Below are 121,896 nucleotides of genomic sequence, written 5' to 3' on the forward strand. Positions count from 1 at the left end.
GTAAAACTGGGTCTCCCAGGTCCGGTAGTTGTACGGTCATGATGGGGACTGGAGTAAGGGCTACTGCCTTGGCTGCCTGGTCAGCCTTTCGATTATCTCTAGCTACTGGGTTATCAGCTTTTTGGTGCCCTTGGCAGTGGATAATGGCTAGTATGGCAGGAAGCCATAAGGCCGTAAGCAGGTTAAGTACCTCCTGCTTATTTTTTATAGTCCGTCCTTCTGCCGTCAGTAACCCCCTCTCCTGATAAATTGCCCCATAAATATGAGCTGTGGCAAATGCATAATGGCTGTCTGTGTAGATGTTAAGCCGTTTTCCAGCTCCCAGCATCAGTGCCTTGGTGAGGGCTATGAGCTCTGCTCGCTGGGCTGACATTCTGGAGGGTAGAGCCTCCGCCCATACGGTGTCTGTTTCAGTGACCACCGCTGCACCCACATACCTGTGTCCGTCTCGCACAAAGCTGCTGCCATCAGTGAACCAAGTGCCTCGGCATCGGGGAGGGGCCGGTCGGTCAGGTCCATCCGGAATCCATGTACTTGTTCCAGGATTCCCACACAGTCATGTAGTGGAGCACCTAGGTCAGGGTCGGGCAGCAGGGTTGCAGGATTGAGGGCTGCACTGGGGTGGAACCGCACTCGTGGAGGGTTGAGTAGGAGGCTCTTGTAATGAGTCATATGTGTATTGCTCATCCATCTATCCGGAGGCTGTTTCAGGACCCCTTCAATGGCATGTGGGGTCATGATCCAGATCTTCTGTCCTAGTGTCAGTTTGTCTGCATCCTTGACTAGGAGTGCTGTCGCTGCAATAATTCTTAGGCATGGTGGCCAGCTGGCAGCCACTGGCTCTAGTTTCTTAGACAGGTAAGCCACTGGGCGGTTCCAGGGGCCTAAGGCTTGAGTTAGAACCCCTTTTGCTATTCCCTTATGTTCGTCTACAAAGAGGTGGAAGGGCTTTGTAATGTCTGGTAGGCCCAGGGCTGGGGCACTTAGGAGGGCCTTTTTTAACTGATTAAAGGCAGTTTCTTCTTTTTCAGCCCATTTAAATGTGTTCCCCTCTTTGGTAGCTTCATAGAGGGGCCTGGCGATCTCAGCAAAACCTGGAACCCAGAGGCGGCAGTAGCCGGCTGATCCTAGGAATTCCCTCACTTCTCTTCGGGAGGTGGGAGTAGGGATCTTTAGGACAGTTTCTCTTCTGGCATCTGATAACCACCACTGTCCGCCCTCCCTGCATATCTGAGCCTTCTTCGCGGATGCCCGGTACCCTAAGGCCCCCAGGTAGCCAGCAGGTCCTGGGTCCCTCACTCACAGTCTTTGGCCATGTCGGCAGCAATCAGGATGTCATCTACGTACTGTAGAAGGGTGAGGCCAGGGTGCTCCCTTCTCTACTCACCCAGGTCCTCGTGTAGTGCCTCATCGAAGATGGTGGGTGAATTTTTGAATCCCTGAGGTAGCCGTGCCCACTGTAGCCCTCCTCCGGATCATGCCACTCAAAGACGAACGAGGGTTGGCTCTGGGGTGCCAGCAGCAGACTGAAGAAGGCGTCCTTTAAATCTAGTACAGTATACCAGATCCTGGAGGGCGCCAAGGAGCTCAAGAGAGTATATGGGATGGGAACAGTTGGGTGTATGTCCGGGACCCTCTTATTTACTTCCTGGAGGTCTTGTACCTGTTGGTAGTCATTTGTGTGAGGCTTTTTGACCAGCAGTAAGGGGGTGTTCCAGGCAGACTGGCAAGGAACTAGTACCCCTAGTCTTCGTAGTCTCCAGATGTGTGGCTGAATCCCCTTCTGGGCCTCCTGAGACATGGGGTATTGTTTGATCCTTACCGGACTCTCTCCTGGCTTGAGCTCTACCAGGACTGGGGTCCTGTGAGCGGCTAGTCCCATCCCCCCCATCTCTGCCCAAACTGAGGGGAATTCTTGTAGCCATCTGTCTATATTATTCTCTCTCGGGAGCGCCTCCTGGTGGAGGAGGTATTCATCCTCCAGTTTCGTGGTCAGGACCTGGATGGGGTGGCCCTTGCCATCGGTGACCTGAGGCCCCCCTTGTCTGAAAGTTATCTGAGCTCCAATCTTGGTCAGTAAGTCCCGTCCTAACAGCGGGTAGGGGCATTCTGGTATTACCATAAAGGAGTGGGATACCTGGCCCGTTCCCAAATCTACTGTTCTTCGGGTAGTCCATGAATACTGGCTCATACCAGTTGCCCCTTGTACCCAGGACTTCTTGCTAGCTAGTTTTCCTTGTGGGGTGCAGAGGACCGAATGTTGTGCTCCGGTGTCGACAAGGAAGTCAATAGGGGTCCCCTCCACTTTAAGAGTTACCCTGGGTTCGGGGAGAGGGTCCGAACCCCGACTCCCCTAATCACTTAGTTCATCTAGCTCTAGGACTTTTACTTGATCAGTCTTGCTTCCCTTCCCGCCGGCACTTTTCAGACAATCTCGAGCCCAATGCCCTATCTCCTTGCAGTATGCGCAGTGATCCTTCTGCAGCCTCTGCTTCCCCCACTTGGTGGTTCCTTTACCTTTTCTTGCACCAGCTGCCAGCTGCCAGAGACAGCAGTCTCATTCCTCGGGGAAGTCAGCAGTGGTAGCTAGTAGTATTCTGTCCAGGTCTCGAGTCTGCTTACTGCTGGCAGCCGCCATGGCGTGAGCCTGCTTGTCCTCAGGAGGCTCCAGGTTATTATATACCTTTTCAGCTACCACCAGTAACTCCTGCAGACTTTTTTCTCCTAGTCTATCTATTTTCTGTAATTTTCTCCTAATGTCTATGGCCGATTGGTTTACAAAGGCCATGATAACAGCTGCCTTGCTTTCCGGAGCCTCTGGATCCATGGGGGTATAGGTACGGAATGCCTCCATGATCCATTCTAAAAAGGCAGCCGGAGATTCATCTTTTCCCTGTTGTACATTTCCTACCTTGGCCAAATTGGTTGGCTCTCTAGCAGCCATTCGGAGACCCCCCCATTAGAGTCTGGCGGTGGACCCGGAGCCTCTCCTTACCTTCTGCCATGTTGAAATCCCACTGGGGCTGAGTTAAGGGGAAGGAGGCATCTATCTGAGCCTGGTAGGTGGTGGGATTCCCGTCTGTGCCCGGAACTAGTTTTCGGGCCCCATTGAGGATTCTTTCTCTTTCTTCAGTCGTGAACAGGACCTGCAAAAGCTGCTGGCAATCATCCCACGTGGGCTGATGGGTAAAAAGAACAGAGTCTAATAAATCAATAAGCCCTGCCGGTTTCTCAGAAAACTTAGGATTCTGAGCTTTCCAATTGTAGAGGTCACTAGTGGCGAAAGGCCAATAGTGATGGGGCTGATTCCCCTCCGCGTTTGGGGTCAGTGGCTCGCAGGGTCAGAATAGTGGAGTCGGCGGAGGCGGATTGCTCCCTCTGAGCCCTTTGTCTGGTAAAGGGTGGGCTTCTCACTGGAGCGTTTCCACCTCCCGCTCTCGGAACAGCGTCTGCCTCCCCCCGAGGGGGAGGATGGTGTTCTTCCGGCATCCTAGAGGGGTTATACGGGGGAGGAAAAATTAATTCTTCTTCAGTACCCCCCCTGTAGGACAGGGTAGAGGGGTGCTGAAGGCTGGGTAAGACTTTTCTTCTTCTTTGTCCCCTGCAAAGCAAGAATGGGTTTTGGCTCTAGAGGGAGCGGGGCTAGGAAGGGCTTAAGCCAAGAGGGTGGGTCTTCTACAAGGTCCTGCCAAGTGATAATGTAAGGGAGCTGGTCAAGATGGCCCGTCTTAGGCCAAGAGATGATACTCCTTACTCGGTGGATGGTAGGGAGGTCGAAGGTCCCCTCTGGTGGCCATCCGACATTGAAAGTTGGCCACTTGCTAGAACAAAAAAACTGCAACCGACCCTTTTGGACTTCCACACTGAGGTTGTTAGCTCTTCCCCTCACATCCTTAAAGTGATCAATCATAATACTTAGAGGAGTAGTCTGAGTCTGTCCCATAAGGTCCATCCAGTAAGTCCACAGAACAAAACAGAGAAACACAAAAACAAACAGAGGGCCCCTAGAAAGTCTTCCAACTCCATGGAAGCAAAACTGAGAGCTAGCTTAGACATTTGAGGGGATTCCATGTCCCTCCAGAAGGGAGGATCGGAACATCTTCCGAAACTCCCAGCCTGTGGTCCTCCAGTGCGTCCACTTAGACCGCGTCAGGCACTACCAGAATTCCAGAAATGAGCTCACACAGAAAAGACAGAACAAACAGACACTAACCGTGGCCAGTCAGGCTCTCCGGGTCGGGGGTCCCTCGGGGGTCTTGGGGATCCCGGGCCGAGCCCCCAAATGTTATGCCCAGAATTCGTGATCCCCAAGTACCGCCAGGGAGCCGAGTCCGATGTAAAAGCAAAAGAGTCTTTATTCAAGCTAGCTCGAACTAAATCCCCTACCTGCACTGACGCAGCGGTGAGATACCAGGGAGAGAGAGTGACTTTCAAAAGGACAAAGGTTTTATTGGGGCCTAGGGGCAGTTGGTGAGGTAATGGCTATGGCCTCAGCCGATTGGCTGGGGAAGGGTCCGAGTCCTGTTAGGCAGGTGAGGGGGGGGTTACTCAAGGGCAGGAGGTGTGGTGAAGGTGAAGGACACAGAACAAGATGGAGTCAGCCGGCGTAGGCCCGCCCTTTCAATGACCTAAGTCAAAATCAAAAGTCAGATTCCTGAACAACTGAGCCACCCAGGCGCCTCCAGTTGATTCTTTTGTTTGTTTGTTTTTTAGTAATCTCTACACCCAACGTGAGGCTTGCATGACACCAAGATCAAGAGTCACAAGCTCTTCCGAGTGAGCCAACCAGTTGCCCCTATGCAGCTGATTCTTGAATTTTTTTTTCTTTTTGCTGTATCTATCAGGTAGAGGGAAATGGTCTCATAGATACTCATGAGATACTCTCATATACTTTTTTTTTTTTTTGAGGAATTTTTTTTTTTAAGTAGGCTCTATGCCCAACCTGGGGCTTGAACTCATCACCCTGAGGTTAAGAGTCACATGCTCTACTAACTGAGACAGCAGGGCACCCTCTTTCAACCATTTTTGTTTTCAGCTTATCAAACTCTCAATTCAGAAAATGTCACTATGTGATGCTTAAATTCATTGTGTATTACATGAAGAGATTCAGTATCTGTTGTTGTTTATCCAACCCTTTATTCTCTTTCCAAGTCTCCCTTTAACCTTTCATTCTTTGACTAAATGGTAGAGTATCATTTCAAGATCAGGTATCAATTTTTGGAACACTTCCTTATGTTACCAGATCATCTTCATTCAGTGGAATTATTTCAGGAGTTTCTGCCATTAACTGAGTTCAGTGGCCAAACATTTCATCTGAATAACTAATGTTTATTGAGCATTTGAATTGGTGACTATCTCCATTCCAACAAGTGATAATGTATTCTAACATTCTGTCATATCATTACATGTTCCTTCATATTCTTTTTTAAGTAATCTCTATACCCAATGTGGGACTCAAACTCACAACCCTGAGATCAAGAGTGGCATGATGTTCTACAAACCAAGCCAGCCAGGTGCCTCTCTTCACATTCTTTAATAAGCTCTACTTACCCATCTTAAAAAAAAAAAAGTTTATTTATTTTGAGAGAGAGGGAGAGAAAGCACAAGTAGGGGAGAGGCAGAGAGAGGGAGAGAGAGAATCTCAAGCAGACTCCACATTGTCAGCACAGAGCCCAACATGGGGCTTGATTTCATGAACGATGAGATCATGACCTGAGCAGAGATCAAGAGTCGGATACTCAACTGACTAAACCACCCAGGTGCCCCATATTCTTCTTAAGCATCTTAACATCTTCCACATCTGTTATACAATCTGGATCTAGATCTTGCCAATTCACTGGCATATGCTTGTGATCTTCTTAGCCTTATGATGAAAATAATAATGATAATAAAAAAAAAGTGTGGGAACTTCAGTCAAATTATCTGTGCATCAGTTTTCTTAGTCTTTTCAGAGAATGTTATAGAAAATAAAGAAGTTCATATATTTAAAAAAAAAAGTTTTGAGTACTTGAAGCCCACAAGTTAACTAGTTCTTTTGTCTTTCTCTCCTAACCAGTGGGGTTCTGGAACTGGCATTGGTGTGGGAGCTAGAGAAGAGTGGTACTCAAGGCTAGCTGAATATTGAGTATTAAGTTTTCTGAACACGATTCCAATGTGTGGGGAGTTTTTCCCCATACCATCAAGCAATTCTTGGAGACCATCTGGGTGACCTATAATTGAACTCCATTCTGACACCATCTATCCACAGATAAAATCAGATTCCACAGGTTAAGGATTCAGACCCACAAAACTACCCCTTCATTCATATGCCAATTTCCAAATTCAGGTTGTTACCTGTGCTTCTTACCAACTGGCTGTAATTCAGATTCATATGGCCTCCTCCTTAGGTGGGATTAATTTGCTAGATTGACTCCTAAGACTCAAGTAACCAGTTTATTCACAGATTACAAGTTTATTACAAAAGATATAATGAATAGCTAGATGGAAAGACACACATGGCAAACAAAGGAACTTGTTTCTCCATGGAGTTTGGGTCCAGAACGTTGCACATGGAACCATTGTTTCAGCAACCTGGAAGCTCTCCTAACCCTAACTTTGTGGGGTTTTATGGAGGTTTTATTACATACGAATGGTTGATTGGATCAGTTTACAATGGCTAATAATTTAATCTTCAGCCCATCTCCCCCTCCCACAATATCAGGGACATAGGACTGAAAATTCCAACCCTCTAATCACATGTTCTGGCAACCAAACCAGACCCCTTCTTTCCAGACCTTCTAATGTTACCTCATTAACATAACCAAAGGTAATTTTAGCACTCTCATCACAGAAAATTCCAAGAATTTTAGGAGCTCTGTGCCAGAAAGGGGGTGAAGATATATATTATAAATCACAGTACAAAGGTAGCAAGTTCCCCAGAGGTAAGGTCTCACCTTTAGGGTTGCAGCTCAATATTCTGTGACCCATGAGCCAGCCCTGGTAGCAAGTTTCAACCATTGTGGTACTCTCCCCAGCCTATCTCTTACCACCACAGAGCCACTGCTACTTCTATTTTTTTTTAGTTTTGCCTGGTGACAATCCTCTCATAAGCTTACTATACTGTACTTATCCCTGTCTTTACTAGCAATGACGTCGCATATACCAAATGATTTCAAGTTTGTTTCAGTTTTTTTTTTTTTTGAGTATAATGTGTTTCCCAGCAGTGAGAGTCATTGATTCTAAAACGATGATTGCAAATTCACTTTTTGCCAGCTCATTTGTGGAATTGTTGGTAAGAAATCTATGGCTCTTATGGGGAGCTGATTTGGAAAAGAGAGAAGGCAAGCAGTCAGACAATCTACTGTTTATGAAAGGATGATGAGCTAAGTACAGTGTGTTTGTGAATGTACTGTTTCAGACCCTAGCAGAAGACACCCAGGTAGGGATTCTTAAGGAAGACATGATTGGGTTAGGGCTCCAGGGTATGGAAAGGGGGTGGATTTTATGGAGGTTCACAGGCCAGGAGACTAAGCTTGGAGATACTTCCAAAAAGGGAAAATATCTGTTTCACAGACATAGGGAGTGAGAAGAGAGAGACAAGGTATGGGGTTTGATGGGTTATTAGGCCCCATGGAATGGAGGATACATGGCATGCATTGAAGGATTGTTACTGGGTTAGTCTTCTGGTAATATATGGAGAAGTCTACAGGATAACTGGAAAAACAGAAAGAATTGGATCATAAAGACACATTTGGTACTGGTTCAAACTGTATTCATTTATACTAGCAGTCAGTAAGTACAACCTGTGGCCAAATCCAGACTTCTACCTGTATGTGTGTGGCTTGTGGGCTAAAATTGATTATGTTTTCAAGTAGCTGGGAAAAATCAAGAGGATACTATTTCTTCAAATTTCAGTGTCCATAAGTAGAATTTTATTGGAATACAATTATGTCCATTTGGTTATGCATTGTCTTTGGCAGCTTTTTGCACTGTAGCAGCAAAGTAGTTGCAACAGAGACCTATGGCTCTTAAAGCCTAAAATATTTGCTACCTGGCTCTTTACAGAAGAAGGTTGCTAACCCCTGATTTATATAATTAAACTATTGTTGAATGTCCATGTAGGTGTAGTCATTCAATTACTTGTGTGTATGTTGTGGGAGATCACAAGTTAGGAACATAAGACCCCTTTATCTTAGAGGTTACATTCTGGTGGACATTAGATTAATGTTTAATTGGTGTGTTTATTTGAAATGCAGATAGAAGTACTAGCATATGGAATGTGCTTTGTGTTAAGGTGTCTCTACCTCTGAAAACCTCCTGAAAGGCTTCCTGAAGTTTGTACTGTCCAAACTAAAATAAGGAGGGAGAGAAAAGCCCTAGGCTAGATGCAAGAGTCTGACCTGAGATTCAGATGTGACAGGATCATGGAGGAATGGGGACTGTTTCTTGTCTTGAATGTGAAGTAGGGAGTGTTTTGAGGACAGTATTGGGAAGAGAGAGAAGTCATGAAACATCTCAAGGAGAGTGACCTATACCAAGTTATTTGGATTGGAGGTTGCTTTGCTCCCATACTTGAACATGTGGCTTGTTTGGTGCAAATGTAATCAAGGGAAACTTCAAACAGGAGAGCTTTCAGACCAATGGAATCTGAGAAGTTGCCCCCAAATAAGGTGAAGTATGAGAAGGTTCCTCCTGTTTTTAGGAAAAGTGAACTGTAGATGTTCATTCTTTGTGTTGGTTATATTATTTCTCCATTTTGCAGCCTTTCTGCTTCTTCTGACTGAAAATGTCCGTGACTATCTTGTGAATTGTGTAATAATGAGTCAGTATCCTCCTAAAACATATAATTATTTATATTCTGTTATTTTTTGCTTAAAACTTGTCTCTAAGAATCAGGGATAGCTTAACAAGCCCTTTGTCATCAAGGCCAATCTTGATGACATATTAACTTTCAGGGAGCCCAGATTCCTGATATCTGGTAAAACCTGTGAGAGGGTTGGAAACCAGAATCTCAGTGGAAACAGTCAGATTTGAGTGTAGCATAAGTTTGGATCAATGGATTAGTGGCAATTAAGGCCAGGGGAGTAGGGACCAAAACAACTTTAGTTAGTATTAATAATCAATAGAATTAATTGTTTTTTTTTTCAGAATTGTTGATAGAAAAAATAAATGTTTTACCAGTCACTTATAAAGTAAAATCCAAAACAATGTCCCTGGAAATGTATAACAGAGTGACATTTTTTAGTACTTTAAAATTTGCATCTGGACTTGATTTTCATGAATCTCCTAACTTTCTAATTTGTATAATGCTTTGTACTATCTGTGTGTGTGTGGTCAAATGCATATAAAATAAAATTTACCATCTGAATCACTTTTAAGTATATAGCTCAGTAGCATTAAATGTGTTACATTGCGGGGCGCCTGGGTGGCACAGTCGGTTAAGCGTCCGACTTCAGCCAGGTCACGATCTCGCGGTCCGTGAGTTCGAGCCCCGCATCAGTCTCTGGGCTGATGGCTCAGAGCCTGGAGCCCGTTTCCGATTCTGTGTCTCCCTCTCTCTCTGCCCCTCCCCCATTCATGCTCTGTCTCTCTCTGTCCCAAAAATAAATAAAAAACGTTGAAAAAAAAATTTTAAATGTGTTACATTGCTCTGCAATCATCAACCATACATCTCCAGAACTCTTCATCTTGCAAAACTAAAACTCTGTACCCATTAAACAATAATTCTCCTTCCTGTCTATCCTGAGCCCCTGGAAATGAGTATTTTATTTTTTTGTCTTTATAAATTTGACTACTCTAGATACTTCATATAAGTGGAATCATACAACATTGTCCTTTGCTATCTGGCATATTTCACTGACATAATGTCTTCACGGTTCATCCATATTGAAGCATATGACAGAATTTTCTTCCTTTCTAAAACTAATATTCCATTGCATTTATATGCTACATATGGGTAATAGTGTTTCCTAAAAAATATATATATATGTATACATATATATGTAATGTATATATATGTAAGTAATGTGTATATATATGTATTGTGTATATATGTAATGTGTATATATGTGTTGTGTATGTATGTGTATATATATATATGTGTATATATATATATGTGTATGTGTGTATGTGTGTATGTATGTGTGTATATATATATATATATATATATATATATATATACACATGCAGTTGTCTCCCCGAAGGGCTGAGTGGAAGGCACAAGGGAGGGTGCCGTTCAGGATTAGTATTTGGGATCCAAGGCCAGACAACTGTATGGGCCACTGGTCGGGTAGGCCTCAGGAATCCTCTCTGGCAGCTACAGCTGGGCCTTGAAAATAACATGGTGATGTTCCAGGTTCTATGCCGAGTGATCCTGCACCGCTTCTGGACCCCAGGCACATGGTGTTGTCAGACTTTGGTATTGGGTCCCCATGGGGAGAGAGCCTTAGCTAGGGTTAGGGTGTGTGTGTATATATATATATATATATATATATATATATATATATTAGGAAACACTATTACCCATAGCAGATGTACCATTATACATTTCTTTTTTTTAAATATGAAATTTATTGTCAAATTGGTTTCCATATAACACCCAGTGCTCATCCCAACAGGTGCCCTTCTCAATACCCATCACACACCCTCCTTCCCACCCCCCATCAACCCTCAGTTTGTTCTCAGTTTTTAAGAGTCTCTTATGCTTTGGCTCCCTCCCTCTCTAACCTCTTTTTTTTTTTTTCTTTTCTTCCCCTCCCTCATGGTCTTCTGTTAAGTTTCTCAGGATCCACATAAGAGTGAAAACATATGGTATCTGTCTTTCTCTGTATGACTTATTTCACTTAGCATAACACTCTCCAGTTCCATCCACGTTGCTACAAAAGGCCATATTTCATTCTTATTGCCACATAGTATTCCATTGTATATATAAAGCACAATTTCTTTACCCATTCATCAGTTGATGGACATTTAGGCGCTTTCCATAATTTGGCCATTGTTGAAAGTGCTGCTATAAACATTGGGGTTCAAGTACCCCTATGCATCAGCACTCATGTATCCCTTGGGTAAATTTCTAGAAGTGCTATTGCTGGATCACAGGATAGATCTATTTTTAATTTTTTGGGGAACCTCCACACTGTTTTCCAGAGTGGCTGCACTAGTTTGCATTCACACTGACAGTGTAAGAGGTTCCTGTTTCTCCACATTCTCACCAGCATCTATAGTCTCCTGATTTGCTCATTTTAGCCACTCTGACTGGTGTGAGGTGGTATCTGAGTGTGATTTTGATTTGTATTTCCCTGGTGAGGAGCGACATTAAGCATCTTTTCATGTGCCTGTTGGCCATCTGGATGTCTTCTTTAGAGAAGTGTCTGTTCATGTTTTCTGCCCATTTCTTCACGGGATTATTTGTTTTTCGGTTGTGCAGTTTGGTGAGCTCTTTATAGATTTTGGATACTAGCCCTTTGTCCAAAATGTCATTTGCAAATATCTTTTCCCATTCCGTTGGTTGCCTCTTAGTTTTGTTCATGGTTTCCTTTGCTGTGCAGAAGCTTTTTATCTTCATGAGGTCCCAATAGTTCATTTTCGCTTTTAATTCCCTTGCCTTTGGGGATGTGTCAAGTAAGAAATTGCTGTGGCTAAAGTCAGAGGTTTTTTCTGCTTTCTCCTCTAGGGTTTTGATAGTTTCCTGTCTCACATTCAGGTCCTTTATCCATTTTGAGTTTATTTTTGTGAATGGTATAAGAAAGTGGTCTAGTTTCATCCTTCTGCATGTTGTTGTCCAGTTCTCCCAGCACCATTTGTTAAAGAGACTGTCTTTTTTCCATTAGATATTCTTTCCTGCTTTGTCAAAGATTAGTTGGCCATACTTTTGTGGGTCTAATTCTGGGATTTCTATTCTATTCCATTGGTCTATGTGTGTTTGTGGGCCACTACCATGCGGTCTTGATGATTACAGCTTTGTAGTAGAAGCTAAAGTCTGGGATTGTGATGCCTCCCGCTTTGGTCTCCTTCAATATTACTTTGGTTATTCGGGGCCATTTGTGGTTCCATATGAATTTTATGATTGCTTGTTCTAGCTTCAAGAAGAATGCTTGTGCAATTTTGATTGGTATTGCGTTGAATGTGTAGATTGCTTTGGGTAGTATTGACATTTTAACAATATTTATTATTTAATCCATGAGCACGGAATGTTTATCCGTTTCTTTATATTTTCTTCAATTTCCTTCAGAAGCTTTCTATAGTTTTCAGCATACAGATCTCTTACAAGTTTGGTTAGGTTTATTCCTCGGTATTTTATGCTTCTTGGTGCAACTGTGAATGGGATCAGTTTCTTTGTCTTTCTGTTGCTTCATTATTAGTGTATAAGAGTGCAACCGATTTTTGTACATTAATTTTGTATCCTAGGACTTTGCTGAATTCATGTATCAGTTCTAGCAGACTTTTGGTGGAGTCTATCTGGTTTTCCATGTATAATATCATATCATCTGCAAAAAGTGAAAGCTTGACTTCATCTTTGCCAATTTTGATGCCTTTGATTTCCTTTTGTTGTCTAATTACTGATGCTAGCACTTCCAACGCTATGTTAAACAACAGCGCTGACAGTGGACATCCCTGTCATGTCCCTGATCTCAAGGGGAAAGCTCTGTTTTTCCCCATTGAGGATGCTATTAGCTGTGGGCTTTTTAAAAATGGCTTTTATGATGTTGAAGTATGTTCCTTCTATCCCGACTTTCTCGAGGGTTTTTATTAAGAAAGGATGCTGAATTTTGTCAAATGCTTTTTCTGCATCAATTGACAGAATCATATGGTTCTTTTCTTTTATTAATGTGGTGTATCACATTGATTGATTTGCGAATGCTGAACCAGGCCTGCAGCCCAGGAATGAATCCCACTTGATCATGGTGTATAATTCTTTTTATATGCTGTTGAATTTGATTTGCTAGTATCTTATTGAGAATTTATGAATCCATATTCATCAGGGATATTGACCTGTAGTTCTCTTTTTTTGCTGGGTCTCTGTCTGGTTTAGGAATCAAAGTATGCTGGCTTCATAGGATGAGTCTGGAAGTTTTCCATCTCTTTCTATTTTTTGGAACAGCTTGAGAAGGATAGGTATTATCTCTGCTTTAAACGTCTGGTAGAACTCCCCTGGGAAGCCATCTGGTCCTGGAATGTTATTTGTTGGGAGATTTTTGATGAGTGATTCAACTTCTTCACTGGTTATGGGTCTGTTCAAGTTTTCTACTTCTTCCTGTTTGAATTTTGGAATTGTGTGGGTGCTTAAGAATTTGTCCATTTCTTCCAGGCTGTCCAGTTTGTTGGCATATAAGTTTTCATATTATTCCCTGATAATTGCTTGTATTTCTGAGGGATTGGTTGTAATAATTCCATTTTCATTCATGATTGTATCTATTTGGGTCATCTCCCTTTTCTTTTTGAGAAGCCTGGATAGAGGTTTATCAATTTTGTTTATTTTTTCAAAAAACCAACTCTTGGTTTCATTGATCTGCTCTACAGTTTGTTTGTTTGTTTTTTTTTTTTTTTACATTCTACATTGTTTATTTCTGTTCTGATCTTTTATTCTTTATTTCTCTTCTTTATTTATTTCTCTTTTTTTTTATTTTTTTTATTATTTCTCTTCTTCTGTTGGGTTTGGTTCTGCTTCTATTTCCTTTAAGTGTGCTGTCAGATTTTGGGATTTTTCTTGTTTCTTGCGATAGGCCTGGATTGCAATGTATTTTCCTCTCAGGACTGCCTTCACTGTATCCCAAAGCATTTGGATTGTTGTATTTTCATTTTCATTTGTTTCCATGTATTTTTTTAATTTCTTCTCTAATTGCCTGGTTGACCCATTCATTCTTTAGTAAGGTGTTCTCTCCAACATCCATGCTTTTGGAGGTTTTCCAGACTTTTTCCTGTGGTTGATTTCAAGTTTCATTGCATTGTGGTCTGAAATTATGCATGGTATGATCTCAATTCTTGTATACTTATGAAGACCTATTTTTTGACCCAGTTTGTGATCTATCTTGGAGAATGTTCCATGTGCATTCGAGAAGAAAGTATATTCTGTTGCTTTGGGATACAGAGTTCTAAATATATCGGCCAAGTCCATCTGATCCAATGTATCATTCAGGACCCTTGTTTCTTTATTGATCATGTGTCTAGATGATCTATTCATTACTGTAAGTGGAGTACTAAAGTCCCCTGCAATTACCACATTCTTATCAATAAGGTTGCTTATGTTTGTGATTAATTGTTTTATATATTTGGGGGCTCGCGTATTCGGCGCATAGACATTTATAATTGTTAGTTCTTCCTGATGGATAGACCCTGTAATTATTATACAACCCACTTTTTCATCTCCTGTTACACTCTTAAAATCTAGTTTCTATGATATAAGAATGGCTACTCCAGCTTTCTTTTGAGTTCCACTAGCATGATAGATAATTCTCTATCCCCTCACTTTCAATCTGAAGGTGCCCTCAGGTCTAAAATGAGTCTCTTTTAGACAGTAAATAGATGGGTTTTGGGTTTGTTTGTTTTTTTTTCCATTCTGATACCCTATGTCTTTTGGTTGGAGCATTTAGTCCTTTACATTCAGTGTTATTATAGAAAGATATGGGTTTAGAGTCATTGTGATGTCTGTAGGTTTTCTTGCTTGCAGTAATGTCTTTGGTACTTTGTGTTCCTTGCAACATTTCGATCACAGAATCCCCCTCAGGATCTCTTGTAGGGCTGGTTTAGTGGTGATGAATTCCTTCAGTTTTTGTTTGCTTGGGAAGACCTTTATTGCCCCTTCTATTCTAAATGACAGACTTGCTGTATAAAGGATTCTTGGCTGCATCTTTTTTCTGTTCATCACATTGAAGATTTCCTGCCATTCCTTTCTGGCCTGCCAAGTTTCAGTAGATAGATATGTCACTAGTCTTATCAGTCTCCCTTCATATGTTAGAGCATGTTTATCCTTAGCTGCTTTCAGAAATTTCTCTTTATCCTTGTATTTTGCCAGTTTCACTATGATGTGTCATGCAGAAGATTGATTTGAATTATGTCTGAAGGGAGTTCTTTGTGCCTCTTGGATTTCAATGCTTTTTTCCTTCCTGGGATCAGGGAAGTTGTCAGCTATGATTTGTTCAAGTATACCTTCAGCCCCTTTCTCTCTCTTCCTCCTCTGGAATCCCTATTATATGGATATTGTTGCGTTTCATTGCATCACTTAGTTCTCTAATTCTCCCCTCATACTCCTGGATTTTTCTCTTTTTCTCGGCTTCCTCTTTTTCCATGATTTTATCTTCTAATTCATCTATTCTCTCCTCTGCCTCTTCATTCCGAGCTGTGGCCACCTCCATTTTATTTTGTACTTCATTTATAGCATTTTTTAGCTCCTCATGACTGTTTTTTTAGTCCCTTGATCTCTGTTGCAATAGATTCTCTGCTGTCCTCTATACTTTTTTCAAGCCCAGTGATTAATTTTATGACTATTATTCTAAATTCATGTTCCATTATATTGCTTAAGTCGTTTTTGATCAATTCATTAGCTGTCGCTACTTCCTGAAGTTTCTTTTAGGGAGATTTCTTCCGTTTCGTCATTTTGTGTAGTCCCTGGGGTGGCTCCCAACTGCAGGGCACTTCCCTTGTGCTGTCTGGAGTAACTTGTGTTGGTGGGTGGGGCTGTAGTCAGACCCAATGTCTGCCCCCAGCCCACTGCTGGGGCCATAGTCAGACTGGTGTGTACCTTATCTTCCTCTCTCCCAGGGGCAGGACTCACTGTGGAGTGGTGTGGCCCCTGTCTGGGCTTCTTGCACACTGCCAGGCTTGTGGTGCTGCTTTGATGGGATCTGGCATATTAACCAGGGTGGATCAGCAAGGTGCACAGGGGCAGGAGGTGCAGGCTTAGCTCCCTTTGCCATCTGGGTCCCCAGATGGCACCGGGAGGGAGGCAGGCAGACCCGTAAGAGAGATGGATCCACAGAAGCACAGATTTAGGTGTTTGTGTGGTGCAAGCAAGTTTGGTGAACTGGTTCCCTTTGGGGTTTTGGCTGGGGGATGGGAGAGGGAGATGGCGCTGGCAAGCACCTTTGATCCTCTCCTAGCTGAGCTCTGTCTTCCAGGGCTTAACACCTCTCTTTCCTGGTGTCTTCTTGCCCTCCCGCTCTCCAAGCAGAGCTGTTGACTTATAACATTCCAGATGTTAAGTCCTGCTGGCTGTCAGAGCTCACTCTGTCCGGCCCCTCCGCTTTTGCAAGCTAGACTCAGGGGATCCACCTTGCCAGGCAGTCTGCCCCTCCACTGCCCCGGCTCCCTCCCACCAGTCTGTGTAGCATGCACTGCCTCTCTGCCCTTCCTACCCCTCTTCCGTGGGCCTTTTGTCTACACTTGGCTCTGGAGAGTCCATTATGCTAGTCTTCTAGCATTTTTCTGGGTTATTTAGTCAGGTGTGGGTGGAATCTAAGTGATCAGCAGGATGCTGTGAGCCCAGTGTCCTCCTACCCCACCATCTTCTCTCCCACACTCGAAAAACCCATTTTACATTTCTAACAGCAAAGCACAAGAGTTCTAATTTCTCTTTATCCTTAACAATACTTATTCTGTTTCTGTTGTTGCTGTTGAATATCATAGCCGTTTTAATGGGTGTAAAGTGGTATCTCATTTTATACTGGTTTTTACTGATTGGTATATCTTCTTTGAAGATATGTCTATTCCAGTCCTTTACCCATGTCTCAATCAGGTTATTTTTGTTGTTGTTGGGTTGTAGGAATTCTTATATATTATGCAAATTAACCCCATATCAGTATATAATTTGCAAATGTTTTATCCCATTCTGTGGAATTTTTCACACTGTTGATACACAAAAGGTTTTAATTTTGGTGTATTCCCATTTAATCCAGTTTTCTGTTGATTTCTGTGCTCTTGGTGTCCTATCAAAGGAATCATTGCCAAAGCTAATGTCATGAAGCATTTACCCATGAGATTTATAATGTTAGCTTGTGGATATTCAATTTTCCCAGCACTGTGTATTGAACAGAATATCCTCTCTCCCATTGAATGATTTTTGCACTCTTGTTAAAATCATTTGACCTACATGCAAAGGTTTATTTCTAGGTTTGCTATTCAATTAGTCTATGGGTTTTGCATTTTCTAAAAAAATATATTTTTTTAGGGTTTACATTTCAAAATTAGCATTCCTAATAAAGCTTGTAAGAATAAATACAGTGAGGAAGATTTTAAATCACACTATTCTGACTGGGAATCCCTGACAACTTTTGTGATATAGGCCAAGTGACTAGGATACAGATCTGTAAACCTTTTCTCTAAAGGGCCAGTTTATTAAGGACAGAGAGATTTATTTTAAGAAACTGACTTGTGGGCAAGTCCAAAGTCTACAGGTTAGGCTGGTAGACTGGAGATACAAAAGAGTTAAGTACGTTAGTTCAAAACCAGGCTGATGACAGAATTCTCTATTCCTTAGGAGACTGAGTCTGTTCTCTATCAAGACCCTCAACTGATTGGATGAGACCCACCCACATTAAGGAGGTTAATCCACTTTACCGAAGGTCTATTTAGATGTTGACCTCCTCTAAAAAACACCTTCATAGTTGTATCCAGGCTGGTGTTTTACCAAATGTATGAGCACTGTGGCCCAGCCAAGTTAACACATAAAATTACCATCATAAGTCCACCCCTTGTCAATTTGGCACTTATAGGTTTCCTTAAACCACACTTAATTTCCTTAAACCACACTTAATCTCCAAATAAAGATATTAACAATATCCTACTTGTGTGTAACATGATGTAGCTACTTTGGGTAAAAGTAAAATCTCATCAGGGCACCTGGGTGGCTCAGTGGTTAAGCTTCCGACTTAGGCTCAGGTCATGATCTCACAGTTTGAGTTCAAGCCCCCACACCTTCAGGCTCTGCTGACAGCTCAGAGCCTGGAGCCTGCTTCAAATTCTGTGTCTGTCTCTCACTGACCCTCCCCCACTCATGCTATCTCTCTCTCTCTCAAAAATGAATAAACATTAAAAAAAACAAAACAACAACAACAAAAAAACTCCTTAAGCCTTCCCCCAGGAAAGGATATAAAGACTTTGGGCAATGTTCACTTTTTCCTTGATCTCATGCAACTGAAGTACTATGATGAAAAGTTAATGATACCTAAATAAAACAAATACCCATACACCCACAGAAACATATCACAAAGAGAAAATACTTATCACTATTACAGTCCTCCTAACTATCACATGGTGACTATCATGTGGTTATAGCTGGTATTTATAACTACTTTCTTCCACTACACATTCTATATCCCCTTTGCCTTCAGCAGGCACTTCTGGTTCTTTAACTTGTGGGGTGGCCAAACCTTCATTTCTAAAGAGTCTGGACTATTAGTAATCTTTACTGGTTGTCGTAGTTTTTTATTGGCTTTCATTATAGGGTATAGTAATACTAAGAGATGTCCTAAGGGATATCCTATAGTCCAGAATGCTCTTCCTTACCTCTCTTGTGGTTAGTAGTCCAATTGCCCATTGGTAATTAGGGTCAGTTACCCACAGTTGCTTCCATATTTGTTTTGGAGACATGAGAAGCCCAGACTGGCTGGGTGCCAGTCTTCCAGTTCAGTAGAATCACTCTTGTGTCTTCCTTTTAAATATCCTTCCCTTTGGAACTAAAATCTTCAGATCAACAAATCATAGGTCATAAAGACAGGAAGTAAAACTTTGCTAGTAAGTCACTAAGATTAATAATGAATGGTGCCACTCCCATTTCTACCCTTTAATTCCTGGGCCCATGAATTATGACTATCAGAGAAACTGTACCATATATTGAATGCTCATTCAGAGCATATACATCCTCCTGGAAAACCTAGCCCCATTCCTCTAAGATAGTGCCACTACTTGGCACTGTACCTGAGTCTTTCAGTCTTACAGAGCCTATTTTTACCATTCTATCAAGCCAGCAGCTTTAGGATGGTGGGATGCATGGTAAAAGGGGTGGAATCCATGGGAATGGCTCCATTTTTGTACTTCATTTTCTGTTGTTGGGAAGGAAAAAGTTTTCCTTGACCCCCTAGAGTCTCTGTCTGGATCTGAAAATTAAATTTTTTTTTCTTATTTTATTTTATTTTTAAATGTTTTATTTTTGAGAGAGAGAGAGAGAGAGAGAGAGAGAGAGAGAGAGAGAGAGTGGGGGAAGTGTGAGAGGGAGACAGAGGATCAGAAGCTGGCTCTGCACTGACAACAGCGACCCATTGTGGGGTTCAAACTCAGAAACCATGAGATCATGACCTGGGCAGAAGTTGGATGTTTAAATGACTGAGCCTCCCAGGCACCCCTGAAAATTAAAATTCTAAAGGCAGATGAACGAGAGAAAATCATATAAAGTTATTTAATATAAATTTTATGCAACATGGGAGCCTTAATAAAGAAATGAAGACCTAAAGAACAAAACAAAGATGATTATTTTTTGCCATATTTGATGAATGATGGGCAGTTGTGGAAGAATATGATAGGTCAGAGAGTATGTGGTTAGTATAGTAAACCGGGAGAAATTTGGCAAGGTCTGTTTGTTCAGATTCTTGGCATCCATTTGTCTTTGAAAATAAGGATGCACCTTCCCTCCAGGTATAAGGGGGGTACCTCTCCCATGAGGATTTTACGTCCTATTTCAGAAGAGGGGTGGGGGGAGAGCAAAGTAATTTTTTTTCTTCTGCTATTTTCTCAAACTCCATCAGTTTAAATATTCAATATGCCAACATGACATATTTTGAGGTATTGTGGCCTGAATCCCATCAATTTTAACTATATCAAATGTGAAGTTGTAGCCAAAGGTAAATATATAAACAAATGAGCATGGCTGTTGTGATATGATAGAAAAAAAAATATATATATATACTTCAGTGAAGGAATACATATACTCCTAGTTCCTGGCACAGAGTTCCCTTGTTATTTTTTAATAAGAATACTAGGAACAAGTCTTGTTTTAATAGTTGGTCTTTGACCCCATCCCTGACTCTTTTTTTTTTTTTAATTTTTTTTAACGTTTATTTATTTTTGAGACGGAGAGAGACAGAGCATGAATGGGGGAGGGTCAGAGAGAGGGACACACAGACTCCGAAACAGGCTCCAGGCTCTGAGCTGTCAGCACAGAGCCCGACGCGGGGCTCGAACTCACAGACAGCGAGATCGTGACCTGAGCTGAAGTCGGCCGCTTAACCGACTGAGCCACCCAGGCGCCCCTAGCCCATCCCTGACTCTTAAAAGGGCTCTTAAAACCCTTGTAAATTCCTAAGCGATAAGAACCTTAGGAGCATCTTTTGTTCTAATGAGGCAACTCTGAGTGGGTTCCTAGATGTCTCCTGAATGAGAGCTGACTACCAGAAAGATGAAGCCATGATTAGAATTTCATATTTTTTCACTTCTCTAAAGAGGTGGAATTAATTTTGGAATTAATAATTGCTTATGCCTCCCTAACAACGTTTCCATAAAAATCCCCAAAGTATGGTACTCACAGAGCTTCCACATTGGTGAACACATCCATGTACTTAGAGAATAATAAATCCCAACTCCATGGGGCAAATGCTCTTGCTCTTAGGACCCTCTCAGACTTTGGCCTATATATCTCCTCATCTGGTGTTCATCTGCATCCTTTTATCATATCCTTTAATAAACTGGTAAGTGTAAGTACAGTTGATCCTGAACAATATGGGGATTAGGGGTGCCGACTCCTGCACAGTTGAAAATCTATGTGTAATATTTTTTAATGTTCATTTATTTTTGAGAGAGAGGGGAGAGAGAGAGAGAGAGAGAGAGAGAGAGGAAGCTGGGGAGGGGCAGGAAGAGGGAAACAGAGGATCTGAAGCAGGCTCTGCACTGACAGCAGAGAGACCAGTGAGGGGCTCGAACCCATGAGCTGTGAGATCATGACCTGAGCAGAAGTTGGATGCTCAACCAACTAAGCCACCCAGGTTTCCCTATGTATAACTTTTAATTCTCCCCAAACTTAACTGCTAATAGCCTACTGTTGACCAGAAGCCTTACAGATAAAAATAGTTGATTCACACATATTTTTTATGTTACATGTATTATATACTATATTCTTATATTAACACTTAGTTTTTTCTCAATTTTTTGAGTATTTCTAATCTACATGGCTCACCTTCAAGTTTTTTCGAATTGTCACAAATCTCCAAAATTTTTTCCAATATATTTATTTAAAAAAATGCACATATAAGTGGACCAATACAGTTCAAATTTGTGTTGTTCAAGGGTCAACTGTAAACATTTCCCTGAATTCTACTCTAGCACATTAATTAAACCAAAAGGCACAGAAGATCACAGGAACTTTTGATTTGTAGCCATACCAAACAGAAGTTATGGGTAACCTGTGGCCCTGTTCCTTGCAATTGGTATCTGAAGTAGGTGACAGCAGTCTTCTGGGACTGAGCCCTTAACTATAGGATATGACACTACCTCCAGGTAGGATAGTATCAGAATTGAGTTAAATTATGTAACATCCAGCTGGTGTCATGGAGAATTACTTGATGTGGAGAAAACACCCCACAAATTTGGTTACAGAAGTATCAGAAGTGAAGTGTTCTGTGTGAACATAGTGGTAGTGTGAGAGTAAAGGAGAAACACATAGGAGGGGAAAACTGGATTTTTTCCCATTCAGGAAGAAAAGACTGGGTCTTTCTATTCAGTTATGTTCTAATTATACTTTATTTATATACTTTATTTATGAAACTTGAACTTTATATAATTTTCACGTGTCACAAAATTGCCTTTCTGATTCCCTCCCAACCATGTAAAAAAATGTACAGGCAGTAGGTGACATTTGGTGTAGTTTGCTGACCATCTAGGGTGTTCTTACCCAAAGCCTGGATACAGTGAGAATGTATGCAAAAGCTATGGTTGGAAGAATGTCTTTTTTGTTACTTGTGACCTGTTTGAGTATTTTCAAGAGAGTTAGGCACTTCCTTCCCCTGCTCAGCCTCTTCTAAAGCTGATCTTGGGATTTTACAAGAATGCTGTTCCCCAGATTGGGGGAGGGAGCACAGCAAAAATATCTCCTGGTCAGTTTTCCTGTGAATAGATTGTACCTGTAGTGAAAGGCTGCCACCCAGCGCCTTGAGCAATGAGCCTATAGGGGCTGTCTTGGGTTTTTGTGCAGCAAGTATGCGTTCTGTTTCGTTTTTTCACCCAGCTTTCTGCTCAGGCTTTAAGTTTGCATATATAGATTTATAAAAAATTTTAAGAGCAGAGGCACGGTGACCAGAATGCTGGGCTTGAATCTGGGTTCAAACACTTGTGAACTTTGGGTTCAAACACTTTGAACACAAGTGAACAAAGTCACTTGTGTGACTTTGGGTGTGTTTCTAGACCTCTTGGGGCCTCAGTTTCCTAAAGTGTAAGAGGGATGGAAATAGGAAACAACTCATATGGTTGTTATTTGGGTTAATGATAAAGTACCTGGAAAATTACCTGATACATAGGAAGCAGAATATGTGTTTATTAAATTAATTAATTAATTAATTAATAAAAAATAGCTGCTCACATAGAATGCAGACTTCAAACCATGTAGTCTTCATAGTTCTATTGTCTTGAATTTCTGCTTCTGAATTTTAAATTTTATCATAAAAAGGACTTTAGTCTCTCTGCAATATCATTTCAAATATTGTCCACATTCCACAAATGTCTAAGGTATTAAATCATTTTACCTCTATCTCAAATTGTTTACATCTTTTTTTTAATGTTTATTTATTTTTGAGAGAGACAGAGAGAGAGAGAGAGAGAGAGAGAGAGAGAGAGAGAGAGAAAAAGTGTGAGTGGGGGAGGGGCAGAGAGAAAGGGAGACAGAATCTGAAACCAGCTCCAGACTTGGAGCTCCTAGCTGTCAGCAGAGAGCCCAATTCAGGGCTTAAACTCATTAACTGTGAGACTGTGACCTGAGTTGAAGTCGGATGCTTAATCGACTGAGCCACCCAGGCACCCCTAATTGTTTACATCTTATTTTATATGTTTCCTTTGTATTTGTTTTAGTTCTGATGCTTTGGGATAAAAATTTCACTAACGTTTTAGTGGGTATGACTTTTAATACTAGCAAAAATGCTTTTTATTTAAGTCAAATGTCATATTTTAAAGACTTCTTCCACAAAAGTCCTCCTGAAGGCACAAAAGATAGACTGGAGATTGTCGAGTGGTCACACAAACAGAACTTCACAGTATCTTGTTTTATATTTAAAAATTGGCCTGATTTTATAGCTTGTTCTGTACTATATTTGTATTATATTTGTTTTATCTTAAAGTTGTTTTTTTGTTTTTTTTTTTTTGTTTTTTTTGTTTTTTTACCCCCTACAAGGGACTTTTATCCAAGTAGCAGCACATCTTATTTTGAAGCCTGGGTAGGATTTTTATAGTTTCCTTAAATTCAGGAAATGCAAAACAATTTATGTTAGTCAAAACAATCACAATCTACATTTCACTTTTCTATAATCTTGCAACATAGCAAACTCAAAATAGAAATCTGCTTTCAAAACAAACTTAAAACAATTTTTTAAATTTATTTATTTATTTATTTATTTATTTTTAAGTAATCTCTATACCCAGTGTGGGGCTCAAACCCACAACCCTGAGGTCAAAGAGTTGCATGCTTTGCTGACTGAGCCAGCCAGGTGCCCCCAAAACAAATGTTTTTCTCTGTTCCTCCTTCTCCTCAGACTTTTCCCCTAAGATTGAGTTATTTAGAAAACATCAAGTCTGTATATTTGAAGTTATCAGTGTTTATTTGGATTATTTAAAAAAGCAAACAATTCAGACTAATGCTGTTGGGATTTGTGTAGATGTTGCCCAAGCATCAGATTATCCAAGAACAAGAATGTGTGGGTATAAATTATCAAGACCTCATGGTTAGAATCTAACCATTTTCTTTTCACTGGCTGCCTGTTGATCTCTTCCAGTATTTACCTAATTGCCCCATTCTTACTGATGGTGGGTTTGGGTTTTGTAGTGGCTGTGATGTGGGTTCCACTGCTGGGGAGGAAGCCTGGTGTTCTTTGTCCTGCCAGAGGAATAGTGGTAGGAGTCTGTGTGCTGTGTAGGTTTGAGTGTGACAAAAGCAGAAGGTGGGAGGACCACCTAGGTGGAGAGATCTTCAGCAGGTGCAGAGTAGAGAGATCACAAAGAGCAAGTACTTCATAATGACCAAAGACTCTTGCACTTTTTTCTTAGAAATCAATAAGGAAAAGAGAATTTCAGTGAGTTCTTGATATAGCGGGTATATATTTGGTGTGTATTGCAAATGTCTTCTCCTTTCTCTTTTAACATTATTATATTCTTTTGACAGACAAGTGTCCTTGAACAACGTTTTCTGTATCATTTGATTGTCTTTTATTTGGTACAGTTTACAAATTCAAATGAAAGGCAATTAAAAAAATAGAATTGTAGAGATTCTTTAGTGGTATGTCTCCATTTTACCCTTGCCCACCAACCTTCTCCTTTGAAGGTGACCATGTTAGGACCTTTTTGCATATAATTTTCTGATCAAATTTTTTTCTCTTAATTTTTTTATTTCAGAACAGCTTTATATTTACATAATTATTTCAAAGATAGTCCAGAGAATTATTCAACATCTCACATATATATTCCTCTATTGTCAAAATCTTGCATTAGTATGGTTCATTTGTTATAATTAATGAACCAATATCAAAGTCCAGACTTTATTCATATGTCCTCAGTTTCTACATAATGTCTTTTTTCTGTTCCCATATCTCATCCAGGACAACATATTACATTTAGTACTCCTGTCTCAAGGCTCTTCTTGGTGTGGCAAGACTCAGAAAGCTTCTCAGACTTTCTTTGTTTTTGATGTCCTTGACAGTTTTCAGATTACTAGTCATGTATTTTGTAAAATTTCCCTTAATTGGAATTTAAAAATATATATAATGCCCACACCATTATAACCACCTTTCTTAAATCACACAAGTCAGTGATTTTTAGATATTCACAATGTTTTACAACCATCTCTACTATTTAATTCCAGAACATTTCATCATCCTATAATGAAACCCAATAACCATTAGCAGTCACTCCCTATTCATCCTTCCCCCCCATTCTCTGACAATCACTGCTCAGGTTTCTGTCTCTATGGATTTGGGTATTTTGTACATTTCATATAAATGGACTCATACAAAATGTGGCCTTTTGTGTTTGGATTTTTTTTCCATATAGCATAACATTTTTCAGAGTTCATCTATTTTACAGCATGAATCAACCCTTCATTCCTTTTTATACTAAATGATATTGTAGTATAGATTTTCCATACCATATAATATTTTATTTATCCATTTATCAGTTGATAAAGAGTTATTTCCTCTCTCCAACTATTATATAATAAGGCTGCAATGAAAATTCATGTACAAATTTTTGCATAGATGTGCGTTTTCATTTATTTTGGGTTATGCACTTAAAAGTAGAATTGTGGATCATAGGATAGCTTTATGGTTAAATTCTTTGGTACTCCTGACCTTTTTTCTAAAGTGGCTGCACTAATTTACATTTCTATCAGCAAAGTATGAAGGTTCCAATTTGTCCACATCCTCCTTAACACTTGTTATTGTCTTTTTGATTATAGCCCTCCTAGTGAGTGTGAAAAGCCACCTCATTGAGCTATTCTTTTGCATTTCCCTATTGACTAAGAATGTAGAATATCTTTTCATGTGCTGATTGGCCATTTGTTTATCACTTTTTGGTGAATTATTTATTCAAATCTTTTTCCCATTAATTTTTTTATCCTTTTATTGTTGAGTTTTAAGACTTCCTTTATATGATATTTGCAAATATTTTCTACCATTCTGCTGGTTGTCTTTTTACTTCCTTTATAGTGTCCTTTGAAGCAAAAACTTTTATGTAATTGTGATGAAGTCCACTTTATTATATTATTATTATTATTATTGTTATTATTAGGTTGCTTGTACATTAGGTACATCATATCTAAGTAAACATGGTTTACTTAAGGTCACACAGATTTGCACCTATGTTTTCATCTAAAAGTTTTATATTTTAAATGCTTACATTTATGTCTTTAATCCCTTTTGATTTAATTTTTATATATGATATAGGAGTTATGATCAGTTTTGCAAATTCTTCAGCTTTCGTTTTATAAAGAATAGTTGTTTTGTTAGTTTTATTCCAGATTTGATGTCCCTTAAGCTCATACCTTGGGTTTATGACTTGGAGATAGGTCTAGATTTGGAAAAGATAGAATTGTTTAAAGACATATGTGGGTCTAGCAACATAGTCCTTATAGCAAAGCTTATTGGTAATGTCTTCTTTTCTGTACATTCACTTCCCAATTGCAGGGTATGCTTAGTCAGGGTTGTAAACTGATATAAATTATACTCTATAAGTATATGAGTGATCCAATATGGAAGTTTGGATTGTGTGTAAAGCTCAGGGAGTTCATCATACCATTTCTAGTATCTAAAGCCAGCTTCTTAACGCAGTATAGAAACCAGAAAATTATGAGGAGGGTAGTTAGAGTTGTCAAAAAGAGTAGGCTGGAAAGGGTTTGGAAGGGGGGGATTAATAAACTAGATAATCAAGTACATTACAGTTGAGAATTAAGTATAATTTTATTTTATCTTAATATTTAGTTTTTAATTCTAAAAGTAATTAATGATCACTATAAAAAGTATAAGCATGGTAAAAACAAAAAAAATTGTCATGGCCAAGAGAAGCCTAAGGGGACATGACTACTGAACATATATGTGGTATCTTACAACAAGAAAATGACATTAGGAAAAATCTGAGGAAATATGAATAAGGTATGGATTTTAATTAACAACAATCACTTATATACCCAATTCTCATTCCCCAGTGGAAGTTACTTTGTAATATTTGGGGCAATTCTAAGAGCTAACACTTCTATAGAGTTTTTGGTCTGAATCAAACTCTGTTCTAAAGATGTATATTAACTCACTTAGCTGTCAAATCATTGTATAAGTACAATTCCTCCATATTTTACAGACTAAAGAAACAAGGCACAGGAAGTTAGATAAATTGCCTAAAGTAACATTGCTATCAAGCATCAAAACTAGAATTTGAATCCAATGAGTCTGAGTCCAAGGCATGGTTTCCATTACTAACTATAGTGGTATGTGTGTTATTTCATATATTTTTTCAGTGTGCATGTAAACATATATTTACATAAAATATCCACCTAGCATTAATTTTACATAATATTTTGCTATTTGCTCCCATGATCAGAGTTGACTTTCTATGTGTAGGGGGGTAACTAAAAATAGCCAATATGCCAGTTGCCATATTTTTGGGGTAGTATGTTATGAACTCCTTCATATGTTACTTCACTTGAATGTGTAAAAATGAACCATTAGTGCAATTTTGTAGATCAAAAACCTACAAACCTATATTGATAATTTCACATGATGCAGCACAAAACTTCATTCTTTATATCAGCCAGATTATATTTATATATAATATCAGTCTATTATTCTTTATATAAATAGATAACAATTTACTAAGTCTGTCTTTCATGAGGCAGATTACATAGTTTCCAAGATTTTATTACGATAGATGTCTCCACTGAGATGTATCTTCACACTTGTTTGTATAGTGTATGTATATGATTGGGAACAGAGCACTAGTTTAGGAGAATGGGGAGGGGATTTTAGCCATGTAGACGCCATTAGCCCACCTTCAGCCTCAGTTTTTTGATGCGGGGAATTGAGAAAATAGAAAAGCTATGTAAAATACTATGCAAATACAGCTTCAGGATTCTTTCCTTAGCTTTCTCATCTTAGCATTGTCTTTTCCATGTTATACATATGTAGCAATTTTGGAGTTACCAATGAGTGCCTTAAATCTGTAGACAGATTGTTACTAGGAAAAAAGAAAATCATTGTATGTACTTGTTCATTAATGTTGTATGAGAGTGATATTTTCCCCACTCCAGTTATCACTGATTATTGGTAAAAATCTCAATGTATCCAAGTAAAGGCTTTGTTTTATTCAGGGATCGAAGCTCATTTTTTGTTTTATGAGAAGTGAGTAGCCAACTTTTTCAATTTAATTACCTATCCATTCTTTATTAGAGAGTTTACTTACATTATGATTGTTTTGACATAATTTTCATAATTTGAAAAAATACTTGTAGAAAGCAGAAAAAGAGGGGGGAACCCCACCAAATTTGAATAATGAATGTAATATCTTTTTCTTTTCTTTTAGACAGATTGAATTATCTAGCGTATTTGCACTGACTGTGGTTTTGCATTGATTTAACTTTTTCAAATTAGCATTTCTGACATGTCCTATTGGAAGACTTGAAGGTGATTGTCAATCAGGATTGTTTGGCCCATGGTGCCTACAAAGATTTGTTGGGGAACCGAGAATTATTTCCTTAACATTTTACATGTTTTAAAAAAGAGAGACCTTGCCATTAAACTCAGGGTGGTGGTGGAGTTCTCCTCAAAAGGCGCTAGCGCCTTGGCTATTTGGAATGCAGTAGAAATCAGGCCCCAGTGATTCCGCTTGGTGGGGGCGCTGGCACCCCTGCACTGCGGCAGGACCTCAGCACTGCGGCAAACAGTTGCGGTTGCGCAGCCAAAGTCGGAGGGGTGGCTAGCTGCGCATGCGCAGGTGGAACTGGTGTGATTAGCCCTGCCGCAGTGACTGGAACACAGAGTGGAGTGGTCGCCGGAGATGCCTGAAGGTCTGTTCTGAGGAGCGGCTAGCAGCGCGATGGAGCGGGCCAGGTCAGCTGTGTGGATGTCTTCCCTTAGAGACAGCCTAGGAAATACTCATTTTGGTTTGTTCAATGTTCCAAGTTTGCCGAACTTGGAGTATTGTTGTATATACTCGGAATCCGGGTCCTAAAGTTCTTTGTTCTGGGGAACTGACTGAGGGTTTGAGGCTTGGTTGTACCTCCTCGGAAAGTGTTCTCTCCATGTCGTGTTGTGTCTTGGCTGGTACATATCACTCTAGTGTGTCCCATCAGATCCTTTCTAGAGTGGCCTTTTGTCCTTGAGATCTGAGGCCATGACTGTGGTTTGGGAGGGTACATTGTGATGGCCGTGGTGTGAAAGGCAGGGGAAGATATGATGGGATAGGATCAGTGGGGAGTCCACAGTACCAAGGAGGGGACGATAAGGTAGGACATACGGTAAAAGTGACAGTGGTATGGGGGGGCGGCGTACCAGGGTAGCTACAATGGCGGTGGTAAGGAGGGGTATTTGGGGTGAGGTGTCCACAGTGGTGGTTTTAGTAATGGTGGCCGCCATGGTGGTGGTGGGAGGGAGCTTAAGGTGGGCTGTTCATGGTGTCGGTGGTAGCGAAGGGGTCGCCATGGTGGCCATGCTGTTGGTTTGGCGGTGAGCGAGGTGGCCACTGTTTTAGTGATAATGGAGGGGATGGCAGGGTGACCAGCAAGGTGATTTTGGTGGCCATGGTGGGCGGGGGCAGCAAGTGACCGTCATGGTGGTGGTAGGGAGGGACTGTGGTGGGGAGGGACGGCGGGGGTGGCTGCCATGAGGGTGATACAAAGAGGGTGGCACATTGAAAAGGGTGACCCACCAGGGTTTATTATGTGTGGGGGCGGCGGAGCAGCCATGCTATTGTTGATGGGAGGGGGGCGATTGGATGGTAGTGGGGGTGGTGATGGTGGTGTATGGGAGCTTTGGCCGAGTGGCCGCCACGGTTGTGGTAGAGTGAGCTTGGTAAGAGGGGGCATTGGGGTGGAGGCAGCGGACAGGGAATTTGGTGAAGGCCTGATGCAGTCGTGAGTGGTCCACAGCCCCCAGTTTGAGGAAAAGGGAGAACGTTCAGTTTTCTCTGACCTGAGGCAGTCTTAGGTGTTTGCTGCTGCCCACCACTCACCTGAAGGGATGGCTGAAGAAATGTTTGTCTGTCATAGTCCCTCGTTTTTGTGGTTTTGGTGTTAAGATTAGGGATATGGCGTGCAGAGCTTGCTTTATGAATTTTGTGAGAGTCATGTAGGTTCTGGGCTGTAATACTGCAGAGGTGTCTCTTGTTTGCATTGATTTTCTGCATTCGGAGTAAGGTTTTCGAAAGTCGCTTGGGGGCTCTTAGGGGTCCAGTGCCGCGTCACAAGCATTGTGCGACTCGCCAAAGATGGCTGCCGCTGCAGATGTGCAAATCTGCGCAGGCGCGACAGGGTAGGGGGCAGCCACCCCCTCCCCAGTGCCGCAGTGGGGGGAGGGGTAGTTTATGTAGCCTCTGCCGCGCGGCAATTTCAGCGGCATCCTCAAAGCGTGGTGCTAAGGGGAGGAGGCGGGCAAGAGTGGATAGCCACCCCCTCCAAAGTGCTGCAGTAGGGAAGGGTGCAGGATTTGGGATGCGCAGGCGCAAGAGAAAACCGCGTCTCTGCCCTGCAGTGGGGCGGGCACCAGAGGAGGGGGTTTGCGCAGCCTCCGCCTGGTGGGGATGGCTGCCACCCGCCTTCACCTGTCCGCTGTAATGGCTGCTCCTTCCCTGTTGTGCTGCAGTGGGTAGAGGGAAGGAGGACACAGAATTGTTGAGCCTGTACCTTGAGGCACCCCCCCCCCCCTTTTCCCCATAAGGTCATTTCCAAGGGGAGAGGACAATGAGGCAAAGGATTTGTGTATTCTATGCCTGCGTGGACTGGTAGCCAAGCTGTGCCCCTGCCTTTCTATGGTGCTGTAGAAAAGAGAGATGGGGGCCTGGAGGGCAAGAAAGGCAAAGCCATCCTATGATCCACAGTGCTACTGGTGCAGGAGATTTTAAATCTGTGTTCTGACTTTTTAGAAAGGCCCACCTTTTCATTTTCATAGATTCCCTAGGTTGTGTTGTGAACAATCTAATTGTTAATATTCAGAGGGGATTCAGTAACCCCTTAAACAACTCTCCTTCCTATAACATTTGATTTCCATTTTCCAGATTTGGGCACTCTACACCTGCATCACCTTTAAGAATGTGTTTTATTTCTTAATCTTTGGATATTACTTTCGTGATGTCGCTTTTATGGACAATTTCCTTAAACCGGGCATCAGGGCTTCTCCAGGGTTCTTAGGAGCTGAGAATTGTAAATTTCGTGTGCTCAAGAACAGAGGAGAGCATCAGAAGAGTAGAATGCTACGGGGTATGATATTGAATTAGGGAATTGTTGCCCCCGTTTTATTTTTAAAGTGATACTTTTGATCGATCAGTTTTGAAGTTGGAGCTACCAGGAAAACTTGGTGAGAAAGTACAATTAACAAAGTAACTATTCTAGTATTCCGTATTCCACCTTTTGTGGGAGGCATTTTCAAGGATATTGTTTTTCTTCACAGGATTTTGATGGGCTTGCCTTTCTTTTTTTTCTTTTCTTTTCTTTTTTTCTTTCTTTTCTTTTTTTCTTTTTTTCTTTCTTTCTTTCTTTCTTTCTTTCTTTCTTTCTTTCTTTCTTTCTTCCCCCCCCCCTTTCTCTCTTTCTTTCTTTCTTTTCTTTCTTTCTTTTTTTTCCCCTCATCTATCGCAAACAATATGTCTGGTTGTGCTGAGTTGGAATGTAATTAAGGAAAACGTAAACCCAGAAGCCTTGGAAAGCTTGTTGTGGAATCTTTCTGAGTAGTTTTAAAAATAGCAGAAGTCTGGAATTTTGTTGCTCATTTTTCCTACTTGTATACACATACTGCATCAAATAACTATATTTTGATTTAACTTCTGATCATTTTGGCTATTTGCAAAATGAGTGTGTATTATACTGGTCAGCCATTTTGTAGTTTTTCACTCAGGCTTAGGATCTCAATATGGCGGATCCCTTTGGAAAGACTTCTGAGGTTTCAAGGTCTCTGCTGAACCTGTTGAATGTTTGGCTTAGTATGTGGGCTTTTTGAAAATCATTTTGAAAATGATCAGTCAGTGTGAACCCTTTCTGTGGTTTAAAGTGAGGAAACAGTCCAGGGATTGTTGTATTGCTATCTAGGGCAAAGTACTGTCTGGTTTGGGTTTATTTAGAGATTATTTTGTATTAACTTGGTTTGCCTACTGCATCTGTCCAGTGCTTCTTTGCTGAAATACTTTCTGTATATGTGGTGATGCTACATCTTTATTTCTTCCCTTTACTCTAAATGTGCTCAGATTTGTTTTTTGAAAAATTCCACATTTAAGATGTCAAGGCCTCAAAATTAATCTCTTAATTTTTTTAATTGGAGTTTAGTTGACACAGAATGCTCTATTAGTTCCAGATGTACAACATAGTGGTTCAACAACTCTATGTGTTGTGCTGTGTTCACAAATGTAGTTACCATCTTTCACCATATAGTGCTGTTAATGATATGGTATTTGACTTCCTCTGACTTGTTTCACTTAGCATTAACACCCTCTAGTTCCATTCATCTTGTCAAAAATGGAAAATTTTTACTTTTTATGGCTGAGTAATAGTGTATGTGAATATATATGTTGCATCTTTATCCATTCGTCTATGGGCAGATACTTGTATGATTGCTTTCATATCTTGGCTATTAAAAATAGTGCTGCAGGCAATGCAGGAATACCTGTGTCTGTGTCTTTTTGAATTAGTGCTTTTGTTTTCTTTGGGTAAATACTCACAAGTGGAATTACTGAATCATAGGCTATTTCTATTTTTTATTTTATGATGAACTTATATACTGTGTCCCACCGTGATTGCACCAGTTTACATTCTCCCCAAGAATGCAATCAGTAGGTTGTCTGTTTGTTTTGTTGATGTTGTCCTTTGCTGTGAAAAATATTTTTATTTGGGTGCAAGCCCTATAGTTTAATCTTGCTTTTGTTTCCCTTGCCAGAGGAGACCCATTTAGAAAAATGTTGCTGAAGCCAGTGTCCAAGAAATTACTGCTTATGTTTTCTCTAAGGAATTTTATGGTTTCAGGTCTGACATTTAGATCTTCAATCTGTTTTGAGTTTCTTACTTTTTGACACTGCACTCTTTTTTTTTTTTTTCAACGTTTATTTATTTTTGGGACAGAGAGAGACAGAGCATGAACGGGGGAGGGGCAGAGAGAGAGGGAGACACAGAATCGGAAACAGGCTCCAGGCGCCGAGCCATCAGCCCAGAGCCCGACGCGGGGCTCGAACTCACGGACCGCGAGATCGTGACCTGGCTGAAGTCGGACGCCTAACCGACTGCACCACCCAGGCGCCCCTTGACACTGCAGTCTTGTGCTCAGATATATTTAGGAAGAATCCTTGAAGTAATCAGGGCATGAGTATTGTCTCAACCTGACAAGGACAATGAAGTTTTTGATCTTCAGTTTACATTTGGATTTTATTGCGGGTCCCCTTTATCCCCGCCTCTTTTGTGGCCCAGAGCCAGGAAGCTTGAGTAAGAGTTGTTGATGGTTAAGGTTGTCTCCTTCACTAACAAATGTTGGGTAAGGAAGTGATTTCTTTTGCCTCCTAGTTCCTGAATGCTGATGCCTTAGAATTTACTTTTTAATGATACCATGGGTTTTGTTTGAGAGGAACTGACTTTGTTTATGAGATCTGTAGACTGAGATGACCTCATATTTTCTTTTATTTTTCATTCTTGAGATCTTAGTAGTTGAATTTCAATTAAGTTTTTTTTTCTTTTTTTTGGTAGGATATAAGGCATATTAAATATTTGACAATGTTTAGGCTACTGGGAAAAACATTGTGTGATCTGATCACTTTTAAGTAAGTTGTATGCCTAACGTGGGACTTGAACTCACAACACCAAAATCAAGAGTCCCATACCTGCATGCTCAACCAACTGAGCCAGCTAAGCACCCCATCTTTTTTCCTTTAAATGCTTATTTTCTGAAAGCTGGTTTCTAGGTTGGAAATGCAGTAGGAAGATTATAAATGCAAACACATGTATGCATATTTAGAACAAACTTCTAATGTTATCAAAACACATCTGCTCATAGATGATTTTACATGTAGCTTTAAAAATGGGTTCAGAAAATTGAATAATTCGTATGCTGGTTCTTAAGTGAACTCAGATCCTTTCATACTGAACAACTTGTATGAAGGGGTAAAGGAGCTGAACATTTTCATTTTAAAGATTTTTTGGTAATGATGTATTCTTAATTATACTATTAGGTTAATCATAATTGTCCATGAACATAGACCTTTTTATTACATAATTTTAATATAATATTGTATTAAGTATATTTGTGAAGCCATGTTTCATCAGTAAATATTTAATTCCTTTTTGGGACTGAATGACATTCCATCGTATTGAATATACCATACCACACCATATTTTGTTTATCCATTTTTTGGTGGTTGTGCTTTGGGTTGTTTCCACTTTTTGGCTCTTATGATTAATGCTGCTAGGAACAATCACACTCAAGTTAATGTTTTTTTTTATTTCATTCCCTCTAGGAGTGGAGTTACTGTGTCAAATGTTAACTATATTGTTCACAATTTTAGGAAGTGCCAGAGGCTGCACCATTTCATGGTCCGGCTAGCAATTTCTCCACCTCCTCCTTCACTCCTGAGGTGTGAAGTGGTGTGTTTATAGTTTGATTTGCATTTCCCTAATGACTATAGTGATACTAAGTATATTTTCTCATGCTAATGTAAATTTGTGTGTCTTTGGAAAGCCGTCTGTTCTAATCTTTCACCCATTTTGAAGTGGAGTTTTGTTATTATCAAATTATATACTCTTATCATTTAAAACTCTGATGTACAGATGTGATGTTTAAATGATTTCTCTTGCTTGGTTAGAACATTAAAGTTTTTGAAGCAATAAAGCACCTTGGGCTTACTAGAAAGCTATTTGATTGGATTACTTTGGTTCTAACATGAATTTTAAAATAGCAAAACAGTTCAGAGAATTAGCTTTGGGGCTATTTCCTTTGAATTCTGGCTTTCAAATAAGTATGTTGCATAACTTTTATAAAATGTTTTTCCTTCTATCATTTCTGATTTAACATTTTTAAATTGCAGTTTTAGGAGTGGTTCCTGTAGTTTCTAACATGGAATACCAGGTGCAAGATTTCATGCTTAGATCCATTGAGCAGCCATTTTGTGAGTTGTTCTGCAAATCATAAGATGGTGGTAGCTTATGGTATTAGTTTTACTTTTTTTTTGCTTAAGCATCCCTTTTATCTCTTATTGTGCAAATCCTAGGAAAACAGCATTTGCATAGGAAGTTGCTTAAGTAGAGATTCTATATTTTCAGCTTTATGCTTTATTCTATTCTATAGGATCTATCCTAAAAAGATATTTTCAGACTAGTTTTGAAATCAACATTGCTGTTTTCTCAGGGTTATGCAGGTATGGGTAGTGAGTAGGTCAGTGTATATAAATGTATTTCAGTGAATGTAAAGTTTTAATCTCTACATGTAAAAATTAGTGGAAATACTTTATTTTTGCTTAACTGATATCATCTTCACCCCACCACACCGTGCTGTTCTCTGACATTAAAGGGCTTCTAAAGGGGAAAGTGACTTTAGGATAGATCCTGACTGTTGGAAGGTATTCTAATATTAAAATATTGTCTTGTTTATTTTCCCCCATTTTTATTGAGACACAATTGATGTATGTTACTACTGTAATTTTTTTTTTTTTTTGAGAGACAGAGAATGGTGGAAGGGGCAGAAAGAGGAGCAGACGGGATCCCAAGTGCTTGGGACTCTACTCTGACAGCAGAGAGCTTGATGTAGGGCTCAAACTCAGGAACCATGAGATCATGACATGGGAGGAAGTCAGATGGTTAACCAACTGAGACACCCAGGCACACTACTACTGTACCTTGTTTTAATTAGATTATAAGCACTTTAAAATCTCCATCATATTAAATACAGCTCTAAATAAGCCTTTAACTAAGTGGTTATTTTTTTTTTAATTTTTTTTTTTCAACGTTTATTTATTTTTGGGACAGAGAGAGACAGAGCATGAACGGGGGAGGGGCAGAGAGAGAGGGAGACACAGAATCGGAAACAGGCTCCAGGCTCTGAGCCATCAGCCCAGAGCCCGACGCGGGGCTCGAATTCACGGACCGCGAGATTGTGACCTGGCTGAAGTCGGACGCTTAACCGACTGCGCCACCCAGGCGCCCCCTAAGTGGTTATTTTAAAGTTATTGAAGTCTATCAAATAAATTCCGCTTTCTGTTTCAGGGACCGCTTACACCTGAGACGGACCACGGAGCAGCACGTACCAGAGGTGGAAGTACAAGTCAAACGTAGAAGGACAGCCTCACTGAGCAACCAAGAGTGAGTACATTCTGGGTTGAGAACCAGTTTAGGTCATAATTATTTTTCAAATCAGAACAAAGTATAATGCAATGAGGGTGTATTGAAATGAATTTATTAATGAAAGAACCATAGGACTGTAATATAGAAAACATAGCAAAATGGTTAAATTATTCTTAAAAATTATTCTTAAACATGTGGTACTAATTTCTGTTCAAAAATTTAGTAAAGTGCATTTCTTTTTATCCCATATGTGTATGTGGATTATATCTTCATTAAATTCTACATCTTTCAACTTTGATATTTAAATTATGCCTGTTTTATTTATGTTGTTACTAAACTACTTTTTCTATGTTTGCAAAATGTTCTATGCATTTGATGGAATGCTAATTTATATTTATACTTGGCAATATTCAGATTTTTATTTTTGCTTAGTGCATTTATCCAATTAAAAATTTGAAATGCATGGGCCACCTGGGTGGCTAAGTTTGTTAAGTGTCTGACTTCCGCCCAGGTCATGATCCCATGGTTTGTGAGTTTGAGCCTCACATCGGGCTCTGCACTGACCGTTCAGAGCCTGGAATCTGCTCCAGATTCTGTCTCCCTCTCTTTCTGCCTTTCCACTCTGTCTCTGTCTCAAAAGTAAATAAACAATTTAAAAAAAATTAAAAATTTTTGAAATGTACACATTTTTTCCTTCTCCTTAGTTAGGATATCTACATGTAGATACACTTTTAAATTTAGATTTCCAGAAGGGGGATTTTAATATAAAATATATCAACATTTTTAATGATCTGAAACATACTGCATATTTATTGGAACTTGTATTTTGTTTCTAATCTTGACAGTATCAGTGGGTGGCATTTTTGGCCCTTTCCCAAAGCTGTTTAATTTTGTTATTTTCCACAATTACAAGTAATAAAAATACATGAGTATAGTCTCTTTAAAACACATAACATTCAGGTAAAAAGTATTCACTTCAACTTACCATCAGTTGTTTCCCATTCCCTCCCTGGAGATAACCCACAGGTATGTAGATGTTTATACTTTCAGATCTTTTTCTGTTTATTCATGTGTATGCACACATGGTAGGGAGAGGAGGAAGGCATACTTGTGATTTGTTTGGCTACATATGTAAGATTTATTGTTCTGCAATCATATATCTTGGGGGGGGGGGGTCTTTGTATGTCACTGCATATAAATCAACCTTATTGTACAAATTTTAGAGGAGGGGTGGTATGATAACATAATTACATTCATAATTAGCTTACTGATATTTAGGCTGTTTGCATTTCTTTTAAAAAAATTTTAATGTTTGTATATTTTTGAGAGAGAGAGAGAGACATAGCACACGTGGGGGAGGGGCAGAGAGAGGGAGACAGAATCCAAAGCAGGCTCCAGGCTCTGAGCTGTCAACACAGAGCTTGAAGTGGGGCTCCAGCCCATGGACTTTGAGATCATGACCTGGGCACTCAAGGACTGAACCATCCAGGCGCCCCTAGGCTGTTTTGCATTTCTTAGCTATTATAAACAAAGATAAGGGCAGTCAATTTGAAAGTTAATATTCATTATTATTTACATTTTATTTCTCCCTCAAATATAAGGCTTTTTTTTTAAAGCTGTTATAAAATGGCAGTAGCATTTTGTCTCCTATTTTTGTTATTTGCACATTTTACTTGTAGGAATATTGCAATGTATTTTCACTTGTACATTTTAAATTACTGGTGAGGCTAATGATTTCCTCATTTTCCCTATTTTATTTATTCTACCTGACCTCATTCTTTTATTACATTTTTATTTGGGGAATTACTTTGAAAAGAAGTATTTTATGAATGAATATTTTATATAATTTTTCCTTTATAATAGACTTTTTGCCATGTTAATTTTCTCTTATAAAGTAATGTCTTTTGTAACTGCAAAACTCTTAAAAGTGACATTTTCTTTTTTTTTAACTTTTAAAAGTTTATTTGAGAGAGATTGAGATAGTGCAAGTGGGGGAGGGGCAGAGAGAGAAAGAGAATCCCAAGCAGGCTCCATGCTGCCTGTTCAGAGCCCGATGAGGGGCTCAAACTCCTGAAACCATGACATCGTGACCTGAGCTGAAACCAAGAGTTGGACGCTTAACCAATTTAGCCACCCAGACACCCCAAAAAGTGACATTTTCCCCAGAGTCTCTAGAAGTATTTGAGGTTGTTTAGAGATTGGGGTGGTGGAGGTATTGGGGGGGGTTTCTTGAGGGAGATCTTTTGTTAGTGTTAATGGTTCTATCATATTTGTCATATTTTGTTAGAGCCATTATCTTATACAGGATCAGTGTGCACCAGCATAACAGGTAATCTCTTCCTCATCTTCTTTAAGCATTCCTTAGGTGTCATTTTCTTGTCTGCCTCTTTGGAAACATGTTACTTTCAAAGAAGAAGTAACTTCATTTCCTGACTTCTTCTGTATATATTATATATAAATACTAGAGGGTGCTAAAATGAAGGAGGGGAATTTTGAGTTAGGGAAATAGTGTAATTTCCCCAGTAACCTCTCTCTGTTTTGAGAGTGTGTGATTATGGGAATGGGTAAGCAGTATGGATATTCTCTAAGCCCTGGTACATATGCTCAGGATTCTCTCAGGATTGGGATATTTGATAGTTATAGTATGTTTATTTTAATCATAATCCATAAATATCCCACCTTTTGCCAAACTAAAAGCCAGTATTCCTGAGAAATTGTGTGTACACCAGTTCTAATGGCTAATGAAGGATTGCTATTCATGTTGCATCCAAGATACAAAATGAAATTGAATAAAAACTAAAACTTTGCAGACAGAACATACATCCCACAGACCAACCATAACTATTAATAGAAGCTAAGTGATTTGTACTCCTGAAATTGATGGTTAGTCTTTCTTCTAATAGATCTATCAAGTAATCAGTTTTGGATTTGGGGGCTGGTGAATGTCTTTCCTGTTTATTGATATACTGTAAATTTGAGAGAATTTGGAGATTGGGGCTGGAGAGTCTTCTGGAGAGACCATTTTCTGTACCCTTTCAGATGTTTTTCTAATTTTTTTAAATGTTTTATTTATTCTTGAGAGAAAGAGAGACAGAGCATGAATGAGGGAGGGGCACAGCGAGAGAAGGAGACACAGAATCCGAAGCAGACTCCAGGCTCTGAGCTGTCAGCACAGAGCCTGACGTGGAGCTTGAACTCATGAACCATGAGATCATGACCTGAGCCGAAGCTGGATGCTCAACTGACTGAGCCACCCAGGCGCCCTTCAGATGTTTTTCTAAATTTACATTCTGCATTTCACAAAGTAAATGTTATGTGTACTGCATCTTATTTTCTCAGTTTTACCTTAATCTTCAGTTGGCTTTCAGGTTAAACCCAAAAGAGACACTCCAATAGGAGTTTAAAGAATCAAAAAAAATTTTTTTTTGGTTGAAACATGTTTTAAAACCTTATTAGGTCAGGGGCTTAGTTGCCATTTGGTAATGAAAGGATTGGAAATGAGAACACCCAAATAAAGATTTAATTATTCATTGATTAGAATGGGACAATTTAAAAGCATAGGCAATTGTCAATAAATTTCATAAAAAAAAAAAAAAAAAAAAAAAGCATAGGCAATGTAATTCAGATTCTCTGGAGTTAATGTAGACTTGACACATGAAGGGTACAGTTCTCCATAAGATGACCCTCAATTGAGATACCAGCTGCAAGCCTCAAAGTTTCTAGGCCACCTGAACTTTTCAACAGCTAGATATAATTCAAAGTTTCCATTATTTTCTCAGGTTCTGTAATTTGTTAGAATGATTCACAGAACTCAAGAAAGCACTATACTTACTATTAAGTTTACAATATGGGACACAAATCAGGATAAGCCAAATGGAGAGACTTCTAGGGCAAGATGTGTAATGTCCATGTCCTTAGAATGTAATAGACACTCAGCACATCAGTGTATAGGTCATTAACCAGGAAGTTCACCAGAACTTTGTGTGCCTTCTATAGTTTTTATTAGAGTTCTAGTACTTGAAATGATTGAATTGGCCATTATGATTGAAGTCCATCTCACTCTATGCCATCCCTTCCCAGGAGATCAAGCTCAAAAGCCCCACACTCTAATCACATGGTTGGTCTTTGTGCCTTGGCCAGCCCTTATCCTGAATCATCTTGTTAACATTAATTCAGGTGTGATCCAAGGGGCCCACCACGAATAATGAAGACACACTCCTATCACTTGGTAAACTCAGGTGTTTAGAGGTTACTTCTCAGAAACCACGGACAAAGGTTAACACAATTCTTTATTATACAACAGAATGTTTAAACTGTTATTTAAAAACTGGGGCACCTGGGTGGTCCAGTCAGTTGAGGCGTCCGACGTTGGCTTAGGTCATGATCTTGTAGTTCAGGAGTTCCAGCACTGCATCAGGCTCTGTGCTGACAGCTCAGAGCCTGGAACCTGCTTCAGATTCTGTGTCTCCCTCTGTCTCTGCCCCTCTCCCACACACTCTCTGTCTCAAAAATAGAAAACATTAAATTTTTTTAAATGTTATTTAAAAACTATGGAAAATAGTGGAATACCTTTTGTGAAACCTGTTTCCAAATCTAACTGCTATGGAATAGTTATATATATACATACGTACATATACACACACGTGTATATATATACATACACACACACACATCACACACACATAGTTAACAAGGGAAGACTTGCTGGTGATTACTTTTTATGCTTGTTTTGTTAGCCAGTAACACTTTGTACATTTCTTCATCATTCTTAGAATCAGATTCACAGCCTGATTACTGATCCATAGGGATAAGATAAGGGCTTTTCTATGGAATTCCCTTCTGACTAATAGGTAGTCAGTTTACAGTTTGAGACTCTAAAAAGCCTGGGCCCTGGTAGTTCCTTGTTTCAGGTGGTTACTCAGGAGTAAGAGAATGGATGACAATCTTAACATCTGAAAATGGCTTAGCGAATGCCTCACTCCTCTTACTAGGGGTTAAGGATTGTTTCCAGATAGGATTGGAAAGTGAGTAATGGATATGGTACTGATGGTGTCTCCACCTTTTTAAAAAAATGTTTGTTTATTTAATTTTGAGAGACAGAGTGAGTGGGGAAGGAGCAGAGAGAAAGGGAGACAAAAAATCCCAAGTAGGTTCTGTGCTGTCAGCACAGAGCCTGATGCAAGGCTCAAACTCCTGAACAAGGTGATCATTCATTACCTGAGCCAAGAGTATAACGGTCAACTGACTAAGCTACTCAGGCACTCAAATACAGGGCTTTTTAAGCCAAGAGAACTTTTTTTTTAATTCCTTCAGTAGTATCCTACTTATCCAAAGTGGTAAGTATCCTGTTCCTTGCACATTGCTGTGTACCCAGAGACTCCTGTTTCTTCTTAATAGTCTCTTCATAAGGTAATGGCATGCTCTGACCCTAATTGAGGATCTTTTTAAATGTAAGGTCGCCACATTTTCTTTGGTATTGTTATCCATATAAGGCAAATCTCTTTTATATTTATGTGTATTGTGCTCTTGTCATAGGTGTCAGCTCTACCCAAGGCGATCTCAGCAGCAGCAAGTACCTGTGTTGGATTTCCAGGCGGAATTGAGACAGGCATTCTTAGCAGAGACACCAAGAGGTGGTTAAAGCAGTATTGGAACATCCAGGTTAGCTGATTTCCAAGTGAAAAACCAGGTTAGAGCTGATACAGTCATGGTCAGTAATAAATAATGTGCTTGGAGGTCACTTTAGTTATTTGGGATATATTAAAATTTTTTCCTTAAAAATTTCATATTACAAGCAGAAAGTTAAAAAATGTAAAAGCAATAGGATCTTGACATTCTTACCTTGATATTTTACTTTCCCAGTTATACATGCTTGTTAAGTAGTTTTACTCATATCTAAATTCTATTCATTTTTCAAATTAATCTTATATGAACATACTTCATTATAAATGGCTGCTAAATATCTTGTGAATCAGTGTTTTGTAATTACCTTTTGTGAGAAACTTCATCTTTTTTCCTGGTAGTTTCAATAAAGCTTCAGTGGACTGCTGAGCATAACCTATCAGATGGGATTATTTCCTCAGATATGCAGATGTGAAAATAAATTGAATCAGGAATATAACCTTAGGGTACATTTTTCTAAACTGTATTACAAAGTATTAGTCTCTTTTGCCCTGAAAATAATAAGAGTGCCTGATGACGCTATACTTTTACCTGCATTGGTTGTTTTAACTACATATCATTTGTGCCTACTGAATTATAAATATACATCACATTCTTAAATAAGCTAAATAATTTCCCATGCATATTTGCTAACTATTCCTTTTTTTTGTTTTCTCTTTTTTCACTTTTGTTTTCAACAGTGTAGTTGAATCAGCTGATAATGTATCAGTGTATTTGATTCAGCTGACAATGTAATAAAATATTATCCATGATTTTTTCACTGTGATGTAGATTTATTTACAGTCTGTCTTTCTATGTTTTATGTGACCTTAAAATTTTAAGATTTGAATGACTCCAAGGGTTTAATACACTTTTTATAAACTAGGAGAGAAAGGGACCTTTTGGATGAATTTTCTTCTAGATTTTCTTTATTTCTATTTTTATGTATTACCCCACAATTCAAATTAATTAGACTTGTTTATAGCTACTATTTTGACTTTTAAAGCAAAAGAGAAAAAATGTAAGTTTTCTGAGAAAAATTCTTCCCTGCTGAATCCTTTACTCAGCATTCTCCAGTAATAATAACCTGGAATTGATTGTAAGGCAGTGGAATTGATTCAGGCAGTAGAATCTGATCATTGTCCCCAGCTGTTCTCAGAGTAGGGACATCTTTAAATGACTCTGAACAATTGATTTTTTTTTTTTAACCAGGAATGTTTTGGCTTCTCAGTGCATTTCATATACTCTTGTAAGTTCCTAACTATAATTTTATCTATCTATCTATCTATCTATCTATCTATCTATCTATCTACTTACTTACTTACTTACCTACCTTACTTACATGAGGCTTGAACTTACCTCAAGATCAAGAGTCACATGCTCTATTGACTAAGCCAGCCAGGTACCCCTGTTATTTAAATCCTACATTATAATCTATCTGCAAGTACAATTTTCTGATGTTATGTTTTATTCTAGTCCCAAGTGCTAGTTAAACAGCACTCATTTACTAGGATTATTCTACAGCAGGGATTGTTAAAGTATCTGACCCACTCACTGTCTGTTTTTATAAAAAAAAAAAATATTGGCACACAACCAAGTAATCGTATTTATGTATGGTCAGTGGCTGTATTTGGAATTACAGCAACAGACTAGAATAGTTGTAACAGATTAAATGGTAGGCAAAGCCTAAAATTAATCCTCTTCCTTAAAGTTGACTGGCATCTTAGAGAACCACATTCAAAGATGAAAATACCAGGTTGGGACAATGGATGAGTGGTGATACTATAGAATGTTGTAAAGAAAAAGGGGTTATAGGAAAGAGTGTATATAAATGAAGTAAACATTACAAGGTAGAGAATCAGATGAATTTCTGGGATGAGGGTCAAATCTAACAATTAGTCTAAGGAATAAATGTAGATGGGTAGGTTTTTAAAGATATTTTAACAATTGATATGCTTCCTTTTTTCCTATAAAAATCTAAAGCATCCAAGTGATAGCCAAGAAAAATGTGAAAGTAAACCAAGGATTTTTAAACCTACCATAAGGTTGAATTTTCTTTCATTTTGCCCATTTTCTTTTTTTAGTTGGAATCATGCTTTTAACAAACTTATTTTGTATTTATTCCACTTAAATGTATATCATTAATGTTTCCTCATTTTATTATTGCTCATAATTATGATTTGTTATGAATAAATGACCGTTCATTCATTATTTACTTTTCCCTTGTACTTGTTTTTTTTTTCCTAGTTTTACTATGCTGTTATAAACATTAGTGCTATATTTTCAAGATATATTTGGTATGTTAAATTTATTAGGATAAGAGTCTAGGATAAGGACTGCAGGGTATAAATATTAGTATGACTCTTAAATGTTTTGTTCCATTGCTGACAGCATCATAAACATTGTTGATTGCCATTTAGAACAATTACTACTAGTGCTAGTTTCTCAGTACCATCTGGTGCCTTTTTTTTCTTTGATAAATAAACAGTTCCAAAAAAGGAAAATTGTGTGTGCACGTGTGTGTTGTGTGTGTGGGATTTAAACTGGCCTTGCTTTCTGGATGAATATTGTCCCATTTGTTTGTGTTACCTCCTTTTACTTGTTAAGCTTTTTTGTATATTTTTCTGCGAAGGGTGTGCTATTTTACCAGATTTGAATGAGCACTAATGCATTACCATTATTATATGATTTCTGATTTGCTTTATGTGACTTGGCTACGATTGACCATCCTTCTTTTTTAATGTTTATTTATTTTTGAGAGACCGAGCACAGGTGGGGGAGGAACAGAGAGAGAGGGAGACACAGAATCCGAAGCAGGCTCCATGCTCTGAGCTGTCAGCACAGAGCCCGATGTGGGGCTCGAACCCACGAACTGTGAGATCATGACCTGAGCTGAAGTCTGACACTTAGCAGACTGAGCCACCCAGGTGCCCCAACCATCTTATCTTTTCACTTTTTTTTTTTTTTTTTAAGTTTTGTCATTAGAAAAGTTCCCAAAAGTTTAAGAACTTCTGTGGAAAATCTTACAATGTTTGAGTCAGGGACTTGGGCCATTTATTTGCTTATGTGCCTTTTGATGTAAGGAGATTTATCATAACTGCCAATTCATCAGTGCATTATGATTTTGCTACTCTTTTCCTTTTCATGAGGCATTTTGCTGTCATTTGTTGTGAAGATATATTTGATCAATCTCCAAAGTAATATATCATTTTCCTGTTACAAGGGTTCATGATTATAGTGTACTAAATTTAGGGATAAGAGATAACTTTCTAATTTCAGGTCCTATTCATTAGGGGAAGTCTTTCTTAACCACTCTAGTCAACCCCTTTTCTGAGTTGTAATATGTATGTATATCCCTTATTTCATACAAAATATTTTGTATCATATTACATGTCCCATATCCCCAGTTCTCTAGGTCTCCAGTTCTTTTTTTTTTTTTTTTTAAGATTTTTTGGGAAATCAGTATTTATTTTTTGTTTTAGTGTTTATTTTTGAGAGTGAGCATGTACAGATGAGTTGGGGAGGGGCAGAGAGAGGAGGAGACAGAGGATCTAAAGCAGGCTCTGTGCTGACAGCAGAGAACCCGATTCAGGGCTCAAACTCACAAACTGTAAGACATGACCTGAGCCAAAGTAAGATGCCTGACCGAGTGGACCACCCATGTACCCCTCCAATTCCTTAGTCTGTAACTCATATGTCGAGGTGCATTTTTATACTTGATAACTGGTTAACAACGTTTAGTAATTGTGGAAGGGGTTTAGAAACTCAGGGTAGATGAAGGACAGAAGCAGGACTGACTGGCTTTCCCTTTTTATTCTTCTGCTATACAATTGTTCAAATTTATTGGTTTCTTACAGCTAAACTATGAATTAGGTCTGATAGTTGTGTGTTCACTGAAATGTCAGGTGGGACAGAACATTTCAAACTGAGACTGATGGGAAAATCCGTATTCTCAAATCTTTTTGGCATCTGAAGGTAAACAGTTTTGTTTTGAATTTTAAATTTTTACTGGAGAGGTGTCACCTTAAATGCACACTTGATGCTGGTTTCCATTGCATTAATCCTTGTAAGATACCTTTCTGTGATTACATTTTTTTCCCTTAAATGAAATCTTGAAATCTAGCCCTACCATCTTTTAATTTTCTAATAATCACTGTCTTATGGCTAAGTATTTGGTAGCATATCTCCATTGTTGATGGTAAAAAGGGTATGCTCCAGTAATAGTGTCTTATTGAGTGGTTAGCTTTTTTGTTTTGTTTTGTTTTGTTTTGTTGCACTAACGGTGATATAAAAAGCAGTGTTACAAACTTTCCACGTTATTGAAAGATCCTGACATTTTGCATTTTAACCAGCTTTACTAATGTATAATGTATATACCATAAAAAATCACCGAAATTTTTGTAAATTTACTGACTTCAGCCATTGCCAGGAACTCTGAGAACTTTCCATTTTCAGAGTAAGGTCCCTTATGCTCATTTATATACATTCCCTGTTTCTACCCCCAACTTCAGGTTACCACTTATTTACTTTCTGTTGCTGTGAATTTTTTTGTTTCTATTTTTTTTCTGTTTCTGTAGATGATTTACTTTCTGTTACTATGGATTGCTGAAGATTTTAAATCTTAGTAGATATAAAAAATGAAAGTAGCTAATGACTAGAGGTAAAAAATATGTAAGTATTCTTGAATTTAGACTGCTTTATAGATAATCCTGTCAGAATTCAGAACATCTATATTATAGACCTTAAACTACTCCTGTGAGTTTGGGTTACAAACTACATTGATTTGGGGAGAGGAGGGCATGCCAGTCTGCTGATTTGAACAGATCTTTTGAGATCATGACATGTCAGTTTTATGCAAAACATTAAGTCATATACAATGTTGGATGCTGTAAAAGGGGGTATCCTTGATGTCATTGTATCTTCGAAGACCTACATTGGGTAGATGGGGAAAAGAGACAAGTTTATAGATATTATAGTCAGTTATGGTAAATGTTGGAGAAGTATGGACAGTGTTAAGGACAGTATAGGCAGAAAGTCTTTAAGAAAAAAATGCACAAAAAGTGCATGATAGTTTGCATTTGGAGAACAAAGGTTAGGAGATATTCTAATACCAGGAATTTATTTTTTAGAAAATCTGATCCTCCAAAATTCTCATAATGTACTTAACTGCCATCAAATTTTTGTAAATATAGGGAAACCTGTTTTCTACATCTTACCTATTCTTACTGAACTCTTTCTTTCATACCATTCTGTTCTCTTTTGATCGAGTGTCATATAGTTCCACATGGAAAACTGTCCTCAAAACATTTCTTTTACCTTATTGTTTTGATGTTATGGTTTACAACCACTATTTTGATGATTTTATTTTTCACATCCTAAAATACAGGATTCATAATTTACTGAATCAGTATACTTAGCTGTTTGCAAAATGTCTCCATTGAAGACAGAGGACAACAAGTTTACTGAAAATGTTTGTATTATTAAAAATAAAATTATGTCAGATTTTGTTTATGATACTAGGCTGCTTTTTTGCATAAAACCAAATTCCCATTCAAGAGTAATATAATTTGTGTGTTTGCTTTCTAAATAAGTATAATTAGTAGTTTGAGATTTTTTTTTCTAGTTTTGATTTGGTTGCCATACTCAGTAAGAGGAGTTTCCTTAGTATGTTGGGAAAAATGATAACACTGTTATAATCATGTTCTTTTGATTGCTAAGAAAATTACCTATATATCCGTATAAGCAAGTAATCAGTTGTTTTATGCTCCACTTTAACATAGGACGTCATAAGCAGGTACATGATAATGCAGTTGGTTCTTGGTAAAAAAATTATTTAGAATTACTTTGAGAGGTTTTGGCAGGGTCAAGGAGGGGGATTTTGAGGTTGAAAACCTTTAGGTGGCTTAGGTAAGAACAAAATTTTAACTAATTCAGGAGAATAATTCAGATGGCTATGAAGCTTAGGGATATATAAAAATGTTGAAGTTGAGATGATGGGTTAACTTAGGATCAGAGAATGAAGCACCACCTAAAGTAAGGATGAAAAAAGAAAACACTACATTTTTTGGAATGGAAAATGAAAGTGATTTTTTAGACATTTAAAAATGTCTGCATAATATAAAAATTTAATAAACACTGTCAATTTTAAGTGTGTAAAATGTGGAAGTTGAAGGAATAGTGAAATTTGGTGTTCATGTGGTGGGTATGGAACATGGGAGGTGTTTTTAAATATGTCTGTTATGGTGATTTTCATGCAAAATTGTCTGCCTGTTTTTAAACATGGTAGATTGCAGTGCAGCTAGATCATGCTTTCCTCTGCAGGCTCCATCTACTGTTTGAAGCTTCTGCCCCAAGCTTGCATTGTTTGTAGGAGAACCTGCGTCATACCTTTATCTGTAGCCTTCCCTTAGGTATTAAGAATCCTGAAACCTTTCTTCGGACATTGGATTTGGTGGAACAGCAACCATGGTAAGATGTATATTAAGGCAGAAGGGTGAAAAGCTACTGGAAGGGCCTAACATAATAGTTTACCAGAGTGTGGGGTGTCTTTGTGTTCTTGATGTTAGAGACAAGAAATCAATCTTTAGAGATGGCATCTCATTGTGTGGAATATCAACTGAAGAAGAGCTATATCCCTTTTCCTATTTTAGTGATAAAATGATTTGGAAAATATCTTTTTTTTTTTTTTTAGTTTATATATTTGTTTTGAGAGAGAGAGAGAGAGAGCAAGAGGGCCATGCAGAGAGGGAGAGAGAAGCCCAAACAGGCTCTGTACCATCAGTGGAGAGCCCTACACAGGACTTGAACCCACAAACTGAGATCATCACCTGAGCTGAAGTTGGCCCTAAGCCACCCAGGCACTCTAGTTTGGAAAACATCTTAAGAGGGATCTTATATGTGAGAAAATACAGAAGAGAGTTTTGGTCATGATTTACATGATTTATAATAATAACGAACCATCCTGAAGATGGAGGACCCTTACTTAGGTTATAGTAGACATGAAACGGAGGGGGGCACCTGGGTAGCTCAGTTGATTAAGCAACTGACTGCAGCTCAGTTCATGATCTCGCAGTTTGTGAGTTCAAGCCCCGTGTCGGGCTTTGTTCTGACAGCTCAGAACCTGGAGCCTGCTTTGGATTCTGTGTCTCCCCTCTCTCTACCCCTCCCCTGCTCATGCTCTGTGTCTCTCCATCTCTCAATAATAAATAAACATTTTTTGTTAAACAAAAAAAAGAAAATTGAGGGATTTAGGACATTGGGCTTAGGTAAATACACACACAATTAGTCTGTCACGAGATACAGCATCCTAATCAGGTTTGTGGTTCTATTAAAGTTTAGATAATTGAGAGCATGTATTCTGTTAAAGTTTAGATAGTTGAGAACATGTATTCTCAACAGGAAGGATATCCCAAGGCAGCAAGAGTTGATTTTGAGAAGTGGAAAGAATATTTGATTTTACAATGGCTTGTGGTGTTCCAAAGGACCACAGGATATAAATACAGATACAATATTATCAACATTTTAAAATTTCAGTGGAGTGGGTGATTTAGGATAAAATTTGTAAAATTTCAGAGAGAGAAAGAGGGCATGTGTGCCCACAAGTGAGGGAGAGGCAGAGAGAATCTTTTTTTTTTTAAGGTGTAAGAATTAGTGGCCTATTTTTTATTTATTGTTTATTTATTGATAGAAGAGGGGGAGGGACAGAGAAAGAGAAAGAGAGAATCCCAAGCAAGCTCTGCTTAATCAGTGCAGAGCCCAATGTGGGTCTAGGTGTCGAACTCACATACCGTGAGATCATAAGCTGAGCAGAAATCTGGAGTCGGACACTTAACCAACTGAGCCACCCAGGTGCTCAGAGAGAGAGAGAGAGAGAGAATTTTTTCTTTAAAGTTTTTATTTATTTTGAGAGAGAGAGTGAGAGCAAGTGGGGGATGGGAAGAGAGAGGGAGAGGGCGAGAATACCAAGCAGGCTCCTCACTGACAATGCTAGGCTTGAACTCACAAACCATGAGATCATGACACGAGCTGAAGTCAGATACTTAACTGACTGAGTCACCCAGCTGCCCCATGATAAAAATATTTTTAAAAAGTGCCTTAGTAGGGTAAATGAAACCAAAACAAGTTTGAGAAACATTGATCCAAGTTCTGAGTAGGAGGAGATACAGGGTTTGATATAACTAGGACAAAGGCCTTTGGGGAACTAAATAGTGGTTTGTATTTGCATTGGGTTGATGGGAGTTGGAAAGTTTTTTTGATGGAGGTAGCAATTTCCCAATGTTTGGATAGATGTCTAGGGGAAAAGAAATAGTCCACAGGGTCAAGTGTTCTGAAGGAGGGTGGAATTTGGGATTAGAATTGGGAAAGGAGAGGAATCAGAATACTAAAAGGAAACTAGATTTGTGAATCTGATGGGGAAGAAATAGCATGATGGGAAACTGCATAGTCATTCTGAGAAGTAGAGGGTTCCACAGAGTAGAGTTGACCTGGGTCTAAATTTGGTCCAGTATCTTGACTGTGAAGGTATTTTTGGAGACAACATGGGAGGGAAGATGTATGTGTTAAGGAAACAAAGTTTGGATTGATATAGGAGTGGGGAAGAAATGGTGGGGAGGGTTATAAAGTAATTGCAGACAGCTTTTCTTACTCATTTCAGACTGTGGGAAAGAGCAGCAAGATGCTGCAACACATTGACTATAGAATGCGATGTATCCTGCAAGATGGCCGAATCTTCATTGGCACCTTTAAGGCTTTTGACAAGCATATGAACTTGATCCTCTGTGATTGTGATGAATTCAGAAAGATCAAGTAAGACCACTTTGGGTTTGGATAATGGGATATTGAGGGAGAGGATAATCGGAGTAAGGGATTATAGAGGGTAACTGAAGAAGGTAGGTTTAGTCTGTTTTCTAACCTCTTGGCCTAGAAGATCAGTCTCCCAGTCTTTTTTTTTTTTAATGTTTATTTTTGGGAGAGAAAGACAGAGGATGAGCAGGGAAGGGACAGAGAGAGAGACACAAAATCTGAAGCAGGGTCTAGGCTCTGAGCTGTCAACACAGAGCCCGACGCAGGGCTTGAACTCATGAACCACAAAATCATGAAGTGAGCCAAAGTTGGACGCTTAACTGACTGAGCACCCAGGTGCCCCTACAGTCTCCCAGTCTTGAAGTCATTGTATTTACACTACTGTTTTAAGTTCGCAAACACAGTTATGAGCTGAACGTGGAATAGAACTGTACTGTATGAGCAGAGTATCAAGTTATACTTATTTAAAAAGTTAATAAATCTTATTAATAGGTTAAGTTCTGTAGCATTCCTTTGGACTGAAGGGATCTTATGAATAACAATTTACTCTTCATGGTTGAGGAGTTAGGATATGATTAGAATACTCTAGGCCAGATTTAACATTTGTTCAGCCAGCCTCTTTGCATGCACCTTGTTTTGTCAAAATCGTCATGTTCAGTGTTGACCTGGTGTCAATTCTTAACCCTCTTCTATTATATTTTTGATTTGCCCATTTAATTTCTTCAGGAATATCCTGTGTGCTTGTACCTTACCACATTAGGCTTCCCTCTTTGTACCTGTGACTAGGGAGCTTCCTTTCACAGAGCACTGTTGACCCTCTGCAATAAGATCACAAGAATTGGTGGATCTTAGTGGCATCCTACTTCCATTCAGTTGACTTTTCATTCAGAGTATTTGAGTTGGTATTTGTAATATCTCTGAACACTCAAGATGGCTTTGTTTTTTATCATGGGGCAGAACTTACAAGGTATCACTCTTGACTCTTGGCTCCATTTAATTTATTGCCACAGTCTATGATATACTATTAAGAATTTTAATTTGCCCACTTCACTTAGGTTTTATTAAAAATGAAGAAAAAGGTAGGTGATGCTCACCTTCACCTGCCTGCTGTAGTCTGTTCCTCTCAGGCAAATTTGAATAGAATTCATAACATATGCTTTATCTTTCCCTTTTCATGTATTCTCAGTCTCCTTCCTGTGCAACAAGTAGGGTTATATCAGAAATTCTAAGATGGTGAATGTTTCAGTGTTATTTTTTTGTTTGTTTAAATAACCTAACTTTTTACTGAAAATAAAATAAACCCTTATGACATTGATAAATACTGAAGGCATTTGATGAGAACTTTAGCCATATTAATTTCTCTGTTTAACATCTTTCACTAAGCTATGGGGATAATTTCACATGGATAATGCTTTAAATTGTGCATTTTTCTCTGATAGTACTCACAGTTTTTGAATGATATTGTGTCAGTAGCTTTTAAGTATGTAGATTTTTGCTTCTGACCATTGTGACTTTGTACAGTTTTGTTTTTTTTTTTAATTTTTAAGATTTCCCATGGTTATATAAGTGATATAAAGGCCAGGAATACAACAGTGTCTCTAATTCAAAGCCTGTTTTTTCTTTATCATTTGGTATGACCTCATTGTTCCTGTTCCCATTTTAGTTGTCTGTCACCCAGATTTACTTAGTTGAAAATGATTTAAAAAACATACTTCCCATTTTAACATGAAAACACATTTTAGAAAGTTTTAGCCATATCATTTTCATCTGAGTTTCATGAAGAAGAAATTAGTTTTGCTGTAGTATAACATTGAGGGAACATTCTGGAAAATTTTAATAGGAAAAGGGCTTTAACATTTACCCTTATATGTCAGTGAGTCTAGTGTTTTGTTTTTGCCTTTGTTTTGTCATAGCTTAGTAATAGCATGAATATATTGCCATCAATTATTGTCATGTGTATGTGTTATTAAGGTGAAATGTAAATATTTTAGTGAGTGATCCCTAACTTACCTTACTAAAATTTGTTTCTGCTCTATAGGCCAAAGAATGCGAAGCAGCCAGAACGTGAAGAGAAGCGGGTTTTGGGTCTGGTGTTGCTACGTGGGGAGAACTTGGTCTCCATGACAGTGGAAGGACCACCCCCGAAAGATGTAAGGAGTACATAGGGCAGGACAGAACATTAGTGTGGAAGGACATAACATTATTTGAGATGATGCTAAATCAAGGTACAATGAGGCACAATAAATAGTATACATTTGTTAAATAAAATGTGCCGAGCACTTAATGTCAGTTCTTACTTGTCTGTATTTCAAGATTAAGGACTTTCTAAAGAGTTATTCTGTGGGTTGGGTACTACCTAGATAAGGTTAGAAGTGTCTTATTTGTATTCACAGTTTGACAGATGTACATTTAATCTGCTGAATGCCTCCATGGTACACTTGTCTATTGCTGTGAATATAGAACTAATATAAGCTGGGTGGTAGGAAAAATGGTGGAAAGCAGTGATCTTTTAGGAATAAGATTATTGATAACTTTGGTAAATCATTTGATTTCAAACTAATTTTTCTTGTTTCAGACTGGCATTGCTCGGGTACCTCTTGCTGGAGCTGCAGGGGGTCCTGGGGTTGGCAGGGCAGCTGGCAGAGGAGTGCCAGCTGGTGTTCCAATTCCCCAGGCTCCTGCTGGATTAGCAGGCCCTGTCCGAGGGGTTGGGGGGCCATCCCAACAGGTGAGGAACTAGGAGGTTTTATATTATTGAGAGAAAGTGCCCAGAGGCAGAGTAGATTTAAAAGCCTCAGTGCACATCTTGTACTATGTAAGCAGCATACGCTATAGAGAGTGATGAAAGACAGATACACATTAGGAGGGGGAAAAGATTAAAGAAAGCCACATTGGTAAGAGTTACTTACCAGTATTGGTAAGTAAAGAGAAATAAGGCTGGGTAAACCAGAGTTGATAAAATGTAAAAGGACTTACTAGATTAAAATAGGGCATGTTAGGTTTAAAGGAGGATGTGTTAGTGCCAAGCTTTTTTTAATGAAAATAATGGAAGAAGTAAAAAAAGTGCTATTATTTCATATTTAATAAGCTGTGGTATTCACCATTTATTTTGTATGTGAATAATGAGAGGATGCGCCTTACCTTTACTATATCTGACCATGCCTCCTCAGGTAATGACTCCACAGGGAAGAGGCACTGTAGCAGCTGCTGCAGTTGCTGCTACTGCCAGCATTGCTGGAGCCCCAACTCAGTACCCACCAGGACGGGGGACCCCACCCACTCCTGTGGGCCGAGCAACACCACCTCCAGGTAAGGAATCCTAAGGAAGTAAGAGAATTTGATTCTCAGATATATATAGGTGTTTTGTGAAAACATTGTATCATCTTGAGGAAGTGATAACTAAAAATACCATAAGAAGATACTGAACAAAGAACCAACCCTTTAAGTACCTCACTAGTTGCTTGGAGTATATTTCCTACTTTTAAACAATACTTTTTAATGAAAATCTGTGGACTCTTGTGTTGAGGATGGCTTATGTGGTAATGGTCCAAGAGAAATTCTTCAACTCTCTGCTTAATATTTAGGCCCATTTCTTTAAATACTGTTTTGTGTTTTATTCTGTGTTATTTGCTGAGTTTATTTATGAGGACTTTATTTCTGCCATTTTTCTTTTCTAGGCATTATGGCTCCTCCACCTGGTATGAGACCACCCATGGGCCCACCAATTGGGCTTCCCCCTGCTCGAGGGACGCCAATAGGCATGCCCCCTCCAGGAATGAGACCCCCACCACCAGGAATTAGAGGTGAGTGGTTATACTTCTGCACAGTGGTGCCAGCCGGGCCCTTGAATATTTATATGATGTTTTTCTAATGGTCCCATGGAACTTTGCTTTTTTTTTTTTTCCAGGTCCACCTCCCCCCGGAATGCGTCCACCAAGACCCTAGGATACTATTGATCTTTCTTAAGTCACTTCTTTCCCTGCAATGTCTCTTGTGAAACTGTAGAGTGTTTGTGAGCTTTTGTTCCCTCTTTGCTGCATTAATATTAGCTAATAAAATGCACAGAGCAATTAAACTGCAAGGTACTGCTGTATGTTGTACATTTTTTTTTGCCTGTTGACTTTGTTGAGGTCAGAATGAAGACTGGGATTTTTCTGGTCTTGAAGTTATTATGGATAAGGTGAATTCTGTTAAGCAATGCATTTAAATAATTTTCTCTTTAATTCTTAAGATAAAATGGTTGTGATACCTGATTAAGCTTCCCAGCTTTCACTTTGTGCATTGACTGATATCTGTCAGTAACCTTGACACAAGAAAACTCTTGACCGGGGTTTAAGTGACTGGGCTAAGACTTACACATGGCCTCCTCCACTTTAATGTGCCATACATACCTGAAGGGAAGAAGGGATGGAATGAAAGGCCTTGTAAGGCCACCTATGGAAGGAAACTGGTACTATATCAGACTTTGTTCATTAAATCAAAGGATTTGGATTGGAGATACTACTTTTCTTGGAAGTTTACCTCAGTTGATCAGCTTTTGTAGTGTTTTTGTGCTTTGCGTGATCAGAGTAGGTGATGTGATTCTGGAATAATCATCACAACCTACCAGTAAGTATTTACTTACACATTGTTAAAACTAGAGGAGATTTCATATTTGAGATAGGTTGTTACTTAAAATAAAGGCGACTTATACCCTAAAATGTCATTGACACTATTGAGCACAAATTATATCCAACTGTATCACTTAGTGATATACTGTTAAGTGTTTAAAAGAGTGGAAAGTCTCTTCCAGTTAGATAATTAAGGGATGCTCACATATGTAGGTAAAGATTGAGTTGGTTATGCAACAGTGAAGTAACTTTTAAAAGGAAGAGGAAGGAAGTTTTACTGCTAACTTTTCAACTAGAAAATGAATCAGTCCTTATTGATTGTAGGAGTTAGCTTATAAAATACTAGTTAAAGATTGATATTAACTCCTTAATATCTTAATATCTTAATATCTTAAGACTGGTAGATTGGGGGTGCCTGGGTGGCTCAGTCAGTTAAGCGTTTGACTTCGGCTTAGGTCATGATCTCACGGTTCTTGAGTTTAAGCCCCACATCAGGCTCTGGGTGACAGCTCAGAGCCTGGAGCCTGCTTCAAATTCTGTGTCTCCCTCTCTCTCTGGCCCTTCCCCTCTTGAGCTCTGTCTCTCTCTCTGTCTCTCAAAAATAAATAAACATTAAAAAAATTAAAAAAAAAAAAGACTGGTAGATTGATTGTGCCTTCTCATTTGATTTTACCAACAGAGGTTGTGTGCATGTCACCATTTCCATCTTTGATTTTTTTTTTATTTTTTTAAAGATTTTATTTTTATGTAATGTCTGTGCCCAATATGGGGCTCCAAATCATGACCCTGAGATCAAGAGCAGTCCTATCTATGCTTTACTTAGTAAGCCAGCCAGGTGCCCCCCTGTTTCCATCTTTTACATCATGTCCTTTAAACCAGTAGCCTCCCAAGGAAAAGGGACCCTCAAAATTACTGCAGTTAATGTCATCAAATTTATATTGTCTCTACCAGGGTAGTGTTTAGTATTAATGGACACTATCAGGTAGGGAACATAAAGTAGCCAGGCCTTCCTTGGTTTAGGAGATGTACAATACAGATGTGATACTTAAGAGATTGTGAATGTTACAAAGAAACATCTTGGTTACAGAACCCCAGGCAAAGTACTTTATCTGGGTCTCTGGAGGCAAGCCATTCTGTTAAGATAAAATTTATTGTGATATAGTTGATAGATAACGTTTGTTCTAAGAGTTTTGCGGGTGGTATGCAAAGAGCCTTGTTTTCTTTGCAGTTGACTCTCTGGACCAAATTTTGAATAATTTGTGGTACTTTCTCTGTTTTGGAGGAAAACTTTGCTATTTGGGTAGATCTGCTGACATGGATGGCTCTTAGATTTTGACATGAGTGATTGTGCACCATATACAAAGAAAACCTGTTCTCTCATATCTCCTTAAGTAATGATGACGGCGTCTTTTGCAAGTTAGAGGTGAGTGAAAAGAACTCTAGATTCTGCAAGATGTTTTCTTCTAATGGATATTTTGATTTGGTTATAATGTACTCTGCCTAGAACTTCTTGAATTATTTGATAACCTTGATCGTGGAACATAAATTGAAAAAACACTTAGCATAGATATATAATTGCATGTTAAGTGTAAAATGTGGATCTTTGGCTATGGATTGCTAGATCTAAGCTTCTACCAAGAGTTCCAATGGAACACATAATACCATAAAAGTTTTCAAACTTCCATGGCAGTAAATACTTGTCCCTTAGGATTTTTCGATTGTGCTTTCAAATTAGTTGTACGTTATATCTAAAACACATTTGGGCAGTGACTTCTTGATTTCCTGGTCACATTTATTAACAGTAACTTCATAAATATGTATGCATTGCATATCAATATAAGTTTTCGTTGTGGTTTAAATTACAGTTTCAAATAGAATTCTGGGATTTAATAGTTCTGCTTTCTTAAATCTTTAAGTTATTTGTAGTATTCTGTGTTTATGCTATGATAGGTAAACTAGACTTAGTATAACTGTATAAAAAGTAATGTTGCTTCCTCCGTCCTTTGTAAACTCACTGCTCTTTAATCATGTCAAATTTTAGAAGTTCTGTACATTTTTGTCAGCTTCATTAATATATAATTGACCAAGAATGTCATGTAATTTTAAGATATACTACATGATGGTTTGCTGTACATTTACATTGTGAAAAGATTACTACAATAAGATAAGTTATACATCCATCACTTTACATAGCTACCATTTCTTTTTTGGTTTTTTTTTTTTTTTTTTATGAAATTTATTGACAAATTGGTTTCCATACAACACCCAGTGCTCATCCCAAAAGGTGCCCTCCTCAATACCCATCACCCACCCTCTCCTCCCTCCCACCCCACATCAACCCTCAGTTTGTTCTCAGTTTTTAACAGTCTCTTATGCTTTGGCTCTCTCCCATTCTAACCTCTTTTTTTTTTTTTTTTTCCTTCCCCTCCCCCATGGGTTCCTGTTCAGTTTCTCAGGATCCACATAAGAGTGAAACCATATGGTATCTGTCTTTCTCTGTATGGCTTATTTCACTTAGCATCACACTCTCCAGTTCCATCCACGTTGCTACAAAAGGCCATATTTCATTTTTTCTCATTGCCACGTAATATTCCATTGTGTATATAAACCACAATTTCTTTATCCATTCATCAGTTGATGGACATACCATTTCTTTTTTGTGTTTGTGTGGTGAGATCATTTAAGATCTACTCTTGGAAAATTTCAAATATTTTAATACGTTGTTAACAATGTCCCAATGTTGTATATTAGATCCCTAGAATTTACTCATCTTATAATTAAAAGTCTATACGTTTCATCAATATCTTCCCATTCTCTATACCCATAGGCCCCTGGCAACCACCATTATATTCTGTTTCTAAGAGTTTAACTTTCTCAGGTTTCACATATAGATGATATCAGAAGTCTTGTAATTTTTGTAAACCTGTTTTATTTTTTGTAGGTCTTAACTTATAGTAGAATAATATAAGTAATTTATGGAATTATGTGATAACAGTAATGCTTGTGTAGAATTTTCATAATCTGATCTCAAAGATTAGGAAAAACACTAATGTTCTTTTTTCAAATAAAACTTAATGATTTTATCTATTAGATCATATAAAGTTTTAAAATACATGTTACCCAGTTGATAACACATTGCCAGATTGTTACTCCTCTTTGCATTTCAGTCCCATTGGGACTGGCTATTCATTTAATAAATCTCAATATTTGAATTATATTAAATAAGTAAAGGAAGTCATGTTATCATGGGTTTTTTGTATTGCAGTTTTTTCAGTCTTATGAAGTGCCCTTTTGTCCACATAGTTGAGGACTCTGAAAGGAGGAGAGAATTTAACCACTCAATTTTCTGACATGTCACTGTGGATCCTACCCAGTAGTTTCTCAAGGAGGCTTAAAACTGTATTAGCTGCATTTAGGACAAACGTAAACCACTACAGGTAAACTAACCTTTTAAAGAAAAGTAATAGTGCATTACAGAGGCCTTGGCTAGGTTCATGATGACACAGGACCTTGTCTGAACATAATGATTTTAAAATTTGAGCTTAAATGACACTCTGAAATCTAGTCAATGTGCCTCAGTAGACTTTACAGAGAACATTATTTTTAATAGAAAATTTTGGCTTACTGTGCAAACTTTGAATACTTAGAAATGGCAGGTGTAGCAGTATACTTTGCCAGTTCCTTAGACATCCTTTTTTTTTTTAAATGTTTATACATATTCTGAGCTCATTATTTTTTCCCTTTTTTTAAAACATATATGCTGTTGAAAGCAAAAAAGGAAGCTCATCCTTAGATCCCAGAAGGTACATGCATATGCTGAGTGGAAGCAAGGACATGTAAAAGGGAGACTACGACTTCTTGGATCACACATTGGATGACAGAGATGTTTAAGTGATGATGTCCAGGAAAATGGGGAACTAATATTTATGGAAAATATATTATGAAATACAGTGAGTATGGTAAGTGTCTTCAAATGGACACCATTGGTGTTTGAGGACAATTTTTTAGTTTTTCTTTAGTTGTCTGCAATGATCAATGGGTATAGAGCCTATCACACAGTAGATGTTTAAGAAATGTCAGAATTACTATTTTTTTTTTAATTTTAGGATGCAAGTTTTTAGATTCATTATAGTTCCTTCCATATAGTGTAATGTCTGTGATTATAATCTATGCCTATCTAATATGTATCTCCATATCTTACCAGTGAAGTAGTTAGTTTTTCCTAAATAGAAGCCAGTCAAAACTATTTGCTGTGTCTTGGGTCTTGTTTTAGTGAAGCTAGGTACCTTGTCACAAAGTTTACCTTTCAGTCATTTTTGGTTAAAAAAAAAAAGGAAATTAAAAAAATTCTGTTTGATTTTACAGGGGTAAGAAGATCTCTTTCTTAGTGAGATGATGAAGGCCCAATAAGAGAGCAATATTTGAAATCCATTTCCAAGGATATGTTTGTTCTATATGTGAATGTTGATTTACAGCTTCAGGTGTTAATGCAGCAAGTCCATCTCCGCCAAAAGTGAGTAGGCTGTATAGGCTGTATAGGACAGCTACAGTATACTTCATTCAACTTCTCAAATGATAGATGAAGAGACCTCAAGGGACTTTTTCCTTATACTAAAAGGCATGTGGCATTTTGGCCCTGGTATCCTCTGGTGACAGGAATGTAGACTGAAAGAAACAGTTCCACTAGTTTGTTCTGCATTCCATTTCACCTCAGTTTGTCTCTGGAATCCATGTTGCTAACATCATGTATTTGTTGTTGTTGTTGTTGTTGTTGTTGTTGTTTATAATTTATTGTCAAGTTAGCTAACATACAGTGTATACAGTGTAGTCTTGGCTTCAGGAGTAGATTCTTGTGATTCATCACTTGCATACAACACCCAGTGCTCATTCTAACAAGTGCCCTCCTCAATGCCCATTACCCATTTTCCCCAGCCTCCCAAGCCCCCATCCTCATCAACCCTCAGTTTGTCCTCTGTGTTTAAGAGTCTCTTACGGTTTGCTTTTTGCCTATAATTTAGAAAGCTCTAATGTGGAATAGAAATGGTTAGTAGAAGACTTGACTGGGTTAATTTTCTTTGGTGAGCAAGATTAATCTTAAAAAGTAGATGAGGCAGCCAAGACTCAAGAAAAAGCCTCTTAGATCAACCAGATGTTTGATTTTGAATTATTTTTGGTAGATTTACATCTGGTGACGATAATACAATGAGCTAGAGGGATTAGATATTTGTACATCTGAATTCATTGGGCTATCTGTTCCCATGTTACATAAAATTTATTTGTACTATTTACAGAATTTTTCCCCCTTTTTAAATTTTTATTTTAATTCCAGTTAACATATAGGATAATATTAGATTCTGGTATACAATGTTGTGATATAGCATTTCCATACATCACTAAGGTCTCACAAATGCAGTCCTGAATTCTCCTCACCTGTTTAACCTATACTCCTACCTGCCTCCCCTGTGCTGTGATAGCAGAAATAAAGTTAAAAAGTACAGTTCTTGACATTAGTAATTTTAATGTCTATTAGGAAACCTATATCAGGAAAAGCAGTGTCTGCTCTATTCTTTCCATGATATAATTTTGATTATATTACCATACCAATTTGGTTTGTTGTATCCAAGATCTTAGAGCTCCTTCAGAATCATCAGTGCCATGTAGACTTTTTACTGGAGTCTGTGTTTCATCAGTTTGATCTGTCCTAATTTTATTTGACCATTTACATTGATTCTCACTTGACTCGAATATTTTGAGTTAATATTTTGAGACTCAATGTGGTCTAGGTCCTTAAAATATTTGAATATTTCATTTTTCAGTTTGGATGATATGCTTGTAGAAGTGGATCATAAGCTATTTAGTTCTAAGACAGCAAAGATCTTGATATAATTCTGGCACATTCTTGGGGTTTTATTGTAAAGTTTTCCCCGTATTTTCACCTTAATTCTGTGTCAGTTGAATTATATTGCTATTATTTAACTTACATTGTTACATAAAGATGATCATCATTCTCCTAAGCTAAAAGATAATTGCATTATTAGAGATGTACTGTCTGAAGGTATTAATCCTTTTACAGAGTTGTAGTAGTTGTTGTGAAAGACCTTGACTGGATTTATGATGAGTTATGTTTACTGAGTATGATGAAGTGAAACTCAGTGTGAGTACTCTGAAGTCCAGCCTAAGTGTCAACCCAAATACTTAGGACATAAATATTCTGAAAATAAGTTCTTGCACTGTAAATTTTGCAAGATATTTTGAGCAATATTGTGCATATTAGGGAGAATGGAACTGTAGGTTTTTCCAGTGAATTAAAGAGAGGTGGATTCTAAATTCCACTACTGCAGTTTCCTTTTGTAGAGTTATCTTCTGTGTTTGTAGCATTTGTATATCTCACCTTCGTCTTTTTCATTATGAGTTTCAAGTGATGAATTTAAGAGAGTAAAAACTTGGTAGCTACTATGCTTTTTTCTTTATATTACATACTACTATAATCATTTAGTTCCAACCTCATACCTGTTTCCTGAGAGCATGTCCCTAAGCTATGAGGCAGCTCCAAGTACAATATGAATAAGAAATTGCTAGTTGTTGAGATACTGATTTGGTCTAAAATAAGACTTGTGTTTTCAGCAGAATGCTAAAGATACATTGAGATGAATTACTTTATTTTTGTGTGTGTGCACACTTTATTTTCTTAATTTATTTTTTAATTTACATCCAAGTTAGCATATAGTGCAACAATGATTTCAGGAGTAGATTACTTAATGCCCCTTACCCATTTAACCTATCCCTCCTCTCAGAATCCCTCCAGCAACCCTCTGTTTGTTCTTTAAGAGTATCTTATGTTTTGTCCCCTTCCCTGTGTTTATATAATTTTTGCTTCCCTTCCCATCTGTTTTGTATCTTAAATTCATCATATGAGTGTGAAGTCATGTGACATTTGTCTTTCTCTAATTTTGCTTAGCGTGATACCCTCTAGTTCCATCCATGTAGTTGCAAATGGCAAGATTTCATTCTTTTTGATTGCCGAGTAATACTCCATTGTGTGTATATGTGTACACACACACACACACACACACACACACCCTTTATCCATTCATCTGTTGATGGACATTTGGGCTCTTTCCATACTTGGCTGTTGTTAGTAGCACTGCTATAAACATTGGGGTGTATGTGACCCTTCGAAACAGCACACCTGTATCCCTTGGATAAACATCTATAGTGCATTTGCTGGGTTGTAGGGTAGTTCTATTTTTAATTTTTTGAGGCACCTTCATACTGTTTTCCAGAGTGGCTGCACCAATTTGCATTCCCACCAGCAGTGCAAAAGAGATCCTCCTTTTCCCCATCCTCGCCAACATCTGTTGTTGCCTGAGCTGTTGAAGTTAGCCATTTTGACAGGTGTAAGGTGGTATCTCATCGTGGTTTTGATTTGTATTTCCCTGATGATGAGTGATGTGGAGCATTTTTTCATGTGTCGGTTGGCCATCTGGATGTCTTCTTTGGAGAAGTGTCTATTCATGTCTTTTGCCCATTTCTTCACTGGATTATTTGTTTTTTGGGTGTTGAGTTTCATAAGTTCTTTATAGATTTTGGATACTAATCCTCTATCTAATACGTCATTTGCAAATATCTTCTCCTATTCCATCGGTTGCTTTCAGTTTTGCTAATTGTTTCCAGATGGATTACTTTAGTTGTCTTAATAAATTAATGACCTTTCTGTATCTTGGCAAGACATAGATGGGGATTTAGAAGTTTTGACTCTTTGTGATTTAAGGGGATGAAATTGACATTTTGCAGTTGTTGATACTGAGCCCTAGAGATGATATGCTAATAAGTACCATGCATTTTTTTTACCTGAATTTTTGAATCAGGTCTTTAATCTTACATTTTTCTTTAATATTTATCTTGTATAAGTGATGGCCTTTTGGTTACCATGATTGTTATCATGATTGGTATTCCATGATTAGGTCCTTGTGATTTGCTGATAGTAGTTATTATAAGGGAGTTGAGTAGTAATTAAACAGGTAATTTAGGAAAAACCTTTATAAAGATGTACCATTGATAGTTGAATATATCAAGATATTATCCTTAGTCACTTAATTTGTTAAGGTGTGTGTGTGTGTGTATGTATGTATGTATGTGCGTGTGTGTGTGTGTGGTCTGTGTGTATAGATAATGTGGGTGTTGATACTGTGAGAAGTGATAGTTTATAGTGAAAAGCTGTTGGGGTTCATAAAAATTACAATTTTCTTTAAGAAGAATGGTGAACAAGTCTTTTCTAAGGTCTTTCCTTTATCAAGTCCCTGTTTCCCTGCCATAAATTTTAGTATGTTTATAAACCTCATACTTGTTTGACTTAATGTTCCTGATCCTGTCCAGTAGGGATATGCTGGATGGATTGAGAGAAATGAGTTACCCTTTCTAGTAACTGAATTTGATTAAAAGCATACATTTGAATGAGGAAGGAAGGGAATACTCATTGGAGTCTGTTGAAGAGTAGTGTTGACTAAAGGTCATTTGATTTTGGATGTTTGGTACAACCTATGGTAGTCAGTTATTACTGGGAGAAAGCAAGCAGTGGTAGTTGCTGGCTCAGCCCTTTTCAAATAGTCCCATTCTCGTGGTGCTGTTTCTTTATAGGTGATTGAAAGAAAATCCCCTATAATTGGAATCCCTAGAAGATGATCAGGATTTATTTTTGTTTTGGAGGGGGTAAGTTGGCTTTATGGTCAGACTCCTTGTTTCTTGACTCTGATGATAGTGTTCATTCCTACAAAGGGATTCTGAGGTTAAGTCTAGCTGATTTATGTATGGTTGGAGCACTTTGGTGAGAGTAATAGAAGGAATGAATTAGCAATAGATGGTGAGAGCATTGGTGGAAGAAAGGAAGATAAGAAGGAAAAATACATGGTTTCAGTGATTGTAACATGTCCGTAGTGTTGTATAAGTGTGAAGGATACCTGTAAATTGAAAACAGTGTTTGGATTCTTTCAGTTGCTGGCAAGAGGAAAGCTGCCCTCTTTGAATATTGGACCAGTGGGGGTTGGTTAGGAATCAGAATTACTAACATTTACCTGCTACTTTGTCATTAACAGCAGTGTATGAGTTTCAGCCAGCTTTGCCATGTTAGATTCTCTGTGTCTTTTCTTGAGATGAATAGGCAGTATTGTATCTTATGTTGAAATTACTGTGATTAGCAAGATGTGCTGATCAAATATGGTCATTATGCAGTTACTGGAATAGGTAGAGTTGTATATTTCTAGATGGTCTAGATTAAATCAGACTTTCTCCAACTTCAGTACACATGAGAATCACCTGGAGGGCCTGTACAGTTTGTGTAAGAGTTTCTGGTTCAGCGTACGTCAAGGTCTGAGAAGTTGACATATGCTGATAAGAAACAACTGAGTTTTTTTCAGACAACAAATTGCCAGTATACATTTAAATTATGTACTTAATTTGAGGAAGTAAATTTCTTTTTGATAATGAATCAAGTACAAAAATATTCACCAAGTTCACATTGGATAAAAATGACCAATAAACAAAAATTTACAGAGAGCCATTAATGTTTAAAAAAACATTTTAAAAGTAGATGTGATCTCTGAATAGTGTGTTGATTTTCTGGACCTCATAACTTCTGCCTAATACTTTTACTTTTGTGGGAAGATTTATCTGGTTTATGTTCTGTTGGTCACAGAACTGCATAACTTGAATTATTTGCATTATAGGCATATGTTTGTGTTTGTGTGTTTAGACTTTATATTTAAGTAGTCTCTACACAGCAAAGAACTCAACCTTACAACCCTGAAATCAAGAGTTGCACACTCTACCAACTGAGCCAGCTAGGTGCCCTAGTTTGGTTTTATTTTAAGCATCCACTTCTGTATCATTTTAAGTAGGCCAGAAACTGCCACTACCCGTGAACTTCTGGGTGTTGAGTTTGGGGTTGAGTCTGTTTTCTGGGGAAATTTCAGTAAATATATTATAGCTTATCTGTGAATACTTTGGCAGCTGTATTTGGTTATTGATACCTGCTTTTTATAATGGTGCTTATTTATGGGAATAGTGTTAATAACGGACTGTCTGTGTTTACTTATAAACATCGAAAAGTAGCCAGGGATTTCTCCAAGCTTGAAAATGCTGAAGAATATAGATATAGGTCAAATCAGAGTCATTCCCCCATGATATAGCAAATAAAGAACTGAGAATTGGAACAAGAGGACTTTTTTTACTGTGGCTTGGAGTGAAGAAGAAATTACTACATAAGATATTTTAAAATTGTGACATGATTTCTGAAAATAAGTTATTGCAGTGAAATTGGTTTTCTTATTTTTGAATAAGAATATTTGGGGAGTTTTTCTTAATTACATCTTGTATAAGGTATAACCTTCTCTAGTGAGATTGGACAATGGTTTTTTGTATTTGAAATAGATGGAGTGTTTTTTTCAACTGAGTGAATGATGGCCCTATGTGATGGCAAAGTAATAGAAATATTTCATCCCTCAAAGATTGCTGAAGTCACGGGGAAGAAACAATGCATAAAAACCCTGGTTTAACTAATAATATTTTTCTTTGTCTAAGATTATATATAGCATGATTCATAAACATGGTTATAAGAAGGCATAGTGGACTTAATTTTCTCATATTCTTCCCTTATAGGGAGAGCAAAGCATATTAATGCTTCACTAGAAAGTCTTGGTGTCCTTACTGTTATTTCTCCCAAGACCTGGCATAATAATTGGCATATGGTAGAAGTTTGGATAGTTAGTAATTTTTGTTATATTGGTATATTGTTATCATAGTTATTTGTTGAATTAATGCATAAATGAACAAAAGACACGAAATTTTCCTTTTATTGTATAGGCAAAGTGTGGCTTCAGTTTAAAGCTCAAATTTCTCATGTTTTATAATGGTTTGAGTCACAAAACACTGGCATTTTTTGTACTACTTTGCTGAGGGTACAAAATTATTTATTTTTTTATTAATTTTTTTTAATGTTTATTTATTTTTGAGAGAGACAGAGGCAGAACGTGAGTGGGTTAGGGGCAGAGAGAGAGGGAGACACAGAATCTGAAGCAGGCTCCAGGCTCTGAGCTGTCAGCACAGAGCCCAACGGGGGACTCAAACTCATGAGCTGTGAGATCATGACCTGAGCCAAAGTCGGGCACTCAACCGACTGAGCCACCCAGGTGCCCCCACAAAATTATCTTAAACTCAACTTGATTTTCTGTTAGAGAGTGCCAAATTTTTGGGGGGGGGTATGGAGGAAAGAAAAAATGTATTCCTTAAGGTTGTCTACTTTTTTATTGGGTACTTACACCTGTTTCAGTATAGCTCACAGGAGAATAAATCTTCTATGTTTAAATTTTTCAAAAAGGACATTTTCAGTTGAACTTACATTTGTGCAAATTTCTTAGAAATCAAGAGAACATTGTTGAGGAGTATATGACCGTTTACTTGTCAGTATATAACAGAGTACTTGGCCAGATAAAAATGTGAAAATGTATCATTATTTTGGTTGGCAAAATATATTGGCTATTTATTCTCTTGGTTTTAGTAATGTACACAAACATCTTCTACAACCCTGTAAAAGAAAAGACTTGGAACACTTGTATTCAAAATGACAAAACACGTACAGATAATTCAAAGAAGAAAATACTGGCAAGTAAGCATGTGAAATGTCTCCGAATCATTCACAAACACCCTTTAAAAATCATTGTATGATCATTTGAATCAATTTTACATAGATGTAAAAAGGTGATGCCAACTAGGTGAGAAAGTGGGTGTAATTCGTGGACATAAATGGAACCCAAGAAACATGGACAAGGATTTCATCCAGAAACTTAGAAAATTTATTGGACAATAGACAACTGTTCAAGCTCCATTAGATAGCAGTTCTGAAGCTACCTTTCTAGATGACTTTTGTTGTTGTAATTGTTGTATTTTAACTGTATTAAAGCTTCTAACTGATCCCCTTACTTCTAGCTTCAGATTCTCTGTTTCATCTGTCTGCCAGAGCAGTATTTGGGAAAGATATGACAAACCAAGTCACATTTCTTCAAAAATCTGCATTTGGCATGTTTTTAAGAGTATTAGAAATAAGCAATAATCAGAGAAGAGGACAAAGATTATATAAACTGATAATAGAGGATCTTTTGCCACTGTCAAAACTGGAAATTTGCCACTTTTAGTCACTGAACATTTGGATTCCTAAATTTTGTGCCCTAAGACTCCCCTGATATGAATCTTACGAAATTTGTGCAGCAAGAAACAATGAGATTATAATCCAAGATGATTTAGGATACTGTGCAAACGTTTTTGCCACTGACGTGAACAGGAGAGTATATCCTGAGAGCCTCTGCATTGATCAGATTGTAGTTTTCAAATTTTTCTGGAGTATCCTGAGCAATTATACTTATGGACTGCTATGAACCCTAAACATCATGCTGATTCAAGGGGTCTTTGACCAGGACCTTCCTGTAGAGACACTCCCTAGATCTTGTATTCTATATTTATTTCATGGTCCAACATGATTAGCACAGCATCTCTAATTCCAAATTACTCCCCAGAATGCAAATGTATGAAGTTATCTACTGAATTAAAATAATTTCAAGTGAATGGCACTTGTAGTATTGGTTTAGAATGGACAATCTCAAGTAAATATAAGACAGCATTCTAGGAATATATGGAATGAAAGGGAAGGACAACACATCCCAACTTGAGCTAGAAGCTTCACCAACTACAAAATCACAGAGAAAATAGAGATATATACTGTTCTGAAATTCATCTTGCTTTTCAAAAATTTTATTTCATTGGCAATCTTTGGATTTGGTAAAAATCTCAGTATTTTTTTCTATGGATTACCAATTTACCTTAAAAATATTTAATAGTAAGAGCCTTGTATATGTGACTTTAATACATACATGATAAACACAAATATTTTTTTTTCACCTCACACACCATTTTAGGAATGTAAACTTATTAACTAATTACTGGACATATAGAGCTTAAGAATAAATGCTTAAGAAAATTGTGATTGGGTAATGGTATTGAAATAAATATAAAATACTCAGTGAAGGGTGAATATGTATGAACTGTTCATTGGATGTTAGTGAAAAGAATGAAATTCAACATGTAATAGTTTATTGTATTTTATTCTTTCTTTGCTTTATCTTTCTTGCACTCTGATGCTCAAGCACAGAGACTACAGTTATAAACAAATCTATTGTTTTTAAAAATGGTTGCTGTGATAATAGAGCTGGTTTCCTAGGTGAGTTTTTAAAAGCATGTTTGGTAAAACTGCCTTCTGGAAAAGATTTTAGAAAGGAATGAGGCCATTTTGTAAAGATACACACAATGCTATATTCATTGTTTGAATGTTTATGGATAAGGGGAGAGGAAATGGACATGAGGAATGTTTAATATATTAATCAGGAAAAAAGTAAGGCACTAGTTATTAATGTTTATTTTGAGAATATACTGTATGAAATACCTAAATATAATTGCATTGTAACTTTAAGGTATTGTGATTGTTAAGTTTGCTAACATTTAGAAGAAATATTTTTAATACATGATTATAAAAATAGAACTGTTAGAATACCTTTGAATAATACACATTTAGAATCATTTGATTGAATGATTTTTGAGTGGCTTTTGGTGTGGGGCAAGGATTGTTCTGTATGCAGCTGTTACACAAGAAATTTTATTAAGGCTGTTCTGTGTGGTTGTAGATGTTATTCTGTAAATATTTGTTAATATCTTTATGGTATGTTAATGTTTCTGTGGTATGAGATTTAATTCCCATGATGGAATTACTGCATAAGAGTCCAGCTTCTATGCATGTTTAGGATTTGATGGGCTTTTTTATTGCTATGTATGTAATGGAAAAAGTACTGTGTTAAACCATCCTATTAATCATGGAGATGACTGATATTTGGGGCATTTTAAATGTTAGAATATAATTTTGGTTGTCGAGAGGAGTTTTTAGGCTGCCTTATTTGTAGTAGGCAAATAAAAGCAGAATTTAGAAGGTAGAGAACAGGGAATTTTGGAGGGCTATACATATATGAATATGTGCAGAAACAGTTCTTGAACAGCCTAGAGGCTTTACTTGATGCTCAGAAGTTGGGAATCGACATATATTTTATTAATCCTGTGATGTTAAATAGGTGTAGTTTGTTGTTGTTTTTTTCCAATACAATGGTTAAATTGCCTCAACATTAATTCCTTTTCAGTAAGATTATACTTTTTTTTAAAGTGTTATATACAATGTAATGTTCTTTACCATCTAATTCTCTACCTACATAGACATTACTGTAAATACATATCAACTTATACGGATAGACATTTTTGTTTGACAAAAATGATATTATATCTTGCCTCTGTGTTCATTGGATTATTAGGCTCAAATTGTAGGGTGGAATAAATGTGCAGTGTCTAGTATAATATCTCACATTGTTTTTTATAGAAGATTCATCATAGTGGAAATGTCATTTTAATTGTGGGTCTGCCTTTGTTTATGGTTTTTAGATATGTTTGTATGCAGATAGGAAATAGAATTACTAGAAAAATCTCTACATGTGGTTAAACATAATAGGTTAGAAAAGTTTTCATTTGCCAGTGTAATTTGACTTTTAATAATTGAATTGTTCTTGCTTTAAAATACTACATAAAATAGTATAGGTGATTTACAAGTTTGTATTAGAGATGTTTGTAATGGTCTGTCAAATCTATGTTCTTAAAAGGATGGGCTGATCAAAGAAAAGTTTTATATAATGTGTATAATTAGACACAGTTATTATGTTTTCTTAAAGCCGAGGAATAATTATATCAGCATGTTTTGTAAATATGTAGAATGAAAAATTTGCATAACAGCTGTCAGATTATGTCTGAGTAAATAATTGAGCAGCTGAAGTTCAGGATATTTTGTTAGACTGTTTTGTGTGTAAAACGGGATAAAATAATTTTTACTTTAAACTTTTAATCCTTAATTTTACAGGGGTTGCATTCATATACATATGTATATATACCCACAGGTGTATTGTATATGTATATATAAGACAACTGTTTATTAAAAATTATACAATAGGAACACCTTTTGGCCAAATAATTATCACTCGGCTTTAATCTGTTCTTTGTGTTGTTTGATGGTGGATAATACAGGGTGTTGTTCATGAGCTTTAGTTGCCAGAGGATACTGTTAAATGGCTAGTTAAGTTATAGACCGACGTTAGTTTTTGTTTTAGAATATTTGCATAGGATTTGCTGATAGGTGCGTATATTTTTTGGATATCAATTTGAGAGACAATGTGAAAAAACACTTCACTTTGACAAATTGAATTACTACACCATGTCTATTTGGGATGTATTTGGTGATAGGGATTATATTATTTTGTTTTGCATATAGGAGGTAAGTGTCATTTTATAAATCATTTTTAGATACATAATTTCTGTCAATAATTTTGTAAATATATTTTTATTGAAATATTAAAGGTAGAATCATTGTTTGATTATAGATATAGTAGAGCATCTTCAGGCATTAGGTTTTATTTTGATGTTTTTTCTTTCTGTATTCTTTATTTCAGTTCTTTAAGTTTATTTAAATTCCAGTTAACATACAGTGTAATATTAGTTTCAAGTGCACAATTTAGGTTTCAGCTATTCCATACAACACCCAGTGCTCATCACACATGCACTCCTTTAATTCCCATCACCTATTTAACTCTTCCCCCACCCACCTCCCCTCTGGTAACCCTCAGCTTGTTCTATATTGTTAGGAGTCTGTTTCTTGGTTTGCCTCTCTCTCTGTGGCTTTGAGATTTTTTTAGTTAGACATTCATTGTTAAAATACAGAAATTATTGCCATTCATATTTTAAATATGAAATGAGTAATTTCTTATACTAAACTTTTTTTTATGTTTGTAGACATGAAATAGTAAAATAAGTCTCTGCTGTTATGACTTATAGACTGCTGTGTATGTAGTTATTGATAAAATACTTATTTCTAGATATACAGACATTGCTGATAAACATGTTTAAATATCAAACTTATAAAAATCAATATAATTAGTTTCTCTGCATGTTCAGTGGTTTGTTGTAAGAGAATGGATGGGGTGGTGGATGTTTTCCATTCTCATCAGTAATGTAAGATTCTTTGACTTTGAATCTATTTTTGGTTTATAGAGATAGTGAACATCATGTATGTTACAGTCATGCTGTTGGTAAACTCTAAGTTTGACATATCCGAATTATTTTAAGAATTTCTTATGGATGGCACTTTGTGGTTTGTTGTTAAACACTGGTATTTATAATAGTTATATTATAGCATTTGACTTAGGAAGTATATAGAAATGTTGGTAAACAAAATGATAGAAGGTAGAAACCGTTTTCTTTTGAGGATGTTCACCTTTGTGTAGGATTCCATGGAATGCTGGGATTATTAAAGACAATTTATTTGAAAATTGGGTTAAAAGCTTCTGACCCTTATTTTTGTTATGTTTGTGTGTACACACACATGTATATAGTCAGGAAAGAGGGTGGTTAAAAGTTCATTGCCTCACATATTTCATTTAGAAGAAAAATTAGACTTCAGTAGTTAAATTGTGCCCATTTTATATAAAATATTTCTACTTATTAAGGGACATGAGGTATATCTTATTTTCTCAGATGTACTGAGGTTCTTGATGAAATTCATTTTACTAAAGAAAATTTTACAGAATCTAAATTACACAGTTCTGTGTTCATTTGTTACACACCAGTAAGACAACTTTGGAAATAATAGGCAAGTGAAACATTTGGTTTTAAGCATCTAATATTTCCAGATGTATTCATAGTGTTACAGTATAATTTTGTAAACATTTTCATTGTAAATGTGTTAGGACTATTGTCTTTTAAATTTGTCATGGCAAGGAAATTGATCACTGATAAATAGGGTCTTGGAGCTATGCAATATTTATCATACACTCATTTTGTTGTTGAGAGAAATAGAAAAGATTATGCATTTAACCCATTCTCATAGTAGAATAGTATGCCATTGTATAAGTATAAACTGTATATTAAAAAACATACACCATGTAAATTCATTTGATGTTACAAGGTGTATTGTAATGTATTTCATTTGGAGCTTCCCTAGTATATGTACCTTACATTATTCTTGTGTTAAGATATTTTTTAGAGCAGATCTAGATCGGTTCATAGCAAAATTGAGGGGAAGGTACAGAGATTTGCCATCTAGCTCCTGCCCCAGCACATGCGCAATCCCCATCATTATTCACACAGCACATGCATAATCAGTCCCATTATCATCATACCTTACCAGAGTTACTTATCATTTGTTCCTGCTGATGAATTTACATCAATACCTCATAATTACCCAAAGTCCATAGTTTTTCATGGTTAACTCTTGGTATTGTACATTTTGTCGGTTTGGACAAATGTATTACGACATGTATCCATCGTGGTATTATGCAGAATGTTTTCATTGTCCTAAAAATCCTCTGTGCTTCACCTATTCATATCTTCCCCGTATTTATTTTTATTGTTAACATTGGAGATATAAATGACTTTGTTAAAGAGATTTTATACTACCTCTTGGAACTATACACAATTCTGTATGTGTTCCTTTGGTTGCATGACAATATTCAAGACAACTTTGTAAATAATAGATACAAGTTTTTAGTTTTTAACATCTAGTCTTTTCTAGATGTGTAGAGTCTCACAACGTATAATTTTGTAAATAATTCATTGTAAACTTTCATAGTTTCATTGTTATCAAGTGTTTTAATAGCAGTGCAATTGATAACAATTTTCTTGATAACAAGTTTCTTGAGCTATTGCCTATTTTGGTATCGGAAGGAGAAAGTTACTAAAAAGGTGTACTGTTGCTCTTGCATTCTCTAAAAGAAAATTTTACATTTTAATCACTGTTTAGTCCTTGTATTATTATACATTAAAAAACCTAAGTCCTAATTTTATATTGTATTGCTATACAACTATTAAACTTATAGTTGTATTGCTGATTATGTATTTTAATCATAGCAAGTCTGTTTTATGAGAAATATTGTCCCTCTTTGAGCTCTTCAGTTTTTATTTAACTGAACAGGATGAAAATATTCAAGACAACTTTGTAAATAACATACATCATTTAAAAATACCTAGTGTTTTCAGATGCATGGTATTTCACAAAGTATAAATTTGTAAATATTTCATTATTGTAAAATACCGTAAGTTGTCTTTTGTAAGTGTTGGCAGTGTAATAAGTAATTAACAATTGTTCTCTTAGGGTTATATAACATTTTGGTGTTAAGTGGGTTTTTTGGGGAGAGGGATAGATCTATTGCCTTTTCTTCAGATTGTTAGGTTTTTATGTATAAGAAAATAATAGATTTTATACTTAAACAAAATATCCCAGGATGATTTTTACCTTTAGAAAGAGGAAAGAATACATGGGAAGGAAACTGTCTTTTTTAAATCACAGATATATTTGTGGAAGATATTCTTATTGTTAATTGTTACTTTGCTATGCTATATAAATCTACTTTTTGTAAATATATATGTGTATACATGCATATAACATACATGTTATAAATGTTAATACATATGTGCACATGTACATTTAGTTTTAGGAGTATAAATATGATAGTACTCTCTCATTAGCTTATTGCTTTGCATTTTTTTTTTTTGGAATACTATGGAAATATTCAAATCTAAACTTAAATAGTTCCATAATCCTGCTTCATGTTATATCTAAATGTATGTATTTAAAAATATTTTTTAATGTTTATTTTTGAGAGAGAGAGCATGAGGGAGGGAGGGGCGGAGAGAGAGGGACACACAGATCTGAAGCAGGCTCCAGGCTCTGAGCTGTCATCAGCCCAGAGCCCAACTCGGGGTTCGAACCCATGAACTGTGAGATCATGACCTGAGCCGAAGTCAGACGCTCAACTGACTGAGCCACTCAGGTGCCCCTAAGTGTGTTATTTTTAATGTAAAATGATTAAGTCCATATGTGTTTGTTTTCTAATCTGTTACCATATATAGACATCTGAATGAAAATAAAACTTCTGTGCTTATGAATATTTATTTTATTCTAAGACCTTTTTAAAAATTTCCAGTGTTTGCTTATATTTGTATGTTATGTGATAATCAGAAACAAAAGTCAAAAATGTTCAACTCAGTAGCCAACAATAAATTATGAACATTTTTTGGAAGAAAATTAACCTATAAATTAAGGTATAAATCAGTATTTTTTTGAACAGCAGTTTGGCCATAATAATTGAAATTCAAACATTTGGAATGGTGTTACTTGCTGCTGGGAATTTATTCCACATCTCAAATTTACACTGAAGTATGTTATACATTGAGTATAAATAATAGTTGAGCATCTGAAATATACCTCAACAAAAGATCATAATGGTTGTAGCTTATTCATCATATGAATATAATTTAGACACTGGAACATGGTCTGATAAGGGTGTTTTGTGTGGATATTTAAAATTATGCCAGTTTTTGAACAAACATCAACTAATAGTGTGTTTACAGAGGTTTGACCATATGCCTCGTTCTAATTGGAAATGTCAATCATTACTGTTCCTGAGGAATGTAATTATTCTGACATGATTATAGAGTTAAGTAATGCTGACTGATCAGTGTTATAATGAATATTTTAGCATTCTTAAAAATTTTGTACATGTGTACATTAAGTAGTAAAATACTGTCTTGTTATTTGTATATTGCTACTTGACAATCTGAAATGAACATACTAATTGCTAGAAAGGTGTCTGGAAGAATGGATGGCAGAATTTTAACATTACTGCTTTCTACTGGAATGGAGGACTGCTTCTACTTCCTGCATTTTGAATTTTAAAGGTATTTCAAAAGGAACATCTAAACAGCAAAAAGGGGATTTTAAAGATACACCCAATTTGTGCCTGCCTTTCATCCTTGCCTATCAATATCTGGCGAGTATTGGGCTGTTGTATCCAATTTTGTATTCCCAGTGGCCATTATGAATTGTTTGTGAGTGATCATGAAGAGTATGTGGTTTAGAGACTCTAGTGCAGCAGAGAGTTTTACACACTGAAACAGCATTGTGGGACTCCAGAAGTGAACATGGGAGAAGATAGGATTTCAGGTAGGTGCTAAACAATTATATTTGGGTTTAGAAACGCATGAATGATTAAAATAAATCATTGAAACTTTCTATAAAGGGTAAATTTTCATAAATTTACATATTTGTGGTTACTGATTAGACCATGTTGTTTGAGAAAGAGTATTGGAATAGGTTGAAAGTTAATCTTAATTAATGGTAGTAATTAGAGAATGGATTTTTCCTAGTTTTTACATTAGTTGAGTCAGAATTTCACATAGGTCTTTATGGTTTCTTATATGATTCAGAACTGGCATGAAAAACATTTCAGTACATTTGTGTTATTTCTGTGTAGTAATATCAGCTGTTTATCTCCATTCGCTGTTCGTGATTATTCTAAAATCATCCTAATTTGTGTGTCCTGGTGTCTTATTTGTATCTAATTGGCTATATTGTATAATTACTTCTCAGATGAACACAATGAAAGGAAGAGATTTACAGATAATCTGAGGACAGTTGACATTCCTATGGTCTTTCTTAATTCATAAGTCTTAACTGGAAACTACAGGTAAGAAGGTTCTGGATCAAGAAGTTCTGTTTTAGAACAAGGCTTTGGCTAGACTCAGGAAAATATCACTGGTGCAGACTTTGGAATATCCAGCCATGCCTGAGAATTAGTGAGTAAATTAATTCTATAAAAAAAGATAACTTTACCAAAGTAAAGGTGGGGAGTATATGTAGAATGTAGGAGATTATTTATGTCTTCTTTCAATTGCTTTTATTTCTAACCAAACATTATGATCTAATTAATGTTATAAAGAAAATTATTCATTAATTGGAAATTTTGAAATAAAGGATTTTTGCAAGTATTTTTATAGTGTGATAAAGGCAGAAGTTCATGGAAACTGGTAAAAAACAAACAAACAAGGGGAACCCTCTTGCACTGTTGGTGGGATTACAAACCGGTGCAGCCACTGTGGAAGACAGTATGAAAGTTCCTCAAAAAGTTAAAAACATGATTTAGCAATTGTAATCATGAGGTATTTACCCAATAGCCAAATTATGGAAACACCCCAAGTATCCATTCACTGATGAACGGATAAGGAACTCCGCCAAAAAAATGAGATCTTCCCACTTGCAGCGAACAAGGCTGATGGAGCTAGAGAGTATAATGCTAAGCAAAATAAGTCAGAGAAAAACAAATGATAGATGATTTCACTCATATGTGGGATTTAAGAAACAAAACAAAATAGAGGCAAAGCAAGAAATAGACTCTTAGCTATAGAGAACAAATTTATGATTACCAGAGGCCAGGTGGTTGAGGGAGATGGGTGAAATAGGTGATGGGGATTAACGAGTACCCATGTAATGAGAAACAGGTGATGTATGTAAGTGTTGCATCACTAAATTGCACACCTGAAACTAATATTTCACTAACTGGAATTTTAAAAACTTAAAGTATTTGGTAAAGTAATAGCTGAAGTTGGAATGTTTAATCAGCTATAGGAGATTCATTAATGAGGAATTCTTTCTAAGCATTAAAAGAAATTTGTAACAAAGTTCAAAATTAGCCTCCACTTATTTGCTCCTTTTTCTATTTTATAAGAAGTATGTGTGTCTTATCTTCCAATTTTTCTTCTTTTTTTCCTGTCAGGAGATGATAATTCTAAGAAAACACACTTTTGCCATCTTTGTAATTGCAAGAATCAGTACCATAAGACCTCTGTTGGCAATATTACTCATTTGAGTATTCGTCACCTCCCATCTCTGGCTTCGGGAATACTGCTTGGCAAAATGATTGTAAGGACAGATAAGTGTTTATTTTATTCAGGGAGGGGCACTTGATTAGGCAGGAGTTAATATTCTGCTTTGTTTAAGATTAATTAATTTTTGGTGGCAGCTAGTTTGTAATGAGATCCGTTTGGGGTACATGTTGCTGAGTAATAAAGAATCCTGACACACAGTGGCATAAAATATCTATTGTGCCATTTCATGAATTCTGTGGGTGAAGATTTCTGACAATGCCAGAATATGGGATCAGCTGGGAAGATACGGTGTTTAATATTGATTCAGACGCTTAGAGGCTGGAGTCATCTGGACACTTCTTCACACATATGTCTGGCACTTGTTTTGGGAAGACTTGGAAGGCTGGGCTTAGCTAAATTAGAGCACCTTCACACAATCAGTTTAACAGAGGAAGCATCATCAAAATGAATGTTTGGAGAGAACCTTGTGAAAGTGGCATGTGGTCTTTATGATCCAACTTCAGAAGTCATGTAGTATCACTTCTGCCACATTTTGTTGACTAACATTTTTATATGACCAGCCCAAATTCTAGTAGATATTCCGTCTCATGATGGGCTTGTGCCAAGGTTACTGGTCACCTAGAGTTACATGTAGGACCAGATGAAAGAAGATATTGTAATTGAGAACTATAGCTATATAATTTTAGTAGTTGATTTTTTAAAATAATTTTGGGATCCATTAACAACAGTTCTCTCATCATATATCTGTCTTTATGATCTTAATAAATTGATTTTCAGAATTTCACTTTTCATGTACTCTGGATTTCTTGCAGATATGTTTCAACAAATATCTTACTCATTGCCTGGCATAGAATTAAATTTTATTGAATTGTAACTTTGGTAATAAATTAGGCAAAAGACAAGAAGTTCGAGAAAGAAAACAAAGTACATGATTTTGGGCATTAAGTGAGTTTGAGGAGGGTAAAAGAGAGAAGAGCCCAGGTACACTAAGCTGACGTTGAGATGTATAACCTTAGAAGTACTAAAGTAATGAACTATAAAAAGAGTGAGAGGGAGCAGTTGTTAATGAAACCATTAATATTATAGCAAATAGTGAATCCCATCTCCTGATGGACCAGGAGTTGTGTGATTCTCTTATTTCCTTTATTTCCCACTAGAAAGTTAATTCATGTGATACACGGCCAAGAGTAAATGCTGACAAATTCTTTAAACGTTCTTTTTCAGAGAGCCTTATTGCCTACCTGCAGTAATCCTCAGAATGACCTATTCTGTTAATCCCAGAATAACCTTAAAAGATAAAGGCTTTTATGATAAAATGGTTTTTTTTTCCTTAGAATAAAACATTGCTAAATAGACAACTAAACTAAATAGACAACTTCAACTTGGGTGAAGTACCTACTTAAGAATTTTGATAACCAGCTGGAATAATGGGTTAAGATCTAAATCTTACTAAATTCCATTGTAGCCTCTGTCTTTTATACAATTACCTTTTTTTTTTCTTACCAAAGGGACTAAGGTCCTTTTGTTATTTTCATTGGATTTTTTTTTGCACTGTTGTCATGTTTATTGTAGAGAAAAGCATATAGATTAAATAGTTTGTGTATGAATGAGCAATCTAGAGATATAGGCATCCAAATTCATAAAAGAGACACAGACAGCATGAGAATGTTGGGATCAGTCCATTTACAAAGGTGTAAGAAGAAGGAATACCAAGATACCAACATCTGGCTTTTTAAAAACTGAGGTATAGTTGACCTCATTAGCTTCAGGTCTATAAATAGTGAATAGTGATAGTGACTTGATAATTCTATGCATTAAGCAGTGCTCACCACAATAAATGTAGTTGCCATCTCTAGCCTTCTTACTAGAAAATTTCAAAAGTTATTCTGATGCATCTTTTATTTCTTCATAATAAAATGGCTGTTGCATTTCATTGTATATAATTTTATTAGATATTACTGATAATTGCATAAAGTATGCTTCCTAACTTTACGCATTTCCTAATGTGTCCTCTCAGGTGATGCCCAAATAGGAAACTGATGTTACTGCTTCTGACACCATCTTCAAATCCAAAAACGGTCTTTATAACATACGGAGACTCCTCCTTTCATGTGTTGGAGTAGACACTCCTCCAGAAAAACTGGACTGAGAAAGCCCTTGTTTGAAAGTTACCTAAAGATTATCATTGGAGGGAATTGTAACCAGGCATGTTGACTGTTTTCATTATTGACATTGGACTAAATGTCGGGAGCTTGAATGATGGAGATGCTATTACACAGAGAAGCTCAGGATGATATGATTGCAAGGCTTCATTTCAATGTTCCCATAAGTATTAAGTGCACATATTTATAATTTTCACTTTTAACAGGGTAAATTTAAAATAGATGCAGAAAAATAAATTATCTTTTTTCCAGATTTGAAAGGACATAGAAAGTTGTAAAGGGTAGTATTTTTACTTTTTTTTTTTACTTTTTTTTTCAACGTTTATTTATTTTTGGGACAGAGAGAGACAGAGCATGAACGGGGGAGGGGCAGAGAGAGAGGGAGACACAGAATCAGAAACAGGCTCCAGGCTCTGAGCCATCAGCCCAGAGCCCGACGCGGGGCTCGAACTCACGGACCGTGAGATCGTGACCTGGCTGAGGTCAGATGCTTAACCGACTGCGCCACCCAGGCACCCCAGTATTTTTACTTTTTAAATGCTTTTTCCTCCCTCCTAATTCTACTCCCCAATATTATCTGCTGTTAAGGAGTTTTGTGCATATCCTTTTGGGGCGTATGGATAAACAAATTGATAATGCCAGTAGTCATTTGGGCCCATACATTAGGTACAAATTTTCTCTTCAGTGAACATGCTTATATGTAATCTATTTTTTAACTTCTCCAGCTAAGTTGTTGAAATAGTCCTACTACTTCCACTTCATTGGAATTAAGTATATCCAAAATTTATGTTTTGAGTTAAAAGTAGAGATTTCCCCAGAATTGTGTAAATTATCCTCATCAATATTGTCTCCCAGTGTTTATGAGACTTCTTTTTTCTAAAACAGTACAAACATTGGATGTCAATGTTTTAATCTTTGATAGTGTGATAATACAAAGAAAGTATTTTTCTTCAGTTATTGTTCACTTCAGTCATCTTCATATGTCCTAAAACTGTACTAGTCATTTGTTATTCTGTGTTTTGTGTTATTCTTTTTTTTCATTTCCCTTGGAATACTAGTGTCTTTGTTACTGGCTTTTAAAAGATCTTTTATGACTAACGATTTTAACCATTTACCATGCTTTGCAAATGAAATACCATGTTTTTCCACCATTTTACTGTGATATTTTACTTTTTGGTGTACAGAAGTTGTATATTGAAATATAACAATATTGTGTTTCATGCCTTTTGAGTTTTGTGTTTTTATTTAAAACATGAATGCATTACTATCATTTTTTGTATTTTCTTTTGTTGTTAATTATTTTGTAATTTTTCCCCATCAATCATTACTGTGGGTTTAAAGCATTACTTACTCAAATAATTAACTTAAGCAATTACCAATTATTTTAATTTCTACCATAGTAATTTAGAAATTCCCAAATAATATCAGCTGCATTTCTATTTGCTTGCCTTACCTTCTATTGATACTTTAAAATTACTGATGATTTTTAGTCTATTCCATTGAGTTCCATGTCATTTCTCTTCTTTTTTTCAGAATATTCCCTGTCTATAGTCGCATTTTTTTTCTCTCAATTGATGCTTAAAATTATTTTGCAAGTTGGAAAAAAATGCAGTTTTAATTTCATTTGCACCAAATTTAATAGATTAATTAGGAGAGAATAGATCTCTTTAAAATTGAGTCTTCCTCTCCAACTGCAAGGTATGTCTTTCTATTTTTAATCAACTTGTTATGTTGGGAAAATGCTAGATTATATTTTTTCATTAATTCCCAGTCATTTCATAGTTTTGTTAAGGTGATGGGGATTGTGCACCTACTTTATTTTCTTATTAATATAAAAGCCTTTTTTTTAATTTACTTTTCTAATGGTATTTAATTGAAATACCATAATTCTGGTTTTCTTTCTTAGTTCGTGGTTCTTAATAGAATATATGGAAGCAGAAAATGGCCCTTGGTTACTTGATCATGAATATTAATCCTATTAGTTTAAGGTTTGTTTACTTAGGGGTCATTTTAGGAAACTTCCTTTCTTTTTTTGAGCATTTTTCACAAAACTTGTTGACAAGTTTAATAAAATGTTTTGTTGTGTGTTATAGGTGATCATGCTTGCAGTCATAATTTTGATTAGGCTAAAAATTAAACATTCTTGCATCTGCTCTCAATGAACTACATTTTATGTTATGTATGTGCATGTATGTGTGTGTATATTCCATATATATTTTCCTATTATAATTAAAATTTTATTTGCAGTTTCTGAAAATATAATCCTAAATAAACAGCTTATTTTGTTCTGTTTTCGTCAGGGTTCTGTATTTGGTTTATCTGCCTTACCAAAATGTTTGGAGTATTACTTGTATAGGCTGAAAACAAGGAGTATTAGCATTAATTATTTAGGTTTCATTTTGAAATAACTTTTGGCTTGCAAAAATGCTCTCTATCCTCCTCTTACATTAATATATTTCATTTACATGATATAGTTATCTACAAAAGGAAATTGCTGCACTGCTGTTAAGTGATCCTTTTATAATCCATGATTGAAAATAGAATCCTACATTGCATGTAGTTGTTAAAGTCTCTTTAATGTCCTTCTGCTTGGGACAGTTGCCCAGTTTTCTTTGGTTTTCATAATTTTGATCCTTTTGAAGAGTTGACAAAATATCCAACTATTAATGTTAATCAGTATGGGCTTGTGTGATTTTCATCATTGGACTGGTGGTTATGCATGTTTGATGAGATTGCTATAGAAGTGGTACTCCCTTCTCAGTACATCACTAAGGATCACATACTATTGATACGTCTTGTGACTACTGCTATTACTTTTATTACATACTGTTACATAATTAGTATTAGTAGGAAAAGGTTCTGCAAATATTGTAACACTCTTATCTGCTTATTTTAGAACTTATTGATGTTTGTTGCCTGCAAAAATTAATACACTATGTCGTTTGTCAAATTGATTCTTAAAAATTTTCTCAGTACTACATTTTATTAATTGGAATTTTGTACTATAAGAGTTATTCCTTCCCCATTTAATATTTAATTATTCATTTCAGTGTGGACTCGTGGTATTTTGTTTATTCCATGGATTAAATTCATTACTTTTCTTTAATCTCATTGTCCATCATTTGGCCATTCAGGTCTCTTTTAAGGTGGCTTCTGTGTCTTTTTAACATGTCCATATTTCCTTTCCTGAGTACTTACTTACTTTCTGACCACCTAATAGTACCTGGGTTTATTTTCTTCTTATCTTGTGGAACCATCAGTTTCTCTAAGGATACTTGGTTCCTTATAGGGAATGGTACTTAGGAAGTAAGCTATGTATCAGAACTTCATTTATTTTTATGGTTCAGTAATATTCCAAAGTGTGTATATGTAACATTTGTTGTTGAACACTTGGATGTTTCTGCTTTTTGACTTTGAATAATAAGGTTTGTGACTTCCACATTGTCAATAATACTGCTATGAATATTGACATGAAAATGTCTTGAGTCCCTGTTTTCATTTTCTTTGGGTATATATCTTGGAGTGAAATAGCTAGGAATCATGGTATTTTTATGTTTAACTCTTTTAGGTATGGTCTGTTTTTATTATGAAAAGTTTCATATTCATAATGAAATAATAATGAGTTTTCACATGCTGAGCAACTAGAATAATTAAAAATATTTTGCCATATATTGAAAACTGCAAATCATATGATATTTCAATCTTGAATTTTTTGTATGCATATACATCATAATTTTAAATAACCACAATATCATATATATTATTAAGTAGAGTCCCTTATTGCCTTTTAAAATAAATCTTCATGTAAACTTGTCATATTGTCCAAACATCTAATAATTAGAACAAGTCTGGATCCAAGCAGGCACCATGCATTTTTATCTAGGCCATTTTTATCTTATTTTTGGTTATTAGTATTAATTTATTCTTAATACTAACTCTTTTAATCCCTCAATATAGGACATTTTCCCATGCTTTTTGTTTCATATGTGTTAAATATTTTTTTAAAATATTTAATCTTTTGCAATTCATTTCATTTTGGAAGAACTTTATATTTTTCTGTTACATTCATAGTGATTTTACCTACTATTTCTAGTGTATTACATGTATTTTGGTGAGCTAATGTGGTCCAGGTTATTTCTGCTTTGAGGTTTTCTTTGTATCTGTCTCTTTCATACATTCTCTGTCACATACCTACCTATCTGTAACTATCTAGAAACATATTTATAGAATGTATAAATACCTTTATAAATTATGCATAAATACTTGTATATTTATGTAGACCATAACAAAAATATAGCTCATATTTCTAAATGTATTAGAGGTGCTTGGAAAGAGGCATTGTCTCCAATGTACAGAGCACTATATAAGTGATTGTGAAAGGGTCACTATTGTTACAGATCTGTATTTCTGTCTCTTTTAGGAACCACTAAATGATTTGCTGTTGATGTCTTGATCTGTTTTCTTTTTTTGTTTCATTACATATTGAATATTTGACCATTCTATCAATTTTTCAAGAGTATTTCATACACTGTGTCCCAAATAGAATATGAATATGTACTTACCATGTCCCATCCTAGAAAAAAATAACTAAGGCCTAGTTTTCTTTTATAATTTATTCTCATGTATTTTGTTGAATCTCAAGATTTGTGGACCCCAATACTTTTAAAAGATAATCATCATGCTACCTGTTAAAAAATGTAAAATGGGGGCGCCTGGGTGGCGCAGTCGGTTAAGCGTCCGACTTCAGCCAGGTCACGATCTCGCGGTCCGTGAGTTCGAGCCCCGCGTCGGACTCTGGGCTGATGGCTCAGAGCCTGGAGCCTGTTTCCGATTCTGTGTCTCCCTCTCTCTCTGCCCCTCCCCTGTTCATGCTCTGTCCCTCTCTGTCCCAAAAATAAATAAACGTTGAAAAAAAAAATTTTAAAAAAAAAAATGTAAAATGGAGGGGCACCTGAGTGGCTCAGTCTGTTGAGCATCTGACTTCAGCTCAGGTCATGATATCTTGGTTCGTGAGTTCGAATCCCACATCAGGCTCTCTGCTGTTGGCCTGGAGCCTATTTTGGATCCTTTGTCTATTTCTCTCTCTCTGTACTTCCTCTGCTCACACTGTCTCTTCCAAAAATAAACATTAATTTTTTTTTAAATACATGAAATGTAATAAATCCTTTATGGTGTATCACAGCTGGATACCTACAGTACTCTGAATTATTTATAGATTAAAAATCATTCAAACAGGTTTTGAAAATAGTTATGTTCAAATCAGCACTTGAATAGTTATGCATTCCATTCCACTTGGTTTGTTAATCTGTAGTTCTCTTTGAATTTGCAATGACTCTTTTTTTTTTTATTTTAGATGTTTATTTTTGAGAGAGAGAGAGAGAGAGAGAGAGAATGCACATGCACAGGAGCAGGAGAGGGATAGGGAGAGAGGCAGACACAGAATCCAAAGCAGCTCCAGGCTCTGAGCCCGAAGTGGGGTTGGAACACATGAATCATGAGATCTTGACCTGAGCTGAAGTCTGACGCTTAACTGACTGAACCATGCAGGCGCCCCAGCTCTTTTTTTTCTTTTTAAAGTTTATTTATGTATTTTCAGAGAGAGAGAGGGCACATGTGCATTTACCTGCATTAATGGGAAAGGGGAAGAAGGGGCAAGAGTGTGAGAATCCCAAGCAGGCTCCACACAGTCAGTGCAGAGCCCAGTGTGGGGCTTGAACTCATGAACTGTGAGATCATAAACTGACCTGAAACCAAGAGCCAGACACATAACTGACTGAGCCACCTAGGTGCCCCTCATCTCTGTGTCTCTCTTTTTTTTAACTTTCATAATTTCTATTTATGTTTGGAAGAAATCAGATTATATGCCTTTTAAAATTATCACACGTCTAATTCTACAAGTAGTATATGGCATCCCTGTGGTAGGGTTTAATATTTTCCCCCAAATCCTGTTAGATTTAAATGTCATATCAGTTTGGTTTTATTAATTCTTTAGTCACTTATTATAGGAATCTTTTTGATTGTAATACAGTATTTAGTAATTCATTATAAGAACACTATGAATTTTAAATATTTTAATTATAATATAGTTAACATAGATTGTTATATTAGTTTCAAGTGGACAGTATTGGGATTCAACAATTCCAAACATCAGAGTTTATCACAAGAAGTGCACTCAATTCCCATCATCCATTTCCTTTATGATAACCATCAGTTCTCTACAGTTAAAAGAGTCTTGGGTTGTCCCTCTCACCTTTTCCCTCTGCTTGTTTGTTTCTTAAATTCCACTTATGAGTGAAAAGAATATGGTATTTGTCTTTCTCTGACTTCCTTTGCTTACCATAATACTCTATAGCTCCAACCACATTGTTGCAGATGGCAAGATTTCATTCTTTTTGATGGCTGAGTAATTCATTTTATATATATGTATATAATATGTATGTAAAGATGTGTGTATGCATATGTATATATACATAAATATACACGCATACATACATATGCATACACACCACATCTTTATCCGTTCATCAGTAAATGGATACCTGACCTGCTTCCATATGTTGCCCATTGTAAATAATAGTGAAAAAAACATAGGGGCGCATGTGTCTCTTTGATTTACTGTTTTTGTATTCTTTGGCTAAATACCAGTAATATGATTTTTAGATTGTAGGGTAGTTATTTTTAACTTTTTCATGAACCTCCATTGGATATACCGGTTTGCATTCCAACCAACAGTGCAGGAGAGTCCCTTTTTCTCCACATTCTTCCAAATACTTGCTGTTTCTTATGTTGTTCGTTTTAGTCATTCTGACAGGTGTGTGCTGATATTTCACTGTAGTTTTTTTTTTTTTAATGTTTATTTTTGAGAGAGAGAATGTGTGAGTGGAGGAGGGAAAGAGAATCCCAAGAAGATTTCTCTGACAGCATCGAGCCCAAATCCGTGGGCTAGAGTCCATGAACTGGGAGATCATGACTGGAGCTGAAATCAAGAGCCAGATGCTTAACCCAACTGAGCCACCCAGGTGCCCCTCTCATTGTAGTTTTGATTTACATTTTCCTGATGATGAGTGAAGAACATCTTTTCATGTGTCTGTTGGCCATCTGTGTGTCTTTTTTTTTTTTTTAATGTTCATTTTAGAGAGCAGAAGCAAGTGGGGAAAAGGACAGGGTGAGAAGGACAGAGGATCTGAGGCAGGCTCTTTGCTGACTGCAGAGAGCCTGATGCAGGGATTGAACTCAAGAACTGTAGGATCTTGACCAGAGCTGAAGTTGGACACTTAACCAACTGAGGCACCTGGGTGCCTCACTGTGTGTCTCTTTTGGGGAAATGTATGTTCATGAATTCTGTAATTATTTAATTGGATTATTTTTGTGTGTGTGTATGTGAAGTTGTATAACTTCTTTATACTTTTGGATACTAACCCTTTTTCGGGTGGGTGTGTCATTTGCAGATATCTTCTCCCATTCAGTAAGTTGTCTTTTAGTTTAATTGATGGTTTCCTTCACTATGCAGAATGTTTAAAATATATTCCCAATAGTTTATTTTTGCTTTTGTTTCCCTTGCCTCAGGAGACTTGTCTAGAAAAAAAAGTTGTTTCGGCCAATGCCCAAGAAGTGACTGCCTGTGTTCTCTTCTAGGATTTTTATGGTTTGAGGTTTCATATGTAGGTATTTAATTCATTTTTAGTTTATTTTTTGTGTGTGTAGTATAAGAAAGTGGTTCATTGTTTTGCATGTTGCTGTCCAACACCATTTATTGAGAAACTTGTCTTTTTCTATTGGATATTCTTTCCTGCTTTGTTGATTAACTGACCATATAGTTGTGGGTTTGTTTTCTATTCTGTTCTACTTTTCTGTGTGTCTATTTTTGTGCTAGTAGCATACTTTTTTGATTACTACAGATTTTTAATACACCTTGAAGGCCAGAATTGTGATGACTCCAGGTTTGCTTTTCTTTTTCAGAATTGCTTTGGTTTATTCTGGGTCTTTTATTTTCATAAAAATTTTAGTATTATTGGTTCTAGTTCGGTGAAAAATGTTAATGGTATTTTGATAGGGATTGCATTAAATGTGCATATTGCTTTGGGTAGTATACACATTTTATCAATATTCATTCTTCCAATCCATGACCGTGGAATGTTTTTTCCATTTCTTTATGTCATCTTCGGTTTCTTCCATCAGCATTTTAAACTTTTCACAGTATAGGTGTTTTACCTCTTTGGTTAAGTTTATTCCTAGGTATCTTATTGTTTTTGGTAAAATTGTAAATGGGATTGATTCCTTAATTTCAGTTTGTTGTTTCATTATTGACATACAGAAAGGCAACAGATTTCCATACATAGCTTTCATATCCTGCAGCTTGACTGAATTCATTTATCAGTTCTAGCAGTATTTTGGTGAAGCCTTTTGGGTCTTCTGTATAGAGTATCATGTCGTTTGCAAATAGTGAAAGGTTTACTTCTTCCTTGCTAATTTGGGTTCCTTTATTTTTGTTGTCTTATTGTTGAGGATAGGACCTCCCTTATGTTAAGTAACAGTGGTGAGAGTGAGCATCCAGTCTTGTTCCTTACTGTAAACTATGGGTGTTTTCATAGATGGCCTTTATTACGTTGAGGTATGTTCCTTCCATGCCTACTTTGTTGAGGTGTTTTTTTTTTTTTAACATGAATGGATGTTGAACTTTGTCAAATAATTTTTCTATATCTATTGAAATGATGATGTGGTTCTCATCCTTTCTTTTATTAATGTGGTGCATCACGTTGATTGATTTGTGAATGTCGAGCCACCTTGCAACCCAGAAATTACTCTCGCTTGATTGTGATGAAATGATTTTTTTCATGTATTGTCGGATTCATTTGCTAGTGTTTTACTGAGAATTTTTGCATCCATGTTAATCAGGGATATTGGCCCATAGTTCTCCTTTTTAGTGGAGTCTTGGTTTTGGTATCAGGGTAATGCTGGCCTCTTACGATGAATTTGGAAGTTTTCCTTTCTTTTCTGTTTTTTAGAATACACTGAGAAGAATAGGTTAATACTTTGGTTTAAAGTCCATTTTGTCCACTATAGTAAGTACTGCTACTCTTTCTTTTGATATCCACTTACATACGTTTTCTCCATCCCCTCACTTTAATTTGGGGGTGACTTTCTGAAATGTGTCACTTAATGGCATATAGATGGGCCTTATTTTTTTAATTTTTTATTTTTATTTACTTAATTTTTATTTTTTTTACAATTTTTATTTTCATTTTATTTTTAATTAATTACTTAATTTGTATCCAAGTTAGTTAACATATAGTGCAACAATGATTTCAGGAGTAGATTCCTTAATGCTCCTTACCCATTTAACCTATTCCCCTCCCACAATCCCTCCAACAACCCTGTTTGTTCTCTATATTTAAGAGTCTTTTATGTTTTGTCCTCTTCCCTGATTTTATATTATTTTTGCTTCCCTTCCCTTAGATTTATCTGTTTTATATCTTAAATTCATCATATGAATGAAGTCATATGATATTTGTCTTTCTCTGACTAATTCCGCTTAGCATAATACCCTCCAGTTCTACCCACATAGTTGCAAATGGCAAGATTTCATTCATTTTGGTTGTCTAGTAGTACTTACTTGTGTGTGTGTGTATGGAAAACATATATATATACACACACACACACATCACACATCTCACACACACACAAACACACACACACCACATCTTTTTCCATTCATCCATCGATGGACATTTGGGCTCTTTCCATACTTTTGCTATTGTCGATAGTGCTGCTATAAACATTGGAGTGAATGTGCCCCTTTGAAACAGTATACCTGTATCCCTTGGATAAATACCTAGCAGTGCAATTACTGGGTCATAGGGTAGCTCTGTTTTTAGTTTTTTGAGAAATCACCATACTGTTTTCCAGAGTGGCTGCACCAGCTCGCATTGCCACCAACAATGCAAAAGAGATCCTCTTTATCCGCATCCTCACCAACATCTGTTGTTAATGGTAAGCCATTCTGACAGGTGTGAGGTGATATCTCACTGTGGTTTTGATTTGTATTTCCTTGATGATGAGCGATGTTGAGCATTTTTTCATGTGTCGGTTGGCCATCTGGATGTCTTCCTTGGAGAAGTGTATTCCTGTATTTTGCCCATTTCTTCACTGGGTTATTTGTTTTTTGGGTGTGGAGTTTGTTAAGTTCTTTATACAGTGTGAATACTAACCCTTTATCTGATAGGTCATTTGCAAATATCTTCTCCCATTCTGTCAGTTGCCTTTTAGTTTTGCTGATTGTTTCCTTCGCTGTGCAGAAGCTTTTTATTTTGATGAGGTTCCAGTAGTTCATTTTTGTTTGTTTCCCTTGCCTCTGTAGATATATTGAGTAAGAAGTTGCTGTGACCGAGGTTGAAGAGGTTTTTGCTTGCTTTCTCCTCTAGGGGAGGAGGCTTTGATGGCTTCCTGTTTTACGTTTAGGTCTTTCATCCATTTCGATTTGGTTTTGTGTGAGATGTAAGAGAGTGGTCCAGGTTCATTTTTCTGCATGTCGCTGTCCAGTTTTCCCAGAACCATTTTCTGCATATTTTTTTGAGTTTATTTTTGTGTAAGGTGTAAGAGAGTGGTCCTGGTTCATTTTTCTGCATGTTGCTGTACAGTTTTCCCAGAAACATTTTCTGCATATTTTTTACCTGCTTTGTCACAGTTTAGTTGGCCATACGTTTGCGGGTTCATTTTTGGGTTCTCTATTCTGTTCCATTGATCTGAGTGTCTGTTTTTATGCCAGTACCATACTGTCTTGATGATAAGAGCTTTGGAATACAACTTGAAGTCTGGGATTGTGATGCCTCCAGCTTTGGTTTTCTTTTTCAAGATTGCTTTGGCTATTTGGGGTCTTTTCGGGTTCCATACAAATTTTAGGATTACTTGTTCTAGCTCTGTGAGGAATGCTGGTCATATTTCGATAGGGATTGCTGATGTTTTATTTTTTAAAGTAATTTCTATGCCCATGGGTCTAAAACTCAAATATCAAGAGTCACATGCTCTGCCAACTTAGCCAGAGGCCCATGAGTCTTATTTTTACATTTACTCTGATACCCTTTGTCTCTTGATTGGAGCTTTTAGTCCATTTACGTTTAAAGTAAATAGTGATACATAGAACTAACTTCTTTGTCATTTTATTACTTGTTTTGTGGGGTGTTATTTAGGTTTTTATTTAAATTCCAGTTAATGTACAATCTAATATGAGATTCAGGTGTGCAGTTTAGTGATTGTGCATCTCCATGCAATACCTGGTGCTCATCACAAGTGCCCTCCGTAATTCCTATCACCCACTGAACCCAACCCTCCATCCACCTCCCTTCTTATAACCATCAGTTTTTGTCTATACTTAAGAGTCTGTTTGTTTGACTCTCTCTCTCTTTTTTCCCTACGCTTATTTGTTTTATTTTTTATATTTCACACATGAGTGAAATCATATAGTATTTGTCTTTTACTTATTTTGCTTAGCATAATACATTCTAGCCCTATCCATGTGGTTGCAAATGCAAGATTTCATTCTTTTTTATGGCTAATATTCCATTGTGTATACACACCACATGTCTTTTATCCATTTATTATTTGATGGGCACTTGGGCTTTTTCCATAGTTTAGCTATTGTTCATAATGCTGCTATAAACATTATGGCATATGTAACCCCTAAATTGTATTTTTGTATTATTGGGAAAATACCCAGTAGTGCAATTGCTGAATTGTAGCGAAGTTCTATTTTTAATTTTTTGAGGATGTCTATTCATATCTTCTGTCCATTTTTTAATTGGACTTTTCACTTTTTGGGTGTTGAATTTCATGAGTTCTGTATAGATTTTGGATATTAACCATTTTGTCAGATATGTTATTTGCAAATATCTTCTCCCATTCTGTAGGATGTCTTTTAGTTTTGCTGTTTCCTTCACTGTGCAGAAGCTTTTTGTTTTGGTTTAGTCTCAATAATTTATTTTTGCATTTGTTTCCTTTTCCTCAGGAGACATATCTAATAAGTTACTATGACTTATGTCAAAGAGGTTACTGCTTGTTCTCAAGATTTTAATAGTTGCTCTAGGTTTATTCTCATCTTTTTCTTTGGTTTTTTGGTTTAAAATTTTTTTTTTCAACGTTTATTTATTTTTGGGACAGAGAGAGACAGAGCATGAACGGGGGAGGGGCAGAGAGAGAGGGAGACACAGAATCGGAAACAGGCTCCAGGCTCTGAGCCATCAGCCCAGAGCCCGACGCGGGGCTCGAACTCACAGACCGTGAGATCGTGACCTGGCTGAAGTCGGACGCTTAACCGACTGCGCCACCCAGGCGCCCCGTTTTTTGGTTTTAAGATGTTCCTGGGTTTGTTACATTTATGTTTTTCATATCTATTACTTTTATGTTTTAAATGTGTGGTTACCGTTGGTTTATATATGCCATCTTCTGCCTATAGCAGTCTACATTAAGCCTCATGGTGGCTTAATGTTAAACTCATTATTTACTCCTCTCCCCTCCAGGTTTCATATATTTGATATCCTATTTTACATCCTTTTGTTTTATGAATCCCATGACTAATTTTTACAGAAATAATTATTTTTACTGCTTTCTGTATGCTCACATGTGGTCTTCCATCTTCACTCAATGGAAGATCTTAATTTATTATTTTCTATTTTTCTATGGTCTGTTGGGAAGACAATAAGCTTTATCAAGAGACACCCAGAAGGGAGTGTTTAATTTCTTTCATTTAGTTACGAATGATAGCACTTTTTTTATGTTTGTTTCAGAGTAGAAGTCACAGAATATTCTACATTGAATTTTCAGTGCTATCCCCTGCCATCTTTAAGTCTATTTACATTTTGTCTTACATGTTCAACCCCACTTCTTTGCCTTCATGAGTAGAAAATAGAGGAAAGATTTCTGATTAGGGAAAAGTACAGGAGCACTTTGTTTTTCTATCATTTTCCATGAAGAAATGACTATTTCTAACGTGGATAAGTTAGAAACAGGAACAGTGGACAGAAAATAATCTGGAGGTATATTTATACTCTCAATTTGTTTCCTTTTAAATATGATTTTTTATTCTAGTTAACGTACAGTGTTATGTTAATTAAGATGTACAATATAATGATTGCAGAATTCTATACATTACTTACTGCTCATTACACTGAGTGTATTCTTAGTCACCTTCATTTATTTCACCAATCCCCCTACCCACCTCCCCTCTGTTAACCATCTGTTCTCTATATTTAAGGGTCCATTTTGTTTTCCTGTTTGTCTCTTCTTTGTTTTGTTTCTTAAATTACACATATGAATGAAATAATATGGCATTTGGTTAGCTTTTTAAAGTACCAATACCATTTCTTTGCTTATTGTTTCCTTCTCTCTTATCCACCTTCTTGCTCCAGTTATATCACTTTTTTTTAACATCAAAGGCATATTTTTTAATACTAAGGTGATTGCAAGCCAGAAGTATTATTTATGAAATTCACTATGGTCCAGTACTTCAAATAAAAGGCTCTTTTCCAGACTAAGAATGGCATTATATTTATGAGAATGTGTATAAAGACAGGCTATCTGGTTCCTCTAAGGTGATCAGATATTTTTATATGCAGTAAATATGTCAAAGAAGAAAGAATCTTGTTCTCAATACATCTGTTCCTCATATCTATCACTGCAAAAGGCAGGATGTACCTAATATTCTTCAGAGTTGAATTTTTAAAATTGGCAATGATAATTGAGTTTATCTTAAGTTTTAATATCATAAATTAAGAAGTAACTTATGAGGGAATTTAAAATACAATTTTGATTTTTTAAAAATTCATTTTTTGAATTAGACATTTTGGTTATAAATTTGAGGGATAAATATGAGGAAAACTGTATATAGAATAGGAATGAAAGATGAAATGGCTAGCAATGCAATTAGAAAACTGTTATTGGCAGGCACTTGAATGCACAGTAATACAAAAGTATAGAAAATCCAGATGTTGACAGTAGCATTAGAAGATATTGCAGTGGGGTTACCTGAAATCATTGGAAATTGTTAGCCAAATGCAGAAACATAAAATGTGACCTATTTCTACTGATATAGAACAGGAGGAACTTTAAGTGATTCAGGGGTTTTAATTAAAACTAAAGAAATATCAGAATTACAGAACATGGTAAACTTAATTTCTGTTTATCCTAGGAGGGAGGAAAATTTTATTTCAGATTATTCAAATTCTGGAATTGTTCAGAAAGAAAGTGATAAATTTGATGTTAAATAGCAATGGGCAAAGTAAATACCAATTGATAATTAAAGAGATATATTTAATAAGAATGCTGAAATCCCTAATTAATATAAGATATTCTAATAGAGGGAAGAAAACTACCAATAAAATATAAGTAAGTTATTTTAATAGATAGTTTATAGAAGAAATGTAAATTGTTATTAATCATGTAGAAGTACTCTTATAATTACAATGGAAAATACAACCAGGATATAATGATCTTCTCAACTGTCAGATTTATAGTAAGTCAAGACCTTTGACAGCAGTCTCTTTCAGCAATCTGAAAGAAGGGGAATCTGGCAAAATCATATGATGTTGGGATTATAAAATGTAAAACTTTTATGGATAGGAATTAAGTATTTAGTCATCTTATAGTTACATACAACCTTATAATGGATTGATGAATATATGTAAGTTACTATATAATTTTGGGGATGTAAGTATAAAATAATATTGGGCTATAGGAAGTGATGAGAGCAAAATGGTATTTCTGGTGATTTTATCACAACTGTTAATGGCCTTTGTTTCTGGTACATAGGTGCTATCTGAAAACAGTACAGGGCTTTCAACATAATTTTGATAAATAGGACATTGGATGTGAGAATTAGTTATGTAATGGTGTTTTATGGAATAGAGTTAGAAATAAAAGTATTGGTTAAATTTCAATTTAGGTAGGAATTCAAGGTTTTGGTGATTTTGTCAGTATCCTGAGAAAAGAATAGGTATTCCTTTAAAAGTCGTATAAGGGTAAAGGTGGTATTGTGTGTGTGTGTGTGTGTGTGTGTGTGTGTGTGTGTGTGTGTATGTATGTGTGTAATGAACATTTCCCAAATCCTGAGCTTTCTCCTTTCATTATCTTTCAGAATGATTTGAGGTAGCTCTTAAAGGATTTGGTCAATATTGCAAAGTCCTAGTAGAGATACCTGAGATTCTATGTGAAAATTTTATTAATTGATTGATTTAGTTTTTAATTTAAATTCCAGTTAACATACAATGCAGTATTAGTTTCATTTGTACAAGTTAGAGATTGGACACATATAACATCTGGTGTTCCTCACAACTATGCAAAGACTTTAAAATAGGTCATTTGAGGTTAATCCTGTGGTGAGGCTATTTTGATGTCCATTAGTGAAAAATAAGTTGATTTAATCAAATACTTGAGGGCCTATTTAGTACTCTCCACTGTAGTGAGTTATGCCTACCTAGCTGGTTGATCACTGAGTGGAACTGGCAAAACTAAGATTCCTTCATGGGATGATTGCATAAATGTGAGAACTGGTTAATCAAGTAACGGATGCATGAAGGATATACTGATGTCATTAGGTCAGGAAGATGGATGGAATAAAGAATAGATGATACTGGGGCAGCTGGGTGGCTCAGTTGGTTAAGCATCTGACTCTTGATTTTTGTCTCAGGTCTTGATCTCATGAACTCTGAGATCTAGCCCTGTGTCAGGCTACATTCTGAGCATACAGGTTGCTTGGGATTCTCTCACTCCCTTTCTCTCTCTGCTCCACCCCTGCTTGGTGCTTGCACTCTCTCTCTCTCTCTCTCTCTGTCTCTCTCTCTCTATTTAAATGGACAACTTCATGCATGGATTGATGGATGAATTCAGAAATGCCTTCTGGATACAATTAAGAAACAAGGATATAGGGGCACCTGTCTGGCTCAGTCAATTAAGCAACCGACTCTTGGTTCCTGCTCAGCTCATGATCTCATGGTGCATGAGTTTGAGCCCCTCATCATTCTGTCTCCCTTTCTCTCTGCCCACCCCCATCAAAGTAAATAAGCTTAAAAAATTAAAAAGAAACAAGGATATGTATAATATTCAGGGATGGAATACATGTATAAATGTGTTAGTGTATATATAGGGTTATTTTTGATTTTCAAGTTTTTTTTTTTTAATTTTTTTTTCAACGTTTATTTATTTTTGGGACAGAGAGAGACAGAGCATGAACGGGGGAGGGTCAGAGAGAGAGGGAGACACAGAATCGGAAACAGGCTCCAGGCTCTGAGCCATCAGCCCAGAGCCTGACGCGGGGCTCGAACTCATGGACCGCGAGATCGTGACCTGGCTGAAGTCGGACGCTTAACCGACTGCGCCACCCAGGTGCCCCTGATTTTCAAGTTTTTATTTAAATTCTAGTTAATTAATATATAGGGTAATATTGGTCTCAGGAATGGAATTTAGTGATTCATCACTTAAATATTTAAATATAACGTCCAGTGTTTATCATCCATTTAGCCCATCCCCTGCCCACCTCCCTCCATAAACCCTCCGTTTGTTCTCATGAGTTAAGAGTCTTATGGTTTGCGTCCCTATCTTTTATTTTTCCCTTCCAATATGGTAATCTGTTTTGCTTCTTAAATTACACATGAGTGAAATAATATGGTATTTTTCTCTGACTTATATACATGCTAGCTCCATCCATATCATTGTAAATAGCAAGATTTAATTCTTTTTGATCGCTGAGTAATTATATATATATATATATATATAAAACATCTTCTTTATCGTGTATATATAGGTTAATGCAAGAGTGGAAGGGAGTGTGGATAAGATACTGTGGATATAAAGTGATAATGCAAAATGAACTGATTAATAGATGGACACAAGAATGAATGATTTGATGGATATGGGCCTAAAAGAATATATAGGTAGGTGGATTCAGGGAAGGTTAATTCCTAGATCTCAGTTACTTTAAATCACAAAGATAAATTTCTCACAATGACAGGATTTTTTTAGGGGTCATAGGTTCATGGCAATTATTGGTAGGCCAAATGTCACAAACAGTGATAATCTCCTGTCGCTTCCATCACAGCATAAAATTTTATGTTTTTTTGTCACTTTGAGAGATAACATGGAAAATTGCAAGTAACTCATGAAATAATTTCTTTACAAGTTTTTTCTTAGATAAAAGAAATCAATCATATACACGTTTTAGAAGGTAAACTTAGAAGGTTTACAAACTGTATTTCCTCCATGTTTTCAAAGAGAGTAGAAAGAACATATTAAACAATAGTAACATCTACCAAATGACACCTCTCTGGCTTCACATATTGGTTTTACTTTCTACATGCACATTAAACTTTACACCCTTCTCAGTGGGAACAAAAATAAGGAATCACCTGGCTAACAGTCCAATATCTCTCAGTTGTGCACTGGAATCAGGTTATTTGCACTGATCTGTGTGTCAGTTTGCCTATTCCTGGTCCAGAGATATAGGAACTTTAAAGAAAGAAGTTATTTGTACCTAACTTCCCAGTGTTCAAGTATGGAGCAAGGATAAGGCAACCATAATAAAAGCTGCAAAATATAAAGGATAGAATGCAAGATACATATTCATTGGAAGATATTATCTATTATGATATTGTGAGGAGGGAGAACATTTTATTAGTACTTGGAAGATGCTCACTTGTCCTTTGTTCTTGACACTGTATCAGCCTTTTGACATATTGTCCATACCTATTCCCTGCATAATTATTTTTAAGATAGGTGGTGTGAGATATATTCTCTAAGGGAGGTGCAGAGCCTTTCTATTCAGAGAGAGTTGGGGCCTAAAGGTCAATTTAAGTTGTAAACAGTCAGATTTTTTAGTTCCTTAGGTACTAAAACTCAGTCAAATTAAGTCTTGAGAGAAGACTTGAGTAGCTTTTATGAGATTCTCCTTAATCTCTTACTTGTGATGATCATAGAATAATGTTTTGAATTAGAGATGCCACAAGAGAGAATGACCTGTAACAATGAGGTGTCATATGGGGCAAAGCTACTTTTATGGATCAGACCCACAAAGGTCTTTTCATGAGTAAGAAGTTAATGTTTGTTTTGTTAAGCCAGTAAGATTTTGAAGTTGCTGTAACTCAAAAGTGACTAATATAAATGGATAAGTTACGTGCAATAATTCAAGGATTGGTGAATGAATACATAGAATGGAGGGATGGATTGATGGTTTAAAACTTGTTTATAGGGGTAGATAGATAGAATAAAGAATGTGAGAATGAGGAATGAAATTTTTGCATAGTGTCCACTTAGGTAGATTTAAAAATTAGTGGATGCAAGATGGCATATTTTTGTTTGTTTGTTTTAGAAATAGAGCATGTGTGGGGGAGAAGGGCAGAGAGAGAGAGAGAATGTTATGCAGGCTCCACACTCTGCACTGAGCCTTAATGCAGAGCTCCATCCTACCACCCTGGAGTCATGGCCTGAACCAAAATCTAGAGACTGAGCCACGCAGGTGCTCCAAGAAGGGTATTTTAATAGAAGGCTGGAAAAGTGTGTGTAAGGAACTATTTCTTTATGTAATTGAGGGCAGAGCAATATATGAATTAGTTCAACATTGGGTGACTGAAAGAATGGATGGAAACTAGAATATTAAGTGGATGGCTAGATGCAAGAATCAAGAATTAATGTTTTCAAAAAATTTTCAAAAAAATACTGGAGATATATGTGGATTGGTGGACTTGATATTCAGTGAAGGTGTAGATAGTTAGATACTTAGAGGTTAGAATTTGGATTTCAGACTGGAATGTTGGGTGCATGTGTCGTGTATGGATATATGTTTAGATTAATAGGTATAGATATGGATGACTAGAGTAATGGATCAATATAGGAATCAATGCACAGATAAATGGATTGCATGAGTGTGCTAGCATTGTTGATGTTTTCAGAGTGACTTGATAGATGCATTGATGGATAGATGGTTTGATTCAAGAAGCGGTGGTACAGAAATTTTATCATTGGAAGAATAGACTAATATAATAAAATCACCATGTAAAGTTGAATGGAAAAAATGGAGGGACTATTGAGGGAATAGGCTAATTATTTAAAAATAAGAAAAAAATTAGTGGTTGCTCTCATACTGTTGCAATAATAAATTTTTATTTATTTTTAATTTTTTTAATATTTATTTATTTTCGAGAGAGATTGACAGAGCACAAGCAGGGGAGGGGCAGAGAGAGAGGGAGACACAGAATCCAAAGCAGGTTCCAGGCTCCAAGTGTCAGCACAAAGCCCGACGCAGGGCTCAAACTCAGGAACTGTGAGATCATGACCTGAGCTGAAGTCAGAGGCTTAACCAACTGAGCCTCACAGGTATCCCTAAATTTTTAAAAAGAGCAAAACAAAAAGAAATGAAAAAAACAATTGTAGTGAGTTTATGAGAGTAGTTTCTATTATACTGACTTTTGTATATTATTTAATAACTTGAGGTCTTTTGTGAGGTTGATCAAAGAGTCAGCTTTACCTTATGTATTTTATGGTGGTCATTGTATATATGACAATTTCCCCATATTTTCCACAGTTTTAACTGAGGTGTTACCAGCTTAAGAAGTGAGATATTTTAGATGCTTCACTACCTGACATTTCCATATCAATCCAAATTCTTATACTTGTTTATCATTTCTGTGGACTTCATTCTTCAACAGTGCTGGTAAGAATCAGTAACACTAGTATACTATTTGTTTATATTTGACCAGTTTGATGTGGAATCAGTTTTTCATATTTTAAGATCCCAAACCATTTATGAATTCGATAAAGCATAGGACTGTCAAATTGTGGAATGATTGCCAATTAGATGGAATATAAGAGATTTTTAAAAAGGTATTAAATAAATATTGAGGCAATGTTGATATATAGATTATGTAGATTTTTACTTACTACTCTTACCTACTCTTGCCATAAAATGTGATGTTATCCAGAGACTATAATCTCTGTCAGTATACTCAGTAAATTTTAAATTCATTTAAATATTAAATGTTTTGAAATAAATACATTAGTAATGGATGGATAAAGGGAGTCAAGGAAGTCAGGCAGGTAGGGGTAAAAAGTAAAAGGATAGAAGGGCATCAGAAAGAAAATAGGAAGTATAATTTGCTGCTAATAATATGGGTCTTAATGATAGCAGGAAGTTGACTTTTATTTCCAGATGCATGATTTAGGGTATTCCTAATATCAGATAAGACGGATAGACAAGAGTTGAGGAATATTCCACTATTACTCTAAAGAAGTACCTTCTTAACACCCTTTCATTTGATGAGTGAATGAAGATTTTTTTTTTCAGATATTTTCAAGCATTTTTTTCTTTCTTTCACAAGCATGTTTCATAAGCAAGGACCAAAGAGACTTTGACCACAGGTAAGAGCATTAACACCAATACCCTGATTTTAACTGATCTTTTTGGGTGTATTGATGGAATACATTCTTATTTGAGTTATTGGACAGTACCTTTTTTTCATCAAACTTTTTATGTTGGCATAACTGATTATTTTGATGTAATAGTTAAACCTAGGGTTTTGTCGTTATATCTTGTTAGTAAGCAACACTTAATGAAACTGAAATAGAAGTGTTCTTCTCTTACGGCCATCTTCCATTAGGATCATCAGACACTACACAATAAGCTTTCGGGAAAGCAGGGATAATGCATATGTGGGTACTCTGATAATGGGTTTTGTTCTTTGGAAAGGTTTCTGTGAAACACTATGAAATTTACAGAGCACATTTGTAGTATTTCTTTGTACCTTTATCTTTTATTTTTTAACCCTGAATGGATAATATATATTTGCACTAAGTAGTTACACGAGAAATGTTCAAAGAATGAAATAAGGTTAAATGACATGAAAATAATTTGGAATATAAGATTGGTACTCAAAATCAAGTAGAATGATTGAAGAAGTAAAATTATAGTTTCATCATTTTCCTACAGTAAATATACCTGGTTTTTGTAGTTTGGAGATATTTAGCATTAGAATCATAGGAATTGTTTTTCATGAAATATCACTAAAATGCTAGAAGATGATATCCATTTGTCCTGATGAATGGCTTTGTGATAACCTGTTGTTTATTTTCATTTGCAATCTCTCCCTCTGTACTATCCTAGGTGGTGAACAAGTATACAAGAGGATCATAGATACCTTCCTGCAGTGGTTCCATCCACAGCATCGCCAAATTGATGTTGTTATTTCCCTCTTTTTGAAGCTCATTGCATCATTGTATCTCAAAGGGCACAAGTTATAAATATAAATATAGATATAAATGTAAATATACAGATATAAATATAAATATATAAATATAAATATAAACATAAATCTCCCCAGGAATAGAAGTGGCCTGCTTTTTGGCAAGTAATGGCCAAGAATGTTAAGTACTTCTTTGTTCTCTGACTATATCTTGAGCTTTTCTCTATTGTTACTTACTTCATTGATTTTTTTTTTTCTCTGTTTTACTTTACAAGTGGGAATGAGATTTGCATGTGGTAAATGTAATTAATGCAACCCCATGGACACCTTGGTCATACCATAGATTATAACCAGGCTATCTCACAAGCTGAGTACCTCCCATGTGCCAGTTTGGATACCATTTGTAAAATGCGTTGTTCGTAATTTGAATCATGAGCCCTCAGTTGTTAGAGTGGTTGGTCCAAAACAGTAGCCTCTTAAAACATTTGTGTTACATGCAAATAGATATTCTGTAGTTTTAGGTTTTATTCAACCTAGTAGATCTCACTCTAGAACACGATCAGAGCCTGACCATAGTTGACCTCTTCCTTAGTACCCAAATTTAAGACTTGGATGCTGTCACAACTCTGGTTGTTTAAGGTAGAACCAGACTCTTTAACTGACATTTTTAGCCTTGGCAATGCCATCCTGTAGAACACATGGTTCTATGATTTTATTGGTATCATTGGAATTTTGAAATTGGAGTAAAGAACTCAAGGCAACCAAGATATTTCACTTTTATTCACATTATCCTGACTTTTATTTGTTTTCTGTTTAATCTAAATAGGCTTAATACAGATGTCTGTGTTTATTGGAAGTTTTAATTGACTACTTCTAAAACATAAACTGTATTATAATCAGGGAACTACTATCTGCATTGCCCAACTTGTCTTAGTAGACAGGTTTGACACATAGCACACTGAAATAGGGCCAATAATAGGATTATTAAACAGTTTAAAGCAAAATTTGGTCATTCATCCTTCATCTTTCATTCCTACTTCCTAGGTGTAACAAGCATTAATCAGTTATGCTACAGTTAATATTTCTAAGCTCATACAGTTTATGCGCAATTTATTTTACAAATAAGACATTATGGTTTTGCAGCTATATTTTTTATTAAATATACTGTGGATGTATTTCTAACCCAATAAATATAGTTTCTCTACAGACTTTTCATTTGATGGAAAGTACATATCCTAATGGGTTTATCCATTTCTCCATCTTGGGAAATTCAGATTAAATACTATATATATATATATATATACACACACACACACACATATATATACACATATACATATACACATATATGTATATATATGTATATATATACATATATATATACACATATATATACACATATACATATACACATATATGTATATATATGTATATATATGTATATAATATTTTAATACATAACATTTTATGCATATATATTATGCACTTGGGCTCCTAATTCTGTAAGATAGATTTCTAGTTGTGGCATTGTTGGATCATCAGTTCTGCATAGTTGTGATTTCAGTAGGTATTATGAAATTGCCCTTGAAATGTTTTCTAGGTCAGAACACAGCTGTGGTGTATTGGCAGTGATAATTTTCACGGAAAACTTACGCTAGATAGATATTATCAATACTTTAAATTTTTAATCAATCTAATTAGGTGAAAGTCATATTTTTAACATAAGCCTAATTTAAACAGTAAATGGCCATGGATTAAAAAAAGACAAAGAGTGATGAATTACTTATTTAAGACAAAAAACAATGGTAGTACACATTTCTTCCAATCACAAGAGTCCTCCTATTTTTTAGTTAGAAACCAATGATCTTTTCTAAGTATAATGCTTCTTGGAAGTTTATGAATACCTAATTCCAGTTTTTTTTTACATTTTATTTTTGAAATAATTTTATATTTAGAATTGTAAGAATCTTACAGAGGTGCCCCCCATGTACTCTTACTGAGACTTTTTCTACATTGTTCTTTCTCTTCTTTACTGCTCTCTTCCTTTGTCTATTTTTCCCTCTTTATTCTCTTTTCTCTGTCTCCACAATCCCATATTGTTTTTATTTTATTCATTTTTGGGGGGAGAGATAGAGTGAGAGAGAGTGTGAGTGGCGAAGGGGCAGGGAGGGAGGAAAATACCAAATCTGAAGCAGGCTCCAGGCTCTGAGTTGTCAGCAAAGAGCCCAACGTGGGACTCGAACTCAGGAACCACCAGATGATGACCTGAGCCAAAGTCGGATGCTTAACCGACTGAGCCACCGAGGCACTCCTTTATTAAATATTTTCGAGTAAGGTAGAGATATTATGTCTCTTTAACCCAAATGCCTCAGCATTCACTCTCTGAGAACCTGAAAATCCTGTAAATTATATTAATTTTGAATCATGAAATTTGTTAGTAGTATAAACATACTACATTAATAACAGTCTATCATTAAGTTCACCAGTCTAATACTGTTCTTTATGGCAATTTCTTTCATCCTTCAGGACCTGGGAAAAAAAGATCTTGAATTGTGTTCAAGCGTCATGTTTGTCTAGTCTTATTTAATCTGGAGCAGTTTCTCATTAATTTTTGTCCTTTAATGATGATTGTATTTTTGAAAAAGTATTGGATAATAGTTTTTTAAAACATCCCTAAAATCTTGATTTGTTTTGTTTCATCCTGAATAGGTTTAGGTTATGCATTTTTGACAAGAATAACTGATGTGTGTCTACCTCTTATCAACTGGAAAATGATATCACTTTATCCTATTATTGGTGACATTAATTTTGATTACTTGGTTTAGTTGATGTCCTCTATCTATTTTAAAGTTAACATTCCTTTGTAATTAATAGTTTTTCTGTCGGAAGATAATTTGAGAGTATAAATTTCCTATTTGTCATCAAACTTTTACATTAGTAATTTTAGTAGTTACAGGTGATTCTTAACAGTATCACTGGTGATTTTCCAAAATCTCTGTTCTTGGTTATGCATATTAGTTGATAGTTAGGAGGAATTTATGTATCATGGTTTGTGAGAAATATTTATTAAACTATTTACTGAAAATACTTAGCAAAAAAAAAATGAGATGGTGATGGACAGAAAAAAGCAGGGGAAGGGTTAATTGAAGGGTTTAATGAAGTTTACGTCTAAACAATGGAGTAAAATGTGGATGGCACATAGAACTCTTTCATACATGGTTTATGGAATGCATTCACATGGCAGAGGGAGAAAAGCATGTTTTGAGTCATGAGTTCCAGCTAGAGAATGTGACAGTGCCATTATTATTATTGGGAAGGTGTTCAACAATTTTTTGAACTGACTGTGAGGCATAGCAGTAGAGTCCAGGTTCAGATGCACTTGATACTCTATTTAGGTGGTAAATCAATAGTGTTCCTGTTTTGTTTGTCATTGCTTTGTTTCTATAACCCTTTAGAGATCTGAGATTGATGGCAAATGACTGTATTTAAGGTGCTTTCTAAAGATGAACACTCGGCCTTCTGAACTTTTATTCATGTTTCAACTTTCACTGTTTTTCCAGCCTTCTATGGTAATCCCTGTATAGGTGATATAGACTGCTGCAGTGGTTATGTTGGCTAAAACCTATCCCTAAATTCTGTTCTATGTTCTCTGTAACCAGGGATCTTTAAGACATCTACTACTCACAGTCACAAATTTTATGCTAGTTAAGTAAGGTTTCCAGTATAAAGACATTTTAAGTTTTCAAAAATGATTTGGCTGAATTGATGAAATGTTTTTAGTCATCTGAATGTGATTGTCAGAGGTACAGGCCATCTGATACGAATAGAACTGTCCTACAAATTTATAAATTATAAACTAATGCAGTGTATTTACAGGGGCTATATCTAAGGCTTTGGATCAAAATGGTGATCTGGATACTCCTGGCCTCTGTATCCAACTTTGCATTTAGTCTTTAATGACAAGTTCATTAGCAGAGGCTCAGCAAATATTATCATTAAGTATATAATGGAGAAAATGGAAGTAGGCCAAAATTACTGATTGTAATCAAATGGAATATTAATTAAATGAATGTGCAAATAAATAGGTAAAAAGTAATCAGTGAAGAAACTTTACAGGTGAAGGAGAAAAAAAAATAAGTAGGAAGCCAGGGACCAGGGAAAGTCTGTTATTATGTTAATATAGTTTCTTTCATACATAACATAATAAGGGTATCTTGGAAATTTTGGCATTTTCCTGGCTAAAACACTTTCCTCTTTTTTATGAGGCCACATGTATCAAATTATTGTTTTTATATTTTTATTAAGACAGTTTTATTGCCAGGTTCAAAAATTGAGCCTCAAAATTTTATAATCTCCATGATGTGAAGGGAGTTTTTAAAAAATAAATGGAGATCACAACGGACAGCCTGTTACTATTTATTCTCTGTGATGATGATAGAAACTGTGCTGCCAAAACCTTTTTCATACAGGAAGAAGTGTAGAGAAGTCCAAAAGAGAACTCAGCCTTTCAAATGTCAAATCTAAATGGAATCCATATGTCCTTATCCTGGAGAATATGTAAAGGAACAACATAGCTGTATCTTTTTCATGAAGAAAGGCATTTTCAAAGTGTAGCAGTCCATGAAGTTGAAGTGAGAATGCAGATGACAGTAAACACATGGCTGAGCCCAAAACACTGACTTCCCCTTAAAAAAAAAGGCCCAGGAATTATAGTGAAGTCTCTGTAATCAGGTGAAGCTTCTTCCTCCCAGAGAGAGCAGTGTGAGGTAGATTAAGAAAAAAGTTAAGGAGAAGATTATAGCCTCCTATCTCTTCCTATATTAAGAGTTTTACTACTCTGGTAAATAATTTGCACAAAAATCCAGGCTTGTAGCTATTCTGATAATTGGTTTAGTAGGCGAGCACATTGGGTTAGTTCCGAGGCAAAACTATGCAATTGATTTAAAATACCAGCTTTGTATTTATTTGACAGTTTCAGATAATTCTGTACTATGTTGTTCTACATAGTTAATCATATTAGATCATATAACAACTATATTATCTTTAATTTTACCACAAGATAAATTCAAAAATTGGTATATCCTTCATATTCAAGAATTATAGACCCTAAAAAGTCTTTCCTCCTACAATTTCTCATTCAACATTTTCCAAGGTGTAGAGTGTTTTAATTTAGTGCTTGGGGCAAGAATTAGTGCCCTGTTCAATGACTGTATTTTATTCATTACTAACATGACAACTACTTTTTTTTTTAATTTCAATTTTTGGCTTTACCATTATTAAATTTTCTATATTTTTATATATTCAAACAAGTTAGATAAGATAAGGGTTACTGGATAAAGTATTAATAAGGTAGCAAGAGAGGAAGTAAGAAGGCAAGTTACATGGTTATTTAATAGTCATATGATAGGTGTACTAGGTTGATGGCATAGGATTATTGAGATGCAATGGGATTTAGGATGTATTCTGAAAGTATTGTCCTATTTGATAAAGTATTGAATGATACTGGGGGAGACAAGATTCATATAGGATATATGATCAGGACCTTAACAATTGACTAATGGTGATACCATTTACTATGTTGGGCAAAATTGAGTTTCTCAAAATGCATAAGAAAGAGATCTGTTTTGCCTGTTTTATATTTGTATTAAACTTAAGTGTTAATATTTTTGTATAGAAATATGACTTGGGCACAGGAGCCAAATTGGGGATTTAGATATTACTTTGGATGAATCAGTACAAGACTTACTTATGGACGTGTGAAATCATGAGATCTAGAGATGGCATATATTTGGGAGTAAGAATATATTCACCTTAGGATTGTCTCATGGATGCTTCAGAATTTAGATATGAGTAAATGAGAATCCATTGTCAACATTGTCAAGAGTAGCTAGCGTCTTTGAGTAAACACTAAAGGATTTTGTTGTACTTGAAGGGAAATGAATGCATTTCAAAAAATAATGGGGTAGCAGTTGGCTTTCACATGACATTGAAATGCAGTTAATTTTGGAAATAAAGAGAATGTCCTTGATTTTAAATAAAAACGCTATATGGTGGGGGATGGTAGGTAGTACTTTTAATCAAAGGAGCACTGTAAGTCCATAATGCACCTTGTAATATTGTTACCAGTGTCAACCTGACACATACACATGCTGATATCTTGTGAGTCGCTTGCATGAATCATAATAAAATAAAGATGCATCTCAATTGCATAGTTTCAAGTCCTCTTCAGTATTCCATATTCTATGCATACAGGATAGAATGGCTGTCTTCATTACAACTCCTCAGTTTTTCAGTAATAACCTTTGTGCAACTTTATCCTTTGAGTTTCCACTTGCATTGTGTTGATCTTTTCCTACATCCATTGGCCACAGTAGACTATCTCATTAAGGCAAGATTCCTCACTAGTTCCAGAGATCTTGGCATTTGTGAGGTGTTGAACAAAGACTGTTGAAGAAAGGAACAGGTAAGGGGCCAAGTGAAAGAAAAATTTACAGCCTAATGGTGGACAGATGAAAGGAGCATGAGGAAAGGATGGTGCTGGGAATCAAGTGAGCAAAGCAAGACAGAATGTACAGAAGGTAGAATTTTGAAGAATGGAGCTATTAGGACAAGGTCAAACTGTCCTGAAGGTACATTTTAGATACTAGTTCTATAGGATACTAAATAATATCACTAATGTCAAGGAGAAGATAAGAATGTGGACAGTGATCTTTTTTTTTTTAAGTTTGTTTATATTGAGAGAAAGCGAGAGCATGGCAGAGAGAGGGAGAAAGAGAATCCAAAGCAGGCTCCACAGTGCCAGAGCAGAGCCTGATGTGGGGCTCAAACCCATGAACTGTGCCTGAGCTGAAATCAAGGGTTGGATACTTAATGGACTGAGCCACCCAGGCGCCCCATGGGTAATCTTTCATAATGGAGTCTGGGATAGTTCCAGAAATTTATTAAGCATTGTCATTCCCTAATGTTTTAGAAAGGAGTCTGGAAATTTTTGTCTAACCAGTCTAAGTTAGAACCATTTAATTTATAACACGCTTTATTCCTCCAACATTTCACTTGACAAAATTTGTTTTATTTCTGCGTCTTAATAGACTAGAAATAATGAGCTCCTTTTGACAGGGATATTTTCCTATTCATATTTGACTTTCCATTACAGAGCCTAGTATATAGCAGATATGTAATTTTATTTTGTAATTGTGTTGACTAGCTTCTTGTTTAGTGTGTGGATGAGTGAGTTTTTGATGAATTAGTCAATCACTTAAAAGGCTAGGAAAGTAAAATTTAAGAGACCCAGTACAAGGTAGCTCCTGTATGATGTTTTTTGGGGGTGTTTTGTCCATGACTGAGGAAATCATAGATTCTTCGGACTCTGCTATGTTGGAATTTGCAAATGTAGATTTTAGTATAGAGAAATTGAATATCTGCTGGATTATATTTTTTATGATGAAAACAAATGGGTTGAGTTATAAATTCCCATTGATAATTGTGAAGGAGTAGAATGCAAACCTTGTTCTCTTTCCTGCTGATATGGCATGTAGCATTGGTGTCCTTTTTTTCTACAGTGTTCCCTCATACAAAAAAATAACCCAAATAGGAAGCTTTACGGATAGAATGAATATATTTTTTTAGTATTTCTCTTTTTAAAAAAATGTTTAATGTTTATTTTTGACAGAGAGATTGAGAGACAGAACATGATCGGGGGAGGGGCAGAGAGAGAGGGAGATACAGAACCCGAAGCAGGCTCCAGGCTCTGAGCTGGCTCAAACTCACAGACCACGAGATCATGACCTGAGCCGAAGTCAGACGCTCAACTGACTGAGCCACCCAGGCACCCCAACACTTCTCTGTTGTGGACAGGTCAATGATAAGACATTAAATTGTAGCATGTAGTCACTTACTGATGGCATTTAATTATTAAAAGGAACAATATTGTACAATTTATATGGCTGACATCAGTGGGACAATTCAGTGTCCTTATAATACTATATTAATATTGCTGTTTTTGAATTTTAACTTTTGAAAATTATTCTTTTGTGTATCTATATGCCATTCTACCATTCTAAATATGGTTATTTCCCAAAAGTATGAGTTATAATCATCTCTGTGACCCAGTGCACTTGTTTAGTATTGAGATTCAGGCGTGTTGGAGAAAAGTTTACTGACTAATGATGTATCAGGTTATGTATTTGTTTCTAATGATAGTCCAGGAGAGAAACAGTGAAGAAAACAAGAAACTAATTGTATGTGAGCTTTTCTTGTTCTTAGGTTTGGAAAGTCTAGAAGAGTAAGAACACTCTCCTTTGTTGAGACCATAAAAAGGTGAAAACTGCCCTTTCAACAGGAGTTGACTAAGTTGTCATAGTGTGTTGACTTCTAGAAAGACAATGAAACAAATAGGATCTGTACTCCTTTCTTTCCTTCTGGCTTTTAGTCAGCTGTTCCAAGTAAGGTTAAGACATCTTCTGACTCATTACCCTTAGACTTCATACCTTCAATAACTTTAGAAAAGGTACTGCTATTAATTCAATTTGGAGTAGTTGTAGATCCAACCAATTCCTTGTTAAATTGTGTCACTGTATCATGGTTTCCTTCATAATATTGTATGTACATTGTCATTCCCTAACTATTGGTTTAGAAATCACTTTTTTTTTAAGTAATCTCTACAGTCAACATGGGGCTAGAACTCATGACTATGAGATCATGATCCTGAGTCATAGGCTTGAACAACTGACTCAGCCAGGTGCCGCAAGTCTAGAAATCTTTGGCTCAACCTGGACCCCCACACCTTCATACCTCCTTTCTGTTACTGGAGAACGAGCATCTGAATGCATCTATTAATAAAATGGTAAATTTGGGATAAGATCATTGTTGAATGGCACCCAGATCTGAAGTGTCTCAGGATGGTACGCCTTAATGTAAATAGCTGCATTCATTGAATCCTATTTGCTTTGGCTCCCTACTTCAATGTGTTTATATCCTTATCAATGTACATACCAGTTTTGATTCATTTTATGCCTTGTGTTGTGTCTTTTTGCCCCCACAAAAAATACTCAATATAAGATATATATATATTTATATCAATTATATATATATATTTATATCAATTATATACATTTATATCAAATATATATATATATATATATATATATATATATATATATATTGAGCTCCTACTTGACAGGGATTTTTTCTATTATCTTGTCTTATGCTGCAATGTCTGAAAGTAAGGATTTCATTAAAACTTGTGAAATAAACATGTATAAAAGGATGAGTCATAAATGAGGTCATAAATGATGAGAGAACGAATATAACAATAATGGGGTGATAGTGTGATTCAGATAGACAAATGATGTTATTTGAGTATTTTGGGAATCTCTCCTGTTTGACAATGTTCAAAGAGAAGAACATAAAATTTGATGATTTTCTTTTCCTGAGACGTAGACATGTAGATACTAACTCTGAGAGTAAAGTGGTTTGCACATCTTCCTCAAATTACATTGGGGTTATGTCCTGATAAACATATTGTAAGTTGAAAATGTCATGAGTTTAGGGGTGCCTGGGTGGCTCAGTCAGTTGAGCATCTGACTTCAACTCTGGTCATGATATCATGGTCCGTGGGTTCAAGCCCCATATTGGAGGGCTCTGTTTTGACAGCTCAGAGCCTGGAGCCTGCTTCAGATTTTGTCTCCCTCTCCCTCTCTGCACCACCACCCTGCTCGCACTCTGTCTCTCTCAGAAATAAATAAACGTTTTTAAAAAATGTCATGAGTTGGAAATGCATTTAATAAACCCAACATACCAAACATTATAGTTTAGTCTATCGTATTTTAAATATGTTCAGAACATTTACATTAGCCTACAATTGGGAGAAATCATTTAACACGAAGCGTATTTTATAATAAAATGTTGAATATCTCATGTAATTTATTGATTACTGAAAGTGAAAAGCGAAGTGGTTGTATGGGCATAGAGTGGTTATAAGTTCATCACCCGTTTGCACTAATTACCGCCTGGCTGCCTGGGAGCTGCTACTTGCTGTCTCTACCTAGCATCACAAGAGAGTATCATGCTGTATATCACCAGCCTGGGAAAAGGCCAAAATTCAAAATTTGACCTTCAGTTCTACTGCATATGTACCTTTTTTAGACCTACATAAAATTTAAAAAAATCATAAGTTTGAACCATTATAAGATAGGGACTGTCTGTATTTTCAAATAATGGGTAAAACCCATTAAAATGTCTGAATTTGGGAAATTCAAATAGGATTGTTCTTGCAGACTCCCTTCTAAGTATGTGTTCCTTGTGAATGTTAGCCATGGCACTTGGCTAACTCTTTAATTTTTTCAGGGAAGGGAGAGGACCACCACTGATACCACTTTGGGCCTATCTTCAGGTTTATTGTGATGCAAGGGAAATGCTCTCTCTGCTCCCTGTGGAAATATAAGGGCTCAATTGTGTCCTTTGCTGTGACTTTTGTTTGATACTGCTTAAAAACTACTTTATTCCTAAATTTTTTTTAATTGAGATATAACTGACATACATAGTTATAAGATCTTTAAAGTATAATACCTGTAAAGTGATACTTAAAGATGATTTAATATATATATAATATATACACAAATGTATATGTGTATATACACACATAGTTTTATAATTGAAATAATAATTACAGTTATATGTTTTAAATGATATGATATTTTTTCTATATCCATCTTATGTATACACACACCTCATTTTTCCTTATTGAGTCATTTGGGGTTTTTTGTTTTTGAGTCATTTGTTAATGGACATGTGGATTCTTTCCATACATTGGCTATTATGTGTAATGCTGCTGTGAACATTTGTGTACAGCTGCCTTGTCAAGGTAATTTTATTTCCTTTGGATATATACTTAGAAGTGGTATTGCTGGTTGATCTGGTATTTCCATTTTAGTCTCTTGAGAAACCTACATACTGTTTTCCATAGTGGGTATATCAATTTACATTTCTATTAATAGTGTACAAGGGTTTCCTTTTCTCTACATTGTCAACAGCATTTATCTCATGTCTTGTTTATAATAGACATCCTAACAATTGTGAGGTAATATCACACTGTGGTTTTGATTTGCATTTCCCTCATGATTTGTGATGTTGAACACTTTCTTATGTACCTGTTAGACATTTGTATCTCTTTGGAATACAGGTCCTTGCCCATTTTTAAATTGGTTTATGTTTTTTGTTTTTGTTATTTAGTTACAGGAGTTCCTTTTATATTTTGGCTATTAACCTCTTATCAGATACGTGGTTTTCAAATATTTTTCTCCCATATATAGGTTGTCTTTTCATTTTTCTGATGGCCTCCTTTGCTGAGCAGAAGCTGTTTAGTGTGATGTATCCTCACTTATTTATTTTTGCTTTTGGTGTCTCATCCAAAAAGTTATTGCCACGATCAGTGTCAAAGAGTTTATTCCTATGGAGTTTTATGATTTCAGGTCTTACATTCAAATCTTTAGTACATTTTGAATTGCTTTTTGAGTATAGTGTAAGATAGGGATCTAATTTTATTTCATTTTATTATTTTTTACATGTGGCTGTCCATGGTTTCCAACACCATTTATTGAATAGACTATCTTTTCCCTGTTGTGTATTCTTGGCTTCTTTGTTGAAAATTAATTGACCAAAGATGCATGGTTTTGTGTCTGGTCTCTGTATATTGTTCTATTTTTTATGTTTATTTATTTATTATGAGAGAGAGCACAAGTGAGATAGGGGCAGAGAGATAAGAAAGAGAGAATCCCAAGAAGGCTCCATTCTGTCAGCGCAGGGACTGATGTGGAGCTCAAACTCACAAACTGTGAGATCATGACCTGAACCAAAACCAAGAGTGGGATGCTTTACTGACTGAGCTACCCAGGCACCCCTGTATATTGTTCTCTTGATCTGTGTGTCTGTTTTTATGTCAATACTGTCCTGTTTTATTATAGCTTTGCAATATAGTTTAAAATTAGGAAGTGTGATACCTCTGGCTTTGTTGTTTATCAAGATGCCTTTGGCTATCCAGAGTCTTTTCTGGTTTCATAAAAATTTCATAATTTCCCTACTTTTGTGAAACATTCAATTGGTGTTTTTATAGAGATTGCATTTAATCTGTGGATTGATTTTAGTGTATGGACATTTTAACTATTCTTCCAATCCATGAAAACAGAGTATCTTCTCATTTATTTGTTTCATTTTCATTTTCTTTCATTAATGTTGTGCAGTTTTCAGTGAGCAGATTTTCACCTTGTTTCAATTTATTTCCAAGTATTTTATTATTTTTGATGCTATTGTAAATTAGATGATTAATTTCTCCTTTTTAACTTTTTTAAAGTTTATTTATTTATTTTGAGAGAGAGAGAGTGTGAGCAGGGGAGAGGCAGAGAGAGAGAGAGAGAGAGGGAGAACGAGGATCCCAAGCGGGCTCTGCACTGCCAGCACAGAGCCTGATGTGGGGATTGAACTCAAACCACAAGATCACAACCTGAGCAGAAACCAAGAGTTGGACACTTAACTGTCTGAACCTCCCAGGTATCTAATTTCTCCTTTTGATAGTTTATTGTCGGTATATAGAAACAGGACTGATTCCTGTATATTGATTTTTGTATCCTGCAATTTTACTGAAATTGTTTACTAGTTTTAAATGTTTTTTGTTGGATTCTTTGCATTTTTTTAATATATAATATCATGTCATCTGCAAATAGTGACAGTTTTCCTTTTTCTTTCTGATCTGTATTCCTTTTATTTATTTTTATTACCTAATTGCATTGTCTGGGATTTCTAGTACTGTGCTGAATAAAAGTGGCAAGAGTGGCATTTTTGTCTTGTTTCTTAGAGGAAAAGCTTTCTGCTTTTTACTATTGAGTATGATGTTAGCTGTGGGTGTGCCATACATGGCTTTTTTTAAATATTGCAATATATTTCCTGTAAACCCACTTTTATGAGAGTTTTTATCATGAAGAGATGATGATTTTTTTTTTCAAATGCTTTTCTGCATCTGAGATGATTCTATGACTTCTTTCATTTTGTTTTTATGGTATATTTATTGATTTGCAGATGCTGAACCATACTTGCATCCCTGGAATAAATCTCATTTGATCATGGTCTGTGATTTTTGTAATGTTTTGTTGAATTTGGTTTGCTGATACTTTGTTGAAAAGTTTTACATCTGTATCCATCAGGGATATCAGCCTGTAATTTTCTTGCGTGTCCTTGTGTAGTTTTGGTATCAGGGTAATGCTGGCCTCATAAAATGAGTTTGGGAGTGTTCCCTTCTCTAGGTTTTGGAAGATTTTAAGAAGGGTTGATATTAGTTCTTACTCAAATGTTTGGTAGAATTTACTAGTGAAGCCATCTGGTCCTGGACTTTTCTTTGTTGGGATGTTTTTGACTACTGATTGAGACTCCTTATGAGTAATTAATATGTTCAGATGTTTTCTTTTTCCATGATTCAGTCTTGAAGTTTTATGTTTTTTAGAACTTTGTCTATTTCTTCTAGATTATCCAGTTTGTTGGCATACATTGTTTATAATACTCTTATGATTCTTTGTATTTCTGTGTCTCAGCCATTATGTCTCTTCTTTTATAATTTTATTTATTTGAGTCTGCCTTTTTCTTGGTAAGTCTAGTGGAAGGTTTTTTCTGTTTTGGTTATCTTTCACAAAAACTTGCTCTAAGTTTCACTGGCATTTTCTATTGTCTTTAGTCTCTATGAATTTCTGCTCTGATCTTTTTTATTTCTTTCCTTCTATTAACTTTTGGCCTAGTTTGTTCTTTTCCTTGTTCCTTGAAGTGTTAAGTTTTTTTTATGTTGTATTTCCATTTTAGTTTGTCTCAGGATATTTCTTTATTTATCTTTTGATTTTTTTCTTTTGTTTTTTTGGATATATTTGTAAATTTTACAGTTTGCTTGTAATTGATTTCTAGTTTAATACCATTGTGCTAAGAAAAGCTGTTTAATAGGAGTTCAATCTTCTTAATTATTAAGACTTGTTTTGCAGTCTAGTATCTGTCTCATAGAACAACAATTTGTATTCTGCTGTTTTTGAATAGAATGTTCTGTGTATATCTGTTAAGTATATCTTGTCTAATACATAGTTGAAGTTCAGTGTTTCCTTATTGATTTTCCATCTGAATGATGTAATCATTGTTGAAAGTGTGTTATTGAAGTTCCCTGCTATTTATTGTATTGTGTATTTTTCCTTTTGGATCTGTCAATATTTATATATTTAGGTGTTAATGTTGGGTGTATAAGTATTGACAATTGTCATATCCTCTTAATGAGTTGATCCCTTTATCCTTATATAATGACTTTCTATGTCTCTTCTTACAAACTTTGGCTTGAAATATATTTTTTTCTAATATAAGTATAGCTACCCCTTCATTATTTTGGTGTTTATTTGCAGGGAATATCTCTTTCCATTCATTCATTTTCATTCTGTGTGTGTCTTTAAAGCTTACTTGAATCTCTTCTAGGCAATATATAGTTGGGTCTCGTTTGTTTATTTAATTTTATTTTTAATTAAAAAATCAGTTAAGCCACTTTGTCTTTTGATTGGACCTATTAATCCATTTGCATTTAATGTACTTATTGAGGGGTGAGTGTGAGCATCGCACTGGGCTCTGTGCTGACAGCTCAGAGCCTAGAGACTGCTTCAGATTTTGTGTCTCCCTCTCTCTCTGTCCCTCCCCAACTCGTGCTCTGTCTCTCTTTCTCAAAAATAAATTAAAATTATAAAAAAAACCCACAAAAGGTTAATGTACTTATTGATAGGTTTGGACTTAATGGTGCCAATTTGTTTTCTAAATTGTTGTTTTGTAATGCCTTTGTTTCATTTCTCCTCTCAATCTATTATTTTGTAATGTGATAATTTTTTATAGCAGCATGCTTTGACACCTTTCTTTTTATCTTATGTGTATCTAGTATAGACTTGTCCTTTGTGGTTACCATGAGGATTACATAAAATGTCTTTTATGTACAGCAGTCTATTTTAAGCTAATAACTTTGAATGTATACCAATGTGCCCCTAACACAACATATTACATTTTTGATGTCACAGTTGGCATCTTTTTTGCATTGTCTATCCATCAACAAATTATTGTTATTATAGTTGTTTAATTGTTTCTTTTAATCTTTATTGTAGTTATAAGTGATTTACTCATTACTATTACAACTTTAGACTATTCTCAATTTATATTTTCATGTTTACTAGTAATTTTTATACTTTAATATGGTTTCTTATGATTAATTAATATCCTTTTGGTTTCAGCCTGAAGAACACCCTTGAACTTTTATTATAGGGCTGTTCTGGTGGTGATAAACTCTTTGATCTTTTGTTTTCCTGGAAATTCTTAATCTCTTTTAATTCTGAGGTCTGAGGAACTACTTTGCTGGGCAGAGTATTCTTGCTTTTTTTTTTTTTTTTTAAGCAGTTTGAATATATCCTTATACTCTCTCTTGTCAGTAAGGTTTCTGTTGAAAGATTTATTGATAGTCTTATGGAGGTTGCCTTGTATGTAACAAGTTCCTTTCTCTTGCTGCTTTTAAGATTTTATTCCTAGTCTTTGAAAATGTAATTAGAATGTGTTTTTTATGAATCTTTTTGGGTTTCTCTTATGTAGTATTTTCTGGAATTTGTGGATCTGGATATCTGTTTCTTTCCCCATTTTAGGGAAGTTTTCAAGCATTATTTCTTTGAAAAAGCCTTCTGATCCTTGTTTCTATCTCTTCTTTTTCTGAGACATCTATAATGTGTATTATTGGTCACATTGCTGGTGTTTCCTAAGTCCGTTAAGCTATCTTCACTTTTTCAATAATTTTCTACTCTGACTGGATAAATTACCGTTTCCTCAATTTTGCTAATTTTTCTTTCACTTGTTTTAGTCTACTTTTAGACCCTTCTATATGTAGTTTTTTAGTTTAGTTATTGTATTCTTTAGCTTTGTGAATTTAGTTTGCTACTTTTTTGTTTACAGTTTTTTGAGGTATACCTACATACAATGTTACATTAGTTTTAGATGTACAACAGAGTGATTTGACAATGCTGTACATTATGTAGTGCTCACTACAGGAAGTGTAGTTAACCATCTATCACCATACAAAATTATTGCAAGATTATTGACTATATATTTCCTATGCTGTACTTTTACTAGTGACTTATTTTATAACTGAATATTTGTACCTTTTAATCTCTTCAACCTGTTTAGCTCATCCCCCAACCCTCTCCTCTGGCAATCATCAGTTCTCTGTATTTATGAGACTATTTCTGTCTATGTGTGTGGGGTGTGTGTGTATGTGTGTTCATTTCTTTTGCTTTTTGGATCACACATATAAGTGAAATTATATGGTATTTTTCTTCCTTTGATTTATTTCACTTATAATACCCTCTAGGTACATCTGTGTTGTTGTGAATGGCTAGATTTCATTCTTTTTTACAACTGAGTAACATTCTATTGTATATGCATGACACATCATCGTTATCCATTAATCTGCTTGATACATTAACGAAAAAAAAATTAGGGGCCTCTGGCTGGCTCAGTCAGTAGAGAGTGAGACTACCGATCTCAGGTTGTAGGTGCAAACCACACATTAGGTGTAGAGATTACTTAAGAATAAAATCTTTTAAAAATTTTTACTATCTCTGTTGAAATTTTCACTTTGTTTATGCATTGCTCTCCTGACCTTGGTGAATATGTCTGTGATCATTATTTTGAACTCTCTTATCAGATAAATAACTTACCTTTTAATTAGATTTGTTAACATTAATTAGATTTATTAGACAGAATAGTCTCTTCTAGATGAACCTCATTGATCAATTCAGCCTAAGTTCCTAGTTATCTTTCAAAGCTTTGTGATGTCCAAGCCTTCTTTGTGGCTCTCATTAGTCGTGGATGTAGCAAGACTCATCAGTGTCTGTACCAAAGGGGAGGATCACAATCAGCACCTAATTACAGGCTGATTAGAACCTTGCATCTTAGGTAGCAGGTGGGAAACTATATAGTTAAACAACTTCCAGAGGTTAACCTGTGATATGGACTTTTTTGTCTGTTCCCTTGGATGTGGGCCTGGATATATGGCCATTGGAGTGTGCTCCTAAACCATTAAAAACTACTTTGCAAAGTTCTCTGGAACTTGTGAATGCAAGCCCTCTTGGCTGTTAGAGCCAGGTGATCTTGCGGCCTGTCCCTCAGGTGACTGCTACAAAAACTGGGGCACCAGATATCTGTAGAAAGTTCTTCCAGGGATATAATGGTAATTTGGTTTTATTATTGGAGTGGGATAAAGGGAGAAGGTGTGAAACATGTCCACCCACTTCCTTGTCCTCTGTGGAAGATTTCAGCCAGATCCTAGATATTTGCCAGATTAGAAGCCTGGCCCTCAGGCAGCAACTTTTATAGTATTCAGATAAACCTCTTATGGGAAAGCTAGGGAAATGGGCAATTTTATTTTCTCCTTATGAACTGATCTCTGATGGGATAGCCTCTTAGAAATTGCTTATTTGTTTGCTACAGGCCTGTGGGACTTGTGAATGGAAGCCCTTTTAGCTATGGAGTCAGACTGACCCTTCCTCAGCTCACAGCTATGAAAGCTCACTAGACTAGTGAGAGGAGGCAGTGGTGTCTACTTCCCAGTCTGTGGGAAAGATGATGGCCAACCCCTAAAGCATACTAAATTAGATGACTGACCTTTAGGCAGCAGCTTTCAAATAATGCAGGGAAGTCTTTTTTCAGAGAAAAACTGTGAGATGGGCAATTTGGCCTGTTCTCTCCTGGGCTGATTCCTGGATTGATAGCCCTGATGAATGCTTTGCATGCCTGGTAAGAATTACTTCTTTGTTTGCTATACTCTTGTGAGGTTTTTGGATGCAAGCTTCCTTGGCTTTTAGAGCTAGGGGTTTTGTAAACCCAACCCTCTCTCTGGTGGGAGTCTTAAAAGTTGGGGTGCTAGATATAAGGTTCAAGCCCTTTGCTATTCAGGAAGAAGCTAGAAGTTGGGGGTTGCTTAATGATTGATTGTGTAGTGTTATCCTTGGGGTTTGTTTATGGTGACAGTGTGTCTCCGCCTGTACTACCTGTTTCCGTGTGGCGAGTTTCTCATTTGTCCAACGTGTAGGAGTAGCTAGCTAGTTTCTAGATCTCTTTCAGAGGAAATTGCCCAATATATAGCTATACATTCAGTCTGTCTGAGAAAGGAGATAAGCTCAGGAGTCTCCTGAGTCACAATCTTGACTGGTTCTCAATAGTTTGAATTGTGGTTCTTAGTCAACATTTTTGCCTTTGCTCTAACATTATTTTTTTCCCAATTCAGAGTATTTTCTTCAATAGTATTTTTAATAACGCAAGTTTATTTGACGTTGGTAAAATGCCTTACTTTAATGACAGTAAAAATATTTACTTCTGCCAGATCTTTTCCCCAGGTGTGAAATCATTATTCAGGAGTTGTATTTTAGTTCTTTGTGTACTTAGTCTTTCATATAAGGATTGCTTAACTTTAAAACAGAACTAAATTAAGAATATATAATAGTGGAATATCAGAGAAAATTTCATTAGCTATACAAATACATATGTCCTTCACTGTTTTTTTTTCTTTAAATATATTTTAGTTTATTGATTTCCAATTTTTATTATGGTTATTAAACATATTCTCTATTAGTTGAATGATTTTTGAGACTTGGTTTTTGGCCTAATATGTGGTTGATCTTGGTAAATATACCATAGAAAATTTGAACAAAGTACAGTTGTTCTAAAATCCTTGGCTATAGTGTTTTATAAATGTCCATTAGGAGAGGGTTGGTGGTGTTCACATCTTCCATGACTGATATTTTATCTTGTACTATAAATTACTGAAATAGTTGAAGTTAAATTCATCAGTTATGATTGTGAATTTGTGTTCTACTTCATTTCTTTTGGTTTCATTTCACATAATTTGAAACTTTTATTAGTCACAAACATTCATGATTATTAATGTATTCCTTATAATTTGACCCTCTTATATTATAAAATGTCTCTATCTTTGGTAACATAGTCTTGAAATTTATCTGAAATCAATACCGCCACTCTAGCCTTCTTATGCTTCCTGTTTGTATGGAAATCTTATCTTTTTTTTTTTTTTTAGCCTGTATGTTTATATGTAAAGCTTTGTCATTTTAGATGGCATATAGTTGGTATATGTTTTAAGCTTTAGCAGTTGGATTAGTTATTAAAGTTACATTTAATTTTTGAAACAATAGATTAATATCTACCATTTTTATCATTTATTTTTAAGTCTGAACTCTCCTGCATTGTCTCTCTCCTGTTTGTTTTTGTTGTTGTTGTTGTTGTTGTTGTTGTTCTTTTGTTTCCTCTTTCCTACGTTCTTTGGTTGTTTGAATTTCTTTTTCAGAATTCCATCTTTTACCTTTTTAACTCTACCTCTTTATATTTTAGGGAGTATTCTAATGATTAAGATATAGATATTTAATTGTTTGCAATATTTTGAGACTAAATCTTATATCACTTTACAAAACACAAGAATCTTGCAACCATATATGTCCATTTTCCTAGTCTCTGACCCTTTTTATGCTAGTTGTCAGATATCACATGCGCCATTAATCCTACAGCCAATGGTAAAATTGTTCTAAGTAGGTATATTTTTGAAAACATCATTTTCAAACAAAATTAAAAACATTTTCAAAACAAAAATTCTATTTATTTATTAACCAGTTCCAGTGGTCTTCTATCCTGAAGATCCATGTTGCCTGCTGTTATTGTTATCTGCCTTCCCAATGAACTTTCTTTAGCACTAGCACTACTGGTGATAATTTTTCTCTGTTTTCTTCTATCTCATAGGTTTCTTCTATCTGAGAATGTCTTTATTTAGCATTAATAATTTTTTTAAGTTTGTTTAGTTTTGAGAGAGAGACAGTGAGCAGGGAGGGGCAGAGAGAGGGGGAAACACAGAATCTGAAGCAGGCTCCAGGCTCTGCGCTCTCAGCACAGAGCCCAATGCAGGGCTTGAACTCAAGAACTGGAAGATCATAACCTGAACCGAAGTCGGATGCTCAATTGACTGAACCACCCAGGTGCCCCTTTATTTAGCATTTTTTAAGCATTCTTTAGTGAGGTATATTGTTACTGAATATAGAATTATGGTTTGACTTTTTTATCCCTAGAATTTTAAAGATAATATTAAAGACAATATTGCATATTTTTTAAATTTTTTATTTATTTGTTTTTTAACATTCACTTTTGAGAGAGAGAGACAGAGCATGTGTGGGGGAGGGGAAGAGAGAGAGTCCAGTTGCAGAATTGAAAGCAGGCTCCAGGCTCTGAGCTGTCAGCACAGAGCCCAACATGGGGCTCAAACCCATGAACTGTGAGGTCATGACCTGATCCAAAGTCAGACCCTTAACCAACTGAGCCACGCAGGCACCCCTGTTTTTTTTTTTAATGTTTGTGTATTTTTGAGAGAGAGAAAGAGAGTGAGCATAGGTGGGGGAGGGACAGACAGAGGAAGACACAGAATATGAAGCGGGGTCCAGGCTCTGAGCTTTCAGTGTGGAGCTGGCCGATGGGCTCAAACTCACAAACTGTGAGATCATGACCTGAGCTGAAGTCAGATGCTTAACCAATGAGCCACCTAGGTGCCCGTTGCATAATTTTTTCATTGAATATAACCACTTTCTTTGGATTGCAGAAACAAAACTTTGGCTAACAAAGCAGGATTTGATACTTTAACAGAGGTTATTTCTGAAGAGCTCTTAACACTTTGTCTTTCACAGTTTTGATAAAATGAGCTCCTTTGGCAGGGAATATATATATATTCATATATATATATATATATATATATATATATATATATTCTTATACACAACATTTTATATAATATAATCATACCATGTTTTTAAATGACTGGTTTAGCTTTCATATTTACAGTGAAAAAGTAAGAGAGTGTGTGGATGATTATGTTAAGGAGAAAAACCAAGAGAAAATGATTAGGGTGAATTGATGATAGAAATATCATTTCATTTAATTAATTGGTAACCCTACCATTATGGTCATAGAATAGAAATATGGAATATTTTGTGTAGTGTACACTATTATTAACATTTTATGTGACTTCTCTTACTGTAGAATTAATCTACTCTTGAAATACCATCTTTTTATTGAAGATAAGTGGGACATAGGCATGTTACAACTTGTGAATTTGGGAAATATAAAATTTTATTTGAATAGCATTTTTTTGTCATTTTGGCATGACTCCCACATGTCAACCCCATGGCAATCATTCAAGAAAGTAAAGCTGTTGCAGTTTTTGCCATGCATACCATCAAAACATATGATTATTCTATGATGTTATGAGAAATTTAGAAATAAAATTCCAGTGGACATGTAAGATAAATATTCCATGTTTTTGTGGAAACAAATGCTCAGGCTTGAGAAACACTATG

General features: G+C 36.2%; 2 protein-coding genes, 1 long non-coding RNA gene, 3 other non-coding genes and 1 pseudogene across 13 annotated transcripts; 6 read left to right on the forward strand and 1 right to left on the reverse strand.

The window, feature by feature from the left end:
• Positions 1–6,370, reverse strand: part of LOC125168022 (centromere protein K-like) — an 8,474-nt pseudogene extending 2,104 nt beyond the window's left edge.
• Positions 6,371–28,594: 22,224 nt separating this feature from the next.
• Positions 28,595–79,148, forward strand: SNURF (SNRPN upstream open reading frame). Of its 8 annotated transcripts, none has more exons than XR_007153031.1 (10): positions 28,595–28,748; positions 36,083–36,178; positions 41,696–41,849; positions 56,516–56,656; positions 58,499–59,192; positions 59,599–59,746; positions 75,225–75,358; positions 75,785–75,881; positions 76,968–77,113; positions 79,097–79,148. XR_007153031.1 is itself a non-coding variant. In XM_047863077.1 (4 exons), exons 1-3 carry the CDS (start codon positions 28,735–28,737, stop codon positions 41,799–41,801), a joined length of 216 nt encoding a protein of 71 aa, XP_047719033.1. In that variant the 5' UTR covers positions 28,595–28,734; the 3' UTR covers positions 41,802–41,849; positions 42,523–42,602. The 8 variants fall into 8 exon arrangements, 3 of the variants coding, with proteins under 3 accessions (XP_047719033.1, XP_047719034.1, XP_047719032.1); XR_007153032.1 differs by having other exon boundaries at positions 58,537–59,192; XR_007153033.1 differs by lacking the exons at positions 75,225–75,358; positions 75,785–75,881.
• Positions 48,151–54,704, forward strand: SNRPN (small nuclear ribonucleoprotein polypeptide N). Its single transcript, XM_047863075.1, has 7 exons — positions 48,151–48,289; positions 50,475–50,626; positions 52,662–52,773; positions 53,199–53,351; positions 53,794–53,932; positions 54,301–54,426; positions 54,531–54,704. Exons 1-7 carry the CDS (start codon positions 48,287–48,289, stop codon positions 54,566–54,568), a joined length of 723 nt encoding a protein of 240 aa, XP_047719031.1. The 5' UTR covers positions 48,151–48,286; the 3' UTR covers positions 54,569–54,704.
• On the forward strand, positions 58,723–58,795 carry LOC125169355 (small nucleolar RNA SNORD107). Its single transcript, XR_007153660.1, has one exon. It is a non-coding gene; the product is annotated as a small nucleolar RNA SNORD107 (small nucleolar RNA).
• Positions 61,339–61,405, forward strand: LOC125169346 (small nucleolar RNA SNORD64). The gene has a single exon (XR_007153653.1). It is a non-coding gene; the product is annotated as a small nucleolar RNA SNORD64 (small nucleolar RNA).
• On the forward strand, positions 63,951–64,021 carry LOC125169353 (small nucleolar RNA SNORD108). The gene has a single exon (XR_007153659.1). It is a non-coding gene; the product is annotated as a small nucleolar RNA SNORD108 (small nucleolar RNA).
• Positions 79,149–80,568: 1,420 nt separating the features above from the next.
• Positions 80,569–101,648, forward strand: LOC125168179 (uncharacterized). Its single transcript, XR_007153036.1, has 6 exons — positions 80,569–80,939; positions 86,106–86,260; positions 96,031–96,160; positions 98,803–98,931; positions 99,596–99,635; positions 100,378–101,648. It is a non-coding gene; the product is annotated as an uncharacterized LOC125168179 (long non-coding RNA).
• The last annotated feature ends 20,248 nt before the right edge of the window (positions 101,649–121,896 follow it).

Source organism: Prionailurus viverrinus, chromosome B3 (genome assembly GCF_022837055.1).
Source record: "Prionailurus viverrinus isolate Anna chromosome B3, UM_Priviv_1.0, whole genome shotgun sequence".
In the NCBI taxonomy this organism is placed as follows: Eukaryota; Metazoa; Chordata; class Mammalia; order Carnivora; family Felidae; genus Prionailurus; species Prionailurus viverrinus.

Coding starts and splice junctions, on each gene's coding strand:
- SNURF (XM_047863076.1), top strand. Junction 36,179..41,695: donor GCCTCACTGAGCAACCAAGA/GTGAGTACATTC, acceptor CTCTTGTCATAG/GTGTCAGCTCTACCCAAGGC.
- SNRPN (XM_047863075.1), top strand. Junction 50,627..52,661: donor GATGAATTCAGAAAGATCAA/GTAAGACCACTT, acceptor TCTGCTCTATAG/GCCAAAGAATGCGAAGCAGC. Junction 52,774..53,198: donor AAGGACCACCCCCGAAAGAT/GTAAGGAGTACA, acceptor TTCTTGTTTCAG/ACTGGCATTGCTCGGGTACC.